The sequence below is a fragment of the Anabrus simplex genome, chromosome 7, assembly GCF_040414725.1.
Source record: "Anabrus simplex isolate iqAnaSimp1 chromosome 7, ASM4041472v1, whole genome shotgun sequence".
NCBI classification, from domain to species: Eukaryota; Metazoa; Arthropoda; class Insecta; order Orthoptera; family Tettigoniidae; genus Anabrus; species Anabrus simplex.
In genome coordinates, this window is record NC_090271.1 from 297,259,445 (window position 1) to 297,403,623 (window position 144,179).

Here is a 144,179-nt window from a genome sequence, read left to right on the forward strand (position 1 = left end):
TTATTATTATTATTATTATTCCATGAATATGGTGGAACGTGGAGGTGTAAGGTGTCGTGGTGAATAGGCGGACAAGGAAATGACCAGAGCTTAAGTTAAAGCACTACATTTTGAATTTTTTTTCCTTCCTTCTTTCTAATTTGATTTTAAGATTTAATAGACGGAAAATTTGGAACAAATAACAGTTAAATAGGAAAACAAGTGCTCGTTAGCTCTGATAACAACAGCGGACTTTATGTCTAAAAATCAGGTGCAAGAACGAGAGAGAATTAATTACACGATAATACACTGACTGACAGAGCAAATGCAACACCAAGAAGGAGTGGTTCGAAAGGAATGAAAGTTGGGGAAAAAACAGAGACGGCACGGACGAATAATTGATGATTATTTCAAACCGATATGCAGGTTACACAATGCGCACGGCATCGACTCAGTAGGATGTAGGACCACCGCGAGCGGCGATGTACGCAGAAACACGTCGAGGTACAGAGTCAATAAGAATGCGGATGGTGTCCTGAGGGATGGTTTTCCATTCTCTGTCAACCATTTGCCACAGTTGGTCGTCCGTACGAGGCTGGGGCAGAGTTTGCAAACGGCGTCCAATGAGATCCCACACGTGTTCGATTGGTGAGAGATCCGGAGAGTACGCTGGCCACGGAAGCATCTGTACACCTCGTAGAGCCTGTTGGGAGATGCGAGCAATGTGTGGGCGGGCATTATCCTGCTGAAACAGAGCATTGGGCAGCCCCTGAAGGTACGGGAGTGCCACTGCCGCAGCACATGCTGCACGTAGCAGTGGGCATTTAACGTGCCTTGAATACGCACTAGAGGTGACGTGGAATCATACGCAATAGCGCCCCAAACCATGATGCCGCGTTGTCTAGCGGTAGGGCGCTCCACAGTTACTGCCGGATTTGACCTTTCTCCACGCCGACGCCACACTCGTCTGCGGTGACTATCACTGACAGAACAGAAGCGTGACTCATCGGAGAACACGACGTTCCGCCATTCCATCATCCAAGTCGCTCTAGCCCGGCACCATGCCAGGCGTGCACGTCTATGCTGTGGAGTCAATGGTAGTCTTCTGAGCGGACGGCGGGAGTGCAGGCCTCCTTCAACCAATCGACGGGAAATTGTTCTGGTCGATATTGGAACAGCCAGGGTGTCTTGCACATGCTGAAGAATGGCGGTTGACGTGGCGTGCGGGGCTGCCACCGCTTGGCGGCGGATGCGCCGATCCTCGCGTGCTGACGTCACTCGGGCTGCGCCTGGACCCCTCGCACGTGCCACATGTCCCTGCGCCAACCATCTTCGCCACAGGCGCTGCACCGTGGACACATCCCTATGGGTATCGGCTGCGATTTGACGAAGCGACCAACCTGCCCTTCTCAGCCCGATCACCATACCCCTCGTAAAGTCGTCTGTCTGCTGGAAATGCCTCCGTTGACGGCGGCCTGGCATTCTTAGCTATACACGTGTCCTGTGGCACACGACAACACGTTCTACAATGACTGTCGGCTGAGAAATCACGGTACGAAGTGGGCCATTCGCCAACGCCGTGTCCCATTTATCGTTCGCTACGTGCGCAGCACAGCGGTGCATTTTACATCATGAGCATACCTCAGTGACGTCAGTCTACCCTGCAATTGGCATAAAGTTCTGACCACTCCTTCTTGGTGTTGCATTTGCTCTGTCGGTCAGTGTATACAGGAAGTGAGCTTTATAGCTCTGAACAGGTACACTATTTTATAAGAGCATTTTTGTTGCATTAATTGACATAGCCTAGGAGTCTGAGCTTCAAACGTTAACATAGTCCAGTCTCTCAGAAGCACAAGTTTCTTACGAGGTTATGTCCGACAAATCTCAAATAATGCTTTTACAGTCACATCTACTCAACAGTTCGCTACACACTGGTCTATCAACAATTACAAAATAAACAGGGGCAACGAGTGCCCATTCTAAGTGGCCTTAATGTAAAGAGAAATGGTTGAACATGATCGGCCATGAACAAAAGAAACACTTGCACTCCATTTAGAAATACTCTTAGAACCTTAAGTGGGCTTATGACTCGCAGTTACAGAGGGGTGACTAAACACGAAATATTAAATGCCAAAAACGCGTTAAGAGTTTAAACATTCAGAAGATTTTAGTCACCCCGTACAAAGTTGAATGGGAACCTACGGAGGGTGATCACACTTTGTTTCCTTAATTTACATATTTCCCAGCAGAAATTTGAACAGAGTTCTCAGACTTACCAAAAAACTGCATTTAAACCATTGAATAGAATTTTACATAGAACGAAAGACGTTTGAAATATTCCCCTCAAGTTATGTGCCGGAGCTATCACATGTTAAGGAAATTCTGCCATTACCTTCTTTTGCTGGGCCTTCCAACAGCCGATCTGCGGCCCCTGCCTCTGAATAACACGCCGCACTTAATAAACAGGAGCGATGAAGACCACAATACGGCCTGAAAGAGCCCAGCTTTCATAGCATTACGAGGGGAAGTTTCCAAAACTCTTTACAGATAGGCTGGATGCCTGTACACAGCCCCAATTTTAATTGGCTAAATAAAATGATCCAAAATATTCTGATTGGTTAATAATTAAGGAAGCAGTAGGAGTGTTAACAACTTTGATACCTGAACAAAACAATCTTCAAAAACTAAGAATAACCAACTTTGAAATTAGAAATTCCCTTAAGAATTAATTGTCCTTAATCCCGCCAGAAGGGGCACTTAAGCCGATGGTAAAGACATTTAACAGTTGCAACCCCAAGTATTTTGCATCAAATTAGTTCAAGTTGAGTTACATAGATGGCCTTATAGAAGGTGTCCAGTTTAACTCGACGGAGAAGATGTACCCCCGGTACAATTATTATTATTATTATTATTATTATTATTATTATTATTATTATATATTCTTGTTTTGGTCTTCTATGGACTAGGGTATTTCAACTGCTTTCTCCTACTATCTTTCACATATGCCCAGTGTTCCCCATTCTTCTTCGGTGAACATCCCTACGTTCTTCGGTCCACTTCTTGTCGGTTTTCATCTTGGGTTTTGGCTGAAAACTCTGTGTCTTCCCAAGTTTCTTCATCAAAGAGTCACTTTCCAAGATGTCCTCCTGTGAGATCTCCAGTTCTTGTAGGTCTTTTTTCACCTTTATAAACCAGATCCCTTTGCGTTTTTCCTCGAAAAGTAGGCATAGGTTCGATTTAACAATCCTCCGGAGCTCGTTCGTGTCACGTGGCCATAGGAAGAGATTCTCCTTTTGCGTGTGGTTTCTGTTATCTTCTCCACGTATAGATGCAGTTCATCCTTGTGTCGTCTTCTGTACTCTCCTTGTTGTTTTAACAGGCCCATTGACGATTAAAACATTCAAGCGTTGACCGCGTAGATCGCACTTCAAACCTACTTCTCCTAAAATTACATAGACCTGGATTACGAATTACGATGCGATTAGAAGTGTAAGAGATGTCACCTGTTGTATTAATAAACATTTGTGAATATTTCATAATTACATGGTATCAAGTTGCATTGCGCGGGTCAGACGGAGGAAACAGTTCGCCTCTTTGCATGACGTCTACGGAGCTACAGCACGGCCTGTACATCACAAAGGTAGTGACAATAATATCTCTCGAGTTACCCACGGATTCTTACTTGATCTTACCTTTCTTCCTTACATTTCTTCGTGAGCCCTACTGATTTAATTTTTGATGACTGCCCACTCTTAATGTATCGTGGTTCCTTCAACATTTTTATTTTGTTCTTGTTCAATATGTTCTTGAAGGTGTCCCTCAAACTATTTCCTTCCAACTTGTGAACATCATCGATGCTTGCATCCCTTCCTTTATTTAAATTCCTCAGTTTCAGATGGCATTTCATGACCAGAAAGTTGCGGTCGGAATCCACGTCTGCTCTTGAGAAAGTCTTGCAATCAAACACCCGGTTACTGAATCTTTTTCGTAACTATAATAAAGTCTAGTTGATACCTTGCAGTGACTCCAGTTCTCGTTCACGTATACAGCCGTCGTTTGTAGTGCTTCAACCAAGTATTGGCAAGGACTAAAGTATGGTCAGTGTAGGAATCTCCCAGCCATTTTTTTTAATTTATTTGGCTTTAGATCAGTTACAGACCAAACAGCCACCTGGATATTACAGTACGCTGGTTTGAACTTTACAATTCATTACAAGTAATTGTCACAGTGTGAAATGTATACATATACAAATAAAAAACATAGACGTTGCACATCATTACATTGAAATCACACAATTTCACAAAAAAAAATCAAATTTGTAGACAAGTTGTTGTTAAATAGTTCCCAATAATAGTATACACTTTTCTGTTTTTGGTCGCCAGTAGTGTATTTACACAGGTTGGTAACTGTTGCTTAGCGTGAAGCAGAGCTGTAAGAAACACATTTTGTTGTTGGTGGTAATGAGCACATGCAAGAAAGAGATGGTTTAGGTCCTGAATCGACTGACCATCACAGGAACAGTATGGTGTGTCCAGTTCGTTGATGCGATAAAGGTGACTTCTAAAACTTCCGTGGTTGAAGCGCATTCGGGTGATAGTCGAGATGAATCGTCGTTGAGTGTTCCATTGTGCAAACCAAGGACGTCGCGGGGGATTCTGTTCAATCGTTGAGTAAAATTTACCTTTGTGGCTCTTTGTTTCTTCCCACTTCTGTGACCACTGACTATAGGCTCGTTGGAACATAATCACTGTATAATCCATGAAGTTGCTGGGAGTATTCAGGACCTGTCCACTGACACATGCTTTCTTCGCTAAGTCATCTACATATTCATTATGTGGTATCCCGATGTGGGTTGGTACCCATACGAAGTTTACCCTTGAACCGCGTCTTTGGAGTTAATATGCTTTTTTAATAATACTGATATGGTAGATATTGGATTTCTGGGGGATAAGTGGTGTAGATAGTGTGGAAAGGACGCTCAATGAATCTGTAAGGATAGGGATACTCTTACGGTAGAATCGTCTGGCATATTTGAGCGCTTCTATAATGGCAATAGCTTCTGCTGTATAGATAGAAATATGTTCTGGCAAACGAAAACCTTGAGCTTCATGTTGATCAGGACAATAGAATGCATATCCTACGCCACTTATTGGTATTTTTGAGCCATCAGTATAAATTTTAACAGACGAAGGATACCGGAGAGTCAAATCCTCTTGACATAACTGCGCCAATCTGTGATCCTTTTGTAGATATGTTAGTGATCTGTCCACTTCCATAGGGCATATGCAGTGTTCAAATGGAATATCATATACGTCTGCCACACTCTTCTGACAGTTTTGGGTCAGTAGTGTATCTATATATGTGACACTTTGCAGCAGGAGATATCTTTGATTCAAAGAAAGCCGGTCTTAATCGTCTGCTAAATGTTGTAATCTGCGAAGAGGTATTAGAACTGTTGAATTTTTAGTGTGAGTTTCCTTTAGTATGAACTCATCTGAAAGAAACTGTGCACGGATAGTCAAGGGCATCTCTGCGGCTTCCAAGAGTAGAGCATTAGTTGGTGTGGTTTTCATAGCTCCAAGGCAAATGCGTATGCACTGAAATTGAATACTATCTAGTTTATTTAGTAGGCGTTTATTGCCACTGTAATAAAACATGCTTCCATATTCCATCTTCGATCGGATCAGCGTGCGATATAGCACTAAGAGTACAGATGGGTGTGCTCCCCGCCAAGTTCGAGTTAATGTGCGTAGGATATTGATCCCTTGTTCCAATTTTGGAATAATATGTTGCATATGAGCAGTCCACGTGAGACGGGAATCATACACAAGTCCGAGGAATTTGGTTTGTGGTTGAACTAAGATGCTATGTGATCCCAGGATGAAGTTTTAAATTGGTGGTTCAATTCTTCTTTTTGTGAATATTACTGCCGAGGATTTACTTGCAGAGAGGTCTAACCCATGTTGATGTAACCACTGATTTACATGCTGCATAGTATCTGCAAGACGACACTTGGCAGCAGGTACTGTCGTCGCTGAGGTAAACATACATACGTCATCAGCATACTGAAGAAGGCTAACTCTAGGAGGCAGAATATTTTCCAAATCTCGGGTATAAATGGTATACAGTAGGGGAATAAGTACAGCACCTTGAGGTAGTCCTTGGGTCGATCGTCGTAGCCCGAGAAGTCTATGGTTATAACGAAAATAAAGCCATCTAACATGTATAAATTGATATATACCAGACACAAAATTTGGAGGCAATCCAAGAGCAATCAGTTTGTCCATCAGTATTGGTATTCGTACATTACCATACGTAGCGGATATGTCCAAAAAGAGAGCACAAAGGTAGTGTTTATTTAGAAAAGCTGTATGAATCGCTGCGGTTAATATGGCGTGGTTATCATACGTGCCACGGCCCTTGCGGAATCCATTTTGTGTAGAAGGTAGCAGAGATTGTGATTCTAGCCACCAATCCAAGCGATTTTTAATCATTCTTTCCACCGTTTTACCAATGCAGGAAGAAAGAACAATAGCTCGATATCCTGCTGGATCTCCTGGCTCTTTTCCTGGCTTGAGGATGGGAACTACAATTTGTGTCTTCCATGACTCAGGTATGCATTTTTGAAACCAAAGTTCATTGACAATTCGGAGGAAAAGCTGCAATGTTTCGTCAGGAAGGTGTTGTAACATGGGGTATCGGATTTCATCGATGCCCGGTGCTGTATTGGCGGAGTTCTTAATGGCCACACGGAGCTCGTTGATTGTAAATGGCGAACAGAGAAAGTGTTCGGAGTGCTCTTCATTAAATGTACACGGTGGATAACTAGGTGATGGTGGCGTAATTCTATCAGCAAAAGCCTCTAACCAAGAGGTATCAGGTGACGAATCCTGAGTACTATAATTTCTGTTGCGCAAATGGCGTATGCGATGCCAGATATCTGCTATTGGGGTTTCCTTATTCAATATGGAGCAGTATTTTTTGCCAACTCTGTTTCTTGGTTTGCTTGAGAAATCGCTTGGTTCGAGCAGAAATCTTCTGATATTGTAGGTATGTTTCTTGAGTAGGGTGTGTTCGGAATTCCCGGAGAGCCGTCTGCCGGAGAGCAATGGCACGGGAACAATCAGCGTTCCACCATACTGTTGGAGTGTTTTTCTGACCAGGAGGTTTTCTCAGGGGGATAGATATATGAGCAACACGTTCCATCATCTCGACAAAGGTATTATAATTGTCCATGGCGGATGTTTGGGTCCGGAAACAGCGTGTTTCCTCAAGTATTTTAGCCGTAAAAAGCGTCCAGTCTGCACCATGCATATTCCACTTGCTTGATGGATATGGTGAGGGGTTACTTGTAGCAGAAATATCAATGTTTATAAGTATTGGATAGTGATTTGAACCAAGCGAGTCTTTAAGTGCATTCCAGTGGGTGATTGTGGCAATGGCGGGAGAGCACATTGTTATATCAACTGCCGATGGACGGTGACATAAGGACGGAACTAGTGTTGGTGAGCCGTCATTCAATATAGATAGATTGAAAGTGTCGACTGTCTCTAAAATATTGCAACCCTGTCGGTCGGTGAAGGCACACCCCCAGGTAGTACTGTGTGCGTTGAGGTCGGCGCATATAAGGTACGGTGGTGCCAAAGCAGATAAAATTTGATTCCAAACTGCCGGTGTTATAATTCTGCCTGGTTTACAATATATTGAAAAACATGTTGAACTCAAGCGCAGGTAAATGGATTCGTGCTGCAACGAGTTGTATACCAGGATCTACCCCCACTGTGACAGGCAGTACCTTAAAAGGAACTGCATTATGTATGAAAAGTGCTGTGCCTCCTTTGCCATCGAACCGATCGTCTCGTAGAATATTATAACTTCGAAATCTTATAAGTTTTGATGCGTTGAACCGCGTCTCGGAAATCGCTGCCACCTTGATATCTCTGCAACCAAGTTCGTGCTCTAAACTTTCCTTATTAGCAATGGCAGATCTAGCATTCCACTGCAGGACCTTAAAACACATTGAATTTATTTATTAAACTAGATATTAAATCCCGAATGACAAGGGGATTTTCTATGGGTGTTGTCTGAGACGAGGTGATTATATGCATGATAAGTTTGACTAATTCTTCTATAATGATGTTATTTCGATTGATGGAATGATCAGGAATGTTATGTAGACGAGGAGGATATGGGTTTTGTCTAATAGGTGTAATTGGTAATTGTTGAGGAGCAAACACTCGTTGGTGTGGGGGAGGGTAAGTTGGGGAGGGAGGGGGAGCTTCTTGGCGGCGAGTAGGACGTTGAGTGGAGAGGGAGGGAAGTTGTCGTTGCATAGGCGCGGCATGATGCGGTGAGAGTAGCCCTTGTTCCTGTTGTCCTTGATATTGTGGATGGGATAACTGTTGTGATGATTGCATTGATGGCAATGCTGTATGATACTGAGTGTTTATTATAGATGAATTTTGTAGTGGTTGTATTGGTCGAGGAGGAAATTCTTCGCGGCTACTGTATTGTGGTACAGTAGCCAGTAGCAACCACCTGAGCGTATCCCTGACTTTGCTGCTCTGTTGATGTATGCATAGGAGGTGTGTTATAAGCAGTTGCCCTTTTCATGTCCCGCTGTCTGACGTACACCGGACAGTTCTTATCTGAAGCAAAATGTTGACCTTGACAGAGTGCACACCGAACTTCCGTGGTCTTGTCACAGTTTTCTGTTAAGTGTGGACCCGCACATCTATTACAGCGCGCTACTCTTGACTTACATTGTACTTGCCTGTGGCCCAGGCGTAAACATATTTCACACTGCACTACCGGAGCAACATACGGTTCCACAGCACAGCGAGTTCCCAATATAGCTATATGAGTGGGGAGGGACTGCGATCGAAAAGTTACGAGACACACTGGGATTGCTATAACTTGATCTGGGTTCGTAGGTGATCTTTTGGTATATCTCTTAATACGCACAACTGGATATGGAGAGTCAATTTCTTCTAAAATTCCCTGCTCTCTTAATGTGGTGTCGACATTTCTGATTATACCCTGTTTATGGATAAGAAAGTTGGGAATGTAAGCTTCTAAATTCCGTTGTTTAAAAACATCACGTTGTACAATTAAATTAGCAGATCCTGCCGTGCGAGCTACAATTTTTAAACGATTTTTTCCAATAGGGCGTATGTCAACCAATTCCTTTTTAAAGGCATTGTTATGTTGAAAAAGCAGTTTACCTATCGACATAGGGTGTAGATGACCAACTTTACTGTCCAAACTTTCTACGAAAATACAGTACGGGCCTATGTCTGTGCGACTATATCTATTGTCTTTACTTTGATAGGTAGGCGCTGTCTTAGCAGAACTAAGCTTATTTGATCTTGAGTTAGTATTTACTGGCACGTCTTGAACGGAGGATTTACTAGATGCTGAAGTACTGGCGTCTGACATATCCAAGTTTATCAACTTTTCGACTTCGTTTATAGTTCCATTTGACTGTCCTACCATTTGTCCGCAAAACCGTTTAGCTGGTTGATTAGGTACATCTACACTATTATCTAGTAGGTCATTACCGTGATGAGGAGTACATAGATTATTACCTGCAGGTGTGATGGGGTATGAGGGCCCGTGTTCTGAGCGGCGTTATATTGCTGGTGCTGGTCCTGCTGCTGCTGTTGATGTTGGTGTGGCTGATGAGAATAACTTGCTAACTGTTGATGATCATAACTGGCAGGTGCTGGTTGAAATTGTGATGTTCCGTTCAATAGAGTAGGCCTGTGGTTCACTGAGTCTAATTGAGGTAGCGTGTCGTGCATATAACAAGTCACTAATGCCAACTTAATGGACTGCCCCGTATCTAGGGGGTCAGCCATTGTATAGTATTAACTAACTGATACTAAACTTGTCCACGATTCACTGTATTAAACGGTAAACTATGATGAGTTCACTAATGAAATGATTATGTCTGAAGATGGTTTCACTGCCGCACTGACAAGTCTCACTAGCTATAGCGGAGTCGAGCTATGTTACAACCTGCCTGTCCGGCTGCTCGCCACGAACTGCCCAGCCCAATTCTCCTACTGCAATAACTTCCCTTCGTACGCTTGCCGCTGCTTTTCAGTTCCCTATCACAATTAGATTGTCATATCAATTTACATGTTTACTCGTCTCTATATATTCCTTCGATTTCCTCATCATTCACTGAACTTGTAGGCTTATGGGCCTACAATGTTGTAATGGACACTGGTTTTGCATGTATCTTGACGATAATAAGTCATTTCCTATGCTACTCATAGTAGCTTGTCTGCTGCCCTACTTGCATTATGAAACAAATCCTGCATTCCCACTGTTTATTTTATATTGGTAATTCTGTTGTCGCCCTGACCTAAATCCCCGCTCATCTTGCTAATGTACTTCACTTATACCATCTCAATCTAATTTTATTCTTTCCACTTCCTTTTTCTGATTCTTGAACCTACCACAACGATTCAAACTTCCATCATCCGACTCTCCGACTAACAGAATACGAGTACCGTCTGCCTCATGATTATTATCTCTCGTGTAGTCCCATCCCGGATATCCGAATGGGGTATTAATTTATCTCCATGAATTTTTATCGGGAAAAAGGCATCTTCATACATCATTCGTTCACACTGAGAGATCTCCATATATGCAGTTTCCCGTTGCTTTCACTACTAACATAGCTAAGCTAAGTACAATTACAAGGCCATATCAATGCATCATCCAGACTGCGGCCCTTGCAAATTCTAAAATACTGCTACCCCTCATTTCGATGAACCATTCGTTATTCTGGCCTGTCAAAACATACACCTATCCGGAATGGTTGCATTTATGGCTCGGCTATCTGCTGTAAGGGACGCACAAGCCTCTCTACCGTGGCAGTTTGATAATATCACCATATTATGGTTCACAGTGGAAGGAATTAATCAAACAGAGTTAAAATCTCGGATCGGTCGGGAATCGAAGACCAGTACGCCGAACTACACGTTAAGCTCGAACGTTATTGTTTTATTAATATGGCGCAACCATTTACAGTATGTTTACAGTTATTGCTAATATAAGAATATCTGCTCTCAGAATGTTTAAAATGTCCAAAAAGGTAAACGAATCACATAATTAAGTAGGCATCTATTTTTATACAGTGAGGGTTTCTTAACAATAGTTAACTACAACAACGTTATGCTACACCGATGCGCTATACATCAGTCACTACTGATCTGCATTTAGGGCAGTCGCCCCAGGTGGCAGATTCCCTATCTGTTGCTTTCCTAGCCTTTTCCTAAATGATTTCGAATAAATTTATTGAACATCTCCATTGGTAAGTTATTCCAATCCATAACTCCCCTTCCTATAAACGGACATTTTCCCCAATTCGTCCTCTTGAATTTCAACTTTATCTACATATTGTGATCTTTCCTACTCTTAAAGACACCACGCAAAATTAATCGTATACTAATGTCATTCCACGCCACCTCTCCACTCACGGCTCAGACCATACCACTTAGTCAAGCAGCTCGCATCCCTTCTCCCAAGTCTTCCCAGCCCAAACTTTGCAACAATTGTGTAACGCTACTCCTTTGTTGAAAATCACCAAGAACAAATCGAGCTGCCTTTCTTTGAATTTTTTTCCAATTCTCGATTCAATTAATCCTGGTGAGGTTCGCATACACTGGAACCATACTCTAGTTGGGGTCTTACCAGAGACCGGTATGCCCTATTCATTACATCCTTACTACAACCCCCAAACACCCTCATAATCATGTGCAGAGATCTGTACCCTTTATTTACAATCCCATTTATGTGATTACCCCAATGAATATCATTCCTCATATTAACACCTAGGTACTTACAATGATCCCCATAAGGAACTTTCACCCCATAAACGCAGTAATTAAAAGTAAGGGAACTTCTCCTATTTGTGAAATTTACAACCTCACTTTTAACCCCGTTTATCACCATACCATTCCCCTTGTCCATCTCACAACATTATCGAGGTCATTTTACTGTTGCTAATAATCTTGTAACTTACTTATTACTCTATACAGAATAACATCATCCGCAAAATCCCTTATCTTTGATCCCTCTTCTTTACTCATATCATTTATATATATAAGGAAACGTAAAGGTCCAATAATACTGCCTTGAGGAATTCCCCTCTTAATTATTAAGGTGTGAGATAAGGCTAGGCCTACTCTAATTCTCTGAGTTCTATCATCTAGAAATATAGCCAACAATTCAGGCACCTTTTTGTCTTGTCCAATTGCACTCATTTTTGCCAGTAGTCTCCCATGATCCACTCTATCAAATGCCCTAGATAGGTCAATCACAATACAGTGCATTTGACCTCCTGAATCCATGTTATCTGTTATACCTTGCTGGAATCCTACAAGTTGAGCTTCAGTGGAATAAGCAATGGCAAACTACCTCACTCCTCGTCTTGCCTAGTACGCCTCATTTTGGTGCTGCCATTGGTTTTTGCGGTTTCCTTATAACCGCATAACCTTTGGTGGTGCTATTTTAGGATCCAACCAGCCTCTGGGCTGATGACCTAAACACAGTGGAATAACCTTTCTTAAACCCGAACTGCCATCTTTCGAACCAGTTATTAATTTAGCAAGCATGTCTGATGCAATCGGAAAGAATGCTTTCCCAAAGCTTACATGTAATGCAAGTCAAACGCTCTCCGTATGTTGCTTTTGACGAAAGAGGTCTCCAAAGAAAGATGTTCCATTTCAGAAGGAAACATATTCACGTAACTTTAGAATTACTGGTGGAATCATGGGTCGTTTCTTTAAGTGACGTCTTTGCTATGTAAATGAGGATTCCGGGGCTATTTCATTTAAAGTCCATCCCAAGAAGAACATTGAAGAGAGAAGAGATGTTTATTGGTTGTTTAGTTAAAGTATCCCAGAGGTCCCAAGCTAGGACACATGCGAGAGAAGAGGGAGTAAACCAGCCTTGTGCTGCTGTGTGAACACGTGCGTACAGTCTTCTTACATGAAATATTGACCTTGTGCCCGTGTTTGGATAAAGCCTACCCCTCATCCCATCGCAAAATAAACAAGGTGCTGAGCTACTTTAACATTTATTCTTCGGAGTTAGTTTGGACCATACCATGAGGCTGGGTACAGATAAAACGGGCAACCGATCCTCAGACGGCAGAAAAGAAAACGGCATACGTTTGATCTCCTGGCCCCTCGCTTCCCCTGCAGTGGTAATTTTTGACAATAGTAGAAGTTCTCAATCCCCGACAGAAATCCTCACAACTCTGTTGCTAATGCACCTCATAGATAGAATCGAAATACACAAAAGACGGAACGGTGAGTAACCAAGATAGATTTGTGAATCTCCTAGCAGTTAATGAGGAGGACGACGAATAGAGGTAAGGGAAATAATGTATTTTTAAACATAGCTAGATTTGTTGGTTATTTAATGTCCCAAATACACATTCCAACATGTAATTTTTTTACAAGTTGCTTTATATCGCACAGACAGAGTTAGGTCTTATGGCGACGATGGGAGAGGAAAGGGCTAGGAGTGGGAAGGAAGCGGCTGTGGGTTTAATTAAGGTACAGTCCCAGCACTTTTCGGGTGTGAAAACTCGAAAAAAAAATAAAACTATCTTCAGGGTTGCCGCCAGTGGGGCTCAAACCCACTATCTCCCTAATACTGGATTCTGGCCACACATAAACAAATACAGCTAAAGAGCTCGATATTTTTTATTATTGATATTATCACACCAGTTCCTAGTTCTTGATTTCATTTTTTTACTTAAAGCGAAACATTAATATTAGCAGTATAAAAATAATATTTTACCCAACGTCGCCATAAGACCTATCTGTGTCGGTGCGACGTAAAGCAAGGGGAAAAAAATAAAGTAATATTTTAACAGGCCTACTTTCATTTGAACTTGAAGTTTAGCTCATGGCGATCATTTACGGCTATTTGAATGTTCTTTGTCGAGTTTATTTACCAATTCCTTGTTTAATTTTTTTGGTTTCTTCCTTCCTTCCTTCCTTCCTTCCTTCCTTCCTTCCTTCCTTCCTTCCTTCCTTCCTTCCTTCCTTCTAACACCTTCGCCCACCGCACGGGTTATGCACGAAAAAAGAAACGAAATTCTGCGATATTGGCTTGGCTGTGGTTCATGGTCAGGTTTTCAAATTTATATTTTGTCTTAAGGATAAATTAAATGCTAACATGTTTAAATAATCGACATAAAATATGAGAACAATGCTCTTGACAGCACTCACTTGCCTTTTGAACAACACGCTCCCCTTGCGTCCAAAGGAAAGAAACCTACTGACAACCTCCATTATCACTGGGGCAGGTCACGTTTAGGGATCAGAAGTTGCCACCTGGGATACATTCACCTTCCCAACTTTAGGATGACCAATTAAGATATCAACACTTCGCTGTACCTCAGACGTCGTTCTAAGGCTGTGCACAGCATGATAAAATGAGTGATTCTGAACAGAAATCCGGCAATTTCATCGTTTGGGCTAAAATAAATATTGTAAAGTTTAGGCGGGTAGGTAAATTACTACACACAACTGGTAGGGTTTCATCTAATATTGATTAACTAACACTAATTTCTATACGCCAGCCCCGTGGTGTAGGGGTAGCGTGCCTGCCTCTTACCTGGAGGCTCGTGGTTCAATTCCCGACCAGGTCAGGGATTTTTACCGGGATCTGAGTGCTGGTTCGAGGTCCACTCAGCCTACGTGATTACAATTGAGGAGCTAGCTGACGGTGAGATGGTGGACTCAGTCTAGAGACCCAAGAATTCGTCGTGCTGACCACACGATATCTCGCAATCTGCATGCCTTCCGGTTGAGTAGCGGTCACTTGCTACGCCAAAGCCCTTCGGGGTTGTTGCGCCATGGGGATTGGTTTTAATTGCTATACAATTACACAGACACATAAACAGGATATTTCGCGGTCTCCATCTGTCCTCACTGTTAATTCACACAAGTCAAAACCATTACACTAGACAAAATTCAGCAACAATCACTATGACACTAGGGAGGGTTAGTCAATACGTGAGTTGGATGTTTTGCAGGTGGGCGAAAAAGAAATACCACGGTTTGTTATCAGGATCATTCCATTAGTTTTTGACGTAGTTACCATAGCAATGATAGTAAAAATGATCGATCGAGTTGGAAATGTGGTAAGGGTCACATAGCTGTGAGTTTGCATCCGGGAGATAGTGGATTCAAACACCACCGTCCGCCACCCTGAAGATGGCTATCCGTGGCTTCCCATTTTCACACCAGGCAAATGGTGGGCTTGTACCTTAATTAAGATCAAGCCGCTACCTTCCCTATCCTAGCCCTTTAACTTCACTGCGTCGCCAAAATCCATAGATTCGATAGAGCGACTTTGATCCACTAGCAAAATAAAAGCGCAAAACGGTCTTTTCTTTCCTTGCGTTCCGTTCGTTGAACAGCACTAACTGACTCAGGGTTTCACGTGTGTTCCCCAGTACCATTTCATCCTTGGCATTAACCAACACGCCTGATTTGATGGGTAGCAAGTCTGCTCCTCATCTTTGGCATTCGTTCGATTCATAGCACCACTTCCCTACTTGTTCGACAGACAAAATAATCTTTATGTATACAAGTACAATCCTCCTGTGGAACCTGACAGCTTTCATGTTTTTTGTGCCCAGAAAATGCACCACTATATGAACCTCTTCTCGCGACCCTACTTTAAGTAATTTCATTATTTCGCATCCGCCACTGTGTCGAGATTGGGATGTACAAACTGGAGGGTACATCAGCTGGAGTGAGTTCCTTTCCTTTGTTTCTAAACAACAAACGAGGCAGTTTTTCCTTAGGTTTATCATCAACACATGAGCAATAAAAATGTGATAAATATAGTATCAAGAAATAAAAGGAGAGAGGTTTCAGTTATTATTAGCGTTGAAACTATCGACTGCTGATTTGAAGGAACTGGTGCCATAAATATTAGTGCAATGTGAACTTATACCGATTAAAGGCATACTAAAATATTTTTTATTCACCAGGCCTTCTAATCATAGTGTTGATTGTAGAATATTCTACTCGTTATAACTAACCTTACTGAGTGACATAATGCTCAAGTAGTTTTATTACAGTGAATAGAGTAGGAAGTTGGGTGCTAGGAAATGCTTGTTTATTTTAAGAGTTACACCGACCATTAGAGCTGTTTCATGTTCTTTTTACAACTTAAGAACATGCGATTCGAACATTTGAAGTGAACTCACAGCGCTTCCTGCTGTAATGGTGACAGAAAATGATGAGGCCCATTCGTCGCACGTTTAGAAAGGTTAGGGGCAAATCAGATAATTGATTTCCATGTTTGGAGTTACTGTAATTCAAAACACTTCAGGATACTATTTTAAGGGAAGTGATACTCTTAATTGGAGAATCCTATGCTAGAGTTAACCAACTATATATCTAACATATTTCAGCATCATATTTTGAATTCATTTTGAAGAAAGAAGATATATCATTGGTACGTTTTCTTCAATTACAATAGGAAAAAATGAATGTCCACCTAATGGATACGCATACTTCAGTATACTCCAGCGAATACATGGATTCGTTATCATAAAGAACTGTCTAGCAATGAATGGCGTGAGGCAATAAAAATGAATGCCAATGTCTCTGCTGAGCGTAGTGTAGGCCCTACTTGGCAGATCCCAGGGCATCAGCCTCTGTCGGCGTTGCCACAGAGAGTTCGAAACTCTTTCGCATGTCCTGGGAGCCTGTCCATATGGTGATTTACGACGCAACGCACTCCATAATGTAGCCAGATCAATGAGAGCTAACGCTTTGAGAGCACAGGTTATAATTTCTATGAAGAAGTACATGGTCTCTCCAACAAAGGAAGCAACCGACGCATTGACATTATTGCTTTTAACCACTCTGTTCTGAAGGTTTTATCATTGATCCAACAATTCGACTTGAGACCAACGAAAACCAATCAGAAGTGGTCGATGCGGAAAAGAAGAAGAATTTATGAAGAAACGGTGAACTTCTATAAGCAAAAAGTACAAGCTGTCATCCATGTCTGTAATCGGCTTGTTGTTAGGTGCCTGAGGAACCATTCCTAAATTTTCTGTCAACTTTTGCAATACCTTTGTGCTGAATAGAGTTTGCATGTATAACATCGCCATTACTACTCTCAAGAAGTCCATCATGATCTTCAAGAAACATGTTTGCGGTTCCCAGATAAATGTTGACGTGCCTCACGCTTTGGCCTACACTTAATTTCGTAGTATCTCGTGGGTCTATCTGTATCTATTATTGTTCTTAAGGTACTCTTTGTCCTTGAGCAACTTGCAGCTGTTGCAGGAAGATTGAATAATTTAAAAAAATGTGATTATACGACTTCCCACCGTGGTACTAGTTTCGTAGTTTCGACAATAATCTAGGATATCTATTATATTTCTATTCTATACTATATTCCCCTTAGTATAATTGTAATATATATGTATATATATAAATGAATGTTTGTATGTTTGTATGTATGTACATGACACATCTCCTCCTAAACTACTGGAGAAAAATCAAAGAAATTTGGTACACTCATAACTTACCATCTGGAGACGAGCACTGTGGGGTAAGCCATCCCTAGCACAATTAGGTGTGGGGGTCAGGGTGGTTATATATAAAATTAATAGAAAGTAGTGTCGAATACATAGTTTTCGGGTTCGCTGACATGAATAGTGACACGCCGGATTTTTTAAAAGAACAAGTCAGCCCCCTTCGTGAAGGGGGGCGAGGGGGCAGTGATATATAAAAATAATAGGTAATGGCGTCGAATCCATTGCTTTCGGGGTCGCTGAGATGAATAGTAACACTCCGAAATTTTTTAAAGTCCAACTTCAGCCCCCTTTGAAATGGGGGGTCCGAGGGGGAGTGATACATAAAAATTATCCAAAATAGGGACGAATCTATACATTTCGTGGTCGCTGAGGTGAATAATGACATTCCGGAATTTTTTAAGTCCAACTTCAGCCCCCTTTCGTGTGGGGGTGGGGGCGATTTGTTAGTGATATATGAAAATAATCGAAAATAGTGTCGAATCCATACTTTTTGGGGTTGCTGAGATGAATAGTACAAGTTCGGTCCGCTTTGGGGTGGGAGGCGTACAAATATTACCTACTATCTAGAAAATATACTGTAGGGGCAGGACGTCCCTAGAACCCATAGGGAACGGGGTTAAATATAACCCATATTAAAAAATGAAAGTCGGTTTGGAACTATCTATATACGTAGTACAGGCTACTGTGCTGTATATATAAGTTAAGGTATAAAAATTAAAATAGACGTGAATTAATGAGGCACTTCCAGGCAACCTAGAAACCTAAAACTTGGTACCAGAGAAGCTGGTGACTTCATGAACCCAAGAAAAATAGAAAATTTTTAAAATACTCTGAGGGGCCACGCTCGTAGTCTCAAATTTGGGGCTCAGCATAAGAACGCATATACTTATCCTAAACGATAACCTATAGGTTTCATGGGCTTAAAAGTCTCCTGAAAGTCCTAATTTTTAATCCCCTCCCCCATATCAAGATGGCGGCAAAATCTGACAGACGAGCTAGAAAATTGAAATTGAGCAAAATTATAGCTGTTTAGCCTGTAATCGACGGAAAAATTACAAGATGTTAAAAATGTTTATTTTTTACCCCCCAAAAATATCGAAATATGGAGGCAATCTTAAAGACGGTGCAGACCTTCCTTTTGAGGTATTTGGTGGCTAAACGGTAAGTCGTATCACAAAACGGATGGCACCTTCTCGGTTCAATTTGGAGTGATCTACAACTTTGGTCCTATGACTTTTTTGTCGTACCTCTATCCCTTATAAGTTAAATTTGACTGTATTTCTGGATTATACGTATTTTTTGCACTTCTGACACGTATAATTGGTAGTTTGATTCACTTATCCGAAAGATAGGATCATCAACGTTTACGCGAACCTTGGCCCACTCAGTAGCTATATGTGTACCAAATTCTATGTTTGTAGTTGTCACATGTGTGTCCGAAGAGTAATTCAATGTGAGAAAACTCTACCAAAATTTCACCGTATTCAACATTCTAACTCAATCTTACCCATAAACAGATGATATACGAGAACATATCACATGACCTTCCATTTAGACCGTTATATATGGCGTCTTATCGTAGGCCTACAATCCTTTTGTCGATATGGTGTACCTTTTAGAGCAGTTAATCTTCAAATGAAGGTAAAAATGCACTTACCTTAATATGTCGATCTCTATTTATTCATTGAAATCGATTTGTAGCGATCCAGAAGGAGTTTGCGTGCCTTTGTAATAAATACTTTACAAATCGATAATGACTCTCAGCAGGAGGGCATTTGCTATTTTAATTAGTACTCCCCACATCGACTTAAACTGGCAGTATGAATGGAGTCTATCTCCAACTCCTGTGTACCATTTTATTAATATTTTCCTTGTTGACTTGACTGGCAGAAGGCTAGGGAACATACAATTTTTTAAAGCTCCCATAACCGATTGTGTGTGGTATTAGGCTGGGGTGCTCGCCAGTATAAACAAATTTGCCCATCTAAAATATGCTTGACGTTAGGCATAGCGGCCTGCTATCATAATGGAAACTCAACAACTCGGTGTGACTGGCAGTAAGCTGACTGGCATTAGGAAAAGGGGCCTGTCATTATATTGATAACAGCACTACTCACTTTTGACTGGCTGTAAGGAAGGTGCCTGCCATTATAATAAAAATTCCTCGATTGTTATCTGTCTGGAAGTAGGAAATGGGGCCTTTCATTGTAACGAAAACTCCCAAAATATATTGTGACCGAGGAGCGATTGCGACTGCGAATGGCAGTAGGTTAGTGGACCTGCCGTTATCGTCACAACTCCACAACTCGCTCTTTACGTTAGAAGCAACGTATGTGGACCTCCCTATGCTGTTTCTCGGATAACGTTGCGAGACATGGAATTAAAAAATATCTTATTCACTGCATGTACATTAATTTACTTAGATATCCGTATACAATATAGAATACCGTAGCGAAGTACGGGTACATTTGCTAGTGGTTTAATATAAATTTACCATCAGATTTTAAGAACAAATGTTATAATTGTTTCAAGGACGCAGTTTCTCAATTGTAATTATACGTGGCTAAAGGTGACCTAGATTATGGTCAAAACAAGTACCACAGTGTGATGTTTGTATAATCACAAGTAAAATGTGTATTGATTAGGTGGATATTCTTATTTTTATCCTATTGTAATTGTTCATCAATACAGACCAAACATTAAGATTATGTCATGTGATAAGTTTTCCTCATTAATATGAAAACCTGTACACTATTCCTGTTATCTTTAAGTTTAAAGAGATGTCTGGACACTATTTAATTTGCAATCGTATACTTCTAAAAGGAGCAGTTAAGGGGATACGGAGCTGCCTATCTTACCAATGTTAAATTTGTTCAATTCATGTTCCTTTTTCTCAGGATCTAATAAACTTATGAAAATGAAATTTATGTCACATTTTATTCAAACCTTACTTGGCATACCGACGGAGCGTTTTTGTAATTGGACTTAAGGGGACTCAGTTACATATTTTTTTACACAGTTAATAAATAAAATAATTTTTTTCCTAAAAACAGCCAAATCTCAAACAGTTTTATATAAATCAGGAAATCCCTCCGTTAAAATGGTAACCAATATGAAACAAATTAATTTTGAAAATTACACAGCTCTGTGATAAATAGTCACCTAGAAAAAGGAACATACATTTTAAAAAATCGGAAACTGAGAAAACTGCAGTTAAAACTTTAAACACATATGATTTTGTCATTGTTAGCGCAAGTTTAGATTAAAATTGTGGCAACTTTTAATTGTTAAGCTATGATGTATTATACATCATTTTAAAGAGCAGACTTAAGATTTTCATAAAATAAAAAAAAAATAGTTTTGACCATTTTAACCGTTCCGTATCCCCTTAAATTCCAATTTTTGTAGGTGGCTTATTTTAGCATAAGATCCTCCAATTTTATTAGATGATTCATTCTTAAATCTTGTAATATTATTTTTACAATTACCGTAAGTAACGTACATGTAAATGCATACATGATATCGAAGCTGAAACGTTGTACGATGACAGAAAAAGAGAAAAAACTTTAAACGTGGTAAGATATCCGAGGGTCATTTTACCTCTCATTGCAAACATAGTCCTGGTGAGTTATACAAATAACCACTACCTCTTACAGTTCATCCTATCAGTGATGGAATGTTAGCCTCTTAAGGTCATGCATTCAAAGTCCGCGGAAATAGTCAATTGTCTGCAGGGAGTAAAATACTTTATTTTTTACTCTCTATCACTGCGTATCGACATGTAAAAGATACTTGGTAACACACTCAGAGTTTATTCGCATAATTATTAATAAACTGGGTAATACGTCGCCCAATAGAGTTCCAGGATTTTGCCACCTGTAACAGTAAAACAAAAGGTCGGCACGGACGCGGATGGCATCAGTTCAAAATGTCAGCACACGGTAAGTAAGGACGGAAGATAGTTCTTATATTTATTTATTTATTTATTTATTTATTTATTTATTTATTTATTTATTTATTTTTATTTATTGAACGATTAACATAACAGGCTTTCTTCCAATTACAATGTTCATAATATATAATTAATAATTACACTACTAAACATTAACAATAAAAATTGAAAAATGCAAAAACTACCCAATTTAGATTTGAGGATCCCAAACATGAGAAAGTTGGTAATAAAATAAAAATATACAGATGCTACAATAAGTTATTTTTACAGTGGTGCATTTTACAAAGTGTCATATTCAGTTATGAAGTTAAATCATACGAACAGAATCGTATTGTTATTCTAAGTATGTCAATTTCACATAATGAGGAAGGAAATAGTCCTATTCGTAGCAAGTTTAGAAAGTTTAATGGGTAAACCGGGAGTATTAATTTACAATAATGATCCAGTAGTACTTAAAAGTTATTAACCTGCATTGGGTTTTGTACGTTCATTGTTCATGAAGAGAGAGATTTCAACTTGAAACTGATCTTGATCTTACTTTTACGTCCGTATCTGAACCTTAAAACGTATACGGTAGATAATTAAGGTGTAGAGAAGAGTGTGTCCTTTCTTTCATATATTCCAGGAATATGAAGAATACGACACGTGCAGCGATTGATTTATCGTTACTAACGAAAAAAAGTTGTAATACAGTAGATTCAAAGGACGTAATGACTTTGCCGTTAAATTCCTGTCTCTCCTGTTCTCTCGTACGGTGATAATAATTGTTTTTATTATAAGGAGAAAGAGTACTGTAAAAGCAATCATTCATTCATTACAGGAACTGGAGGAAAGGGGTGAGTGTATCAGATAATAGCTATCAAATAAGTAAAGAGAAAGTAGTTATTTTGCTCACTAATACCAATCGAGAAAGAGCACTAGAGGGGAGTAAGTTTAGGCGAGACTGGCAGGTGAATTACAGCAATTAAAAGTCGTACGTTCACACACCGGCGTTCAATGATTATTGCTAAATTAATAGAGAAAACAGCTTTGGAAATAGTTGTAATAACAAATGATCATTATACTTCAAGGTACGTTCCTGAAATAACAATTTGCTGTTACATAACAAATGACGGTAGACGTAAGTCCACTTTACTGACAAACTTATTGAGTTAAACACAAAGTATTCACCAAGACATCACAAGTTTCTATAACTCTTTGTATGCATACTGTAATAATAATCTAGGGCTTTGAAAAAAAGCAGAAATCCAGAAAAGACTGAGGCAATCCAGCAGTTTGTCCCCCCCTCTCTTTTTCAGTGTTCATATAGGACAGGCAATAAAGGAAATCAAAGAGGAATTTGGAAAGGTAATTACAATCCAAGGAGAGGAAATAAAAACCCTGAGGTTTACCGATGATATTATTTTTCTGAGACTGCAGAAGATGTACAGAAATTGCTGAGTGGTATGGACAGAGTCTTGGGAAATAAGTACAAGATGCAAATAAACAAATCCAAAACAAATGTAACGGAATGCAGTAGCCCAAAGTCAAGTGACGCAGGTAATATTAGATTAGCAAATTAAGTCTTAAGGGAAGTAGATGAATGCTGATACTTGGCGAGTAAAATAACTAACGAAGCAAGTAGGACATCAAATGCAGACTAGCACAAGCAAGGAAGGCCTTTCTTAATAAAATACATTTGCTCACTTCGAACTTTGATATAGGAATTAGAAATATATTTTTGAAGACTTTCGTCTGGAGCGTGGCATTGCATGGAAGTGAAACATAGACAATAACTCGCTCAGAAAGGAGGAGAACAGAAGCTTTTGAAATGTGCTATTACAAAATAATTCTGAAGGTGAGATGTATAGGTCGAATCACAAATGAAGAGATACTGAATCTAAATGGTGGGAGGAGATAAATTTGACGAGAAGAAGAGATAGAATGATAGGACACATCTTAAGACACCCAGGACTTGTTCAGTTAGTTCCTGAGGGAAGTGTAGAAATGGTAGGGGTAGACCACGGTATGAATATGAGCAGATGGAGGATGTGATAGTTACGTGGAAATGGAAAGGTTAGTACAGGATTGGGTAGCATGGACAGCTGCATCAAACCATTCATTGGACTGTTGATCAAACAAGAATATACATACCGTTTGCAGGAACAGCAGCTTGTTCACCGAGTTCCTTGACACTTCAGGAAATATTTTGTACCATTGTAGTGTAAGAACTTTCCCAAGGTCTGCCTTGCTTGATATGCGATGTCTCCGGAATTCTTTGCCAAATAAATTCCACAAATTTCATATTTCATTGCAATCAGGTCTTTTGAGATGTATTTGGAAGCCTGTTTTGGATGTCATGAAGCATCCACCGCCTTATTACCAGCACTGTGGGCTTTGGATCGTTGTCTTGTTTGACCCCAAGTAGAGTATGGTTCCAGTGTATGGGATTATCACCAGGATTATATAATTCAAGAACTGGAAAAAGTTCAAAGAAAAGCAGCTCAATTTATTCTCGGTGATTTACGGCAAAAGAGTAGCGTTACAAAAAGTTGCAAAATTGGGCTGGGAAGACTTGGGAGAAAGGAGACGACCTGCTCGACTAAGTGGTATGTTCTGAGCTGTCAGTGGAGAGATGGCGTGTAATGACATTAGTAGACGAATAAGTTTGAGTGGTGTCTTAGAAATAGGACAGATGACAAGATGAAAATAAATTTGGAATTAAAGGGTACAAATTGGGGCAAATATTCGTTTATTAAGAAGGTGAGTTAGGAATGGGAAAAATTTACCAAGGGAGATTTTCAAAAAGTATCCATTTTTTTGCAATCATTTAAGAAAAAGCTAGGAAAACAACAGATAGGGAATCTGCCACCTGGCAGACTATCCTAACTGCAGATCAGTAGTGACTGATTGATTGAAGCAGTAATAGTCACGAATACCTAATTTCTCAGCGCAGGATTGCGGATTCAAAAATCCTCGATTCGAAAATCGGGTATTCATAGTTCAGTCAATAAATACAAAGTTTTTCTTACCACATGAAGCCTTGCAGCCCCTGCCAATGAAGTCTTCTCCACCGTGCTTTACTGAGAAGTTGACATTTCAGTTTCTCAGTCCCTGTTTCGGTATCCGCTCCATGAACATTTCTCCGACACTGCCTAATAGATTGTACTTGCTGTCATCGGAAAACACAACTAGGTTCTATATTACATCGGCATGTCTTTGTAGGTTTTGGCAAACGCCAATTGTTTTTACCTATTAGTGCCACTTGTGTAGGACTTTTTCCTCCGAGTTCTGACGTGGAGTCTAACAATAGGCTGTTACGGTATATTTCGGATGGTTTGAAATTTAATGTGTTTGCCCGTTGTTGTAGCACTGTTTCGTAGCTAGGGATGTGATATTTGGAATGGTTCCTCGATCGTGGGGTGGATTATTTGACGCCTCTGTCCCTGTATTTGGTGAAAGGAGATATCCCTTCAGACTGGCAGACAATATCTGATAAACGGACCAAACAAGAAGGATACTAAAGATCTGTTGAAACTCAGCAGAGAAAATATAAGATGTGTAGTAGGACTGTTGACAGGACACTGCCATCTGAAAAGAAACACCTACATAGAACTGGAGTAATAAGAGACAACGTATGTAGGAAATGCAATGAAGTAGAGGAATTAGCTGAGCACATATTTTTCGAATGTGAGGCATTGGGTAGAATCAGACTCTCCACTCTATGACTACCAGGTGAAGAGTGAGAAAAAATCCAAGAAGACGCAATAAGAACAACCTGCAGATTTTTGAAGGGTGCAGGTATATCTAGGTGGGAATGAAGGAAAAACATGGAAGCTAAATACCTTAGAGTTCGAAGCTAATTAGGAACTAATATTTAGAGGCCCCATGAAGAGAAGAAGAAGAAGAAGATGAAGAAGAAGGAGAAGAAGAAGAAGAAGAAGGAGAAGAAGAAAAAGAAGAAGAAGAAGAAGGTGATGAAGAAGAAGAAGGCTGTCGCCCAGGTGGTAAACTCCCTACTAGTTCTTTACTTAGGCATTTCCTTAATGATTTCAAAGGATCTGGAACTGTATCGAACATTTCCGTTGACAAATAATTACATTTCTACTTCCTCTACCTGTAAACGAATATTTGCACCAGTTTTTTTGTCTTGAATTCTCAACGTTATTTTTAATTTTATAATGATCTGTACTACCTTTTAGAGTACCACTCAATCGTATTCGTCTACTAATATAATTCAACGTCACTTCTTCACTGCCCGGGACATCCCGCTATCCGCTATGTCATGCAGCTTGTTTCCTTGCTCCAAAGTCTTCCCAGCGCTAAGTTAGCAACATTTTCGTAACACTACTCCCCTGTCAGAAATCACCCACAATCTTTCCCAGTTCACATATCAAGCAATCCTGATGTGGACCCCTCACACTGAAACCATACTTCAATATTGGAGTCTTCCCAGTAACGTATACGCCGTCTCCATTACATCCTTACTAGAACCCCTAAATACCTTCATAATCAGCTGTAGAGTGTCGGCCTCCGGATCCCAAGATAGCGGGTTCAAACCCGGCAGAGGTGGTCGGATTTTTGAAGGGCGGAAAAAAGTCCATTCGACACTCCATGTCGTACGATGTCGGCATGTAAAAGATCTCTGGTGACACATTTGGTGTTTACCCGACAAAATTCATTAAATCTCAGCCATAGACACCCAAGAGAGTTTCAGTTTATTCGGTCTGCCACCTAGTGGGGGCCTAGAGTAAAACGGAAAGTCGAAATTGACGAGCAGACAGCCAGATGGCGTCAAATTGAAATGTCTGCACACGGTAACTGAGGTCATACGATTATTATTATTATTATTATTATTATTTGAATAGATTGGTAACATTTATTTACCACATCTTTGATGTGACTATTCCAATAAAGGTCTGAACTCATATTAACATTAGATACTTACAGTGATCCATACGACATATGGATTACATTTAAAAGTATGACATTGAAATGGGGCATTTGTGTTTGCTGAGAGAAAGTGAGTTTAGTAAACGTTTGTCACCATACCATTGTCTTCTGTCCTTTTCATAACATTGTCGAAGTATTTTTGTGGTCACTCACGTTCCTTTATGTGGTTTAATACTCCGTACAGCCTATCATCATCCGAAGAAAACCTAATCTATCTTGCCAAAAAATCACTCATATCGTTCATATACACAGAAAATATAAATTTCCATAAGTAGCTCCTTGGGGATCACCCACTTATTAAATAGAGAATCAGATAACTCTTCACCTGCTTTAGTTCTCTGAGTTCTATTTTCAACCCCTTCAATCACACTTTTGTCTAGTTCATTAGTAATGTAATTTTCCACGACTTACCCTATCAACAGCATTGGATAGGTCAATAGGGATACAGTCCATTTGACCTTCTGAATCTGAAATATCTGCTATATCTTGCTGAAAACCCACAAGTTGAGCCTCACTGTAATAGCCTTTCTAATCTCAAATTGCCTTCTACCACACAAGTTAGCAATTTTGGAGTCTTGTCCAATACAAACAGAAACAATGGTTTCCCAGTGTTTATAAGCAATAGTTGTCTGTCTGACTCATCTGTAATTATGCGCTTTATGTTTATCAGTCCTTATTTTTTACACAGCGGCTACTGTAGCAACTCTCTATTCACCTCCTTTAGCTCTTTCAAGCAAACAGTAATGTGAAAAATATTTCAGGTATGGCATTAAATTCCAAGCCATTGACCTTAATTTATCCCCGAAAACAATAGCAATCCCAGCTACTTTTCTAGCTTCCAACTTTTGTCACTATCTGCAAATGTCTCTAATGTAATAGATAATATTTTACTACTTCACATTTCTCATACGGTGAAAAACAAATCCAACAACGCACCGTCCTATTGAGTTTCCTTTAAAGAATAAAACCCATTTCTGAATTAAATTATGTTTTTTAAATGTGTAGGGCCTGCAACAAGTCGATGAAGCCTACTAAAGTTACGGAATTGCTTTGAATAAATCCTTTGTGATTGTGGTGGGCGAGGAAGGCCTTCATTGAGGAAAAACAGAGCACTGTACACTCATCATGCAAATTACATTTAAAAGTTTGACATTGAAATGGGGCATTCGTGTTTGCTGAAAGGAAGTGAGTTTAGTAAACGTCGAAGGACTAATCGATACAAATCTCTAAAGATGTTTGCTGACACGTTAAATTATGTAATTTCAAGTAGAGTAATGTGGAAAGGAAACGAAAATTATAAGATAAGTAAGTAGGAGTGTTCACCGAAAGTAGTTGGTAAAGAGATGCCATTGAAAATTTCTTCGTTCATCTATGCGCAGCGATTCCATAGTTTTGAAATATGTTCTAACATGAGCTTCATTTCGCAGATGGAAAGCATATAGTACGCAAGAGTTTTGTCTCCTTAAAGACGCTCAGCTTCTTCGGCATTTTAGATTATTTAGTACCGTGTTACAGTAGTCTAAAACTGGAAATAGAAGTGCTTGGGATAATTTTAATTTAAGGACGTGAGTAAAAGCATTCTTTTGACGATGTTGAGGGTATAGAGTTGCATGAAACTTTCTAAAGGCATTATTTATGTGTTCATTGTAGGTCAGATTCTCATTGATGGGGTTTCCAAGATTAGTTATCCGGCGCGGTGCAGCAATAGCATTGATGATAATTGGAGGAGGATTGATAATGCTTATTACGAGTAATAATTTAGAGTTGCCTATGATAATATTCTGCATTTGCGAGGATTTAGAATTATGTGTTTGTTTATAGAGCATTGTTTGTAGTGATGTTATTATATATCTGCAGATCATCAACACGTAAGTGGTAGTTACAATACTGAAGTGTGGATGATATATCGTTAATATGAAAGAGGAACAATAGGTGACCTAGCACACACCCCTGATGGAAACCAAATTATTCCACACTCCCTTGGGATATTTGATTTTTACACGTACTCACTGACGACGATTTGTAAGGTACGACCTAAAAATTACGGCTATCAGATCGGCATGCAAAGATACCAGTATGTCTGTAACTCTCGTGTCAAAATCTCTACTAAAGTCAAGGAATGTCAGTATCGTTACCTGCCCGTTGTCAACTTTTAGTTTTATGGCATCAGTGTCCTGACGAAGGGCAGTCGCAGTACTGTGTCCCTTTATAGAGCCAGACTGCAATGTGTCCAAAAGTGAATGACTGGTTATGAATTCTACTAGCTGATCGTGTACATGTCGTCAATCAATCAATCAATCAATCAATCAATCAATCAATCAATCAATCAACCAATCAATCAATCAATCAATCAATCAATCAATCAATCAATCAATCAATCAATCAATCAATCAATCAATCAATCAATCAATCAATCAATCAATCAATCAATCAATCAATCATCGGCATTTATATCTGTTACCCAGGGGGCAGATTCCCTATCAATAGTTTTCCAAGACTTTTCTCAAACGTTTTCAAATAATTTGGAAATTTATGGTACGTTTTCCCTTGATAAATTAAGCCAATCCTTATTCTTCATTTTAAACCTCTATTTCAAGTCCAACCACCTTTCCGATCATAGACCAGGCACTTTTTGATCAGATATCGTTTAAAAGGTCATTTCCAGGGCAACACGCATAGATCTAAAACTATATATTATTATCGATATTACATTAAGTATTAATGACTGTGTAGATTTCACATTATATTATATATACACATTGTGCTCAATAAGTAAAAAAATTAAGTATGTCTAAAATTAAAGTGACGTCTGTCTACCTCTATTTCTCTTTTTACATACGATGATCTCACTAATTATCAAAACATATCTTCTGGTGATCTTCCTGTTGGTGGTGGTGATGATAATGAGGAGGATGTAAACGATGTTTTGGCAGAGGGGTGAAATCCAATTCATCGAAGGTTTCTCATGATACCGCCAAAGGCGACCAAAATGTATTGAAGTTATTTCCAGTTTATTGTAAGATATAGTTAAAATTCATCGGCAGCTGCAGTATGGCGTGTATGACTAAGTGTACGAACATGATTAGCTGCATCTAATGGTAAGATCTTCATGTCGACGAAGGTAAATAGTTTAGGCCGCAATTACGGAATAGCCCCAGGATTTTCCTGGTGTGAAATGGGAAACAACGGAAAACCTTCTTCAGGACAGCTAACAGTGGTTCGAACCCACTACCTCACAAATGTAAGTTGATATCTACGTGACTCAAAACATTCAGTCACTTGTGCGGTGATATCTTAGTCGGGGGTAAGATAGTTGTGTTATGTCTAAGAGTACAGAGTATGATGTTAGTACCTCCAAAATACACAAAAGTCGGTTTCTCTGCATGACTGTGTAATTGCTGAACATATATAAACGTATTTTTCACTTCACTTAGACAGAGGCTGTAGAATCGTTAAAAAGTATTTCGAAAATAAGGAGAGCTCAATTTATTACTTTTTTTAATTGAGTGATAAGTGAAGAGTAGAATCGTGAACGAAAATTGTAAACTACAAGATGTGAAGCAATGTAAATAAATTATAGTTAAATACTGTATGAGTTTAAATCATTTATATATTACAGTATTAACATTACTATTTCAAAACTCTTTTAAATGCCAATCCCTGTCAACAGACCATCCAGACATTTTTTTCATGGAACCGTCGCTGGTAGCTTAATAAAGGTTTCACTGCATAGTTTCGCTCGTTCAACTCTTTCAATACACGAAGCCATCAACGAACAATGAGCTTCATTCTCTTTTTTAAAGTATATATCTGCGCTTCTCAATCCATTCCTCTTCAGCTGCTGTTCATATAGAACAGGGACAGCAAACCTATGACACGCGTGCCACTAGGTGACACGCGAACACGACTTCTATGACACTGCACAAAACATGCTAACATATTTTAATGTTTTAACACGTAATAAATAGGTCGAAATTCTACCAACAATTTCATATTAACAATAATAATTATAAAAGGAAGTGTTTGTCTGTGTGTGCGCGATGCCCAGCAAAATCTACAGCACGCAAAGATCTGAAATTTTGAACATAGGTAGATGAAAGGGGTCCGAATGCACTTCGAAGCCGGAATTTTTATTTTCGCTTTCGTTGGTGAGTTATGAACGAAAAACCATCGGAAAACGTGCATTGGGATATGACAATCCAACGTGCCGTCACCAAGATTAAATGCATAGAGTCGCTGTCGCTAGGCAACGTACATAAGATAGGTAGAGAACACAATATTCAAGGAGCCATTTTACGTCCAGGACGTAGGAAGCTGTGTTTGGTCTTATGGTGTGAGGGCATATGACGGTGTTGATGATGATTCGTCCGTCGGATCGGGACGTTAAGTCTTGAGCTATTCGAGAGGAGTGGCATAAGTGCCAGCGCCCTGTTTCATCCTCTTCATTCTTGCTATCATATATCATGTCATTCATTTCTTTCAACAAGCAACTTTTACAAGAATTACCCGATGTTCTACACAGTTACAAGTCTATCCACTACACGGCAGAGCTTCGAAAGACTTGGAGTCACCTGGAGTACCCTCGAACATCTTAGAGCGGACGATTGTGGCACCAATTATCCTTCTTAAGAATAAGAATCCTGCCCTCTGCAATGAACACGACTCTGAAACTGATGACTAATATTATTGAAGCCATTCTCATGATTCGGCATGCCGCGAGCGAAGTAATATTCATTCCTCGGATTCGAATAATTTCTTCGGATATACAGATTAAGTTTAGATTTCTGCAGTGTTCAAAATAAAATTTCCCTATGTAATAATAAAGCAAGCCTTATCTTCTTTTTCTATATATATAAAGATGGATGTATGCATGCATGTGTAAATGACACATCTCATCCTAAAATCACTGGAGCAATTTCATCCAAACTTGGTACACTTATGACTTACTATCTGGAAACGAGCACTGTGGGGGTAAGCCATCCGTAGCTCCCTTACGGGTGGGGGGTCAGGGGGGCAAGGTATAAAAATAATCGAAAAAAGTGCCGAATCCACAGTTTTCGGTGTCGATGAGATGAACAGTGGCACTCCCCATATTTCAAATGTCAAAGTTCAGCTCCCTTTCGCATTGGGGGCGAGGGGGGAGTGATATATAACATTAAACGGATATAATGTCGAATACATAGTTTTCGGGGGTCGCCGAACTGAATTGTATACTCTGGATTTTTAGTATCAGGAGCAAACAACGTGGGGGTAAGAAAGCCCAGGAACCCTTAGGGGCGGAGGGGGCGAGGGGGTCAGATAAACAAATTAACGAACATACTGTCGAATCCATACTTTATTGGGTCGCTGAGATGAATAGTGGCACTCCGGATTGTTTTTTTTTTAAAGTTCAAGTTCAACCCCCTTCCGGGTGGGGGCGAGGGGGAACGATATATATAAAATTAAACGAAAATAGTGTCGAATACATAGTTTTCGGGGTCGCCGAGGTGAATTGTACACTCCGGATTTTTAGTATCAGGAGACAAACCACGTGGGGGTAAGACAGCCCAGAAGCCCTTAGGGGCAGGCGGGGGGCGAGGGGGATGAGATATAAAAATCATCGAAAATAGTGTCGAATCCATACTTCTCGGGGTCACTGAGATGAACAGTGACAGTCCGAAATGTTTTAAAGTCCAAATTCAGCCCCCTTCGTGGTGGGGGGCGATGGGAGTGTGATATATAGAAATAATAATGATATATAGAAATAATAGTGTCGAATACATAGTCTCTGAGGTGAATAGTGACACTCCAAATTTTTAGTATCAGGAGACAAACCACATGGGGGTAAAACACCCCAGGAACCCTTAGGGGTGGGTGGTGGTGGTTTTTGTTTTAAGGGGGCAAGGGGACTGAGATATACAAATCATCGAAAGTAGTGTCGAATCCATACTTTTCGGGGTCGCTGAGATGAAACCAAAGACTTTTTAATTTAAAAAATAGGTTTTTTAAATTTGTATAAGGTTTTAATATTTAACTAACAATTGTCCGCCCCGCCCTTCACGTATTCTCCCCTCCCCCACCACCTAATTGTTCCTTACTAACAAAATTTTAAATCTTAATTATGGAATTGTTTTATGCTATTTTCACCTAAGCATTATGTAAAACAGCTGATGATGATTGCTAAGCAATCGAAACATGTACTGTAAGTTTTAATGACAAAAATTTAGCCGAAGGCTAAATAATAAAAAAGGAAAGTATCGATCAGGTGGAACCTTTTTCATTAGTTAACTTGATTCTCGGTGATGTATGAAATATAATACCTTGACACATTAAGTCGAATGGATTTATATGTAATGTAACCTGATACCAAAATGAAGTCAAATGAAGGGGTTTCATGATGATTTTGAAGGAAAATAAACGGTGGCACACTGGAAAGCAAAAAGTAACAAACGAGAATTTAATTGAAATGCTAGTCAGAAAATGCTTGCCATCCCTGATATGGACTAAGCATTTATTCTGGTACATTAGGTTTGATAACCGTTAACGTTGAAGAAAAGGATCATTTCTGTGGATATGTTGTAACATGAATATTTGAAAATGAGAAAATATGGCTGTTAGAAATACTGCGAAATATACAAGTAGACCTACAGTAGATAAATTTTGGCAAATGCTTCTTAGGTGACCTTCTGTTGGAAAAAATTATCGTTTGAGAAAGTAAATTTTACGAAAGAGAATTTAGGAAAATTAATCGCAAACGCTAAGTTCATCACCACGTTCACCACTAACGCTGATAAGTAAAGTACTCTTGCAAGGGTTTAGATCACGTTTTCCTTTCTTTTTAAGCATTCAGGCAATATTTACAGAGCGCTTCAAAACACATCTATCAATACCACCCAAGAATGTCTGTAAAACACAGAACAATGAAATATATTTTGACATCAGTGCCATCGTAACTTAGTTGTGATATTCCCGGAACACTACAATATTAATAGAGTTGTTTGAATGCACTGCGCACACATATGACTGTGAGATATTTGGATTTGCATGTTCATATTCCGAATATAGCTATCACGTCCCAGGCAATGTGTTGCAGCAGCGCATATGCCCTTGGGTATATGTGCGATAATACAATACTACCTTTTTGTGTCTGTCATTATATTTCATTTCATATTTTTAAATTCCTCTTTTCATGTAATGCATTGCTCGTTCTGGATGCGATGTGAGAAATGAAGTGCATTTTCATGACAGAGATTTTGAAGCAGTGAGGTGGGGAACAGTGACATATGAAGAAGATAACTTTACTAAAACATCTCTAACTTTGGAACTTTGAGAAACGGTAATCATGTAATCAGATGACAACAGTTATTATCACTGAAAATGGAGCTTAATGCATGGTTTAGAAGAAAATTGGTATTTTGATTTTTTTGTAGAAAAAATCCTGGAATACGTTGAGTGTGAACTTCGTTCTCATAAATTCGCAATGATACAATATTCTTTTGACGTCAATGTTCACTGTAATCAGGTAAGTCTAACTCAACAAACATTGCCATTGAAACGCAAATACTGTTCATTCATTCCAAAATTTGGGAGGTAGTGGTCGTCATCACATGCACTGCGAAGTGGTGGCAGTGGTGGTGGTGATTATTGTTTTAATAGGAAGTACAACTAGGCAGATTAGCGACAATCTGAGATAATACGCGATATTTGGGAAACAGAGGTACTCCCAAACTGTCAGATTCAACTCTCATACAACATATTCATAAAAAAGGGTGATAGAATGGACTTTTGTGAATACTGGAGCTTCTCATTACTCTGAATTACTTAGAAGATCCCCCCAATAGCCCTCCAAATCAAGGCAAATGAATCACTGTATCTGCGATTGTATTAGTATCAAGGAAAATTTAGGAAAGGACGCTGAATAGATTATAAACACCAAGTCCACTCTTTCATATCTTCAACTTAGGAACAAGAATGTCTTGGGGAAATCCGTTGATTTTAGAAGGCCTACGACGCTGGGACAAAGCCTTTTCAAGAGGACGAAACACTCAGTTGATCTAACCACTTTAATACAAATGCTGAATAAATTGGTCTTGGGTAATAAATCAAGAGTAATCATTCAATGGACCCTAATGAAAATCACATACGAAATGAAGTTTAGAGAAGAAATTCGTAAAAACTTTAAAACAGGGCTGTGTTTAGGCAGGGAGAAGGGGCTCCCTCCTGTTCTCTCAACTGTACGATGGAGAAGGTTATCCGCGAGTTGTGCTAAGAACAGTTCGTTTGGACCGGTCTGGAGGAGCAACAAAGTGGCGTCCGATTGCGGAGCATTTGCGAGTGACCCTGCAGCATTTCATTGCTACAGCCACCAAAGAAATCAGCCAGCTCAAAACATAGGCGTAAATGGGTGGTTTCCAAACGTTCTTAATGAAACGGAATTCATAAGGACCATCAAGCCGATGCCCAGAGCTATTGGTTCAGCACAGGAAAGTAAAACAGTCAATAACATAGAGCTAAGCATAACTGAGAAAGGAGCATTTGCACCCAGGATCAACAAGTGGAAATAGCATACTCACTAACCAAATGCATCTACAGTAAAAAAAGTGATCAGTATTCTTCACCAACAAGCTCTGACCCTACCGTACAGTCGATCGGCTGGAGTAGAGAGGGCTGAAAAATAACGTAGCAGTTACTTTGTCACTGTTACATTTCTGTCACTGTTACAAATGTAACTAGGACAAAAATAACAGATTAACTAGTAACGACAGCAGAATGGCGTACTAGTGAAAACAGTAACTGGGAAGTGGTAACTGTCACTAGTAGCACTTTGCATACACAGATATTACGCACGTCTTCCAAGTGAGAGCGCTTTCGTAGGAGATCGCTTTAAGTCATATACACTATAGTGTATAATATACTCGATAGTGTATTTGTCTAAGTTGCTGCTGTCATCTGGTAACTAAAGTGTAAACTATGATGACATATTCAACTGCTCAGAGGTAATCGCTGATTCAGACATCGCGCAGGGCTTCCTACATTATAATATTTTCATAAATTTCACCCGTATAATTTTTCTTGTGCCATAAATAAATTAGTCTGCTAACTTTCCATATTGATATGATATATAACATAGCAATACTTCATTTTACTTAATCGATCCTCTTGTACCAGTTTGTGCCGAGGTTCGGCAGACAGATCATCATGTTTTCTTGTCTTCTGTCCTTGGTCGGGGCATTGTCAAACTCACTCCTCTAGATTTCAGAAAATACGCTGTGTTGTCTTCTCATTTCATCCGTTGTCTGCCTCTCGTTAACTTTGTAGCAAATAGGAATGCGTGTTTTTCTGCTCAGACTTTCAACAGTGTAGTGATGCGTGTGCGCATGTGCGAGTGAATGAATGGGATTCCGAACACAGCTGTAAGGAGACAAGCTTGAAGCCGTGACCAGGCTGTGGCCAAATAAAAGGTGAGTAATGTTGGACGTTATTTTTAACTGTTACTTTTCACACCTACTTCATTGTAGCTGTGACACATATAGCAGTTACACAAAAATAACCGTTTGTTATACCTTTAGGCCGGGGGTCCTGCACTCAGCAAAATGCCTCGCGATGCATAAGAAGGGTCTGGTGAAGACTGGAAACCAAGGAAACGAATATCCTCTGGAAATTCTTGGCTCTATTCATTGAAAACATCAAGTAAAAGAACACATAACCATGAGCTGTATTCTTACGTGGAAACGATAACAGACACCATTCGTAAACTGAGGATTTCTTTCTATGGCTGTATAAATCACGGTGATGTATATTTTAGCCTTCTTGTGTACACCTCTGGATTACAAACACTTGGCCGAGACACGAGGTTTAATGAAGATTGCGCCATTCGTTCCTGCCAGCAGCTAAGGTATGTATTAATACGAGTTATTTATTTTTCCTTTCTTTTACATGATGAAACTCAGGCTCTTAAAGCTTACTCTCCTGGAACACTACAAAATCGTTTCATAATTAAAATTTAAAATCGTGAACTTTTAATTTACTGTGAAGTCTTAATTAATAGATGTAATATTTTTGCAACTCTTAAATAGGTACCGGTAATAATGTTATTCTTTTCTTTCCTTCTTATTCCGCTTAACCTCCGGGGTTGGATTTTCTCTCGAACTCAGCAGGGGTCCTCCTCCACCGCCTCAAGGGCAGTGTCATGGAGCATGAGACTTTGGGTTGTAGGGATACAGCTGCGGATGAGGACCAGCACCTCGCCCAGGCAGCCTCACCTGCTATGCTGAACAGAGACCTTGTGGGGGGACGGAAAGATCGGAAGGGATAGACGAGGAATAGGGAGGGAAGTGGCCGTTGCCATAAGTTAGGTACTATCCCAGAATTTGCCTGGAGAATAAGTGAGAAATCATGGAATACCACTTCGAGGATGTCTGAGGTAAGAATAGAACCATCTCTCTACTCAGCTGACCTCCCGAGGCTGCGTGGACCCCGTTAGCACACGTACCACTTTTCTAATTTCGTAGCAGAGCCGGAAATGGAAGCCAGGTCTCCGGTAGGTGACAGGTAATCAAATTAACCACTACACCACAGAGGAGGAAACTAATGTTAAAGCACTTCTTAATAATTAGTACAAAATGTGTTCAACTTCAATTTCCCCCACTACTGAGGCTTGAAATGTAATATGTCTGCCATAGCAATATTTTAAGATTTGGGTATTCCAAGTGCGACATTTGGAGACAACTAGTAAGTTACTGTAGCCACTCATGGATGGATGGGTACGAGTACAGATCTACTTAATATAAAACTAGGTGAGGACGCCTCCGCGTAGGCTAGTGGAAGATGACAGGTATGAAACTGGAAGGTCAGGTATCCCTGTATATTTCATTTCTCTGTGAGATGCAACATGGAAAAGGAGTTAAGATTCCGCTGCCTTTTTAAACTTAGCCACGTGAGTTCTGAGAATACTAGTGAAATATGGGGCAAGGGTAGATCAAGAATGAACCGTACACGTTCACTGTGGGCTCGTCGGAAACATATCATTATAAATATACATTGTACCAGGAAATGCCCTCATCTATGGCTAGCTTGAAAAGCGTGAGAATATCGTTAATCGGATCGTGTGTAATACACTAATTGCAGTCAGGGAGCGATAGAGAGGTTTCTCATAAAGAGGAGAAGAGCGACGCAGATAAATAGATATTTGTTTTCAAGAGAAATGTCATGAAAAAGTTCATATCGCCTAATACAGTAGATCTTGGTGTAGCTATTCTCTATTCAGCTTGGGAACCAGAAAGCTCCGTTTACCATTTTCCAGTCATCATAGGCACCTATACGTTCCAGATGATCCGATACAAATATCCTAGGAGAAGTCGTAAGCTCGTTGCATGGTCAGATATTGAATATCCACTTGTCGAACTGTATTTCAACTAAGCACCAAGCTACTATGCGCAGACTAATTATACATGGACAAATAATTACTCCTCTCACTTGTATGTGTCTACCCGTAAATTATTATATTCCCTGTAGTTGTCACACGCTATGTAGAGGAGAATCGGGTAATATGGAATACCATTTACTTTTGGCAGTATAACTTCGTACCGAAATCAGTTATGAAATATAAATAAATATGGTTTGAAAATTCAAATAATTAGCCAAGATTCTCTATATTTTTAACTTGTAAATTGTTAATGTCTTCACGTCAAAATTATTTCTTTCAAAAAGTTGCACTTGGTGGGTAATACGGAATAGTCGGCTAATATGGAATAGTAGGGTAAATAATATGTAAATTAAAATACAGCTTCAATAAATTCTTTCAGTTATATTTAAGGAATGTTCTTACAGGTGGACGTACAGAAATTTTAAAAAATCGAAACAATAAAATTGGTAATTAACTTAAATGATAATCTGTATACACTAATTATTCTGAGTTTTCTTTTTACAGTCACTTGTTCATTCAGTGACAAACGTCACAGATGCAGAAACTGAGATCTATAGGTAGTTAAATGTTATAATACAGCAGGATTAATGCAATTAATTTTAATTAATTTTAAACCTCATTTTACTTTGAAACTAAAACAGTATTCCATATATCCCGACACACCATGTTTGAATTAAAGGATTCGTCATGCCATTAACTTTGCACAACAAGGAAGTTACACTGGTGTAGCATTATAAGCAACTCTTGTACAATATGTAACATTGAATTTCCCAGGACTAAACTCAGTGTTGGTAATTAATACAAGCTTTAAGAGAATTACCTGAAAAAACTTTTCAAGTATGAAAAACAAATATTCTTGCTCCACGCACTAACCTCACCCACGAGCATGTCGAAACTGAATACAAAGCATCATGAGATCATTTACCGTAATTCGACGAGTTTCCACCTGAGAGTAGTACCTTACAGGCAAGATATTGTGGTATTCCATATTGCCCGATTCTCCTCTATACTTTTATTTCACTCGTCTCACCTGGAAGAGGCCACAAGTGAAACAGTGTAAATGTTCCACAAAATATTTATACGTTTATGTGGATCACGCCGATCTCTAACACTTGATGGAAGTGTTTTAATGTTTTTAAATTTAGCAGTTCAAGTTACGAGTACGTAGACGTTTTAACACTATCTACAGAATTCCTTAAGCAGTCGACACAGTTCTACAAAACACAAGTCTTTCAGTGTTAAGGCCGAAATTATTCTATCACTTGGCACTGAAGAAATGCACAAGTCTTTAAATGCAAATGCCGGAAAATTTTTCTATTTCTTGGTGCATAAGGAAAACACAAGTCTCTAAATGTTAAAGCCGAAATTATTTTCTCTTTTGGTCCAAGAAAATAACACAGGACTTTGCAGTTGATCGCAGGTAAAGTTACATCACTTAGCTCAGAAGAAACAAAACATAAGCTTTTAAATATTGCCTTATAAACGACACTCCACCCGTAATTAACGTAAAACAAACTTTTTACGAGTCTCAGTTTGGTATTTTTCCTGGTAAATTCACCATTTTTGGTAATAAGTTATAGTAGAAAATTTTTAAATGGTTGTTTCTATTATTTCAAATGGTATTATGTTAGATGTCCGTAAAATATTTAACGTATTGTTAAACGTGTTGGCAATTTTCTTCCGACCTATCCCGGTAACCTTTTTCTCCTTTCCATCTCATGCACGGAAAGAACCTCTCGGTAGGCCTGGCGTTCTGGGATAGCAATCTACACTTTATTTTAATATTCCCCGCCGTTGTCTTTCGCTGGAATTAAGATTACTTGTTCATACTTATTGTCTACGGGGTTGGGGGGTATGTACTGTCATCCTTCGTTATCGTCATATGGTAGCGCTACTGCCTCAGTAGGCAGGTGGAGTAAACAAGTAAATGCAAACTTTAAGCCCATCACACTGTTAAAATTCGTTTTTTCTTTTCTTTTTGCTAGTTGTTTAACGTCACACCAACTTATAGAAGGTTTTCGGTGGCGGAAGAATAGGAAAGGGGAAGGCAGTGGCCATGGCATTAATTGCGGTACAACCCCAGGTTCTCCTTGGTGTAAAAATGGGAAATCACGGAATGCCAGCTTCAGAATTGCCAACAGTTCTATTTGAACCCACGATCTCCCGAATTCAAGCTCGCAGCTGCGCGCCCCTAACTGCAAGGCCAAGTCCGTCAGTGTTTTTATAGTCATTGTTATTATTATTATCTAATTCCTGCTAGTGTTATCATTATATTGTAGGCAAATTTTGTAATTATTTCTAAGTAACTATAGGCCTACATAGAATTAGTTTCATGCATTTGTTAAGCTTAGTTTAGTTTAACAGAAGGCCCCATTGCTTTAACTACGCCAAGTAAAACAAGGTTTCACCTTCTCCATCCTCCTCTTTCACAGAATGGGCTCCATGGAGTACGTCTCCATCGGAAGTATTCTGAATTTCAATATCCCTTGATTTTAGCGGTAAGAGCTTTTTAGTTAGAAAGCCTCATGATACAAAAGGGGATTCTTGACCAAAGAAGGTTCACATTCGTTTATATATTTTTTTGTTTTGTGACGTGTCATTATAATCTGCCACTAACAAATCCAGGCACTAAAATTGTTATACACTTTCACATTCCATGTACTCATTGTTACTTATAGTGGCTTATTATCCCTAAGTTCTTTACCACGTGTACCACCGAGCTCGATAGCTGCAGTCGTTTAAGTGCGGCCAGTATCCAGTATTCGGGAGATAGTAGGTTCGAACCCCACTGTCGGCAGCCCTGAAGATGGTTTTCCGTGGTTTCCCATTTTCACACCAGGCAAATGCTGGGGCTGTACCTTAATTAAGGCCACGGCCACTTCCTTCCCACTCCTAGCCCTTCCCTGTCCCATCGTCGCCATAAGACCAATCTGTGTCGGTGCAACGTAAAGCAACTAGAAAAAAAAAACACGTGTACCGCTACCATTTTAGTCTGACGTGTTAATCAACAGTCCCATGACAGGCAAGATTAGATATACTTAAAACAAATCCATCATACAAACTACCGAACAGCTTTCTCGCTATTCAAGTATACTCAGCATACTTTTACCCGGAGAAAATGATTCTATATATACAACAAAGTTGTTGAATTAATGCCAGCCAATTTCTAGCACAATGGATTTTCAGTGTTCACTTGCTGGTAATATCCGAGCAGTATAATAGGCTTTGTGGAGCTCCGAACTTCTGCCAGTGTACTGGCTAGCTTTGGAGCGATTCTGCATTGTGTTCTCCCTGGTGCTTACAGATATTTCAGTTAGGGGGACTTAACGACCAATGGCGATAGGAACACCGATTAACTGAAGTGTTCCACATGGCTGGAATAATTGTAACAAGCAGAACTTCACTGCACTATGGACACTGCTTTGCTGGAAATATAAATCCAGTAAGAGTCCAAGCCTGAGACACTTTCTGTTCAACTAAGATCGAGCAATTAATTGGTTTCATTTGAACTTACAGTACATTTGATATTATTTTGATAAACAACGTACCGAGCGGCTTTTCCATGCGGTTAAGGGCGCGCAGCTATGTGCTTGCATTCGCGTGATAGTGGGTTCGAATCCCACTGTCGACAGCCCTAACGATGGTTTTCCGTGGTTTCCCATTTTCACAACAGGCAAATGCTGGGGCTGTACCTTAATTAAGGCCACGGTCGCTTCCTCCCCATTCCTAGGACTTTACTGTCTCATCGTCGCCATAAGAACTATCTGTGTCGGTGCATCTTCCTCATATGATTATGTGTAATGTTCCTTTGATGTTAACCTGTTCGTTTTTAGTTTCGACTTAGATTGCACAAAAGGGGAGGTAATGTGACGTTACTAGCTCGGTTTTAATTTTAAACTATAACATTGCATGTATTTCTTACTCTTGGTTGTACGGTCAGCATTGAGGCCTTCGATTCAGAGGGTCCAGGGTTCAATTCCCGGTCGGATCTGATTACTTTTCCTATTTCGCAGACAGGGTGTTTGTATTGGTCCCAATAGCCTCCTCTTGGTATTACACCCCTCCCCTGTCCATGTCGAGTACCGTATTCAAACAACATACCAAGCTACCAACTACTATAGGAACAGGCAATAGTGATTATCTTGTATCCCTCCATATAGAACTGGCACCGCGCAGTTGTAGGAAAAGCGGTGGAAGAAGCGGATTGCTTGTATTTCATATTTTGGGTACTTTATGTTACAATGGAATCAGTCGCCTAACAGCACTCTTGCTTTATTGAAAAATTTGGATGAGAAATATGTGCTTCAGTGCTATGCACACTTTTTTCTAGTACTTTCACACTATCGTTGCATATTACTAAATAATACAATAAAACTAGCAGATGTACCCGTGCTTCGCTACGGGATTCTCAGAAAGACTGACTTTGTGGTTTTCTTAACTGAAATCAACATAGATCATTACAAAAAGGGTCAGTAGGAATGTAGCGAATAAAAGCAATGTTATCATATAAAATACTTGATCAATTGAAAAACCTCACATTTTCTCACTTTTAACAAACAGTACCACGGTGCCGATGTAACGGTCCAGAGTTTCAGAGCTGACATGACCAGGATGAACCATTATGTTACGTATATTGTAGGCCTTCACATTTAGTTTTCTTTCGACTCTGTGATATTAGGTCGTCTTATAAAATTATTTATGGTGTAGACTATAGTTCCGTATTCTTCGACTTTACATACCTAATTTCATTAAATTCTGTTTACCCATTCTCTCGTGACTCGGCGGTGATGCGGACTTAGTAACAAAAGTCCAAATTCATGAATATCTCTGTGATCTTAGTTGGGACGGTAACAATGTATAAGACATAAATGATCGGAAATTTAATGCTGTATAACTTTAGCTTGTAGTATTTATCGATACCACCACTAATAACAAATATTTGAGAATTAAATTTTAGGCGTTCCCCTAAACTACAATTTCACTCAGCGTGAATAATATTATTTATGGCCTAGATTATTGAGACTAATTTTATGGCGTTGCACACCGATTTTCATTAATATAGGAACACTAATAACATAAATATTTGAGAAGTAAATTTTAGTCCTTCCCCTAAACTACCCTTTGTCTCAGCGTGAATACAATTATTTATAGTCTAGATTGTAGCGACTTATTTTCCGACTTTGCCTACCGATTTTGATTAAGATAAGACCAGTAATAAAATAAATATTTGAGAGGAAAATTTTAGGCACTCCCCTAAACTACCATTTTACTCAGCGTAAATACAATTATTTATGGCCTAGGTTATATCGACTTATTACCCCGAATTTGCAAACCGATTTTCATTAATATACGACCAATAATAAGATAAATATTTGAGAAATAAATTTTAGGCCTTCCCCTAAACTACCATTTCACTTAGCATGAATAAAATAATTTATGGCTTAGATTGTAGCTACTTATTCCCCGACTTTGCATTCCGATTTTCATTATATTCTCTTCAGCCATTTTCTCGTGATGCGTGTACAGACAGACAGACAGACAGACAGACAGACAGACAGACAGACAGACAGACAGACAGACAGACAGACAGAAATTACGGAAAATAAAAAAGTGCATTTCCTTGTTACTGTGGACACGACTGATACAGAAATATCATCCTTTTTAAATCATGAGCAATGTACAGACAAAACTCTTATTTTATATATATAGAAAATTAACAATAGATAAGCTGAAGCTAGCTAGGTGACGTCACTCGCAACTGGAACTCGGATATATCGCACCTCCTAAAGGCCTAGTCATACAAAATGGTCACCCGTCACCATAGTAAAGAAACCAAGGGGTACGTTCAAAATGCGTTTGTAGTTATACGTGTTCGCAGCTCCTAGAGGTTTAAAAGCGTGTAACGTTTCATTTTAAATACTCAAAATGTATTGATTGATATTTGGACCTCGGCCACCCTGGAAGGAAACCAGTGATGCCGTCACTAAGCTATCATGCCTTTAGTCACATCTCCTAACTTCAGAATGCAAAACGTACAAGCAAGAAATATCGCCTTTTTCTCTAATTAATACCCTTTATTTAAAATGTACAGGTAAAATATTGTTTTTATAATTATATCCCTCTGTTTCGGATTATTGAACGCATAAAATATTTGTTAAGAACAGAACATATTGTTAAGAGGGAAATCATTACGGTATTGTTCGAATCACTGGTCATTACGTACCTGATAATAACAGATAAATCACTTTATCCTCTGCAGTGGACATCATAGTCATTGCACAGCGCAGTTCAATATCTACCAAATTATATCTTCGTAATTGGCACTTAGTACTTCTTTTTGGATTTCAGCGTCGTGTTCACGCTCCGGCGAAGGACGCCCAGACGCCAGCGTGAGTAACATTAAGGCCGACATCAATATGTGAGATCACGTCTCCTTCTTTATAGTGTAAATCCACTTGGCAAGTTTGTTGGGTAGTCTGAAAGTGGCTGGGAAAGCAAATTCGGGTACAATGTTTTATCACTCATTGCTATTTGTGATACGGATCAAATCTCGAGGAACGCTCTTGTAGAGGGTAATCCCACACGAAATTCTAGGGAACTTCTCTAGAAGTAGGTCGAGAAACAATAGCAGCCTAATTGGTTTCGTAAATGGTTTTCTGTTTAAAAATTGCATCATTATCCAGTCTGCTGTTACAAGCCATATTAAAATATGAGATTAATTATTTAATAATACATTCATACATACTTAGCCATACATTCATAGAGTATATATAAATCCATCTAGGTTATAAACTGTTATGCCCTTGAACTTCTGGTCTGCAAGCTTCTGTAAATGAACGAACCACCTCCAAGCTCCTCCACTTCAATTAACACCGTAGTTCCTTCCAGTTTTACACCTGCTAACTTTAAATATATCAAATTGTTTGTTAACATCGTCCCGTTCATCTCCTCTGCTCCTCTCTTGCTCTTTGACCCAGTCTAATTCTGCCCTAGGTAAACTAACCTCCACCATTAACTTCATACGGCCCATCACTGATGCTAGTTAATGTCCGACTAAGTGGTATGTTCCGAGCTATCAGTAGACATGTGGCGTGGAATGACTTTAGGAGATGAATTAGCACGAGCGGGGCATTTAATATGAAAATAAATTTGAAATACCATCGGCGAATCTCAGAGTTTAGTTTTCTTCTCGTTGGATAGTGATTCATTTTCCAAATTCCTCCACGATTTCCTTTATCGCCTGTTCAATGTAAACAATGAGAAGGAGAATGCATAAACTGCAGCCTTCCTTCACTCCTTTTTTGATTGCTACTGCTCTTTCATACCTTTCAATTCTTACCCCTGTATACTGATTTGTCTACAGATTGTAGATGATCCTTCATTCGCAGATTGTTAAAAAAGGATGTGTACGTTTGTGGCTTTAATTTTTAAATAATAATGTATTGCAGCCAATGGCCATACACACACTAATACACAATGGTTAGGTTAAATAGGTATTAAATTCCATAGGTAACAATGTACACAGTCAGATAGTCATTGTCAGGTACTCACTAGCAGTCATATTGGGGATCGACTTCCGTTCCGTTTGTGGGACCTCTTATAAAACTCCTTTGGAGCTCCTTTAGGTTAAATCCTCTCTTGGGTCACGTACAGTTACACATAGTGGGGGTAGGACCATTGGTTGTTCTAATTGTGGGAATGCATTTAAGCGGTCGTTTTTCTTAGGGACACGTTGATAGTCATGATAGAAGGCTGTTCCAATGCCTCACGTGTGGGGTGGCTTTTAAGGGACGAGAGAGATAGATGGCCTAAGTGCGTTTGCTGATGTGGCTTTAATTTTTGACATCATTTAATTATTTCCTCTAATACTCCTAAAATAAGTGAAATTATTTTATTTTCAACTCAGTGAAACTTTAGATTTTTCATATTGTTACGTCATTACAAATAGTGCTGGAATGCACATAACTTAATATACATTAATTTATGTCATGCATATTGGTATACATCAAAGAGTACACTGACTGGCCAAACGTTGCGAGGTGGGGTGTCCCATTAGAAAACGTGTCGTGTAAGACCTCTGAGCGTTGCGGCTAGCTGCGGCTCTGCTGAGCAGACTCTCACAGACATCAGTGTCATGAAGATAGCAACACGTCGCGAGTTAACCAACTTTGAATGTGGGATGATCATCGGCGCACAGCGCATGGGTCGTAGCATTGTGGAGATTACACACGAGTTCGCGTTTTGGAGGTCAATAGTGTAGAGGGTGGATCGTCAATATTAGAGGGAGAATGCTACCACCCGCGTAAACCTCCACACGGGAAAACCACAGGTGTTTAACGAACGGACATCACGTTGTCTCTGCAGAACCATACTGGGCGCTCGACGGGCTACTGTGAGTCAGAACACCGCCCAGTTGAATGTAGGGAGTAAGGAACCCAATTCTTCCAGGACTGTAAGGAAGCAACTGCACCGCACAGTCTTACCAGCCGACGATCAAATCGTGTCACTTTGCTGACACCTTGACACATGCTCAATGACGTGCACGGACCCGTGAACAACGGCAATGGACCATGGAAGAGTGACGGTGAGTGGTATGGTCCGATAAATCCCACTATTGCATTAAAATCGCCCATTATTGCGACATTATCTTTTTCTTTACTTAGTTTTAATAGTTCTTCAATATCTTCATACATAGTCTCCACTTCTTCCAAGTCATGAACCGATGTTCGGAAATATGTCTGAATTATTACTAAGTCCACAGGTGCACTATTAATTTTCACCATCATCAACCGGTCGCTGACATGGTAGATACTGCAAACATTCTTTGACCAGTTTCCTCTTATTATAACTGCCACACCATGCTTCCTCTTTTCTTTCCACCACTATAAATTATTCTAAACTCATCACTGTAGAAGTCTCCATTTCCTTCCCAACTTGTCTCACATATACCTAATATATCTATCTCATTCTTCCTCATCTGGTCTTTCGCTTCATCCAGTTTTCCCGCTTTCAATAGCGTTTGTACATTCCATGTTCCTATCTTCATGGCGGTTTTAGAGGCATTTCGCTTGCTAATGACCTGAGAAGCCCTCTTACCTCTCCTGCCAGATCTTGGGTTCCGAAATCCATGATCAGTAATTAACGTTTCCTTATTAATGTCAGCTTCCATGGTTGCATTCTACTTGGGATATCCTTAGGATCCTTAATGGAGTGGTTTCCCGTTGCCTTCTCCATTCTAAACCCTTGACCCATATGTATAGTTTCATCCGCCTTTAGGGGCAATTTCTCACCCGAAGGACACGAGAGTGCCCTGACCTCAATTCGTTCATCCACCCTCGGAGGAGGCTGTTGACGACATTGAGGAGGGCCAGATCATCAAAAAATGTATTATTCTAAATAATTATACCCCATACATTCACACCCTAACTAGTTTTCTTCATGAAATTAATCAGGATCAACTCGACAAAAGCATTAGACAGTCATGGAGTGTGTAAGCAGCCTCGTCTCACTCTTTTACAAATCTTTGCAAATTCTGTTCCTTCATTTCTCACCCCGACAACAGCATTTGATGTTTGTATGGCTCAAACATTAATCAGATTCTTTCATGTGGGCACCCGATTAGCTACCTGCCAAATCATGTGTGGTGAAATGTAGTAAGCTGTCATGCTCGGAATGGAGAGACATGCTGAAAATGACGGCAATGGTCACCCCAGTGTGCACTCTACCTGGACGTTTTACGAGCACAGGCCACTGCAAGCACTGCAGTGAGTATGAAACCCTACCCCATGTGCCTGGAGCGGCCCTCAGGGAGACTTACTTCGCATTAAGCGCCGTAACACCGAGCAGTCTCAAAGAAAAATTGGCTTGAAATTCATGAAGAAGTCTGCTGTCTAGCAGAAGGTGGAAGTAACTGTGATATAATTGCAATCAATCGGAGGCAAAACAAAGCAGAAATGATTGACCGAATGATAAGGTTTGAAGACTCTCTTTTCCAGCCATATGACATAGATGAAGAAAACCAGTATATATGCGGCAACAATACTCAATTTCCAGAGAGTCTACAGCGTCAGGAACATACAAGTAAGAGAACATCTGCTTCTGGATTCCTGAGGGACCATCCACAGAAATTTTGTCCATTGGCGGCAATACTGTAGCACAGACTGGACAGAAATATTCCAGACGAAATTGTTACCACGATTATAAAATTCTTAGTGGAAATAATGTGAAACCATTTGTATGATAAACATGGTGTTTAATTTCCTTCCGGCGTCAGTAAAAATGTTCATATTCTTGAATACATCGATATTTCTTTTACGAAACCAACAATACAATTATTTTTAAAAGAACTTGTGAACTATTCTTTGTCCTTTGGAAAACACGTGTTGGTGCCAGAATGAATAAATAAAAAAAACTACGCCAGTTTATTTTGTCGAATGTTTTAGCATAGACGACTAAACACAAATACAGGTTTCTCCCTAGGCCATGTTCTCATACCCCACGGCAGCACGGGTTGATATAGATTTAATGAAGTCGAAGAAACATTGACACGTACACCGAGCATAAGTGGTGCCAACCAATAAACAGGATTAATTTAAAATGTAAGGAATTTACTGGTATTTCGCAGGACAAGGTCTTTGTAACCACAGAAAATCGGGTTGACGAAGTGAAGTTATGAATGGCCTAGTTCAGTTTTGATCGTACTTTAATTTACCTCCAGTTGTTCGGACAAGACAATTACGAAATTTCAGTATATAACATTTATTTCATAACTGCATCTCAAATTATTTGAGAAATTTAGAGACACATCATAATAATATGTCCCTTAGCGGTATTAAAATCATTTAAAATAAATTTTACACTTTACCTTAATCAAGGCTATGGCCGCTTCCTTGCAACTCCTAGCCCTTGCCTATCCCATCTCCGCTTGAGAGTTATTTGTGTTTATGCGATATAAAGCAAGTTGTAAAAAAAAGAAATATTTCCGACACCTGCACCTAATTAATAGTATTTTAAATTAAAACACTTCGGTTCCCTTTTGATGCTGGTAAAGATTCATTATTGTTAGCTAAGTAAATTACGTTGTATGAGACCAAAGTGCGGGATTAAAAGAACGTTCCCTGTTCATCCTGCCATTAAAGGCAACATTTCCTTGAATGTCTAGTATTCCTGAACGGGGTCGCTTCACTTGACATCCACATTGTAAAATCACTCAGCTCCATTCGGCCTCTGTGTCATTCTGGCGATGCTAGAGATGCAGATTAGAACGAGGGCTCCAAGAGACTGCTTTGAATAATTCCGTCATAAGGGCTGTGCTCCGAATCTCTTCGCTCCATCTCCCTGGCCTTACTCTTCTTGTACTGCTTCCTTCCAAGCTCCCTCTAGCCTTAAAGGCGCCTATGCCATATTCATGTGTCCTGAAAAATATTCCGAAAGTAGCTTAGAGAAGCACGTCATCTTGAAAACACTTTTCCAGAGAGTTGTTAGCATTTTCTAAATGCATAATTCTTTCCAACAGTCATGTTTACCAAAGATCTCTTCCGAACGGAAGTTTTGGTGTCTGGCTATTGGTGCAGGATGTGTGAATCAAACGCTGAATCTGACACGGAATCTATTTTATCTGTTATATATTGCTGGAATCCTGTATTTTTCCGTCACTGGAATAAGCTTCCTTAACCCTAGAACACTAACCCTTCGTACATTTTACGACGGTAGGTAGCAGAACGGTACAGTTTATTGCCTTCCGCGCATGCGTGCCTGCCGTCATTTTGAGTAGCTGATTTTTTCAAACAGTTATTGACTGTGGCATGTGCGATTGTTGATATCTTTGCTCATTCTTGTAATAATTGGGTGGGTGTCGTCATATTGACGAACGGTTAGTGATAGTGTAAACTTAAAAGTATAATGTGTCTTCATGCCTTTTTTTTACATTTATACTTATTTTATTTAGTTTCTTGGTATTTTTGGTTTCTTTGGGATGTAAAATAACCCACATTCATAATTTTACGGATTTATTTGAATATGTTGTATTATAAAATTCATTTCTTTTAAAACGTGTTCATTTGATATTTTTTGTCTGTCAAGTTTTCTATATTTAATAAACAATCACATAAAATTATGTAATATCTGCGTATTTTGATTCATGTTAAGTTTACGACACTATAGGAACTCTAAATAACCAAAATATTGCCAAATATAAGCTGTTACGTAGAATATATAACGATTATATATTGGAGTAGTCAAATTTACGAAGGGTTAGTAATAATGTGTGCTGAAATAGGGTTAGTGTTGTAGGGTTAAACCCCAACGACCTACTATCTAACCACTTAGTAGTTCCGCAAACATGTCTAATATAATCAGAAATAATTCTGTCTCATATCGTGCATGCAATACATGTCTAGCTGACTAGCCTTTTAGTTATCTGCATTATGTTTATCATCCCTTCCTTCGTACACTGAGGCTACAATAGCAACTCTCCATTAATTTGGTAGAGTTCCTTCATACAAAGAGTAATCAGATAATTACTTGAGGTATGGTTCTATATCCCAACCCATCTCCTTTAATTTCAGGTGAAACTATCACATGTTCTGAATACGGTGAGTTCTAAGTGTCCGTATATGAATGTTTCCCTTCTTAACAAAAAAATGTAAGTGTCTAGTCACTAAATATTGAAAGTGATGTTATGCATCTCGTGTGTGAAATTGGAATAGTACTGATACATGATTAACACCAATAATGGGTTACTGTTGAAAATTTTATGTTGGAGGATATATCTTCGTTACGGCAGCAGATTTTCATTTTGAAGTACGAAGAAATGGCCTTCTTAGAGACAAAACCAGTGGCGGTGTTTCAGTTTCAGTATCAGCATGAAAGCAGCAAGCGTAATGCCGTCTAACGTGAATGGCAAGGTCAAATGAGAAGAATCTGCAACTTGAGGCGGAAAAATAGTATGCGATGGAAACAGAGACAAATTTTTATTGAGATATCCAACCCAACGTACTAGAGGATTTAGAAGCACCAATTGGGGAGACAAGGAACGAGGATAATGAAAATATCAGCTGAAGAACGTGAGAGAAGGAGAGAAAGGATGAAGTGTTTCTGGTGTGGAGAATAAGAGAACCCAAACCATGATAAAGCTAGTCGTGGCTCTACAGAGCCCATAACGAGGGCGTAACGAACGAAGGTGATGAAAAAGAATAATGCCCTTCGGGGTTCTTTTCTTCATTTTGCAGACATTCTCATTCTTCAATTGTTGAACCTCTCCCATTGCTCCTCTGATCCGTGTTAAAGGAGGATGGGTGCCCAGTTGTACTTTCTCTTAAAACAGTTATCACCACTAGGAATGTATTCCTTATTCCTGGAAATGCTTGCTGTTGATACACGTACTTGAAATAAGACCAATCATTGAAAGTACTCTGGGACAGAGTTTCATATCAGTTTCCATATATATCTTATTTTTCGCAAAAGCTCCAGGTATTTAGCTATCTTATTTCTTAACTTTGTGATTGAGGAGGATGGAATTTTCGCACGATAGTTGCTGGCTTAACCTTTTCACATTAGGGAACAATGCATCTTGTCAGTTTGCCTTAATATTGTTATACAATTTATTTAAACTCCACAGCACAAGTTGCGTGTTGTTTACATGAAGATTCGGAAGTGCAGGAAAAGCCTTGGTCTGACTGGATCTGAAAAGATTAGGTAGTGGAATTAAAAGGCCAGAAAGCTGCCCTTGCCAATGAAATCTCATTTCCTACAATAAATAAAATATTGCCGTTGCAAAATCTGGTCCCTTTTATAGATAAAGGCATGGCTCTGGACAGATGAGGTGCAACAGAAGTTGCAGGGGAAGAAACAGGCGGAGAGAAGTGTGGAGAGCAGAGAGAAGCATGTCCATGCGTGATGAGAAAAGGAAAGATATAGCCACAACATGAGTTGCTTACTTTTAGTGTTTATCTGAGCCATTGTGATCCAAGATGATTTACCAACTTGCTAATATTATGCAAAATAACATCGCAAGATTAAGACCATTACATATGTGTGAAGGACAAGGAAGGATTGCGACTATTGGAGACACATAAGATATTGGAACGCTGGCGTGAATTCACACATCCACCAGTTCTCGAAGGTCGCTCAACTGATGGAACACTCCAGCTATCGTTACATCGGAGACAGCAGAAACAGTTAATAAAATGAAGACAGTGGAAGCTCGTGGACCTGATGAACTTGCAGCAGAACTTCAGAAGATCGTAGAATTAAATAATTCAGCAATGCAGTGGCTAACAACCATATTTAAAGCCGCTGTACATGCTGTTCATATACCCACAGACAGGACAAGTCTCACAATCCCAATTTTGAAGAACAGGTGTGATCCATCAGTGTGCTCTCATTATCGAGGAATTCACATCCTGTCACACACAATGAACATTTTCGAAAGAATTCCTGATAAACTACTGCATGACATCTCAGGGAAAATCAGTGTGGCTTCGTTAAAGGATTTCGAACCACTGATTTTTTGTTTGGAAGCTTGACAGCTCAATGATTGAGAAGCATTGTGAAAAAAGGGAAGCACATTCATTTGGTATTTCTTGATCTTGATAAGAATTTTGACCGCATACCACACCGTTTTGGTATGCATTGCTAGATTATGGAGTTCCAGAACAACTCATGAATTGGGTTAAAATGCTGGTATATCTGACAGCTTTCCAATCTGACAGTTTTCCAAACTAACTTGGTGTTCATCAAGGTTCAGCCTTGCCGCCTCTACTCTTTATGGATACGACCACTTGAAACCTACAACGCGAAATTCCATTGAATTTCCTCTCCGCGAATGATGTCATGCTTGTCAGTAGTACCAAGCATGATCAACAACGCCAGATCCAAGCATGGCATGACGGGCTCATCAGACTTTTGTCTTCAACTTAACATCAAGAAGACAGAATATTTTAAAGGCCAGAATGGCGGTAATATTGAAGTCAATGGTGAAAGCCTACCGAAGACCGATACTTTTTGTTAATAAGGCTCTCATTTACGCAGTAATATAAAAATTAACGCTGATATGCCAGCAAGCATAAATGCTGGATGGATGCGATGGTGGGAGGTAACGGGAATGCTCTGTGACAAGAGATACTGATAGACCTTAAATCGAAACTATACTTTACAGGTTGTTCGTCCAGTCACTATCTATGGGGCTAAGTGCTGGCCTGTTATGAGACGAGTAGAGCACCAACTTTACGTTATGGAGACGCGTATGTTGCGTTGGTCGATGGAAATCTCTCGCCTCAACCATTTTACAAACGACTATTCGAAGGAAGATTGTGACCGCCCCAGTAAATGAGAACATACGTCAAAGACGTCTCCAATGCTATGACTTCATCATGCGCGCAGCAGCTCACACCGTCGCCAATACTACCTACCGCCTTAATGTCGGCGGAACTCGACTAATTGGAAGGCCTAAACAACGATGGCAGGATGCCATTAACACCGACATGAGAGTACTCCACCTATAGCGTAATTAAGTTTTCGATCGCGGGAAATGGCGTTCCTTGAACCATCAAGCGGACTCCAAGTTGTTGTTGTTTGAGTCATCAGTACATACACTGGTTTGATGCAGCTCTCCATGCTGCCCTATCCTGTGCTAAACTTTTCGTTTCTACATAACTGCTGCATCCTACATCTGCTCTAATCTGCTTGTCTACCCTTACCATTCTTACCACCTGCGTTTCCCTCAAAGATCAACTGAACAAGTCCCGGGTGTCTTAAGGTGTGACCTATCATTCTATCTTATTCTAATCAAATTTAGCCACAACTATCTCCTCAAACCAATTCGATTCAGTAACTCTTCATTCGAAAATCGATCTATCCATATCACCTTAAGCATTCTTCTATAACACCACATTTGAGTAGCTTCCATTCTGTTTCTTTTTGAGCTAGTTATCGTTCATGTTTCACTTCAATACAATAACACGCTCCAAAAGAAAGTCTTCGAAAACATCTTTCTAATTCCTATATCAATATTTGAAGTGACTAAATGTCTTTTATTAACAGTGGCCTTCCTTGTTTGTGCTAGCCAGCTTCGTATGTCCACCTCACTTCTACCATTCTTAGTTATTTTACTACACAAGTAACAATATTCATCTGCTTCCTTTAAGACTTCATTCCCTAATCTAATATTACCTGTATCATCTGAATTCGTACGACTTCACTCCATTACTTTTGTTTTAACTTATATTTATTTATTTATTTATTTTCATCTTCTACTCCTTACCCAAGACTCCATCCATACCATTCAGCAATTTCTCCAGATCTTCTGCAATCTCAGATAAAATAATAACATCGGCAAATCTCAGGGTTTTGATTTCCTCTCCCTGGAATTTGGTTCCCTTTCCATATTCCTCTACAACAGTGCGATTGATGCTTAGAAGAAGAAAAGAAGAAGATTCACCATTGGTTGACGGGTACCTGGTGGATTGAAGTTACTACCAGTGTGACCTGCTTTAGAGAGTGTGCTGAATAATAATAATAATAATAATAATAATAATAATAAAAATAAAAATAATAATAATAATAATAATAATAATAATAATAATATTTATTCGTCCTAAAATGACTGAGGTTGCCAAACCGACAATTAATATCATACAATATAAATTATGTACAGAGTACGGAGTAAAAAAACCATCATTCTATTGATAATGTATTGAAAACGAAGAAGCAGCAGATAAATTTCTTTAACTGATGTAAGTAAGTGGATGGAGCGTAGAGGTGAGGCCTGAAGATTGCTATCAAGGCTATCAAAGTGTGTCATGAAAATGTAATATGTCAGTCTGTTGAGACTCATGAATTTGAAACCTCTTTCTTTGCGTGATTTATGGTCAGATAAAAAATATACTTTACATATACCGGTACTGTAATTATGTGTTGAATGGTTCCTACCTTAAACCAACAATTTCTACACTTACCAATCAATTAATAGTTTTTAGTGTATTCTGGTTTGTTGTGAAGACCTCTGTCGTGGATGAGCAGAAACAAATCATAGTTTGTCATAACAGTTCACCAATATAAAAAGCTATTTAGTGGAAGCAACTAGGCTTTGAATGATTTCTGTGGACTTAAGAATATTTTTGTTTCTTGTTCCTTAGTAGGAATTCAGAATTATTTTCAGTACGTTATAACTGTCTTGACTCAAGCATAATGCAAAGTCCTCGTAAGCCATAGGCCAACAAGTAGCTGCAAATAATTTGCGTACGTTAAACTTAAGGTGAATGGAAGTAGTTCCGTACTGTTCAGAGTAGGGTTATACGGAAAATGCTCAGTATGCCGTCATCTGGAGGAAATGTCACATCTGAAATTATGAATTTGTAGGTCAAACCAAACAAATAATAATAGTAATAATCATAATTTTATTGTTTTTACGTCCTGATAACTACATTTTGACGGTTTTCGGAGACGCCTAGGTGCCGCAATTTTGAAACGCAGGAGTTATTTGAAGTGCCAGTATATCTACCGTCACGTGGCTGAAGTATTTGAGCACCTTCAAATACCACTGGACTGATCCAGAATCGAACCTTCCAAGCTGGGATCAGAAGGCTAGCACCTGAACCGTCTGAGTCACTCAGTCCGGCTATTTGAGGGTCAAATTTCATCAGTGCTATTATTCATTATAATTATTATCGACATGAAAAATCACAATATGTTTTATAGACTGAATTTAACTTAGGATAGCCCAATTAATACACACACGTACACACACAACACACACAAACATCTGAGAATGGATAACAGCCATTCCCTAATTAGTATCTATGAATAATGTCTCTGTCCTCCCCGGAACATGAAGCCCAGTTCGCTGGTTTTACCTGGATGGCGATAATCTTGATTGACATGCCTCATTTTAACTTCGCCTCGCACAACCACTACACGCAGATAGCGGGATTATGATATGGCATGCTAATCACCCTGACATTCTGGTTGCAAGAAAATCTTGCCATCTATAATTTCAATTTTGGAGAATTTGTTAAGACACAGATAAGTGCAGTGATCAAAGGAATTTAACACGAGATTCATTACGTTAAAGTCAATTCCTAAACATTTTCAGTCACTAGACAAGTACATTTACAGCAACTATAGACTATTTTAATGCATGGGTCAGTTTGTTTTGAGTCTTTTCTGACAATTTGCCGTGTTTGTCATCACGTCCTTCATATAAAAGATCCGTTCACGTTCGTACTTTATGACATTGCAACAAAGTACTGTATGAAACCAGTAAAATGTGTGTCATAAAAGAGTAATATGTCAATCTGTAGAGACTCGTAAAACTGAGACCTCTTTATTTGCGTGATTTATGATCAAATAAAAAATGTACATTTTAAAATTAGGTGACTACCCGTCTACAAAAGCCATTATGTCCCTTTACTTCTTGGGCGCATGGCAGATCACTAAATAGTCTGTATAATGGGACGTGCAACGTCCGAGGCAATTAAACCTTGGTGCAGAACGTTGTTCTCACAATAATGAAACTCATATTACCTTACGTTAACGTTGAGATGCATTTATTATAATATTATGAAACTTCAAATTTTTTACCTTATAATGTCCACCTAGTGCCATTTCTTGGTGGATGCAGTACTTTTTCATTCTTATCATGGCACAGACCAGAGGAAAGTGTAGCTTCCACCGAAGTCCCAGTCAACATCCATGGTTGTGACAATATGGAAGCTGCTGGGGAATGGGTGGTTCTGAGTAAATGACATTCGGAGCACAACCAGTGCTTCTGAGTGTTATGAAAGGTGTTGGTCATAGGATCAGTCGTGCTGTAATAGCAGCTACTGGTCCAGTGAGGAAGACAATGACAAACTACATTGTCACTCCTCATCTTACCTCGTAAGTCTCATCTTGGAGCCACCATTGTTCTTTTCCGGTTTCTTTATAACACGTTGAATTGAATGTTAGAAGGAGGTAAAACAGTAACAACGCCTTTGAATTTCGTCCCATATCCTGGGCACAGATTTTGTCCAAACTTTGATGCTTTAACACTCCTTGGACAGATTATAAGCTCTAAATTATATTGATCGCAATGGTTTGGTCTGCTTTATACATAAATTAAAAGTATTTAGTGAAATAAAATTATAGTAAATATTAAGACATGCTTGACCTAATAACTTGTACAGGTGCCATAAGCTACTTTATTCTGTCATGTTTCGAAAGTACGTTGTTGGGGATGAATTCTATTAACACCGGTTGAATTAATCTAGAATAATACGTGGTGCCTTTGTTTACAAAGTGAGGGAATTATTGTGAATGGCAGCAATTCACAGAGACTATCTCGAGTGAGAAAGTAATGGTAAAAATTCTTATGTTTATAGACTTGTATTGCTAGAGTAGTAGGGCCTACGTCATGTGCAGTCTGATAAATAAATGGCGTATGGCATTTGGTGCCGGGAGATCCCAGAACGGATTCGGCTCGCCAGGTGCAGGTCTTTTGATTTGACACCCGTAGGCGACCTGCGCGTCGTGATGAGGATGAAAGGCTGATGAAGAAAACACATACACTCAGCCCCCGTGCCAGGAAAATTAACCAATGATCGTTAAAATTCCCGACCCTGCCGGGAATTGAATCCGAGTCCCCTGTGACCAAAGGCCAGCACGCTAGCAATGGAGCCGGACTGCAGTCTGATGAAGGAGCCGTTTACTAGCAAGCAAAGGCGCGGTGTACTATAATAGGAAAGACATATGAGGAGTCGTTTCTTGAACACATGTTGAGTTTTAATTCAGAGTGCGTAGTTAACACGTAACCTATACAAATACATCTCGTGTATGAAAATGTTGTAACGCGACATGCCGACAATGTGATAAATGGAAACACAACTGGCAGTGTTTTATTTATTTATTTATTTATTTATTTATTTATTTATTTATTTATTTATTTATTTATTTATTTATTTATTTATTTATTTATTTATTTATTTATTTATTTATTTATTTATTTATTTATTTATTTATTGACTTTAGCAGTGGCGAAGTTAGGGCTCGTGGCTCTCTCTTACACTTAACCACATAATTAATTTACAGATAATACATATATAAAAGAAATATACTATCCTATCATAAAATCAAGGATAAGCAAAAAATTACAGATTTGGACAACATATAATGAAGAAAGAAAGCAGAGTTCAACAAATAAAATAGAATAAAATTCGGAGCGTAAAGATAATGAGAAAGAGACAAAGTCATAATGAAAAAGTAAGATACAAACTGGAAAAAATAAGCAATGCATAAAGAGAACACAATAAGTAATAAAGTAAATGGAAATATCTAAGGGTGCGAGTTATTCTACTACTATTACTTACACGCACACACAGCTTACACAGTTTTTCAATTATTATGCACGTCGTGCACTGTCTGTCAGAACGAGTCACAGGTACTCGTTCGTTGGCCGTACACTCAAACAGTCGTCATTCAATGCCACTTGCTGGTCTCCGTTAGATTCTCGCGCTGCACATCAAACACACATTACACTCGAGGCATTTACAGACTGACTCGACTTTATCCAGACAGATTCGAGAGACTAACTCCACAACAAAGAACTCGCTGAACACCTGCCCGGCTTATACAAGGTTGACAATAATACAAAAAAATGTTCATTCTTATTCATTAATTTGATACTGAGGGTAAAATCTATTTTGTAAAGCTTTCATACAAGCAGAGTACCTGTGTTACTTTATTATGATCGTACTATACTTGATACAGACACAAAACTCTTAAATTTCTTGCGATGTGTTATAAAAATATATTTAATTTCACAATACCTGGATAATTGCGTATGGTTTCGCAGCCTTCCACAATACGGGAACGTTGACTATCTAAATGGTTATCGTGCTGGCCTTTGGTCATAGGGGTCCCGGGTTCGATTCCCGGCAGGGTCGGGAATTTTAACCATAATTGGTTAATTTCACTGGCACGGGGGCTGGGTGTATGTGTTGTCTTCATCATCATTTCATCATAATCACGACGCGCAGGTCGCCTACGGGTGTCAAACCAAAACACCTGCATATGGCGAGCCGAACTTGTCCTCGGACACTCCCGGCACTAAAAGCCATACGCCATTTCATTTCATTTCCTTTTACATACACGGAGTAGAAGAACATGTGTTATATGGGAAAGTCCAGGAAAACGCTTTATTCATACTAGAACTCATATTATGCAACTCTATATAATACACTCATAAACAGAACGCACCAGCGTACCACTTGAACGTCTTGCATCAACCCGCCTTCACATTGAATCACGCACGCACTGATGAATCCCTGGATTATTGCGTATGGTTTCGCAGCCTTCCACAATACGAGAAAGTTGACTATCTACATCTTGTATCAGTGTTGAGGCACAAGAGCTTTTGAAAGCCAAATTCTAATGCAGAAGGTCTCAAACTATCATGAGACTGTACCCCTCACTCATGGCTGAACGTTCAACGTACCTGTACATAAACAAATCCTTAAATGGTAGATTTAACAAAATATGAGTACCTGACTAATTATTAAGGCGTTGCTGATTGATTATAAACATTATTTAAGTACAAATCGTAAAAAAACGAGATTGCGAAATTAAATATATTTTTATAACACATCGCAAGAAATTTAAGAGTTTGTGTCTGTATCAAGTATAGCACAATCATTATAAAGTAACAAAGGATACTCTGCTTGTATGAAAGCTTTATAAAATAGAGTTTATCCTCAGTATCAAATTAATGAATAAAAATGAACAATTTTTTGTCTTAATTCTGGAATCCAGACATTACGAACCATCAAAATATCAATGGAATGGGCATGTCTGCATGGCGTGACACATTTTCCTAGTGTGTTGTAATCCAGGTGAAACTTTTAAGCTGCTTGCGTATCCCAATAAAAGTCTCAGGCGTACCCCTAGGCGTACGCTTATCACAGTTTCAGAACCACTGGTCCAGTGGGTTTACTCCCCGAAATCAATGAGGGCAGTGAATTTGTACATCTTTATCTATGTATTGAACCATTCTGTTCATTGGGACAATTGTATTAATTTGAGTATTGGATATTGGAAGCACACTAGGCCACCCACGAAGCCAATGTCTTACAGTATATGTCATAAAGGGGTCCAGAAGAAGCGTTCTTATGTGAAGTGAGCGCGAGTGTTATTATGAGAAATCTCCAGAACTCATTAAAAGGAGTTATGTCCCAAGCCAAGCCTCTTGATGAAGATTGGGGACGCTTCCCAGATCCCGGCTAAACTTATTATTGGAGGGAAGAAAGAAATAAATTAATATCTTTGGTTACGGAAGAGTTGCATTGGATTTGAGACAAGAATTGCAACCTGTATTATTTCTGCTTTATTTTGATACGCATTAGGGCTGCATTCATTAATGCATTCGCTAATTAGAGCTCATGATATAATTAATGCGGGAAAATTTCCCGGGCGCGCTAAGATTGCACGCAGCTAAGCGGCTTGATGACGCTATCCGGAATTGTAAATTAAGGCCGCCGGGCAGATCAGAGTCATTCTTGGACCAGATGGCTGCCTGAACGAGTCGTCATACTGCGTGTTGGTACTGAGAACAACGCTTTGTCTTCGAGCTACACCTACTACCCGTACTGCTATTTCTGCAAGGAAGTAAGTAATCAACTTGAATATTCAGCTGAATTTAAGATTTTACCTGTGAGAATATGCTATGGGGAGATGAGATACTGCTTATAAGAGACTAATGAACTAGTAGCTTCATATTTTTATGAGGTCAAGGTATTACGGACGAAAGGCTAGAATTAATATTGGCTCAGGTTAGGAATTATGAAACTATATGTTGTCCATGTGATAGGGTGAAAGAACAGTGACTGAGAGGAGTGAAGAAACTATTGTGTACCAGGTTAAAACTCTGAACGAGTCTTGGTCAATGTGACGTGTGAGACACGATTGTAATGGAGACAGGCATCGAGTTTGGACAGTCTGTAATATATGAATTTATTTTCAGTTACCCCAGCATCAAGTCAGTACGAGTGTTTGACATCGTCATTGCAAGGAAGTCACAACCAGGAGCTGAAGCCAACACGACAACGGGCATCGATCCAGGAACGTTGGGAGCACCTGATCAGCACAACATCGAAGGGGACACCTTCCAACTACAGAGGGAGCTGTACGAAGACGCAACACAAGAAAGAATGTCTCCAAGTGGTCAACCGTATCTGATGCCAGCCCCGCAGTCTATCATGAGGTGGTAGATCCAGTGGTCCACAGGGATGGCCGCTCCGCTATGTCCCCGATAAATAAGGTCAGAGCTTTCCAATTCTGTTTCAAGCAGGTCATTTAAATTTAGATAGGAACATGGGGGCCGTCAGTCAGATTAGTTATGGTAGGACAATTTTCCTTGTAATTTAGAGCTAGGCCTCAGACTCGAACCCCGTACTTTAAAGTAGATGTTATTTGTAGAGTCCTTGTTAGCGTGTTCATATTTCACTTTGATTGTGTTATTTTAAAGAACGTGTGATTTTATGGGTCTGATCGAACTCATTTGGTCATAGGAGGTTAGTCTAACAGATAGGTACTTTTATTAGATCGCATTTAGGCATTTATTTCTGCAGACGTAGATGTGTATAGTTTTGACCAAGACGTGACCAGTAATTCACCCAGATTCACTGAAAGAGCGAGCGAGTCCGAATATTTAAGAGATTTGAGCCCATGAGAGGCAGAAGTAAAATTTGCAGTTGACATGAGAGAGCCCAACCATTGAGAGTTGATTGAATGTAATTTGGAAATGCTGAGTATGGCCATGTGACAATCGCGTAATGATTAGTGTTTTGTAGCCCCAGGATTTAGCCCATGAGAGGCATAAGTAAGATTAGCGAGATTGCTGGAGATATTGAGACTAGGGCAGATAGCCCAGGTATATTTAAATAAGGGCTTTAGCAGCTGACTACGTGAGGTGTTCTTTTGAAAGGCAAGAATTTAGCCTGTCGCCCATTTGAGCTCATAAATTAGGGGGCTGCCGCAAGTGAAGTGGTGAGGGTAGAGGTCGTTGAGCTTGACGTCACAGGCTTGTGAGTTGGTTATTGCCGTCTGCAGTTTGTCAAGGGTGCCAGGGGGGAAGAAACGACCTTCATGTTTTGAAAGCAGAGAGAGAGAATCTTTTTATGTCCTATTTGTTTTACGTAAGATTTTAACATTGGCCCGTTTGATACTTACACACAGGTATGTGTTGATTGTGTCCTTTTTATTTTGTTTGCATAGGTATCTTTGACGCCTTACTCGTCATGGGACTAGGGTTCGTGACCGAGTCAGGTCATTGTACATTTTGTGGTGATTTTTGTTTGCACCGGGGTTCGACGGCGCGAGGCATTGTAAATTTCATGGGAATAACTGTTTATGAGTATAAGCAGATATCCATCTTTCGAAACTTCGTTACTTACACTATTGTAACATGCTTGTTGCAGCACAACAGTGTTCGTGAGGGCAGTGAACTGGTTATCCTCGACTCAGCGTTATCTTACCCTGTCATTATGAAAAGCTCTATCCTTTGTAAATAATTCAATTTTTGTGTAATAAATCCCTATTTGTTAAACTTTGAATGCAGCGAGTTTTCTGTTAGATATTTTCATTTTATTTTAATTTAGCCGAATCTTACCTGATTTGTCACATATCCTCTTGTTTATCTTTTGTTGCCCCGTTATACCCATGTTATCCCTGAGAAGAGCGCTTTCCCGGCTGAATGAAGAGGACTGTGTTCAGGTAAGACTATATGCACCAGCTCACGTCTGTGAGAGTTCGTTCACTACTGTACTCTGGGTTCGAGACCGGCCTTCGCCTGGACGGAACTTTAAAGTGCAGTAGGGCACATAGTATTAATGGCGCCAAGCAACGATGGGGCTCGATAACTTTGTAAAAAGGGGCTCATTAGGCCATAGCGCCATAGTATTAATGGCGCTAGCCATCGTGGGGCCCGAATTTTCGTAAAGGGCTAACCATAGCGACAGGGTATTTTGTCGCCAAGCAACGGTGTGGCTCGATATTTCTGTAAATGAGGGCTAACCATAGCGTCATTGTCTACATTGTGAACTTGGTGTGGCTAACTGAGGACCCGATATTGCAGAACTGAGGGTCATACAGCTTATTTTATTATGCCGTCAGGTGATGCTTGATATGTGTGTAAACGAGCTCACACAACCAAGTGGTATTTTACTGATTTTCCCCGTAAAATTGGGCTATAGGTCATAATGTGTGTCTATAAAAGCAGGACCTGATATTTCGGTAAAGAAAGGTCGTGCAAGGCTTGATTTCAGGCATATGTTATGACAGCTGCATTCAATTATGTGTTGTGCAGGTATACCAAGTTTGATCTCTGATCTGTACTGTTAGCTTCGTGATATATCAGGAGTATGTTGTTAAAAACTTGTGAGGTTGAATGACTGCCAGTTCAGAGAGGTATTTTGTTATGTTATGTCTTTGGTCTTACCATTCGTATATGGATATTGCTGTTGATAGTGTTTAGCGAGGATGTGCTGATTTTGTGGTTTCAATTGAGGGATGGATGATATTCGTGCGGGGATTTGACCTGCAGGGTGTTGTGTTTTACAGGTGGATAATCGTATAGCTTTGATTTTTGCATGTTGTAGTTTTTGCTGTTTTTATGACATTTTGTTGGAGAATTTGGTGTTTGTTGTATATATTTTGTATCATAGTGCTGTACTGACGGTTACCCTATGTGTGAATGACATGATATTAGATTGAGGTAGCCAATTTAGGCTTTGAAAGCTCGAGAGTTTAGCAGTAGGAACATTTTGATAAATTAGAAAGTATAGGAAATTTATCGTATTTGAAATTTAATCGAGGACATACGGAGCGGTTGTTCCGCCGGACTTTATGACAAGTGAGTTGAATGTCGGTAGACATGGGAGAGGTGCTGAAGCACCTGAGCGAACAGCTTGTGGCGCTTAGAGAGGATGTAGGAGCTATTAAAGGACAACAGACTAGGGATAGCGAGCAGATGAATGAACAGTTTGTGGCGCTTAAAGAGGAGGTAGGAATTATTAAAGGACAAACGGATAGGAATAGTGAACTATTAAATGAACAGGGTGCCAAAAGCGAGGTACAGTTTGTGGCACTTGGTGAACGTTTGAACGAACAAGTGACTAGGAATCGTGAGTTATTGGTTCAGAACGGTGAGCGTTTGAACGACCAAGTCAGTGCTCAATTTAAAGAACGGGAAATTAGGAACTCGGAACAAGTAAAAGAACTGAAGGAACACTTGACCGAACAATTAGTACTAACAGAAACCCGGGTAGCGACCCAAATCACTGAGCTAAAGGAACACACTAGCATTCGTTTGGAGCAATTGGCCTCTGAAAATGAAGCGACTAGGGAAACCATAGCAGAATTAGATACCAAAATAGAAAATGTACGGCTGTGTTGTGTTACCACGACCGAGAATTTGAGTCAACAGATGGAAGAATCGCACAGAACGGTAGAGAAGCAAATTCGGGAAGTAAAGAATAGTATCGAGGGAATAGAACAGCGCATGGAAGAAAAAGATAAGGAGACTCAGTCCGAACTAGGAACATTTAGAGAAAACCTGGTGGCCGTAGTAGTTCGCATGGATCATACTCAAGAAGAACTAGTCAGAATAGAAGAAAAACTAGAGGCTAGGACTCAAGAAGTGGTAGACAAATATGAAAGGACGACCGAGAAAAATAAGGCTAAAATTGCTGGACTAGAATTGGATTTACAACAAACTAGGAAGGAAATCAGCGCGGAGGTCCAGGGTTTGAAGAAGTGCCGTGAGCAGGAACAACGGACAACTGAGAAACGTATACTAGGGTTAGAACATGAAATGGAGAATATACGTGATACGTTGGACCAATTAAAAATTGAGGAAGACAACGGAGTAAAGAAGCGGAAGCTGAGTAGGACTCATAGCCCGATGGAACGCCAGTATGGAGATGACAGCCTGAATGAAAGTCAGGAAGAGGGACATGAGATACTAGGAGAATCATTTAGGGCGAAGCCAAGGATAGGAAATTCAACCCTATTCAGTCAGGACAGTGTTTTCCCGGGTTACCATTGGATTAGGGCACCCGAGGAGAAACCGAAGAAATTTGAGGGGAATGGAGAGGTCACACCCCGTTCATTCCTTAAAGAGTTAGAGACCTACATGGACGAAGGCCAGATACCACCTGAGCGCAGACTACGCACGGCAGAAAAGTATCTTGGAGGGATTGCTGGAGCATGGTTTAAGGCGTTTGGGCAATCATTTAAGAATTATGATGAGTTTAAACGGGCATTCCTAAATAAATTCTGGAATCAGGGGCATCAATTGGCGCTGAGAATGGAGCTCTACGCACGGAGATATGCGAATAGTACTCCCACTAGACTAAGCGAGTTCTTCATTTCCCAATATTTACGTTTGCAAGAGCTAGATCATCAGCCAGAAGAGATGGAAATCGTCACAACCATTATCAGACAGCTGCCTGTAGAGGTGCAGAGGGCTCTTATCGCGGCTAATGTTACGACGGCGGTGGCCGCGGAAGAAATGCTTAGGCTCTGGGATCAGACGTCTGCACTGCATCAGCCACGTGTACGGGCCATAGAGACTGTCCATAATGTGAATGTACAGGCGGAAGAGCAGATAGGAGAAAGAAGCCACAAGGAGTGTCAAAATTCCGGCACTCAAACGCCTACCCGGAGGGAACGAGATGAAGAAAATCCTAAACCCAGAGGAGATGCGAACTGGCGACCTCGAAGATGGAGCACATGGCAGGAGGAACCGGACCGATGGAGAGGGCAAGAACGCCGAAGGAATTCATTCGAACAGCGGAGGAATGACCGGCCGTACTGGAGACGAGACGGTGAACGTTACAACCCCAGAAGTAATAGCCAGCGGTGGAATGGGAACCGAGCGAGATATGACAGGCCTAGGGAGAGTTCACTGCGCCCGAGAAATGGTGAGAGACAAGAAGGCGCCTACCACTCAAGAGTAAGAGAATCGGGGGATATGTCAACACACGACACATGGCAGGAAGCAATACGAAATCACAGTGCTGCCAACTCTCCTGGAGCTACGAGCTTGGCTTACCAAGAGTTTCACAATGGAGCCAGGCAGAAGGGTCTCAACCCAAATGCACCCAGCTTTGCCGAGATCGAGAGGGAAGATAAAAAAAACCAGAAATTTAGTGCCAGGAGATAGAATATTTCGCGAGGATGCCGGATGGATGACTATAGCTATTCATAATTGGGTTATCACTCCTGATGATCTACTAGAGGATCCTAATAAAAGTAACTTGCCCCGACCTAAAGAATTACCTGTAATTTATACGAGAATTCATGGTTTAAACGTACGCTGTCTGGCTGACACTGGAGCCACAGTCAGTGTCGTATCACAGGCCTTAGTTTCGGAAATTCAAAGCAGAGTTCGTATCCCGTCTATACCCATTTCAAAGGTCAAAATTAAAGGGATTATACCTGACAAAGTAACGTCCTGTAAGGAGCAGGTATTACTTGACATCCAGATTGGAGATTTACTGGTGTCCCATCCATGTATTGTGCTTCCTAAAATGGAATACAATCTTATATTAGGAGCCGATTTCTTAAGAGAATACGAAGCTGTGATTGACATGGGTACAAACTCTATCCAGTTGAAATTAAATGGTAACCAGGAACGAATAGAGTTAAACAAGAACCAGGATTACCAACCTGGGGAACGTATTTGGACAATGGACATGCAGACGGAAGAACTTGATTCAGAAAGGTGGCTACAGGATCACGAAGAAATTATTCCGGAGTTCGAAATTATGGTATCCGAATTGGAAGAACAGCGAGAGAAAGAAAAATTTTTGGAACTGTTGCCGAGTAAAATCGAAGAAGCAAAGATTAGTCCGGAAGACAAGGGGCGGCTGCAGGAGTTATTGATGAGGCATGAGACGGTCTTTGGTTCGAGGCCTGGAAAGATCCCGAATTACCAATATAAATTATGTGTAAATAACTGGGAGCCTTTCAAACAGAGACCATATCCAATTCCAGAGAAGATGCTACCCCAGGTCCGGGAGGTAATCGAAGACATGGAGAGGAACGGGATAATCGCCAAGTCCCCGAGTCCGTTTTTAAATCCGTTATGTGCAGTGCCCAAGGCAAATGGAACTGTGCGCGTGTGCCTAGACGCACGATCTTTGAACCAACGCCTAGTCCCCGAGTATGAGAGACCTCCAAACCTTAAGGATATTCTCAAGAAGTTCGGAGATATGGAATTTTTCAGTACGGTAGACATGACCTCAAGCTTTCACCATATCGTTTTGGATCCAAGCACAAATATGCTAACTGGATTTTTATTTGATAACCAGACGTATATTTTCCTACGTCTACCCTTTGGCCTGGTCTCAAGTTGCGCCGCTTTGATAAGGGCACTGGAATCGAACCTCAGTCCCGAGGTAAAAGAGTTTACGATTCGGTATATCGACGATATTTTAATCTGCACTAAAACCCTAGAAGAACACATGGAAAAATTGAATTTACTCTTTCAGGACCTCGAGAGATGCAATTTCAAGGTTAATTTTGAAAAATCACACTTCTGTCAGCGCAGGGTATTGTTCCTGGGACATGTTGTCGACGGTCAAGGCATTCGGCCCAACCCAGCTAAAATTGCGGCGATACAAAATTTTCCTAGGCCGATCAAGGTTAAACACGTCAGGCAGTTCTTGGGCCTAACGAACTTTTTCTCCAATCATTGTCCCGGTTACACGGATACAGTGGCGCCTCTTCAAGATCTGTTGAAGACCAATAATAGATGGAAATGGGGAGAAGAGCAAGAAAAAGCTTTTGTAAACACTAAGGTACTTTTAGAAAATTCTGTAAAATTGGGGTACCCTAGCTTCGATAGGAAGTTCATCATACAGACGGACGCTTCTGCAGTTGGAGTCGGAGCAGTGCTTTACCAGGAAACACCCGAGAGGGAGCATAAAATATCATATTTGGCGTTCATGAGTAGAAAATTACGAGGACACGAATTGAAATACACGACCACCGAGTTGGAGATGTTAGCCATAGTTACTGCCTTAGCTCACTGGAGAAAGTCTGTGTACGGATTCCCAGTAGTGATCAGAACAGATCACAAAGCACTTACCTTCATTCTTAAGACGGACATGGCTAATGCACGGGTCAGTAGATGGGCACTGTACGTCCAGCAGTTCGACCTCACGGTAGAACATTGCCCAGGGAAATTGAACATACTAGCTGACGCGTTGAGCAGAAATCCTAATCCGGAGGAACTTACCATACACTTAACGATGTTAGACCAAGAGGATCAGAATATACTGGCGAGACTTCGGAATATTCATGAGGAACAGGAAAATTACCCAGAGACCGGACGGCTAATCCAGTACTTTCGGAAAGAACTCCAACCCGGGACTCCACAGTATGCTGAAGTGGAGCGCAAAGCGGCAAATTGTCACTATTTTAACAACATTTTGCATAAATTTGTGGATGAGAATCATACGAAATTTAGAATTGTGGTACCTCCTCGATTACAGATTGACTTGGTGTGGATAGCTCATCACTCGACAGGACATTCAGGAATTGATAAAGTGGTAGCAATACTGCAGGAAACGTTCGTGTGGCCTAAAATGAGGTCGATGCTACAGAAAATCCTGCGTACCTGTGACATCTGTCAGAGGGTGAAACCAAATCCGTACCTTCTGAAGCAACCGCCAGGACCACTGATACCTACGGGACCACGTAAATTATATGCAATAGACTTCTTCGGTCCCTTACCCTCTGCTACTAGGGGCTTAAAGTACATCCTTGTCTGTATGGACGTATTCAGTAAATTTGTTACATTATGCCCTATTCAAAAGGCGAATAATCGTTCGACGCTATCGCAGATCAAACGGAAGATAATACCCATTATGGGTAAGCCTGAGAGCATCTTAAGTGATCATGGGAGCCAATTCACTGCTGCAGGGTTTAAGCGTGAACTAGAAAGACTAGGGATCAAGCATGTCTTATCCAGCATCAGACATCCGCAAGCTAACCCGAGTGAACGTATCATGAGGGAGATATCCAAGTATTGTACGATATACTGCCCTAGAGAACATTATAAGTGGAACACTGTAGTGCCTATTATTACTGAGTGTATTAACACAACTAGACACGAATCGACCGGTATGATTCCAGCATGGATTCACAATAATGAGCTGCCTAAACGTCCTTGGGAAAATGTAATTCCGTGCCCTAGGGATCCTCAACTAGCTCGAGAGATATGTGTTAAGAACGTTGCGGAACACTTAAAAGCACAGGCTGAGAAGCGGTTGCGAAGATCTAGGAACAAACGATTTCATAGACCCCTACAAATGGGCGAGTTGGTGTTAGTTGAGACACCCACTGTCTCTAACCCTACGGAGAGATACTACCATAAGTTCGCTGAGCTATACACTGGACCGTATAGAATAATTCATAGTTATGAAAATAACTCATACAAGGTACAAAGCTTGGACGCTACCGTGACTAAGGTCTTTAACTCATCAAATCTTAATCCCTTTTTCCAACCAGGCCAATATCAATTAGACAATCAGGAAGAAGTAGAAGAAGGAGGCGAAGAAGAGGAAGAAGAACTTGAGGACGAAGACACCGAAAATATGGCCAGAGAGGAGGTTGTCATTCCGGAAGAAGATGAACATGACAGCGAAGTAGAACAACCAGAGGTACCCAATGGCGAAGACGAAGAAGAAGTAAATATGATTTCTCCAGGGAACCAGAAACAGCTATCTGAGCAGCGCGAAGAAACGGAGTGTCAAGACTGCGAGAGTAACCACCGGAGATTTCTAGCTCTGCTGGATGCCTATTACCAAGTTAGGAAGGATAGGGAGGCTACCATGTCGGTAACTGAAGATAGTCCCGTGCCATGAAGTTTTGAATATTGACAGCATATATGATTGCAATGAGAAGATGATCTCGGCGTGTCGGAAAATAAAATTCTTGACAAAATTTTATTTTGTCGTTCACGGGGGGCTATGAACCATTCTGTTCATTGGGACAATTGTATTAATTTGAGTATTGGATATTGGAAGCACACTAGGCCACCCACGAAGCCAATGTCTTACAGTATATGTCATAAAGGGGTCCAGAAGAAGCGTTCTTATGTGAAGTGAGCGCGAGTGTTATTATGAGAAATCTCCAGAACTCATTAAAAGGAGTTATGTCCCAAGCCAAGCCTCTTGATGAAGATTGGGGACGCTTCCCAGATCCCGGCTAAACTTATTATTGGAGGGAAGAAAGAAATAAATTAATATCTTTGGTTACGGAAGAGTTGCATTGGATTTGAGACAAGAATTGCAACCTGTATTATTTCTGCTTTATTTTGATACGCATTAGGGCTGCATTCATTAATGCATTCGCTAATTAGAGCTCATGATATAATTAATGCGGGAAAATTTCCCGGGCGCGCTAAGATTGCACGCAGCTAAGCGGCTTGATGACGCTATCCGGAATTATAAATTAAGGCCGCCGGGCAGATCAGAGTCATTCTTGGACCAGATGGCTGCCTGAACGAGTCGTCATACTGCGTGTTGGTACTGAGAACAACGCTTTGTCTTCGAGCTACACCTACTACCCGTACTGCTATTTCTGCAAGGAAGTAAGTAATCAACTTGAATATTCAGCTGAATTTAAGATTTTACCTGTGAGAATATGCTATGGGGAGATGAGATACTGCTTATAAGAGACTAATGAACTAGTAGCTTCATATTTTTATGAGGTCAAGGTATTACGGACGAAAGGCTAGAATTAATATTGGCTCAGGTTAGGAATTATGAAACTATATGTTGTCCATGTGATAGGGTGAAAGAACAGTGACTGAGAGGAGTGAAGAAACTATTGTGTACCAGGTTAAAACTCTGAACGAGTCTTGGTCAATGTGACGTGTGAGACACGATTGTAATGGAGACAGGCATCGAGTTTGGACAGTCTGTAATATATGAATTTATTTTCAGTTACCCCAGCATCAAGTCAGTACGAGTGTTTGACATCGTCATTGCAAGGAAGTCACAACCAGGAGCTGAAGCCAACACGACAACGGGCATCGATCCAGGAATGTTGGGAGCACCTGATCAGCACAACATCGAAGGGGACACCTTCCAACTACAGAGGGAGCTGTACGAAGACGCAACACAAGAAAGAATGTCTCCAAGTGGTCAACCGTATCTGATGCCAGCCCCGCAGTCTATCATGAGGTGGTAGATCCAGTGGTCCACAGGGATGGCCGCTCCGCTATGTCCCCGATAAATAAGGTCAGAGCTTTCCAATTCTGTTTCAAGCAGGTCATTTAAATTTAGATAGGAACATGGGGGCCGTCAGTCAGATTAGTTATGGTAGGACAATTTTCCTTGTAATTTAGAGCTAGGCCTCAGACTCGAACCCCGTACTTTAAAGTAGATGTTATTTGTAGAGTCCTTGTTAGCGTGTTCATATTTCACTTTGATTGTGTTATTTTAAAGAACGTGTGATTTTATGGGTCTGATCGAACTCATTTGGTCATAGGAGGTTAGTCTAACAGATAGGTACTTTTATTAGATCGCATTTAGGCATTTATTTCTGCAGACGTAGATGTGTATAGTTGGGACCAAGACGTGACCAGTAATTCACCCAGATTCACTGAAAGAGCGAGCGAGTCCGAATATTTAAGAGATTTGAGCCCATGAGAGGCAGAAGTAAAATTTGTAGTTGACATGAGAGAGCCCAACCATTGAGAGTTGATTGAATGTAATTTGGAAATGCCGAGTATGGCCATGTGACAATCGCGTAATGATTAGTGTTTTGTAGCCCCAGGATTTAGCCCATGAGAGGCATAAGTAAGATTAGCGAGATTGCTGGAGATATTGAGACTAGGGCAGATAGCCCAGGTATATTTAAATAAGGGCTTTAGCAGCTGACTACGTGAGGTGTTCTTTTGAAAGGCAAGAATTTAGCCTGTCGCCCATTTGAGCTCATAAATTAGGGGGCTGCCGCAAGTGAAGTGGTGAGGGTAGAGGTCGTTGAGCTTGACGTCACAGGCTTGTGAGTTGGTTATTGCCGTCTGCAGTTTGTCAAGGGTGCCAGGAGGGAAGAAACGACCTTCATGTTTTGAAAGCAGAGAGATAATCTTTTTATGTCCTATTTGTTTTACGTAAGATTTTAACATTGGCCCGTTTGATACTTACACACAGGTATGTGTTGATTGTGTCCTTTTTATTTTGTTTGCATAGGTATCTTTGACGCCTTACTCGTCATGGGACTAGGGTTCGTGACCGAGTCAGGTCATTGTACATTTTGTGGTGATTTTTGTTTGCACCGGGGTTCGACGGCGCGAGGCATTGTAAATTTCATGGGAATAACTGTTTATGAGTGTAAGCAGATATCCATCTTTCGAAACTTCGTTACTTACACTATTGTAACATGCTTGTTGCAGCACAACAGTGTTCGTGAGGGCAGTGAACTGGTTATCCTCGACTCAGCGTTATCTTACCCTGTCATTATGAAAAGCTCTATCCTTTGTAAATAATTCAATTTTTGTGTAATAAATCCCTATTTGTTAAACTTTGAATGCAGCGAGTTTTCTGTTAGATATTTTCATTTTATTTTAATTTAGCCGAATCTTACCTGATTTGTCACATATCCTCTTGTTTATCTTTTGTTGCCCCGTTATACCCATGTTATCCCTGAGAAGAGCGCTTTCCCGGCTGAATGAAGAGGACTGTGTTCAGGTAAGACTATGTGCACCAGCTCACGTCTGTGAGAGTTCGTTCACTACTGTACTCTGGGTTCGAGCCCGGCCTTTGCCTGGACGGAACTTTAAAGTGCAGTAGGCCACAGTATGTGTCAAGGAATGTGTTATTTATAAAAACAGAACATACGCATTATTTCGATTTCATCATCATCTGCTGAACTGCTAGGCACGTAGACCTGCACTATTCTGGTGAGCATTGGTTTGATGTCTATCTTGACAACAATAATCCTTTCACTATGCTCGTCGTAGTAGCTTACCCGCTGCCCTATTTTCTTATTCATTCAAACCAACTCCTGCATTTCCCCTGTACATCTAACTTTAGTCTATCCATCTCCCTTTTCAGATTCTCTAACCTACAACAACGATTCAAACTTCTAACTTCCCACGCTCCGACTCACAGAATGCCAGTATACATCTTTCTGATGATCGCCCGCTCTCGTGGCGCATCCGGGAATCAACGTGACGCTGGGTTCATACATGTATCGTTGCAAATATTTCATATAAGAAAGAGATTCGTTCTGTTCTTGTGTGTTTCTCATTATTAATGTGCCGTGTAGAGTTGTTGAAAATTATTTGTAAAATGGAAATAAATCATTTCAGGACCTCTGTAAATATAACATATTTCCTTCTTCCACATGTGAGGAAGGTGTCCTAAAAATTAGTCCTGCCTTATCGTTATAGGCGAGCTCAGCTGCTCGAGATTAATCCAGAAGTTGGATTCATCTGGAACATTCTCGGTTCAGCTCTCTAGGGACTTCTAGGTTGAGAAAGCCAGAGGGCCGGAAGTTTCATTACTGGCTCGTCCTTCCTGAGCGATGGGTGGTGAGAGCAGGTTGGGTCAAACTAATTCACCCTTTCGGCTCAGAAACAAAGTGGTGGGCATCCCGCGACAGTGTAAGTACAGTACTAATGTGCATTTCCGACGAAAGGAAATACGTAACAAGAAAATTTACTTGGGAGGTGTAGCAATGCATTGATACCTTATCATCATCAGTGTCTAAAGGCAACGCCTTGTCTATGCAACCATTCTTTCCTGTCCTCACTTCCTCGTTCCATTTCATAATAAGAACCATAATAGAGACTCTGTGCTAAGGCTTAAAGGAATTGTTTCCTCGATTGACCTCGGCCATTCCTCCCCATGATTTTTTTTCCAGCAGATTGGTAATAAATATGTTGTGTCGCAAGATGTGGCCAGTGAATTTACAGTAGCCATTCTTCTTTTGATCGTTAAAATCAGTCTCTCTCCCCATGGATGTCTTCCAGAACACTTTTGTTTGTTCTCTTTTCAATCCATTTAATCCTTAGCACTCGTCTCCAGACCCACATCTCAAACGCTTCAAGTCATTTCCAATCCTGAACTCTGAAAGCCCAAGATTCACAGCCGTACAATAGCACACTCCGTACAAAAGAAATCACACATCCCTTCCCAATTCCAAAATCTAACTATGCGCTGATTAAAAGATTTATCTTATTACTAAACGCCATTTTGGCAGGTGCTATTCACCTTATGATGTCTTTGCTGCACCTGTTGTCATTGGTTATGAGGTTTCCTAGATAAGGGAAACTGTTAACTTGTTATCTTGTTATTAAGCTTAATGTTGGTGTGAATTATTTCAGGATGTTTACCCACAACTGATATCTTGGTCTTCTTGCCATTTATGTTTTTTTTTTTTTTGCTATGGGCTTTACGTCGCACCGACACAGATAGGTCTTATGGCGACGATAGGATAGGAAAGGCCTAGGAGTTGGAAGGAAGCGGCCGTGGCCTTCATTAAGGTACAGCCCCAGCATTTGCCTGGTGTGAAAATGGGAAACCACGGAAAACCAGTTTCAGGGCTGCCGATAGTGGGATTCGAACCTACTATCTCCCGGATGCAAGCTCACAGCCGCGCGCCTCTACGCGCACGGCCAACTCGCCCGCTCATTTATGTTTTAAGCGTGAATCTGACAATACTGATGACAATACATTCAGCATATTAGACAACACTTTCTCGGAGTCTGCTATAATTGCTATGTCATCTGCAAATCGAATACGTTGCATATGGTGCCCATTTACGTTTACTCCTTTGGTATTTGCCTTAAACTTATGGCTTCTTCAATGAATACATTAGAAACGTATGGTGAGAGAGCAGCCCTGCCTTACACTTTAACTGGTTCTATTTTTTTATTTTTTATTTTTTTTATTCTTTTTTTTCTGTCTGTATACTTCCTCCGATATCGTCGTCTGTCTTTCATAGAGTCGCAATGTCAGCCTCCTGTCTTTCCAGTCCAAACATGTAGCTTTAAGAATTTTGAACAGTTTGCCGCAACTCACATTATCAAAAGCCTTTTCAATACCTATAAACGCTAGAAATGTGTTCCTATTCATCTCCAACCGCCTTTCTAATATTGTTGGGTGAGCTAAGATGGCTCCTCTTGTTCCCATCCCTGCCCTAAAGCCAAACTGGTCCTGAGAGGTTTGTAAATTTAAATTATTATTTATCCTATTTTTTATTATTTGATAGTAGTATTTTGTATGTATGAGAGAGCAGAGTTACGGTTCTGTAATCGGAACATTCTACACTACTTCCCTTCTTTGGTATCATAACCGTTTTGATTTATATGAAGTCTTCTGGAATTTCACCTTCATCATAGCAACTGCATATCATGGCAAATAGACGTTCGTTCAGTTTCTCTCCCATATCCTTAAGCAGTTCTCCAGGTATGTTATCAGGACCGGTAGCTTTATTTTCATGTAATCGCTGAAGTGGGGATTCAAATTCCCTCCTTGTTATTGTAAGCCCTTCATTATGTTCCTCTACTTCATATTCTTGTTCAATACACCTTAGATCATTTAGCACATTTCCTCTTTCATACAGTTGTTCAAGGTATTCCTTCCACCATGTTCTGATGTCATCATGTAATCATTATCAATTAATATTTTCACATTTTTTTCTCTCACTACGGTACTCTTCACTTTAGGTTTTCGGTTTAATATTTAATGCTCATGTACGCTCTATTTGTCCTTCCTTCAACTATATCATTTATGATATTCTCAGTTACCTCGACCATACACGCTTCTTCGCTCTTCAACACAGAGTTGTAATTTCATCATCAGTGCTGAACTACAAGGAACTCTAGTTTAATCTTAGGTCATTTCCTCATATTAAATATTGGTAAAATATTTACTAAAAGTTCAACAGATTATTTAATATTTGGAAAATCTACATACAATTATGGATTTTACCGATATTTCTTCAAAATATTCATATATATATATAAAGTGGTTGTATCATATTATATTACAATTCAACGAATGGAATTAAATATACAGCAATTATTAGTAATATTTGACTGACGTCTGTACGTTGATTTAGATCACATCATGCATAAGCAGTGGAAAGTAAAACAATAAAATTTGATTGAATTACATTTCTATAAATGGGATATATTTTGGAAGGACTTTGTTTCAAATCATTAAAATAACTCTTACCTTCAAAACTGCATGCATTATGGTATTCACTGGAAGACCAAGATGTTATCCCTTGACGTCACATAACAGAAGAGCAGAAGGAACAAAGCACCACTAAAACAGTCTGATTGAAGAAACATTTCTTCAACTTTCATGTTTTTGAATAAAACATCGTGGCCATGAATGATGAACAGTTTCTTTGTGGAATTTCCAGCTGACGATGATACCCTATGCCAATACAGCAAGTACTGCATATTTTATGTATGTATCATGGGCGTGCATGTAATTAATTTAGGATGTACGGAAAATATCGGCCAGTAATCATGGATCAAGTTTTGTCCTCTCAGTTTTAATTACTGTGTTGGTGGGGTGATAGCATTCATGGGGAACAATGTAAGTACATAGCTAGGTGCTAATATAAGGAGTGAAGTTCATTGGGGTAATCACATTAACCAAATCGTAAATAAAATGTACATATAATGTACATTGTAATGAGTGTAATTAGGGGCTTTATTAAGGATGTCTTTGCTGGCGGGACCTAGTGTTTACAGTGCACTATGTCTTCTGGTATGGGCTATTATTTTTATTATACAATCTTCCTGCAACAGCTGCAGGTTGCCCAAAGACAAAGAGTACCTTCACAACAATAATGGATGTGGATAAAATAGATAATGTGATCGGATGATGTTAAGTGTAGGCAGTCGAGTGAGGCATGTCAAACATTTATTTGAGGTCCGCAAGCATGGTTCTTGAAGATCATGATGGACTTCTTGAGTGTGGTAATGGCGATGTTATAGATAAAATCTCTATTTAGCCCAAAGGTATTGCAGAAGTTGACAAAAAATGTAGGTATTGTTCCTCGAGCACCTAACATCAAGCCGATTACAGAAATGGATGAGAGCTTATATTTTCGCTTGTAGAAGTCCGCCGTTTCTTCATAAATTCCTCTTCCGGCTGGTTTTCGTTGGTCTCAAATCTAATTGTTGGATTAATGATGAAACCTTCAGAACAGGATAGCTTAAAAGCAATAATGTCAATGCGTCGGTTGCTTCCTCTGTTGGAGAGACCGTGTACTTCTTCATACACATTATAACCTTGTCCTCTAAGAGCGTTAGCTATCATTGATCTGACTACATTATGGCGTGAGGTGCGCAGTAATTCACCATGTGGACAGGCTCCCAGGACGTGTGAAAGAGTTTCGAACTCTCTGTGGCAACGCCGACAGAGTCTGTTACCCTGCCAGGTACAGTACGCACAGCAGTTACTTTCATTGATCTGTCTCAGCTTTATCCTTGGCTTTCACAAAATGAAAGTGACTGAGGTATGAGTGATGCTAGTAATGCCATTCCTTCTGCAGCCAGTCCCTGCTATGAATGGTGTGAAAATATTGCTCATAGGGTAGGTTGTTGCATGCATTTCAGTGGGCTTGGCAGACTGATATGTAATAGCAACTTCTGGCTCGGTGAGGAAAGCAACGGGAAACTACCTCACTCCTCATTTCCCCAGTACGCCTCTTCAGTAATGCCTAGGCCATCTATGACAGCTGATGGCGGAGCTGTTGAGGATCCAACCAGCCTTCGGGCTGAGGACTAAACATACATACAGTAAGGATGTAAAAGATAGGGCGTATAAGTATATGGCAAGACCACGTTTAGAGCATGATTCCAGTGTATATGACCAACACTGAAAATACTAGATACGAGAAGTGAGAATGATCCAAAGGGAAGCAGCGCGATTTATTCAGAGCGATTTCGGACAAAGGAGTACTGTTACCAAAATAGTGTAAACTTTGGGTTGGAAAGACTTGGCAGTAATGAGACGAGATGCTCGTCTAAGTGCTACGTTCCGAACTGTCAGACGAGAGATTGCGTGTAATGACTTTAGTTGACGAATAAGCTTCAACGGAATTTTTAAAATTAGGAAACATCATACTACGAAGGTAAAGGTGGAATACATGTGCACAAATTGAGACAAGTAATTTGTAGGACGAGGAGTAACAGATTGGAATAAATGATGAAGGGAAAATTTCTAAAACTGTCCAAGTTATTTGAAAACGTACAAGACAAAACTTGGTAAACATTTTTTTTTTTTGCTAGGGGCTTTACGTCGCACCGACACAGATAGGTCTTACGGCGACGATGGGATAGGAAAGGCCTAGGAGTTGGAAGGAAGCGGCCGTGGCCTTAATTAAGGTACAGCCCCAGCATTTCCCTGATGTGAAAATGGGAAACCACGGAAAACCATCTTCAGGGCTGCCGATAGTGGGATTCGAACCTACTATCTCCCGGATGTAAGCTCACAGCTGCGCGCCTCTACGCGCACGGCCAACTCGCCCGGTTGGTAACCAATTAATAGGGAATCTGCCACCTGGGTGACAGCTTTAAATGCAGACGATTGATTGATTGATTGATTGATTGATTGATTGATTGATTGATTGATTGATTGATTGATTGATTGATTGATTGATTGATTGATTGATTGATTGATTGATTGATTGATTGATTGATTGATTGATTGATTGATTGATTGATTGATTGATTGATGAGGACGCCCGCAACTAAGTCCGCATGGAGTTACGCCAGAGTGAACTGGACGCAATCTGCCCAGGAAAGAACGATATGGAACAGACTGGAGGAGGCCTGAGTCTAGGAATGGAAGTTCCCAAGCTGAAGAGGGGAAAAAGAAGAAAATAAATGAGATCAGAAAGCTTGAAACGGGAATGGGACCAACCATCTAATTCGCGATTTTCTTTCAGAGTCAACTCAGGGAAAGCGAGATGAGGTATTTTTACAAACATAACTTATTAGGTGAGACCCCCTACTGCAAGCTTACCATCGTTCCTGAAAGCTGTGCGACGGTTAACGAGAGTGCGTTCGCCCTCTCACCGTTCCCGTTCACCCGTAGGAAACTCATCAGATTTCACGAATTGATAATCAGATAGAAAATAAGAAAAGCAATACAATTTCCACGTTACAATTAGTATTGAAAACGCTTTCCCGCAGACTGTACCCAAGCGTTGTAGCGTATAACGATATTCCAGTTCAGTCTCTCCAATTCAGCCTCATGAATGATCTAACTTTCTGCACGAATTGAATTTCATAGCTACAGCACAAGAAAGCACGCTGTTCGACACTTAATTCAGAAACCAAGAAACACAATAAACTGATCACTTGCTGCTGTGTAAGAAGTAATCATTTTGTACGCTGTACGGAAGCTTATCGCAGATTGGTTGAGATCATGACATCACTGCGTGAGCTGCAGCGTTATTCAAAATTATTGTCGCGGTTTCAAATTGTAATTGACGTAGGAATTCCAATGTTATTTTATTGCGTACTGTTCCTCGTGCAGTTGTTTTACATGTATTACAAATACTCAATAAATGTGCTCTTTGTCAATTGACACACATCCACTCAATAGTACGTATCTTCCTACACACGCCACAAAATATCAATTGTGGTGTTTAGCAAGGTGTATCGGATGCACTGCTTCAGTTCCACAATATACATCGATAGAGGAGGGGCAAGGACTTGACCTTTGACGTATTCCGACATCAAGAAATCACATAGGGTCAAGTCTGGCGAACGTGGTGGCCAGGGTAAGAGCATCTGATCACCTGAAAATGTTGGGCATACTCTATTGTTACACCCTTCATATGGTGTAAGAAAAATTGTGGTCCAGTGATCACAGTCATGATAAAGTGACCGTGGACTATTTCTTGAGCATAAGATCCAAACCTGTAACTGGCAGTTTTCATCCACACACATTCCTCACACGTAAAAGAAAAGATATCCATCCGTTCCCCATCCAATCCATTACTGTGGTAGTTGGTTGAAAAATTCTCCAACCTCCCTGAACAAACGTGGGGTTGCAACATCATGTCGCTGTATGAAATTATCCCTGTCGTCATACAACTGGGGTAACAGCCATTCTGTGAGCATGTCCTAGTATGTCAGCCTTGATACTGTCTGTTCAGTGAAGAAGGATGGTGTGCAGATTTTCGTATTTTTAACAGCACAAAACGCATTTTCTTTGGGGGAGTCTTGCACATGTTCCACCTAACAATGGAGTTTTTCTGCTTCCCAAATATAAACATTTGGTTTATTCAACTTTCCACTCAAATAAAAGGTTGCTTCGTCACTGAAAACTAGTCTGTTACGAAAACCATCCTTTTCCACACGTTCTTGCAGTGCGCTACAAAAATTTGAACGTAGAACTTTGTCATTACCTGTTAAAGCTTAACACAACTGTAAGCGATAGGCCTAAATGCTGCACCTTCAAGCGCCTTCGTAACACACACTGTAATGCGGTTTGAAGTACATTCATTTCCCTGCTGCCTCTTGTAGTCTATTTCTTAGGGCTACGGAGGTAAGATTCCCTGACCCATTTCACTTCCGCTTCTGACACAGCGAGAAGCCATCTGTTTCTCCCTATATAAATTGAGCGTACCAACTGCGAACAGAGTTGCCGGAGAGAAGGTACTTCGCTTATTTCGTTCGAAAATGGTGCTGGACTATGGTAACGGACTGATTTTGACAATATTCAGGAGTACAATGCGTTTTCTCCTTACCGCTGAGCACCATTTTGAAAACACTGCTATAACTGCCATCTGTCTGTATTACTGGACATCTCTACAGGTTAACAACTGGTACCTCAGAGGTCAATGGGATAGGAAGAGGAGAAAGCGGTGTTGTCAGTTTTCTTTCTTCAGTGCAGTGTTTACTTGTTTCAAGTTTGCTGCTGAAGCGAAATAGCACAGTATGAAAGAATAAGACAAGATATCGCAATACCGTGCATCACTCCACGCGGACTTGACAGGAAAATGTCATCCAGTGTGCTAAGGTTTCCATGGGGTACCGTACGGCTGTCACTGGTGCGACCTGCGTCAAAGAATATTTCTCCTTGTCTACTGAAGCTGTCATTGACGCGGTAGAAGGCAAGGAACCTAGAAACCACTTTGCATGGTAACGTTTGAAGAAGTACAACAATAGCTGAAGTAACTGCAGTTGATGCAGAGCAAAACTTCGAGAGTTTGTCTATCCATCGCTGCAACGTTTATAATGGTGTGTTTTACATTGCCACGAAGCGAAATCACGAAACCACTGCAATCACCTTGAATCAAGCGGCTATTGCATCATTCAGTCGCACAGACATGGCACTGGGAATAATTGTCAACTCGACTCAGGCTCACACTGTATCTGCTGTCAATTCACTTTAGTACATTCGAACGACGGACTAAATAAAAGAAGTGCGGTATCTTAAATTCGACCTCCGATATTTTGGTGGACCTTGAAGTCTAATGTTTATTTTACACCATAACTGTCATTTAAGAAGCTACGGGGGCTTCTAATTTAATATTTCGTGGCATATTCGGGTAACAGACCTCCTCTTAAAGGATATTACGTACCTTGCTTCATTTCATTCTGGATGAAAACTGCCAGTTACAGGGTTGTATCTTATGCTCATGTAATAGTCCACGGTTATTAAATTCCATCAAGGGATACATCAGCGCATGCGGAATTCAATGACACGGAGGGTTGGTACATATATCAATACCAGATCATCTTTCCAAAAGATGAGAACATTTTGTGATGATAACTTAAACTCAGGCAAAAGTTGGTGAGGTGTTACCTCTTGTTAACACTGTTTTATGGAGTAGAGACCTGGACTGTCAAACTTTTCTCCAGGAACAGATTAGAGGCCTTTGAAATGTGGTTACACAGGACAATGTTCAGAAAAGCCTGGACAGATTTTGTAACCAATAATGAAGCGTTAAGGAGATCTAGAGCTGATCGTGAGCTGGCAAACATCATCAAAGGCACGAAAACAGCTTGTTTAAACCATGTTCTACGAGGTAGAAAGTACGGGATTCTACACCTCATATTACAAGGAAGGATACTAGGCAAGTGAGGAGCTGGTAGACCACCGATGGAATGGCTCCAAAACATCAAAGTTGGACTTGCATCAACAACACCGAACAACTCTTCAAGCTGGCTAAAGGAAGGGGTGCTTTCTACAGAGTGCTCGCCAACATCTGGAGGACCGGGTCCTGAAGAAGAAGGAGGAGTTGTAGGAAAGAGTTTCATGCGGTATGTTCTGTTACTGTGTGTTTCTATGATTAATGTGCAATGCAGAGTTGTAGAAAATGAGTTCAAACATGGAAATGATACGTTTACGAAAAATGTCATGTAATATATTTTCTTCTTCTACGTGTGTTCTCAAAGTTGGACATACCTACTATATTTTTCACCTTGTGTATTAATCACTGGTCACAATGTTTGAAGGAACATCATAGTACTATATAACGTATTATTATTATTATTATTATTATTATTATTATTATTATTATTATTATTATTATTATTATTATTATTATGAAACTAATGTATACATTTACATTTACACTTTACAGAAAACAAAACAAAAACCAAGTTGACCACAATCTAAAATCTAAGTTCAAAGTATAGTCTACTGATGCAGAAGTTACAGAGGCAAAATCGTTGATATTATACAACGAAAATCAAACACGACATACCCGTACGCTGCAATTAGTGCGATAGTGAACATTCTGTCCTTAATTATTGAACACATTGGTAATGACGTCGCTATCTATAATGCCATTCCACTGTAGTTAGGTTAGAGGACAATTTACCCCAATGCATCATTGACGCCTATAAGGACACCAGTAATTGTAGTATCGAGGCTCCCCGCTAGACTGGCGTCTCACTAACGGTACTTCGATGTTCATTTCACACACCTACATGAAGGTTATTAGTTAATAAATGAACTATCAATAATATAACAAGTATCTGGAGCTCGAGTTGACTATTTGGCGAATAACTACTACCGATGCAAACATGTCAAGGTCAGAATTTGATTGACAGTTTTGCGTGTATGAGAAGTAGCTTTTACAAGGATGTTTTGAGTTAGTACACTGCTGAAGGCGTGTAAGATTACACGTTTATAACTACAGTACTCCGTAAAATACATGCATATATTATATTCGTTCATATAAGGAAAAAAACTAAAGGTGATCAACACGGCGTCTCCATAAAATTCGTTAAAAGCATGTTTTGTAATCACGGTGTATCAGGAAAATAAATAATTACTTTAAGGATTGCCATAAGGAAAGGAGCGTAAAATAAATGGCATTTATTGTCTAGGAGCTTTACATGCTCAATTTTCGTTTGAACAATAATTATGAAGCAGAATGATGTAGAATACAATGCCGCTAATATAATTAACGGTTCTGTAGCAAAACGTAATAGCTTAATACACTCTTCTACTAATATACCGGGCCGTTAGGAGCGCGCAGCTGCGAGCTTGCATCCGGGAGATAGTGGGTTCGAACCCCGCTATCGGCAGCCCTGAAGATGGTTTTCCGTGGTTTCCTATTTTCACACCAGACAAATGCTGGGGCTGTTCCTTAATGAAGGTCATGGCTTTTCCTTCCCACTCCTAGCCCTTTCCTATGCCATCGTCGCCATAAGACCTGTCTGTGTCGGTGCGACGTAAAGCAAATAGCAAACTACTAATATATTCACAAATTGAACAGCATTAGATAATAATTCGGCTATTGAGGCTCTCCTGTTTTCTTCTCTGATGCCTTCGTAGTCATGAAAATGGAACGTTTCACAGTGCTTCTACATATGATATGATATGATGGCTTTGTTCAAGTGGCAAAGTTACGGCGCCTGGCCCGCTCTTACACTTAACCAGACTTACAACACTTATCTGTAGGTACATTAGCCCACAATCTATCAGACTTGCATTAAACTAGCACTCACTCTCTCATATATATATAATGTATTGTACCTTAAACAATATGATATACGAGGGCAGATCAGAAAATAAGTTGAACTTCCCAGTTATGGCCATTTATTACACCACCTATACAACAGCAATACGACTATAACGACATACACTGTAACGTCACTTTTCCACATAGTTTCCAAGAGACTCCAAACATTTCTGCGAACGCACAACCAACTTGCCGATGCCGGATGCATAGAAATTTCCTCCAGCGTTCTGCAACCACTCGGAGACAACGGCCTTCACCTCCTCATCGGTCTGGAAACATCGACCACCGAGCTCCGTTTTGAGCTTACCGAACAGATGAAAGTCACATGGTGCCAGGTCGGGACTGTAGGGTGGATGTTGCCAGACCTCCCACTTGAAACGCTGCAGCAGTTCTCTCGTTTGGCCGGCCTTGTGAGGTGTTGCGTTATAGTGCAACAAAATCACACCGGCGCTCAATTTCCCCCGGCGCTTCTCTTTAATCGCTTTACGCAACCGATGCAACGTTTGACAATACGACGTCGCGTTCATCGTCGTTCTTTTCGGCATGAATTCCACGTGCAGCAAACCCTCCATGTCAGAAAAACACTGTCGCCATAACCTTACCGGCTGAAGGTTGAACTTTGGCCTTCTTTCGTTGTTGTGATGAGGGGTGCACCCATTCCACTGGTGTTCGCTTCGTTTCGGGGGTGAAGTGGTGGACCCACGTTTCGTCGCCTGTGACGATTCGCCGCAGAAACCCCTTGCCGTCTGTGGCATAGCGTTGCAAAAATGCCAGTGAGGAGTGGAAACGTTGTCCCTTGTGCTCATCGGTGAGAAGACGTGGGACCCATCTTTGTCACAGCTTACGATATCCAAGGTCTTCGTGAACAATGGCGAACACACTGCCATACGACATGTTCAGCTGCATCGCGATTTCTCTCAGTTTAATGATCGCATTCACACTGTTGACCTTTGCACGGGTCCTGGACGTTGCGGGCCTGCCATCGAGATGGTTGTCCGTGATATCCGTGCGTCCGGCTTCGAATTGCTGACACCACTTTACGATACCTTGCCGGGAAATGGCCCGCTTCCCATACACAGCACTAATTTCACGGTGAATGTCCGTGCAGTTCTTTCTTTTGGCCCATAGGAATCGGATTGTCGCACGCACCTTATATTTGGAGTGAACGTCCAGTTGACGCGCCATTGCATTCGGCCGCTACTCACACAATACTAGACGGGACACCACAGTGACCTGCCTAGCAGACGTATGGGCAGTGTCTGACCCTCTCTCCGCTGTGCCCACGTTTGCGACACACAGCGCACTGCTGCGGCGCGTTAGTGCAACTAACCTTTTGATCCACCTACATAATATTGCTCTTGCTCTCTCTCTCCTTCTCTCTCTCTCCTTCTCTCTCTCACACACATACACACAAACACAAACTACAGTAAGTACACATGATGAAGCAGAAAACAGCACCTTTCGTAGTGGATGGCATCCCATGAACCTCCACCTCCTGGACATCAGCTCAGCTGGGCTACTTGGAGGTCAACTAATCGTTTGAGGTGTGATACTAGATCTCCACTTCTCTATTGCCTATCCCGGTCTGTAAAGAGATGGCTTCATTTTGGAAAATTTAGATTACGAGTAATTTCTGTTTCATAAACATCAAGCTTGTAGCTTTACGTAAACATTAACAACGAGGTTATAGCTTAGTGGCCCTCCAGTTCTACTAGCAATCCAAACCACAGGAAGATGATTTTAACTTGATTTGAAAATATGCACTGGGGTGTACAGAAAAAACGGCTGTAGATCTTTCGGACGTAGAATACGTCGTACCGATGTGGGTGTTAGGAAGAGTGAGTGGGCAGTGTAAATGTTTAGACTGGGCTTTACATTTTCTGACTGGGTTCTACGCTTTCGAGTGTGTATTATCTCTAATATTCATCTTTTCAGTTACCTCCATAGCCTAGACTGCCGCCTCCACTTTCATATGACGTACACTCAATCTCGCAAAATTTGTCTGTCACAAAAGACGACTTCCTTTCAAAGTAATTTTGTTTGGAGTGGGACGAACATATTGTGCAGGTTGGTGTAAGATTCCAAGTATCACTACTTGACCCACCGGCTATCCACAGTTTACGAATATCCTCGCGTTTCGAGAATGTACAGAATTATCTATTTTCTTATTCTTATCCTTCTTGTTCTTAATCCGTTTACACTCCACGCTTGGTGTTTCCCTCGGACTCAGCGAGGGATCCCACCTCTACCATCTCAAGGGCTGTTGTTTGGAGCGTGAGACATTGAGTCAAGAATATAACTTGTGAGGATCGGTACCTCGGCCAGGAGGCCTCACCTGCTATGCTGAACATAAGTCTTGTGAGGGGAATGGGAAGATTGGAAGGGTAAGACGAAGAAGAGTGTAGGAAGCGGCCGTGGCCTTAAGTTAGGTACCATCCTGGCACTTGCCTGGAGTAGAAGTGGGAAACCACGGAAAACCACTTCGAGGATGGCAGAGGTGGAAATGGAAACCCCTCTACTCACTTGACCTCCGGAGGCTGAGTTGACCCCATTCCAGTTCTCGTACCACTTTTCAAATTTCGTGACAGAGCCGAGAATCAAACCCGGCCCTCCTGGGATAGCAGGTAATAACACCAACCACTACACCACAGAGGTGGACTAAATATTTATTTGCCGGCAAATTTTTGTTGGGCAGAGTGTACACAGGCTGTCTTAAGCCCACCCAATGCTGGACATTTTGTGTTTGTTCGATACTTTTCGACTCATTATTTCTACTTGTTTTCATTTGTAGCAGACTTGGGCCTTTTTTAAGATATTGAAACGTTTCGCCCTACTCATTGGCTGAATGGTCAGCTTTGAGGCCTTCGGTTCAGAGCGTCCCGGGTTCGATTCGCGGCCAGGTCAGAGATTTTAATCGCGTGTGATTAATTCGTCTGGCTCGGGGACTGGGTGTTTGTGTTTGTCCCAACACTCTCATCTTCATATTCAGATAGCGCACTACACTACCAACCACGACAGAAACACTCATTAGTGATTACATCCCTCCATAGAGGGTTGCGTTAGGAAGGGCATCCAGCCTTAAAACAGGGCCAAATTCACATGTGTTTCAAAGTTCGCACCCGCGACCCCACAGATGTAAGATAAGACGTATTAGAAGAAGAAGAATAAGACATTGAAACCTTTCAGAAATTTCCACGAAGCTTTCAAATACTTCGCATTTTTTCACGCTTCTCGAATATTTTATTACAGAAGTAGATATAACTTGCGTAGACAAAACAGTGCCTTTGCTGGCAAGACCTAGTATTTGCAGTGCTCTGTATCATCTGTTGAGCCTCCTGGCCCAGGTGGTAGAGCGCCGGCCTCTCACTGCTGTACTCCATTGTTGAACCCCGGTCACTCCATGTGAGATTTGTGCTGACAAAGCGAAGACGGGACAGGATTTTCTTCGGATACTCCGGTTTTTCCTGTCAACTTTCATTCCAACAACACCCTTCAATATCATTTCATGGTCGATACTGCTGTCATCAGGTTCTCGCTTTGACTTCCTTCCTTGAAGCAGGATTAGAGAGGAAAATGAATAATCTATCTGTGTTCTTTGATCTCACAGCAGTTTATTATACCGTTTGGAAATAAGGGCTTCTCCTGAAACTCACCAGGACTATAACATGTCTTAAAATTTTCACCACCGAGCTCGATAGCTGCAGTCGCTTAAGTGCGGCCAATATCCAGTATTCGGGAGATAGTAGGTTCGAACCCCACTATCGGCAGCCCTGAAAATGGTTTTCCGTGGTTTCCCATTTTCACACCAGGCAAATGCTGGGGCTGTACCTTAATTCAGGCCACGGCCGCTTCCTTCCCACTCCTAGCCCTTCCCTGTCCCATCGTCGCCATAAGACCTATCTGTGTCGGTGCGACGTAAAGCAACTAGCAAAAAAATTTCACCCTGATAAAAATTTGCTCGGTAACAGATTTTTTCAAATTCATCCAGACCATGTCCATAGCAGATTCCATAAACTTAATAATGGCTTGCCACAGGTATCAGTCTTGTCTCCCATTCTCTTCAACTTATACATCCATCATCTCCCAGAAACCATATCTCGCAAGTTCATCTATGCAGATGATATCAACCTCACCATACAAACAACAGACTTCAATGGGGCAGAAGACATTTTATCCCGAGACCTTGACAAGATGGGTGATTATTTCAAAAAATGACGCCTGAAACCTAGTCTACTAAAGACAGAGCTAGCTGCGTTCCACCTAAATAACACGCTGGCAAACTATCAACCTACGATCAGGTTCGGAAACCACACTGCAGTGTAATACTAACCCAAAATATCTGGGTGTAACTTTAGACAGGCCCTTAAACTATTGAAGTCATCTTGAGAAACTGGCTGCTGAGCTTAAAAGCCGTAACAACTTGCTCGGTAGACTAGCTGGTACGTCATGGAGCGCAGATGAGTGTATACTACGAACAAATCCTCTAGCAATAGTATATTCACCAGCTGAATATTGCTCCTCTGTATGGCTCAATAGCTCCCACACTAGTCTGGTTGATGTCCAACTGCACCAAACAATGAGAATTATATCTGGTACGTTGCGCTCCAATCCTATTCAATGGTTACCATTACTGGGCAACATTCAGCCTCCTCACACCAGACGGCAAAGCGCCCTTGTTAGACTGTGGGGCAGGATAGCGAAGAATAGTTACCTCCCAATACATCAGGATACGGATGAAAATGCCGTAATGAGACTCAAGTTACCGGAAACCTGCCTGAAAGACGGCAAAGGAATTAGTTAATTCATATTTCAAGCCTGATGAAATATGGAAACGTGAATGGTCTCAATCACACCCTCATGGCATTGTCAACATCGGGGATCCAACTACAAAGTTGTCTGGGTTCAACCTTCCTCGCTCCACCTGGACCACACTCAACAGGATACGCTACGGAGTAGGAAGAAGTGCTTCTGCCCTGCATCGTTGGGACTGGAAAGACTTTGCAGCTTGTGACTGTGGTGCTGAAGTGCAAACCTTCCTGCACGATCTGAAGAACTGCCCTCTGAGAGCTTTCGCTGGTTCCATCGAGGACATTCACCGAGTGACCCCTGAGGTACTCTCTTGGCTGGAAGAGCTGGACATTCCTCTCTAAGAGACTGAAAGTCCCCCACATTAACCTTTTATGATGTGGAGTTTGTACATATACAGTATATATATATATATATATATTGTATGTATATAAATTTTCCTGTATGTATCTTCAATGACCCCTAGGTGATCTATGGTGGCTGATGTTGGAGTTGGTGAGGATTAGACTAGCCTTCGGGATGAATACTCAGCAGACAAAACAATGGCACCGTTCTGTACGTGATATCATTTCACAGTCCCGAGTTATACTAATTTCAAAGCACGTTTACCGAGCGAGTTGGCCGTGCGGTTAGGGTTGCGCAGTTGTGAGCTTACATTCGGGGGATAGTGGGTTCGAATCTCACCTTAGGCAGCCCTGACGATGGTTTTCCGTATTTTTCCATTTTTACACCAGGCAAATGCTGGGGCTGTATCTTAATTAAATCCACGGCCATATTCTTCCCAATCCTAGACTTTTCCCATCCTCACGTCGCCAAAAACTTCCATCTGTTAATGCGAAACTATTACAAAAAGAAAAGGAACTTCGTCTCCCCACAAACTGGCATAATTGTTATTGCCGTTCACTACTGCAAGATCTGACCTGAAGCTATATGGTTTGACTCCTCGGATCTTCCTGTATTCAGTTTAATTAAAACAATTTTGTTAGTTTTATTAGCTTTAAAAATGTTGTATACATTGTTTTTGAACACAAATGTTTCTACCAAAATGCCCATAATCGGATATATTCTGCATTAAACCCCCACATATATTGACAAAGATTCAAACCACACCCAGAGAAGCTAATTGACGATTATCACCTAGTTATTAGACGTAAATCTCCCGTAGGTTTTCGCTGGATATGGTGGTGGTGGTGTTTATTATTGATATAATGAAAGAAGAGAGATATTTCAGTGGAATCAAGATAAAGAAATAATATGTCCATAAAAGATTTTCAGGGTTTCGTAAACCTGTAACCTCAGACGTTAAAGGCGGCCAGGAATCGACTCTGGCAGATGTGACAGCAAAACCGAAAGATCTGAGTGTTACAAATGTATACCCCTTTATTTAGGCCACATTCTACGAGGAAGAAACTCCGAGCTTCTACATTGAATATTAAAAGGAAAGATAGAAGGCAAGAGAGGAGCTGGTAGACCACGTATGTTATGGTTCCCAAACATGAAAGACTGTACTTGCATAAAAAAGTACCGATCAATTCTTCAAGTAAATAAAAAAAATTAAGTGCTCGATCTCCAGGGTGATCAGCAACGTTTGGGGCACCGGATATGGTACTTGAAGAAGAAGATGAAGAAGGAGAAGAAAGAAGAAGACGAAGGGGTTTATGACGATCGATTCATCATTACTCTAGTAAATTATTAATGGAATTAGTCGAGAGCGGAGTCTTCCTCCCAGCCAGGAAGTAATGATCATATTGACAGGAAGGCGAGGTCATTAGCTGGCACAGGCATTAACCTAATTTTAATGTCCCTCTTCCTTTCCTACTTAACTCTACTTCTCCCTGGGCGTTGATTTTCCCCTCCTTCTATTTACGAGCTAGAACTGGAATTGATTTCACGCATTCTGCTGAAAGATGTGCGATATTACAGGAACGTACAGCACAGTTTGCAATGTTTGGTTCATTTACAGGGATATTGATAAGAACCTCAAGTCAAGCTCAAATGTTAGACTAAATCATTTGATGACTCCGAAAGGTTCAAAGACAGGTCAGTTTGCTGTCCAGCCAGATGTCTTCTGGTGCGTGTTCTCCAGACACGATCATTTTTTTACTCTGCTATGGATACACACATATGAGTGAGACACTAGGGAACAAAGTAAAATATTCAACTTATTCTTGATGGCAATTAAAAATATTCTGCTTTGGAATATGAAGAAAATATCGGACTTCTGTGATTCAATTACGGATGCGTTTACAAGAAGTAATCGCCGAACTGAACTAATGTACACTTGCTTATACAGAGAGTGAGGGCGCTGAGAATTCCTAACCCCAAATGTACAGTAACATGGAATATTATCACTCATATAGAAGGTGTCATCTACGAGTGTGGAAAGCAATAAGTTAGCAACTTTCTCTGTAAACGGCCTTAAATAAGTGTGAGGTGGAAGGTAGCAGGCAGACTACAGTCCTGTTAAAACAAGTTGCGTGGTCTGGCAGTTTGCAGCGTGGTAGTTCCAGTTGGCAGTTACTATGGCAATCAGTACACGCCTCCCGCTTAAGCCAATCCCAGGTAGTCGCACTCCTTTTCCCTAACCTCCCTGCCTTTAAGCTCCTTGAGGCGACCGGTCCAAGTTCCACGTTGCCAATTCATGGGCCTAGGCTAACGAACACCAGCTGCTGTAAAGGTAGTTAAGGACCATCGTATGATGAGTTACAACACCAGGGAATAATCGGCACTATGTTTCGAGTTTCAGTGAAAAGAGGCCCCATGACACGATCGCGATATCAAAACGACAAGTAGAATAACGGACTTTTACCGATCACAACACTGACCTTAAATTGTGCCGATACGTATGGCAGGGTCGACTGATGTCACTTTCTTTTTAATCCAAAGATATGGATGTTCTTAGATACTTCTCCCATCCTAACCCAAATTTGAACCCGGAATATTGAACAGGCCAGTCTAATTATCATTATTGGCGATTATGTCAACAGAAATTTCCGCAATAATGTAAATATAACATAAATATAGAGACAGTTCATATTTTTAATGTGGTTTTCTGCTGCTGAAATGTACCATTCGTCCGCAGATCGCCTGAAAATCCTGAGAGGAAGGGGGATAAGGAGTATGTCTTGCAATATTTGAGCCGAATAAATAAATGCAGAGCCACCTTGGAATAATATGAACAATAATTAATACTATGCAAACGCGCCTAGCGCAGAGTGAGAGGGTTTGACTGTGATGGTGGTAACATCAGCGAGATCATGCGGCAACACGGAGACCTCTGCGCGGTGTCACGTGCTGCAAGCTTTCAGAACACGCACGCTATTTTAATAGGTGTGTTGTACCTGAAGCGTCGAAGCCCAGTGGGTACGTACTCAGGTTCACAGCGGAAAGTTGGATGTTTGAATTCATCTGGAGGTGTTTGTTTCTCACCCCGCTGGCAACAACTGCTCTCAAATCGATTAGATTTCAGGAAGCTCCCACCTTGTTTATTACACACAGCTACGTCAATCTTCTGTACCAGCAACTACGGCACACCAAGGATCTCATATTCCCACATCCGTGGGCGGGTTGTTGCTCTCGTAGAACAAAGAAACCTAACCGCAACAGAGGCTGGACGACGCTACGGCCTCCCAAACAGTATGGCGATGAGTTGGATAAGACGGTTTTGAGAATCGAGGTTCGTAACCCGACTTAGTGGCTTCTATTCTCGATGTGTCTCAAACATGGAACAGGAAGATCGCTTGATCACGACCTCATTCATAAGCGCCGTGCAGCTACACCAGGCCACGCATTTTCCTGGCAGCTCGAGCACGGCTTTGCGACACCTGAATAAATTAGGGTTACAATCCAGGTGAGCGGCTCAGAATCAATCAATCAATCAATCAATCAATCAATCAATCAATCAATCAATCAATCAATCAATCAATCAATCAATCAATCAATCAATCAATCAATCAATCAATCAATCAATCAATCAATAAATTAATCAATGAATGACTCAATCAATCAATCAATCAATCAATCAATCAATCAATCAATCAATACTGATCTGAATGCAGGCTGGTCGCCCAGCTGGCAGATTCCCTATCTATTGTTTTCCTAGCCTTTTCTTAAATGATTGCAAAGAAATTCCACGTATGAATATTTGCCACAATTTGTTGTCTTGAACTCCAGCTTTATCTTCATATCGTGATAATTCCTACTTTTGAATACACCATTCAAACTTATTCGTCTACTTATGTCATTCCACGCCATCTCTCCACTGACAGCTCTGAATATACCACTTAGTCGAGCAGCTCGTCTCCTTTTCCCCAAGTCTTCTCAGCTCAAACTTTGCAACATATTTTATAACGCTACTCTTTTGTCGGAAATCACCTAAAACAAATAGAGCCGCTTTTCTTTGGATTTTTTCCAGTTCTTGAATCAAGTAATCCTGGTGAGGATCCCATACACTTGAACCATACTTGAACCATAGTTGGGGTCTTACCAGAGGCTTATAAAACCTCACTGATGAGCAATGTATCGCCTTGCGTTTGCAGAAGACAATGTGGTACGTGTCTGATTGAACGTCACATACTCATTCAAGAACACGTTTTCCTCAACGAACCATGGGTCGGTACGTGTATTTTGCCTATTTGGCACACGAAACAATCTAGCACACGCAGCCGAGCATCTAAGCTCTGGCCGTGTATCTGTTGTGTGTCGGGATTGAAAAAGTTCTCACTGAGCAGCAATGTTGCACAGAATCGAGCAACGTCTCACCACCGGGCAATAGATTCACATTTTAGAGAATGTTATGGTTCATGCAGTGCCAATGCTTCATTTCAGCAAGACCTGTGTCCGATCAACACGTTCCGATTAGTTCAGGAATGGTTTGCAAGGCAAAGTCAGTTCGAGCTGATCCACCAGCCCATTTGCGTGGGAGACTTGAATCGTACCGAGAACGTGTGGGCCGAGACGAGGAGATAAAAGTAGATACCTGACCCGACACGGTGTCAAATACGAACCAGGTGACGACAATAGGTATACCCTGCGTTAATCGATTCCATGGCCACATGCGTCGATGTGGTTGTGCACAACGGTGGTGTTGTCCCCTTTTCTGCACGTTTTACGAGCAACAAGGCCTTCCAGGAGATGCACACTTGTACAAGTAGGCATACATTTTGTGAAGTATGACATTTTTAGCATAACAACACAAAACGTCAACACTGATTTAGACAGGGCATGAGTTACTGAACCAGTTCCATTTTAGCATCAAAAGATGCGAAATAATATAAAGATAAGAACCTTAGTAATAAATCATATACCATCAAATAAATGACTAGTCCCATTTTCAATCTTGGCGCCTCATTCTAGATTGAAGTGAAAGGTGAGGAAATAGGTTTTATGGGAATCTACAGCTCTCAATCTAATGAATGGTATCGGCTAACCCAACTGAAAATGTAAACTAGAACCTAGATGTCACTACGACAGTCAATGTTGGTACAAAAGGAGACTGAGGGCTTGATCCTGCTCAGTGCTATTGGATACTTGCTGAATGGGTCGAAAGAGGGAGCTAGTGACTTCAACCGTGGATAATTTATTGGTTGCCTCCTCAGTAATCAGTCAGTCAGCACCTTTTCTGGTCTTCTGTAAACACCCAAGTTGGCTGGTGGGGACGTTATTTTGAGATGAATCGTCGCCATAAGACCTATCTGTGTCGGTGCGACGTAAAGCCCCTACCAAAAAAAAATTGAGATGAAAAGAGGAAGACACAACCACAACAAAACCATGCCAGTGACTGTCAGTCACTGAAGAACGTTCAACGGGATATTCGTATGACCATCGTATGAATTCTACTTCAACAAAATTTTCTGTGTACTGGGGGCAGTGAGGACTTGGGCTCAAGGTTCATGCACATGCCAATAAATCGCGCATTTCGTCGGGAAACGTTAAGCGCCCAGCTCGCTGATGTAAGGAAATTTCAAGTGATGCATCGCACTGTACTATTTTGACAATCTGTGTGTAGTCGACCGTAGAAGATCAATTCGAGAATGATCACCGGATGTTTCAGCATGGCAATTCTCACTCAATCTCCTGGTGCTACAGTCCATGTAGAACATCGGATCCTCTCCAAACTCCGGATACTCAGTGCTTGCACATCCTCTCTGACAGCATTAAGCCACTTCTGCCTGGGATGGCCTGTCCTCTCCTGTCTTCTGAGTATTGATCAAGGCTCGGTTAGTCTCTCCTCCTCCTCCGCTATCATGACGTGCCCGATAGTAACCATCTCTTATTCACCTCAGTAACAGGTCATTTCAATTATAGATCTGATATACTTTCTGATTATTTCGGATGCACTATTCTCCACCTTTACTCATTACCCCGATTATCTTTCGCAGTACCTTCTCTCCCATATCCGAAGTCTGTTCTTGTCATATTCAGTGAGCGCCCAAGTTTCACAACCTTAAATTATTATCGGACGAACGGTAAAAGGAGAGACTCGGTCTTTTCGAAAATTGGAAGGTTTTAGATACCTGTGAAAAGCTCTGAAGTGTTCGTTAACTGCTGCTATGAGTGCTTGAATCTCAGCACTAACCTTGTTACTCTCAGTCACTAGCACACCTATGCGCTTACATTCTCCAATTTTCTTATAATATCCTTATTTCACTTTGAGATTTCTCACCCCTTTGAACCTACCTTTATCCCTCATGCTGACCATGTACACCTTTTTCCCTGTGTTAATTCGTAGACCAAGTCCGTGGAGCCTTCCATTGTGGACATGCCTCACTCAACAATAATACTCTCTACTATAAAGCGAAGTTTATTCAGTAGAAGGTTATGAACGATAAGGTTCTACAAACGGACTGGCCAGATCAGAGTTCCGACCTCATTCCTTTTGATTACCACAGAGACGAGCGAGATTAGCGACTGACATTCAGACCTCGACGACCAACATCCCTAACTTGTCTTAAAGAGCTTCTAGTTAATTGCAGTTACTGTTCTCTTCTGAGTTCTAACTCTTATACAAGACAAGGCTGGCCTCAGCCGTCCACTACTGCTCAGTATATCAGAGCACTTTAGAATACTGCCTTGAGAATTGTTTTAATAGTTAGATCGGGTAATTTGTTTTCTGCGGCTCGAAATGTTGAGAGATCTCGTTGAAAACAAGGCGTTATATATCAAGGAAGAGGACATATGACAGAGTACCGAGGGAACAGATGTTAGCAATTCTGAACGGTAATGGATTGGTGGTAGATCATTACATGCAATAAAAGTTACTTATGTTGACAAATGGGCGCAAAAGGGTATTGATAGCGGAATGACTTATATAGTTTTTACAAGGCCTTCATCATCGTTATGCATAGTTTTCACGGTTCATCCACTGAAACGTATAAAGTGCAGCAAGGGATTCACATAGATGGAAATAGAGTATGTAGTTTGACCTATGTTCATAATTCTGTTTTGATGGTGAACTGTGTTTAAAAGTTGCAATATAATATCTTGTGACTTGGATTGTCTGTGGAGTGACCATGATATGAAAATTAATATTTCCAAGACTAAACTGATGTCGGTAGGGAAGAAACCTAACAGAATTGAGAGTCTGGTGGAGAACAGAACAGTGGAACAGTTTCAAGTATTTAGGATGCGTATTCTCCTAGGAGGGTGGTGTAGAAAGTGAGATTAAATGAAGGTGCAGGAAAGCTAATGCAGTGAGATTGCTGTTGCAATAAATATTTTGTAAGAAAGAAATCGTCTCCAGAGCTGCTTTCAGACCGATCTCACTTTAGGGGAGTTAGAGCTGTGTGGACTCAGGCTCATGATATCTTATTCTTAAGTTAGAAGTAATAGACCTGAAGGTATCGGGGATGATCGCTAGTTTAGCAGGTACAGAGAATGGTAGAAAGGTATTCAGAACGAGGAGCTAAAGGTTAAAGTAGTGTCACCTGTTTATTGGCCCATCAAATATGCAGATTACTTTTAATCCCTATTAGGTCTGAATTTGAGATTACACACATTGCAAACGTATCTTCAAATCAATAGGACGATTATGTAACCACAGCGGCCTTGGTCTTCCTCTACTTATTTTATCCTCTATGGTCGAGTTCATTATTCTGATATTTAACCTATCCTCCGTCGTTCGCCTCACATGACTCCACCACGGAAGCCTTTATTGCCGCATTCCGAATACACTCTGACCATTGCTCCCACCTTTTTTCACCAACGAGCATCCTCGCAACTTTCATGTCTGATACTTCAAACTTATGAATATTATATCCTAAGTACACCTATCTTTCAACTGAAAAATGTCATTTGCTTTACGTCCCACATTTTCACCATTTTCGGAGAAGCCGATGTGCTGGAATTTAGACCCGAAGGAGTTCTTTTTACTTGCCAGTAAATCTAAAGACATGAGGCTGACGTGTTTGAGCACCTTAAAATACCACCGGACCGAACCAACATCGAACCTGCCAAGTTGGGGTCTGAAAGCTAGCTCCTCAACCGTCTGAACCACTCAGCCCGACTGTTTCGATTGAAATGAGGAACCTGAGTGAATTAATATTTTCTGTTAGACTGTTCAATCTTAATACCACTCGGGACATTTTATTGTTTGTTGTTGTAAACCTGATAGATAATTCCACATAATTGGAATAATTAGAGTAAATATCTTGAAATTGTAGGACTGATGTTTAACTAATTTAAACTGCTTGACAATAGAAACGTAGAGAGAGATAACGTCCGTTTTAGAGATGTCCTGAAACACAACATGAGTCAGTGCTTGATGATGTGTGTTAAGCTTGAGCCCTACCAAGCAGGCGCTTTGAGTGTCTTCGCAATGTTCCTGTTCAAGCTGAAGCCCTTGAAAACGAATGGCTACATAAGTCGGATGAAACGTGAGATGCAGTCTAAACTAATCCAAGGCAAGAGTTTCATACACCTGCAATGCAGAGAACATCCTTCAAGGTGTGGTTTGTTTGGGCCTGTTTATGACAAATGCTGGGTGCATCAATAACGTCTAAGCTCATCAAAGAAACAGAGACAATAATACAGAGTAGTCACTGTAGCCGGATACGATCAGGAATTTGTAACGTAATTTGTAATTGGAAACTCCCCAGAATAAGGATCTAACCAACATTTTTTTCAAAAATGAGATTTCAGGGGAAATAATGCGTATCATCGCGCCTCTGTCCGACTCGTTGGCTGAAGGGTCAGCGTCCTGGCCTTCGGTTCAGACGGTCCTGGGTTCGATTCCCGGCCGGGTCGGGGATTTTAACCTTAAGTGGTTAATTCCAATGGCACGGGGGCTGGGTGTATGTGTTGTCTTCATCATCATTTTATCCTCATCATGATGCGCAGGTCGCCTACGGGAGTCAAAGAGAAAGACCTGCACCTGGTGAGCCGAACCCGTTCTGGGATATCCCAGCACTAAAATCCATACGACATTTCATTACGCCTCAGTGCAGGGGTGTTATCTTGTGTCTTACATTCGAACTTCAAGTTAGTTTACAGCCGTGGTGTAAGGATGGAACATCAGTGAAGACGATGGACAGAGCTTGTGTTGATTCTTCATCAGGTGTAATTGATCATTTAAATGAGGCCATAGACGAAATCACATCTATAATTTGAAATATTTTCATGACTTCTTTGTTATTGTTATTTTTATTATTACACTAATACCAAGCGCGTGTACAGCCTTTCTCTTATGTTATATACAAATGTAAGACATCCTCCGCATGGCGCAACAGCTCCGAGGCCTATCAAGCATCCGCTGCTCATCCCCAAGGCCTGCTGATTACGAGGTGTCGTGTGGTCAGAACGGCGGATCCTTTCGATCGTTATTCTTAGCTTTCAAGACCCGGGCCGCCATCCCACCGTCAGATAGCTCAATTTTAATCGCATACCCTGAGTTGACCTCGAACCGGCCCTCAGATGCAGGTAAATATCCCTGACGTGGCCGGAAGTCGAGCCCGGGGCCTCCGGGTAAGAGGCAGGCACTCTGCCCCTATACCGCGGGGCCAGCTAACGTAAGACATACTTTCCGATCATTTTCCATTGCATCACTTCCAAGTCATACATTGCGTTTAAAACCTCAAGTTATAATATAAACATATACTGTAGTTTTCAAAAGATGAACTAATTTCTACACTTTCATTAGCAATTTTTTCAGGTAAATCCCCAAAATAATTTTCCTCTCTCCTGAAAAATGACTGTTTTATTGGTAACTTCTTTATTCCTGGGAGGTCTTCAATTGTTATTTGAATTTCTGGTATGTTTTAAATCAAACTTCGAAGATTACATTGTCTATGTTTGTGTTCGTCTGTTACCTAATTCAATTTTATATGGCATACATTGAGAGCAAGGTGTTCAAAGTTCCAGTATAATTTCCGTATGATATCCATTTGGTAAGGGATGGAGTTGCTAAATATGAGACGCACACATGCCTAAATCCTGCGTCTTGTAGCTCTACCGCAAGCATGGGGCGTATAAAGGAGGTGACAGGAAGCCGCCAGACAATTCAATACATCTATCTAATGCAAACTCTGCATCACAATGGCAGGAGATTGCGGGGCGCAATATATATTCAACAGTGACTCTGACTTCTTTTCGGAGAAGTCCCTAGCGAATATTGCCTCCGCCAGCACAACTCAATTGAACCAAACTTTATTCCAGTACACACAACGTTCTCGAGTTGTGAGATGAACCAGAATGGAGCAATTACATTATTTTAGTTTAACCTTTAATATTTATCTCATATATGCAGTATATAGTCCATTAAGTACATTACATGAATCGCTTGATGTTGAAAGGGGACTTCTGACGATTTCTAAATTGTACAGGAGAAGGAAAGAACTTTTTAGGTGATGGAAAATGTCGATGTATACTTTATACTTCTTCTGCCATTGCATAATACCTGTACTAATGTACCCTTCAGTGCACGCAAATACGAAATTAAATTCATAGATTTTGTAAAAACAAAATTATGTTTGCCTAAATCCCATTGATACATCAAATGAAGTGAATTTTTGTACTTTGAATGCCAACTTCCCCATAAATTCCAAAAAGAATTACAAAATTGCTTTTTGGAAGGTGTAAACCAAATTCTCAGTATGAACATTGAAGCATTAATGTCAAACTTAATAGTACTATGAAAATGAAATACAATTATTTGCAAGAATCATTGAAACACAGAAAGAAATTCAAATGACAGCAGTTCATTTTAATGGAATAATGCCAAAACAATACTGGTGTGATGCACATCTACAGCAAATGTCTCCATTTAACATCACACGGAGATTTCACAAGCACGGGACAGCCTTGGTATGGACTGCAGATATCTCCGTTCAGCACCAAACGGTGGCTCTACTTATCATCTGTAGTTTAGCATCAAAACCCTTCGAACATCAAGTGGTTCACATATGGAAGCAATCCGAAGTATTGACATTAAACTGTATTGTGTGGACAATGTAATAATTCTTAGCTGCAACAGAAACCAATCAGAGGAACTAAAAATATTCAGAGGATATAAGATAGTTTTAGAGAACATTATGTAATAATTGATATTTTGCAGCTTACTGCAGATTGATTCAAACGTTACTCAGAATCTAAAATGGCCCGTAGAGGGATGAAAACATAACAAATTTTGAAGAGGAATGTATAGTTTATTAGGACAGAATCCTCCGACAGGAATACCTTAGTAACAGCAGGAATTACAATTTGCTTTCTTTTATTTTATTTTTCTTACTTATTTTATTATAAATTATTACATAATGTCCGATTTAGCACACTGAGAAATACAGCAATAACGTGGATTTTCCGTACCTTGATATTTACAAGTAACTTTTTTTCGTCAAGCTCACTTTTTTTAGGTGTTTAAATGTGATATTTCCTGTATTCACACTGTAATATATAATTTTCATAATTCTCTAACTAGTTTGAAAGAGCACTTTATTTGTTGAGGGCACATTGTGTTCAGTCACGATAAACATAGGAAAACTCGTCGTCTTCTCCTTCTTAGCGTGCCTGTCTGCCTCGGACGTTGGCGATCAGCATGGCTATTCTGGCTTTATCCTTTGCAATTCGGAACAGTTCTGCAGATGTTTTGCTGAACCAGGTTTTAAGGTTGTCGAGCCAGGAAATTCTTCTTCGCCCAGGAGATCTTTTTCCTTCTACTTTTCCTTGCAGGGTAAGTTAAAGCAGCTCATATCTTTTCTGATTCCTTACGATGTGTCCAAAATATTGTAATTTACGACACTTGATGGTGTTAATCAGCTCTGGTCTCTTCTTAGAACCTCAACGTTGGTAACTTTCTGAGTCAATCATATTATCAAAATTCTTCTGTATGGCCAGAGTTCAAATGCTTCCGGTCTAGCAGTGGTGGCTTTTGTAAGGGCCCATGTTTCCATACCGTAAAAGAGAACTGAAAACACATAGCACCTAAGGAGCCGCATTTTGGTATCCATGGTAAAGTCATGATTCTTGAAGGTTGAGCTCATTGAGTTGAAAACACTTCTCGCTTTTCCAATGCGACACTTTATCTCTTGCGAATTGTTCCATGCTTCGTTAATGATGGTACCCAGGTACGGTTATTATGAAACTCTCTCTATACATGCTCCATTGAGGAACAGATTCACGCCTTGGATGTTCTTCTTACTGATGATCATCAATTTTGTTTTATTAGTGTTGATGTCCAGAATAAAATAGTTGATGGAATAAATTTTCCTTCGGGATCCTACGTCACCTCTTCTTCTTCCTCTGGTTCCTATCCGTTCCGGATGTTGGCAACAATCTTGGCTGTGCTCGTCCTGTCACTTGCGGCTCGAAAAAGCCCTGTCGATGTTTTAGAGGTCCACGTTCTGATGTTCTTAAGCCAGGGTATTCTTCTTCGGGCAGCGTTTCTTTTTCCTGGAACTTTTCCTTGCAGGATGGTCTGAAGGAGATTTTATCTGCTGTTGTTCCGCATGATATGTCCCAGGTACTGGATCTCTCTTGCTTTCCTGGTGGTCAATACTTCTTTCTCTTTCTTCATTCTTCGTAGAATCTCGATATTTGTGACATGCAATTTCCACGGTATTCTTAACATTCTTCTATATAGCCGCATCTCAAAAGCCTCCAAGCGTTTACACAATGATTCTGTCTGAGTCCATGTTACAACATCATAGAAGAGAGTGGAGAACACATAGCAGCGTAGAAGTCTGATATTCGTCTACATTTCTAACCCGTGATTCTTAAACAGATTGCTCATCTTATGGTAAACAGGCCTGTCATTTTCAATTCAGGTCTTCATCTCATCAGAAAGATCCCATTGGTCGTTTATGGTGGTACCAAGATACGTGTACATATGAACTTGTTCAATGTTGTTCTGGCCTATCTTAAGATGACATGCATGACTGACAAGATGACTGCAAGATGACATGACTGATTATCATTGTTTTTGTTTTTTGAGTGTTGACATCTAGACCATATTCAGAGCTCTTTTGAAAGATGCGTTCTGAATAGATGTTGAAAATCAGTGGGGATAATACACAACCCTGCCTTACACCTCGTAGAATGTATATGTCCTCCGTATTTTCTCTGTTCAAACTCACAGAAAGCCGACTGGTTCCAATATAAGTCTACACGCAGGTCCTTGTCATCCAAACCAATGCTTTTTAAGATTTCAACGATCTTCTGGTGTTTTACACTGTCGAAAGCCTTCTGGTAATAAAGTAAATAGGCATAAATATCGCAATTCACTTCTCTGCGCCTTAGAAAAACAGCATCTGGATACAAAACAAATGCATTTATGAAACCAAATTGTTTGGGATAATTTTTTTCTTCACAGGTCTTGATATTCTTCGGTGAACGGTCTTCAGAAATATCTTTAGTAAGTGACTCATGAGGCTGATGGTCCTGTTCTCACCTCTAGACATCAACAAACAAAAAACTGTTTCCTGCTACGGCATCGAGACTAAATGACATCGCACAAAAGGGAACATTTTCTCCGCCAATCTGAGTTCGCCATCGTTCTTTACATAACACGAAGATCATTCCTGTTTACTTGGCGGTATAATTAAGATACACCGTGTATACAAGGAAGTAAAATACAGACTCGTAAACGCGAACAGTTCGTAGTTAGAATGCTATGAAGTTAAAAATTAATATCCTGAAACAAAAAAATCAGGACCTTTAATATAATTAAATCTATCAGTTCTACTCTATGGTGCTGAAAATAAGGCTATAAGAAAATTAGCCAGTCAGTAATTCTTCTTCTTCTTCTTCTTCTTCTTCTTCTCCTTCGTGTTTTCCCGCTCATGCGGGTTCGACGTTTATGAGAAGTCTTTTCCATTTCCCTCGGTCCCAAATGGTGTTTTCAGTTAACTGCTTTTCTGCGAAGTCCTCTCGCACACAGTCCATCCATCTTCTTCTAGGTCTGCCTCTCTCCCTCCTGCCCTTCACCTACAAGTCAAGCAATCTTCTTGCTACACAGTTCTCATCCCTGCGCTTAATGTGACCATACCAAAGCAACCGCCTTTCTTGAACTTTCTGTGATGCTTGAGTTACCTTAACACTGCTTCGTATGAAACTGTTCTTGATGTGGTCTTTCCTAGCAACACCACACATCCATCGCAGCATTTTCATTTCCGCTACATCCAGCCGTTTATTTTGTGATTGTACTATTGGCCAAGTTTCTGCTCCGTATATCATGGCAGGTCTCATCACACTTTTGTAGGCTCTCCCCTTCACTTGGACATTTAGTCTCCTGTCACAGAGGACACCAGACAGCCTTTTCCAATTTAACCTGGCAGCCTGAATTCGGTGTGCAATTTGCAGACCTAGATTGCCATCATCAGATACAGTTGATCCAAGATACTTGAAACTATTGCTTGCGTGGAGTTGGTTTCCATCCATTTTAACACTACAATTTTCCTTTCCACGGAGGCACAAGTATTGTGTCTTATTTCGACTGATTTTAAGACCACTATCCTCCAGTGCTTTTCTCCAGTGTTCTACTTTAAGTTCAATTTGTTCTCTATTAGTGCTGCATAGTACGATGTCATCTGTAAAATGCATGCACCAAGGAGCTGGTTCTCTAAGGCTTTCAGAGAGAACATCCATTATCAGATCAAAGATATAAGGACTCAGTGCAGATCCTTGATGGAGACCAACTGGTATGGTTTCCATTAGCTCTACACTACTTCTAACTTGCGTCTTTGCTCCATGGTACATATCCTGAATTATGCGCATATACTTCTCTGTTACTCCCTTGGATCTCATGCATCTCCATACATCTTGGCGGGGCACACAATCATAAGCCTCCTCTAGATCAATGAACACCACATGTAATTCTTTCTTCTATTCTATGTGTCTTTCCATAAGCTGTCTTAGTGAAAAAATGGCATCTATGGCTCCTTTCTTTGGCATACATCCAAAATGTTCTTTTCCTATTATTGTCTCCTGCCTAAGCTTACTTTCAATGACTTTTTCCCAGATCTTCATAGTGTGCGACATGGGTTTTATTCCTCTATAATTTGCACAATCCTGAACGTCCCCCTTTTCTTCAAAAATGTGAATTATGGTACTCATCCGCCATTCATTGGGCATTATTTCCTCTTGGAATATTTGTTGGAATAGGTTTAGCAACATATCTATTCCCTCTTCTCCCAGGCATTTCCAGGCCTCTACTGGAATTTCACTTTCCTTATTGCTCTTTTCTTTATCTCTGTGCATTCATAGTCAAGCACTAGCACTCTGTATTGTGGAGCCACGTCTTTTCCACTTTTAATTTCCTTCATAGCAGTTACAACCTCAATTCTTTTCCACTTTTAATTTCCTTCATAGCAGTTACAACCTCAAACCTTTTCCACTTTTAATTTTCTCCACAGCAGTTATAACCTCAATCCTGCATATGTCAGTTGTTACATTATAATTTGGAATACCATATTCAAACACAAGCCGTTCATTCACCTCATTTCGCAGCTTTTTAAAATACTCCTCTCATCTCTTCTTAATTAGGTTCTCATCTTGAATTACCATTTCTTGTTCATTCTTCATTTTCTTGATGTGTGTAAGATCTTTTGATGCTCTGTCCCGTGCCTTAGAAATTCTGAAGATTTTTGCCTCGCCCTCTTTGGTCTCTAAATTTTCGTAGACTTCATTCGATGCCATTGCCTTTGCTCTTCCAACAGCTCTTTTCGTAGTCTTATTTGCTTGTCTGTAGTGTTCTCTATCTTCGGCCATTCCAGATCCTTACGAGGCTTGCTTGGCTTGTTTTCCACCACCATGTTTCTTTATCAAGTGGAGCGCCTTTCCCAGATGTCATACCCAGAACTTCCATACCCACTTTCCTGATAGCTTCAGCGTTTACTGTCCACCATTTCTGAACACCTTTCACTAACTGTGTTTCTTGTATCACCTTTTCCTTGAATTCACTTCCCAAAATTGGATCATTTATCCTCTACCACTTGATTCTTGGAGTCATTTTCCTTACTGCTCTTTTCTTCATCCCTGTGCATTCATAGTCAAGCACTAGCACTCTGTAGTGTGGAGCCACGTCTTCCCCTAGTATGACTTTGCAGTTATTAACCTCCTTCAGACTCATTCTTCTACACAAGAGGAAATCTATTCGGCTCTCCCGTCCTCCACTTTTCTATGTCCATAGATGTCTCTCGCTTTTCTGTAAGAAGGTGTTACAAATCGCCAGTCACTAATCACATCAAAAAATATATTCTTAACCTTTTCATTCCCAAGTTTTTTAAACTTATGCATGCTCCATACCACATTTTTCTTGATGTTTCGACAATGGTTGAAATAGGCTAACAATTATCTTACTTGTATTAGCTACTGGACAGTCATGGTACGACAACGTTACCTATAGGTTTCTCTTGGCACTTTTACCAGAACTTGACAAATGTTTACAGCTTGTTCTATTACAACTTGTCTTCATTATACTCATAAAAGTCAGGCTCATCATTATTCTCTAACATTTCTAAAATATAATATACCTTCATGCTTTCTTTACACTTCTGCGCACACATCTCAGAAGACAGCTGTGAAAGAAAAGCACAAGGCACATAATTCTTGTCAAAATACGGTAAGGCAATTTAGAAATTGTCCGTCGTCTGAACAAAGCATGTGATGAACTACAAAATTACAGCGTCAGACTGGACTCGGAAGTGGAGAAGAGTGCAGTGCTTGAAATCCGAGTTAAATCGTGTTCGCGACACCGAGAGAGATGCTGACATCCGAGTTAACTCGGGCATGGGATGGAAAAGGTTAAGTTCTGTAAATGAAAACTCTAGACTCTTCAGTAACCAGTCTGAGACTACATAATAACATGGTGTGAGAGCTAAATCCGTAGCAGACCTTCCAGTTGACTTGGGAATTTCCTAGGTAACGATGGTCAATTCTATTATGTGAGAGCTGGTAGGATAAATGCTTCCAATAATAATAATAATAATAATAAAGTCTGGGGGCCGATGACCTTCCATGTTAGGCCCCTTTAAACAACAAGCATCATCATCATCAATGGTAAAGTCTGGTACGAAGAAGAATTGATAGAAATTTACTGCTTAGCTTTTGCGGATGATATAATATTAAAGACATAACATTTTGAAACTGTAACAGAAGATCCTTGAAGAGATAGAAGGACAAACAGGCTACTTTTTTTTTTTTTTTTTTTTTGCTAGTTGCTTTACGTCGCACCGACACAGATAGGTCTTATGGCGACGATGGGACAGGGAAGGGCTGGGAGTGGGAAGGAAGCGGCCGTGGCCTTAATTAAGGTACAGCCCTAGCATTCGCCTGGTGTGAAAATGGGAAACCACGGAAAACCATCTTCAGGGCTGCCGACAGTGGAGTTCGAACCTACAATCTACCGAATACTGGATACTGGCCGCATTTAAGCGACTGCAGCTATCGAGCTCGGTGCAGATATCCTTTGAAAAGACGGAAGTAATGTCAAACATCAAAACAACACGAACCAACTGAACACCAAACATGGAACAACAAACCGTGTGCATAAGTTTAAATACCTTGGTGAGTGGATGCCATCAAACGAACTAGATACAGAGGCCTTAGCGGCCAGAGCCAAGAAAATGGAGGTAGCTTTCAATCCACCCGGAACATAATAACAAAATGTGTTTTTCCATAAATACCGAAATTCACCATTATAATATTGTCGTTCAGCCGGTATCTCTATATGCGTCAGAATGCCTTATCCTCTCTGAAATGTGCACTCGCTAAGTTGGAACAAAGAGAGAGAGAAAGATTCTTCAGATCATTCTTGGCCCAAACTACAAAAAACGGTATGCACACAAGGAAGTCCAGACAGAAAATCTACACAGAGATAGAGAAGATCATGGAGACAATGCGCAAACGCAGGGATTGCTTCTACGGTCACCTACGACTGATGGACGACTCGCGATGGACAAAACGTATTTTTAATCATTTTGACTCAAAACAAAAACCAACAGTTCCCTGGTACGTTAACGTCAAGAATGGGCCTACGACCACATGATGCGCACAAAAGAGACCTTTCCAGAATAAGCATCGTGATTTTGGAACTTCTCGGATGCGAAGTGGACAGTTGGTGCAAAGTGGTCGGATGAACGCCATGCTCGTCACATCACCTACTGGATCAGTCGGAAACTGAGTAAACGCCAGAATGTACAATGGATCTGATTGTGGTCCCTAGTTCGCCGATTCGCGAATAATAAATAAATAAATAAATAAATAAATAAATAAATAAATAAATAAATAAATAAATAAATAAATAAATAAGTAAATAAATAATAGTAATAATAATAATAATAATAAGACAGAGAAGAAGGAGAAGAAGAAGAATGTTCTTGTGTTCTTCTTCAGAAGAATAGTATTTCTTCAGGCCTTTGTTTGAAGCAGAATGGAATTCCAAAATACATGGTGTGGTAGCATTGGAATTTATCACTGCTATGGACCACACTCAGATTCTCAATCGCATTCTGATGTGCTACTTCCAGTTTTTAACGACTTGTTCCACCCTATTAGTTCTCAGCGAAATCCTTAAATCTCTGACAGTGGCACGACGAGTGAAGTACGAGCTCATCTATTGCATGTAATGAGTTTCATTACACTCAGAACAATAATACAGTCTGGACTATGAACTGTAAACTGTGGATAAAGACCTCGTAGATCGCACTCGCAGGGACAAAACATTTTCTTTAGAGACGAATATCTCTGAATGTTAGTGTGTTTGTTTTTCTGTCTTTACAAGACGTAACAGGCAAAAGGGTGAGCTTAGTTGGAGACACAGTCGCAAGGTGTATGACACGTAATATGTCTGTCTGATAGGAATGAAGTAGATCGAAGAAATTTTACCGAAAATATTTATTGAACATTATTTTACAATTACGTACATTTTTTAAACTCGATGATCCCGAAATATAAATATTATATGCCAGAAAACTGAATCTTAACGAGGATCATAATAGTTCAAGTTTCATTATGGTACAGGTTCTCCACCAATCAGAGTTCAGATTTTCATTATGATACCAACTGTTTAACCAATTAGGTAAGGATAGTACCGCACCTGCGCTCAACGCACTAGCTTCGCACTTGTTTCCAAAATCAAACATCTCGGACACACACATTAACATCAATGCACCTTCTACTTCCAATATTCCACAAGCACACGGCACATTCCGGCAAATTCCCTTCACCAACTGTACAATAAACAATTTGTATTTGAAATAAAGCTAGGTTATGATAACCTTCTATCAAAGCTTTGAAAACATATGACATTGTCAAGGTCCCTGATCTACTCACGGAAAATCAACTACCCGGCGCATGCACTCTGCGCTCTGTTCGGTAAACTAAACTGTCAAGCGACTTCTCGAAATAAACTTATGAATATTTATAACATAGAGTTATAATTATCGTCGAGCATAAACAATCGTATGCAACTCGCATATAACGTAGGCTTGTTGCATAATGTACTATTATATAATATTGAGTAGATGGTAATGGGCCAAACAATGAAAAGGAATGTTGGAAAGCGGTTTTCAAGATGACACGTTATTGATAAGTTCGATCAATACGCTGCGAGCGAAGATGAGGTTCATAAACGTCCTGCCCAGCGTAGTTGGTGTCTGTTGGGAGACAAAATCTAAACTGAAATGATTCTTCATAAGATCTATGCTTGTGCCAAGGCTCAATATTGAAATCATGTTGGCGATAAATATCCTTGTGTCGAATTCTATGTAATTGGTGATATTTTCGATCGTAGCAGAGTAGATGATCACCTTTGAGTACAGAAACATCCTGAACTTGGATTAGGAAAAATATAAGCGCAACCGAGCAGGGAACGAAGCGCACCTTCGAATAGCATCTCGGCTGGACACGTGTTACCAAACCCTCCTCTGTGATGACTCACTTGCGCATGGTGGGACTGTCTGTGTTATTGTATGTGGTTACGCCTCCGGCTGTCCTGACAGAACAGAGTGTTTGGGAGCCTGCATATCACAGCAAACTGATCGTTCGTGTGGTCCAACCAGTAAGTGTCCGGGTTGGGCAGCGAGTTAAGGAAGGCCACGTTCTTGTCAACGGAGGCATCTACGAAGTTTTGTTACCTATTTCATAGAGCGTTATGTTAAGCATTTCAATTTGCTGTTCATGCCTTCAAAGATGAGCAACGCAGTATCTCTATGGTTATATGTACCAGATGCTCTGGTGTGATTCTGCATCCGACGCGACATCTGATTTAACTTGAGGAAAAAATGTTCATAGATACTTGGATGGTGAGATGAAATGTTCGCAGTGCATCGTAGTACATTACTTTAAACGTTATATCTTCTGCGCATGTACCGTATACGTTCAAAGTAGTGAAAATTTGTCCGGGAGCTGTGCCCAAACAATGTATGACAACCACGCCATGGTATACTGTCTGGCGGCCAACCTTTCTGATTCGGGCAACTCGTTCGCTAACGGTGCCTCAATCACAGAATTGACTTTGCTATCAACTTGCGTAACTTCCTCCTCATCACAGCTCAGATTACTCATTGATGCCTCCCCACTTGAAGCTGCATATCTTCGCTCAAACGGTTCCAACGCACCATTGCACTCTACATATTGTAGAGCAGCTTGCTGTCCAAGTAACTCAGCTAAGTCTTCATTACACTCTTCTCTAGACCGCACAAATGATTAGACCTGTGTATCAGCCAGTTCTTGGCGTTCACATTAAACGCGTAATCGTGATCCAGCTGCCAGGGCGAACTCATATCCATAGCGTTTATATCTACTGGCACGATTATCATTTGACCCATTATGGTATCTCCTCCTCTCTTCGTAAGTGGTATTCGAGGAGGCACCATTCCTCTGTTATTGCTCAGTCAGTGGAACGTGGTCAGGCTTAGGAGGATAGGAAAAGCATTAGGTCTAAAAGAGGAGACAATTTCCCTTTCGCGTGGTGAGTGTCTTAACAGCTACATACAACGAAACTACTTACATCTTCGAACAAAGAACCCGCCGCGCAGCATTTCTGTCGAATTGGCAGTTGAAGGTCTCAAGTCCTTCCTGTACCAAACCGAGTTGAACACATCAATAAACGTAACCAAACCCATTGTCCATAAATAGAACACCGAGGGGCTCAGTAACATCTTGCCAAATCCTGCCAAAATTGACTGCAGGACGCGCCTCCACCACTCGGGAATGATTATTGTACACGAGCTGTTGGTAGTCAGAAATTGTCTGCTAAACTTACCTCGTGACTTCTTTGCCATCTACAGCCAATTATTAGTCCACACGCTCCACAGGGTATGTGCTGAACTGTACGTCCCGAAAAGCTATCACATCCATTTCGCTGTGCTTCCAGCTATATGGTTCGTTCTTTTGCAGAATTATTGACCAAAATCAATACCTCAGATCTCTCTCTCTCTATCCTTCCAAATTAATTTTCGGTGGTTTATTATCCATGTAGACAGAGTAAATTTAGTTGATTTAAAAATTTAGCACCATTTTCAACATTTCAACTCAACTGGTCACGAGGATATGGAAGTTATGATGCCCAGAGGTATTTATTGTAACAGAGTTTAACTTGAAAAATGTAACAGTACCACTTGAAACTCTATATCACCACCGAATCGTGTTCAATACTAATTTTTCTGCGTCACTGCAATCTGGATTTCGACACAAAATGGCGGACGCCCCCAGCACTTGTCATGACGACTCCGATTATCAAAAATAATTTCAAAGTATATTTCTAAATATTCCCCTTTCAGCCACATACCAACCATTTAAACATTTTTTATAGTTGAAAAGTTATGAAGGTAACATACTGCAGTACGCGAAAGAAAGGTTAGACGTAGCTTGTACGTCATAACTACCCGACCGATCAAGCTAAAGTGTCACAGTCTTACAAATAGTACCTTCGCTTAACACATAAACTAATTAATAATCATAACGTTATTTTCTTTACGTCCCACTAACTACTCTTTTACGGTTTTCGGAGACGCCGAGGTGCCGGAATTTTGTCACGCATGAGTTCTTTTACGTGCCAGTAAATCTACCGACACGAGGTTGACGTATTTGAACACCTTCAAATACCACCGGACTAAGCCAGGATCGAACCTGCCAAGTTAGGGTCAGAAGACCAGCGTCTCAACCGTCTGAGCCACTCAGCCCGGCCATAAACTAATTACAATCACACTGCTCCTTAAGGATGCGATGCCTTAGAAAAATACCCTGTAAGGCAAGGGAAAATTTACGCCTGGGACTCTCTAAAATTAGAAGCTACCTAAAAGATCAGTCTTGTTAAGATAGAGCTTGCCAATTGTACATATAACTCAAATTTTCAGAACAAAGTTTTAAATACTTTTTTCTAACTCGTAACAGTTTTGTAAGAAATAAAGTGGCTTTCTGTGGTTTTGAGTTAGCTTTTATTCGACGAGTACTTGCACACAAATGGAACATGAATGCAGGATGTAGACTTGAATTGCTTATATAAATGCTCATGTGTTTTTCTATTACTCCAACAATTTGACAGAAATTAAATCTTTTTACGTTCTGAAGGAGCATTTCAAGTACATAGCTCAGGTTTTCCACACGTTCAGTGCAGAGTCGGAAAAAATCCATGCCCAGTGTTGTAAAACCTCCAATACATCCTTAAACTTCACAGTAACAAACATGTTATAATATGGATCACTAAATACATCCTACAATACACCAGCATATCGCTTTAATATTCGTTAAGTAAATCACAGGCTCTCCTTCTACAGTACAGTAGATTGAGCTCGTTTGCATGCTGATCACGAAATGAGACATGCGAGATGGAAAGATCAATCCTCTTGCTTGTGCTTTGATTAAGGAGAAGTGTGACGGAAGGTAAACCACTGCCACAAGGTCCGGACCACACCCAAAGTTACCTGTAATCTGAACATGGGTACTCAATTATCAGAAACTACGTACTTGGGTTCATTTATACAATAATTACTGAGCATACACTGTATTTCTTTATGTTGCAACAACCAATCTTTCCAAGGACCGGTGGTGGGGCATAAAGTTTCGAGAGCTGTTGCCGGTCAAACCATTTAAAAAATTAAGCGTTATGTTAAAAAAAAGCATTCTTAACAAAATTTATGCCTACTTGTATAAGTGTGCGTCTCCTTGTCAGAAACAAGTCCCAGTATTGCACGAAATACTGCGACAAGGCCGTGATGGCAGCACTGTAGAGCCATGCTCTGAACAGTTGTGAGAGTTTAAAATGGCTTCGGTGATGGATTCCTGAGACAAATCAGATGATTGAAATGAATTTACAGGGAAGAAATGTTGCTCTGAATTTTATAAGAGAAATGTGATTAAGAAAGAGAAGGTTATGGGCCAGGATCATGCCAAATGGAAAGGAAATACATCTCTTAAACGGCAAAACGGTGCAGTCATACAGTGTTCAATATTTGTTTTCTCTGTGCACAGTTTAATATTAAAAAACACTATTCTATAACATAGATGTCTGAATAAATAACTAGGCTTGTTTAGTAAGAAAATCCTTTTATATTATCCCTTCCAAGTTAAAAGCCAAGATGCTTATTGGTTAATGACTTGTCTTTCAATAAGAGCGTCGACTTTGATATGTTTTGTTATACGTAAGTTTCTGTTGTACGATTTAGGTTAATACACTTACTTGGAATGTGCATTAATATGTTTAAAGGGTTATTTATACATTTCTCTATAAAACTTCACATATAGATAAGTTACGCTTTATTTTTGGAAAAATCATTGTTGTTTAAAGTCATTCCGAGATACTTTAATGTATTGACAATCCTTAAAGGTGAACCTTCGTAGCGTATTATGTCTGATGCTGCTCTTCTTCCTCCCCTTCTAAAAACCATGACTACTGTCTTCTGATCATTAATTTCTAAGTTGTTTTGTTTTGACCAATTTGTCAGATTGGTGACTGCTTTTTGAAGTTCATCTCGATATGGCGATACAATTACCATGTCATCAGCGTATAGATACATTTTTGCACGAATCGTAACAATTGCTTCTGTAACATCACCAGGACCTTCCTGAAAAAGAAATATCTAAAAGATATAGAAAGGGTGGAACCAATTTTCCTTAAAAGAGCCCTATGTGTATCTAAATACACACCCTCTAGACTTGTGTATGAACTGACCCGAGAACCTTTCTTCATTTAGAACATGCGACGTACAATGACTCTACAATCAACAAAGGCATATCAAGAGCTATTACATGAATTAAAATTAAAGAAGACAAAAATTTGGAGTGATTTCTATATAACGGATGCAATGACAACAGTCAATTGGTGTCAGAGTTGCTTTGACCTCAGACATACAGTGACCCGTGCAGCTGTCCATGGCTTCCATCACAAGGCATGTGTTGTACCTAGATTCCACGATCCGAACCATGACTGTGTATGTCGATGGTGTGAGAAGTTCTGTGGTCGTTACCACGCACTGGAGTGCCCGAAGAGACCGTGTTCTCTGACAAAACTTTGTAGTGACTATGTTTATACCCCTGCACATTGTGCGCTTTTCTATGTAAATAATTGTTCTTTAAATCAAAAGCGTGACATGTCAGTAACTGTCTATATACATTTCTCAATATGTGTCTTTATTAAGGAAGGGGGCCAAATTCCGTCCCCGCACCTAATTTCGTCCGCCTAGGTATTTCCAGTTTGCACAGTGATAGCTAACGTTCAGTAGCCTCCGTGGCTCAGTCGGTACCACGTCGGCCTCTCACCGCTGGGTTCCGTGGTCACTCCATGTGAGATTTGTGCTGGACAAAGTGGAGTTGGGCAGGTTTTTCTCCGGGTACTCCGGATTTTCCGGTAACTTTTCTTTCCTGCAACACTGTCCACTATCATTTCATTTCATCTGTCAGTCATTAATCATTGTCCCAGAGGAGTGCAAAAGGATTCGGCAGCCGGCAAAATTCCTATCTCCGCCGCAAGATGGGGTTTCATTCATTCCATCCCTGACCCGGTCATTGACTGGAAAACAGGTTGTAGGTTTTTATTTTCACCTGATATTTAGCCGCGCGCTCACGCGTAACCTCATTCCGTTGTCTTGTGAGAGCTGGTTGTGTCCATCAGGTTTAGTTTCCGTGTACAAGGAGGATTCACGTTTTCATGCTGAGCTGAGTTAGTGCGGCATTCAAATTAAAAGTCTGTTATTCCTAGAACAAGCACCGATATGTGTACGAAATACTGGACTGCATTTCACTCATGTGGTGTAGTTTGCCACATTGAGGTAGTTGGCTTGAATTACTGTAGCGGCTATTATAACATATAAGGCCATTTTCGTAATTTCTTACCCCTTAATTTTATTTGTTATTTATGAAGTTTATTATTATTTTCAGAAGGGTAAACGCAAGCAGTGGGATAAGGAGGCTGTGAAAAGCGCTATTAAGGCAGTGAACGACAGGCCAATGGGTTACGAACGGGCAGCTAAAGCATTTGACATTCACGAGCAACGCTGAAAGACTATGTTAAAAAAATACCAAGAAAATTTTTCATTAATAGCCTTCAAGTAATTCATTATAGGGAAAGTGTTTACTAAAGTTGGAAAGGAAAAATATATTCAAATTAATTGTACTTTTCAAAAATTTGACAGGAGACGAAATTACGAACACATTTCTGTTAGTTTAGATTTTGTAGTTTATGATTATGTCAAATATTGACTACCTTACGTTATAACAATTTCGTTGTAACTTACTCGTAAATGGAGAATATATCCAGGAATATATATAGCAGTTTCTATCCTTGTTCACAATATTCCTGGATTTCTACAAGTCCAAATCGGCTAAGGGGACGAAATATTGGCCCCCTACCTTATATAATCACTAGCTGATGTACCCGTGCTTCGCTACGGGATTCTCAGAAAGACTGATTTTGTGGTTTTCCTAACCTGAAATCAACACAGGTCATTACAAAAACGTAAGTATGAATGTAGCGATTAAAGGCAATGCTATAATATAAAATACTCGATCAAATGGAAAGCCACACATTTTATCACTTTTAACGAACAATGCTGCGGTTAGATTGCGGTGGCAAAGTTCCAGAGCTGGGATGACCAGGCCGCAGTAGCCCAAATGCTATGATGATCCAGTGTGTTACGTACCAGTAGTATCAGAAAATTTATAAACCAGGGGAATGGCATGCTAAAGAAGAAAGTTATCTAACTCCCCAGCTACTTCCCATCAATATTCAGGCAGGCTGTTACACTCTGTACGAATGGGCGAGTTGACCGTGTGGTTAGCAGTGCACAGCTGTGAGCTTGCATCCGAGAGATAGTGGATTCGAACCCCATTGTCGGCAGCGCTGAAGATGGTATTCCGTGGTTTCCCACTTTCACACCAGTCAAATGCTGGGCCTATACCTTAATTAAGGCCTAAGGCACTCCTAGCCCTTTCCTATCCCATCGTCGCCATAAAACCTATCTATGTCGGTGCGATGTAAATCAAATAAAAATACTCTGTACGCAGCAGTAATTCTATCTACCGGAGATGAGGGGAAACAGAAGACACAAAGCACATTACAAACAATGGTCAATGTAATGTTATTGTTGATCAATGTTATGAGCTTTCTATATTGTAGGCCTTCACATTTAGTTTTCTTTCGACACTGTGATTTGTAAAATATTTTTTACCATAAAAAGTAGTTTCTTATTCTCCGACTTTACACACCGATTTTCATTAAATACTGTTTACCCATTTTCTCGTTACTCTGCGCTGATATGGACTTCATGAATATCTTTGTGGTCATAGCCAGTACGGTAACAATGTATAAGACATGAATAATAGGAAATTTAATACTGCATAACCCTTGTTATGTAGAATTCGTCGATTACACCTCTAATAAGAAATATTTGAGAATTGCATTTTAGGCCTTCCCCTAAACCACCATTTCACTCAGAGTGAATAAAATAATTTACAGCCTAGACTATAGCGACTTATTTCGTGACTTTGCATACCGATTTTCATCAAGATAGGACTACTAATAACAACAATATTTGAGAATTATATTTTAGGCCTTCCCCTATACTACCATTTTTTCTCAGCGTGAATACAATTATTGATACCCTAGATTGTAGCAACTTATTCCCCAACTTTGCATACCCATTTTCTTTAAAATACGACCACTCATAACATAAATAGTTGAGAAATCAATTTTAGGCCTTCCCCTAAACTACCATTTCACTCAGCGTGAGTAAAATGATTTATAGCCTAGATTGTAGAGGCTCATCCCCCGACTTCATATACCGATTTTCATTAGAGCACTAATAACATAAATAGTTGAGAATTAAATTTTATGCCTTCCCCTAAACTACCATTTCACTCAGCGTGAGTAAAATGATTTATAGCCTAGATTGTAGAGGCTCATCCGCCGACTTCACATACCGATTTTCATTAAATTCTCTTCAACCGTTTTCTCGTGATGGGTGTACAGACAGACAGACAGACAGACAGACAGACAGACAGACAGACAGACAGACAGACAGACAGACAGACAGACAGACAGACAGACAGACAGACAGACATTATGGAAAAGTAAAAAGTGCATTTTCTTGTTACTATGGACATGACCGATACAGAAATACCATTATTTTCAAATTCTGAGCAATGTACAGACAAAACTCTTATTTTATATATATAGATGTATTCTGGTATATGGCTTTACTCTTCCCAATGAGCATATAGGGTAAACAATATGGTGTAGGAATTATTCATATTGATATAAAAATTTGGTATATATCAAGCTACTATTCAGTGACATATCACTTTTTTTATCTCATCACATCTATTGAACCTCTTGCACTAAACAGCAAAATTTGTCTTTCGTTTCACGTGATTATCAGTCTGGTTTTAAATATTGATTACTATATGCTACTGAAGTTCAAGTTCATAAAATGGCATTATATAGATGGCAAAATATTTACATAATATACGTTCTACTGTGAACACTCAATTCATCTCCTGTTAGAATACCATGGAGTCCTATGAATTTACTTTTAAATTCAACTTAATATCAATGCTGATAAAATAGTGCGGATTCCACCACCATTGCAATTAATATTTACTTTGGAAATCAGGACAATTAACCTTTGTTAATTTTTGCTTGATAAAAGAAACATGATCTAACCTTGTTAAACTCCGTGTACATATCCTATCTTGGTTTAGGTTACGGTGCATTTTATTTTATAGCATCACGGAATATTGTGATTATCCTTATTTATAGGTCACTGTGTAGTATAGGTTGATTGACATGTGTTGAAAATCTCCTTGTGTGATTAGTAAACGATTGTTGAAACAAAATAACTTACCATACTAGATAAATGCAGATTAGCACAAGCAAGGAAAGCCTTTATTAACATTATGAACATTGGTGTAGGAATTAGAAGGATGTTTTAGAAGACTTTCGTCCCGAGCGTGGCAATGCGTGGAAGTGAAGTATGGACGATAAATACCTCAGAAAGAAAAAAAAAAAACAGAAGCTTTTGAAATGTGCTGTTACAGAAGGACGCTGAAGGTGAGATAGGTAGATCGAATCACAAATGAAGAGATACTAAATCAAATTGGTGAAAGGAAATCGATTTGGCGAAATTTGACGCGAAGAAAAGATATAATGATATGAAACATCTTAAGATACACAGGACTTGTTCAGTTAGTTTTTGAGGGAAGTGTAGGCTGTAAAAACGGTAGCGGTGGACCAAGGTATGAATATGACAAGCAGATTAGAGGAGTTGTAAGATGTGGTAGTTAGCACAGGATAGGGTGCATCAAACCAGTGTATGGACTGAAGACTCAATCACACTTACTATGATGCAAGCAGAGATCATACGGTTGCTAATGTTTTCAATTATACATAGATCTTCATTATTGACTGTTATACCTTCCGGCGTTCAGTCTGCAAGCCTCTGTGAATTTACTAAACACCGCCGCAATCCTCCATTTGTAACTAGCTCTGTAGTCTCATTATGTTCCCCTATAAATTATCTTGAAACTGAGTCTCCCTTGGTCTCCCTCTACTTCCCTTACCCTCCTAGACCGTGTCCATTATTCTCCTAGGTAACCTGTCTTCTCCGTTCGTGTGACATGACCCCATCACCGAAGCAGGTTTATGAGTACAACTTCATCAACCTAGTTCATTCCTAGCATGGCCTTTATCTCATCATTTCGAGTACCCAGCTGCCGTTGTTCCCACCTGCTTGTACCAGCAATCATTTTCGCTACCTTCATGTCTGTTACTTCTAACTTATACTAAGTTCACCCAGCTTTCACTCCCGTAAAGCTATTTTAATTTTGGTTTGTACGTATTTATATATATATATTCAGTTCACTTTTAGTCTGCTATTTTATAGCTCTTGTTCTGTTCGGTTGATTGGATTATTCGATCACATACAAGTTATTCTGAGTTTGTTTATACCTTTTGCATCCGTATCTTCCAGTTTTCGAGTGTATGTTATTTATATTTAATTCGTAATCGATTTTGGCCAACTAAGGACCATGTAAATAACTCGTAATGATTTCAGTTTTGTTTGGCGCCGGTATTCCTTCATTCTCTAAATTATAACGCCTTTCTTTTGAGCCGTCCAAAGTTGTTTCTTCTTGGTCGCTCTTTCTGGCTCTAGAAACCCTTCAAATGTGTGTATGTTGTTTCTGAAAGTGGTTCTGTTGTCTTGATCCATGATGTTAATTTCTTGCAGATCTTCCTTAGTGTCAACAAACCATTTATCATAAGAATTTCCTTTTCTATTGGGCCTGTTGAAATGGTTAAAAAAAATTAGTAAGTCTGTCGTCGGGCATTTTTGAAATACGTCCAATTAATTATTTAATTACTTAATTTACGTACTGTCATGCTTTTACTTGACTATTTGTTTCTTTTCATCATCATCATCATCATCATCATTATCTAAAGGCTTTGCCTTGTCGCTGCAACTATTGATCTCTTCTGTCTGCGATCCTTTTCATCTCTCCATAACCTTGGCATCCCATCATCTCAACTACCTCTTCAATGATCTTCTTCCGTGGTTTCCCTCTGCCTTTCTTTCCCATCACCTTGCCTTCGAACAAGTTCTTTATGAAGTTATTATGCCGGAGAATGTGACCGAAAACTGACGCTTTTCTCCTTTTTTATCGTTGTTATTAAATGTCTCTGGGTGTTTATTTCTCTAAGCACTGCTTCGTTAGTTTTCTTCTCAATCCAGCTAGTTCTTGTCATCTTCCTCCATAGCCACATCTCCACTTCCTCTAGTCGTTTAACGTCCTCCTTCAATAGAGTCAATCCTTCACAGCCGTATAGCAGCACACTCCAAACGAACGTTTGATAAATAATTTCTTTTGTTCAGTATTTAATGATTTATTAGTTAAGAGCTGCTTCTTCTCCTCAATGGCTTTCTTACACAGGGAAATCGTTCTTTTTATTTCCACAGTGCATCTGTTGTCATCGGCAATAACTGATCCTAAGTAGTGATTGTTATTTTGTGCATGTTTTCTCGTCCATATTTCTTGGCTCAATTGCTTTGATTTGTCCATGTTTCTTTGGAAATTAGCATTTAAAATGAATCTCTGTTTTTCACTTGTAATCTCTTAAAAGCAACAAAACTAATTTGGAGCGCTTCCGCGCCTGGCAACCTGTTTGAATCATTCTGCTGTCTCTCTCAGCGCCCTGGAGTGGTGAACGTGCCGGCGAGTGTTGAGTACCTGCTTGGCTGAGCTATCAGCAGCAAGTAGGGGGTGTTTTACACTGCCGTAAAAGTGCAAGGGAAGTATTTGTCATGGTAATCGTACTCTTGAGGCTTGCGAGTTCATAAGCTAAGTGCGACGGAACATAAGCCTCAGGAATATCACACAAAAAGCTTTCATTCCCCAAGTGAACTTGATAAATATTAGATGAGCTGGTACACAGGTGTTGAGTTTCAGCAGCAGCAGTAAAGATGTCACCAGGAGTCCACTGTATTGTTTAATACAGTTAAAGTCTCGTTTACCGCCCTATACAAGACGGTTCCTCAAACGTAACAGATAACTTTGACACAATTGTTGCACACGCCGAAGAGCAAATGATGCCTAGTCATTAAAGTCATGTATGAGTTCGGTTAAGTTCTCTCAATAAGATGCGTAAATGTGAAGAGGGGTGCTTAGAAATCACATTTACTAAACGTTTGATGAAAGAGCTTTCTTATTTGTCAGGTCATTTCTGTTGCGGCTTTTGTGTTGGCAATTCGCCTACAACATTTCATTTTGTTATTTTCACAGTTGGCAACGCGCTGCCGCGTCTTTTATTATCTTCGTCTGACAGAACAAGGCAACCGGCAGCAGTAGACGCATCTTGGTGTATCTCTACATTTTTATTTGTACATATGTTTAAATATGTGGTATATATTGATAGGGAATAAATATTTTAAATCACCTACTCAGTGATGTGTTGTGTCTGCTTTTTTAGGGCAGTCTGGTCCTAAATGGTACACAATTCAATCTGCATCAACTTGTATTTCTGCACCTATGGAAATGAACTTTGTTTTGTGCTTGTGATATGTTGATTCGTCGGTCACAACTACTTCACACTCTTAAAAATCTCAACAGTGGCTCTGTAGAAAGACGACGAGCCCCAGGCTAGTACTGGTTTAGCTTATATAGTCCTCTACTATTTTATTATAATATACTGTCTGTTAGCAACTACAAGAACTTCTTCGAACATAAGCCACGATTTCCTTCCATTTTAATTCCTCTTATGTTTTACCAACGCATTTCTAATATCTCAGTTTTTGAAACTTCAGAACTAAACTTTATTGATTTGTCTCTCAACTAGTGGAGGATGACATACCTCCACTGCATTCCACACAACTTAGAAGAATGTACCAACGGGGCCGGATACAGTGTCGTACACACTTTTCGTGTCACCTAGACAAGGCCGTACCCAGGGGGGAGGTTAGGGGCTTCAAACATATTCCTTAATCCAACATCAAGGTCGCAATCTTTCCTGTCGATAAGAACTCCCAAAAAATGTACCCTTCCGAAATAGAAGTGAACTTGACATATTTAAACAGCGTATAAGTATTTTGAAATAGCCAACAATGAATTAAAAATTATATAAAACTAACCTAATCTAACCTAACCCTATGTCACTACAGGTGTGAAGGGCCTTGGCCTACCAAGCAACCGCTGCTCATCTGAAAGGCCTGCAGATTACGAGATGTTATGTGGTGAGCACAACGAGTCCTCTCGGCCGTTATTCTTGGCTTTCTAGACCGGAGCCGTTATCTCACTGTCAGACAGCTCCTCAATCGTAATCACATGGACTGAGTGAACCTCGAACCAGCACTCAGATTAAGTTAAAATCCCTAACCTGGCCTGGAATCGAACCCGGGGCCTCCGGGTAAGAGGCAGGCACGCTACCCTTACACCGGGGGGCCGGCACATTATAAAACAAAACATTTGCAAATTAAACAAGTGAATTTAACCTATAAAATCAGTGCCATCTTTGAATGTTCCTCTATGAATACAGTTAACAAATTTACTGAAATCATAAATGGAAATTTTAATTTTTGGTGATATATTATTGATTTTTATGTGTTTAATGACTTTGCACCATAAACATCGATTTCATTAAATATATAGAATTATTTTCATATTTTCGAACCACTAGAAGATTTTTAAAAAAATAATCAAACCTCTAAATATTCTTTATACTTACTGTGAACCGTATGGTTACCTCCATCTTAAAACAAATCTTTGTGTCGCACTGCCCGCACGTGTTAAAGCGGGTTATGACCTACTGACTGCTATAAATTTACCTTTCTTCTTCATCCATAGATTAATTTTAAAAGGTACTGCTCTAAAACTGAAACTTTTCTTCCTGTAAAATCTATTTGAAAGTAAAAACAATGTTATTATAGCTAACCACTCCGAAAAAATCCCTACGTGCGGCCTTAATCATAGATAATGTATGTAGTAAAAATAAGACACCATGAGGCACGGAGGGGTGTACACAGCTGTCTAATCTGCAAATCTAATTTTCTGATCATTGCTAAGGAAATCGTGTTACAACTCAATAGTCTCGACACTCACTCTTGCTCTGATATTCAGGTTTTGTGCATCGTCTTGGTAACGGTGATTTCAGTGCTTACGGAGAGCATTTTGAACACTTCATGCCGGGAAAAGTGCTGGTCCGTTCTTCTTACTGTGTACATATGTATAAATGTGTTCTAATATGTAAATAGAGCGTTTCCAGCCCATATGTTTTCTTTCTCTACGTGTAAGGAATGTGTTCTGAAAGTTTCGCCTACCTTATTGTTCCACACTGTACACATGTCTCTATTTCGGTTAACAACTATTATATCTTTAGCTATCAGGCTGCAAAATATGTGGATGAACTACACGCCTCCTTTCTCATCTACTTACAAGCAACCACTTAAACATCTCTGCTTGTTCGTCTCTCCCTTAATATCAATATGTAGGTACTTATCCGAAACTTCGTCACATAGGTCTTGCTGATGAAAGACTTCCTCCGTGTGCGGAAATAGTGCGTAGATCTTACTGCGAATTATTATTTCATCTTAGCAGACTGTGAGCCAAGGCCAAATCACCCTCATACTCACTCCAATACCCAGATGGCGTACATGTTCCACCAAATAAAAAGGATCGCTCATAAACTAAGTTGGACGTATTTATCAAAGCACTGTATAGTTTGTGGTGTGAGTTTCCATAGTCACGCCTTAGTTCGTGAACCCTAGGCAACGGCTAAGTGGTTCCGAGGGTCGGGATACCTGTTGCTATGGAACAGGATTGGAAATATCGGACATGTTCTGAGTTAATGGCTCTCCTTAAGAACAAGCGGAGAGGCCTATACAATCCACCGATGGTCCCTAACCTGTTAGAGGATAGATTCTCACTGGGACTATGCGTAAGATATCTAGCATCCTCCTTCACAGATTTTTACCTAGATCAGAATATTTTAAGCGCGAACAAATAGTGCAATGCACAGGCGTTTAATAAAATCACAAAGGTTTGCAGACTGAATGCCGAAAGGCATAATAGTTTATAATAAAGATGTATGCATATACTACTGTAATACAGACATAGAAGTTAACATTTGCTAAACGTAAGATCCTTATCAACCTGTACGGAGCTCCAACGAGGCAGTTCCTTTCACCAGATTAATGACGAGATTTTGTACAATATTGAATACTTTCCCTGCTTTAATAGCCACATCTCGACAAAATTTAACATACACGATGGAATATTACATCACCTTTTGGTCATGAATTTCATTAACTACTACCTCGGTATACTACCGAGCGAGTTGGCCGTGCGGTTAAGGGCGCGCGCTGTGAGCTTGCATTTGAGAAATAGAGAATTCAAACGCCACTATCGGTGGCCCTGAAGGTGGCTTTCCGTTGTTTCCTGTTTATACATCAGTCAAATGCTGGGGCTGTAACTTGATTAAGGCACGCCCCCTTCTTTCTCACTTCTAGCCCTTTTCTTCCCCGTCGTTGCCATAGGACCTGTCTATGTCGGTGTAACGCAAAGCAAATAGTAAATAAAAAACGATAACGCGTCTATACCTCGGTAACATCATGCGAAACAGAAGTAGATACTATCTACTGCAAACAATCGGCAAGGAATAAATACCCGGAAAGAGAGGTGCTGGCAGGTGACGAAAATCCTGGCTAAATAGCCCCGGACACATATTTCTAAAATGCTATTTATTCGGGGCGTCGACCTAAGAAGATCTTTTGTCCCTACTTTGCACCATATGTTGTGCACCTGCGTGTGTTTGGAAATGGTGGGAGTGTAAAGTGTTGAATGTGAGGAAACGAACATTAAGGACGACACAAACACCCAGTCCCCAGGCCAGGGATATTAATCATTTACCATTAAAAACTCTGACACAGCCGAGAATCGAACGCGGGGCCGTCGGGTGACAGGCGGATGCGTTGCCCCCTACATCGCGGGGCCGAACAAAAGCTCCGGACACTCATATTTGAAGACATCGGTGGAGTTATTTCAAGGAACTCACAGAAGAGAGAACACAGCAAGATGGTTGCCGATATCCAGAACGGATAGTGACTAGAAGAAAGAGAAGAAGAATTCAGCATGGGTTTGACATATTATTCTTAACATATTATTTCATTAATACTGGATAGGCCCGCCTCCGTAGTGTACTGGTTAGTGTGATTAGCTGCCACCCGCGGAGGCCCGGGTTCGATTCCCGGATCTGCCACAAAATTTGAAAAAAAGGTACGAGGACTGGTACGGGGTCCACTCAGCCTCGGGAGGTCAACTGAGTAGAGGTGGGTTCGATTCCCACCTCAGCCATCCTGGAAGTGTTTTTCCGTGGTTTCCCACTTCTCCTCCAGGCAAATGCCGGAATGGTACCTAGCTTAAGGCCACGGCCGTTTCCTTCCTTGTCTATCCCTTCCAATCTTCCCATCCCCCCCGCAAGACCCCTGTTCAGCATAGCAGGTGAGGCCACCTGGGCGAGGTACCGGTCATACTCCCCAGTTGTATCCCCGACACAATGTCTCACGCTCCAGGACACTGCCCTTGAGGCAGTAGAGGTGGGAACCCTCACTGAGTCCGAGGGAAAAACCAACCCTGGAGGGTAAGCAGATTAAGAAAGAAAGAAAGAAAGAAAGAAAGAAAGAAAGAAAGAAGAATTCTGGACAGATTTACATATCTTCAAGACATGGTTGATGCACGGTGGGCGTGTGATAAGTAAGGATAATGCGGAGAGGGATTGTTGTTAACAATACGGGGCGAAAGTTTAACCTATAATTTTGTACTACGTAGAGTCATGGGGGCTCGGAGTCTCTTCATCATCACTAGAGTGATCAGTATACACATAGATGAATTCCAAACAGTAGACGTGCTTGGCTGAGGCCCTAGTAAAGGGGGAACTCGCCCCATAACATTCGCCCGTCTCAATTTCGGGATGCTCTAGGTAAGCCTTTTAACGATTTCCATTCGTATATTTGGACTTTTTGTAATTCTAACCAACCATTCTCTTCTCTGAAATGTGTTTTTGAAAATTATGAAGACCATTAGTCTTGCATTCAATTCTTAATGTTGGAATGTGTCACGTGTGATGTACTTAAATAGGCATTTCACCTTCCGACTTGTGTGGTATTCAATAATATCTCGAATTTATCCAGAATAGTATTTTATATTAAACTCAATAAGGTTCTCTGTTAAATTAATGTTTCTGTTGATTTTTCATTCAATACAACTATAACAATGAATAGGTAGGAAACGACAGTCATAAACTGACCACTGATTAATCAGTGACACAATTCCTTTTTTCTTTCTCTCTTAATCAGCTTACCCTCCAGGGTCGGTTTTTCCCTCGAACTCAGTGAGGGATCCCACCTCCACCGCCTCAAGGGCAGTGTTCTGGAGCTTCAGACTCTGGGTCGGGGGATACAACTGGGAGGATGACCAGTACCTCGCCCAGGCGGCCTCACCTGCTATGCTGAACAGGGGCCTTGCGGGGGGATGGGAAGACTGGAAGGGATAGACAAGGAAGAGGGAAGGAAGCGGCCGTGGCCTAAAGTTAGGTACCATCCCGGCATTTGCCTGAAGGAGAAGTGGGAAACCATGGAAAACCACTTTCAGGATGGCTGATGTGGGAATTGAACCCACGTCTACTCAGCTGACCTCCTGAGGCAAAGTGGATCCCGTTCCAGCCCTCGCACCACTTTTCAAATATTTGTGGCAGAGCCGGGAATCGAACCAGGGCCTCCGGTAGTGGCAGCCAATCACACTAACCACTACACCACAGAGGCGGAGGACACAATTTCTACTAGCTGAAATATAAGTATATCATTCAGCCATTCCCCATTCACCTCCAATTTTCAGCTCCAACTTTCAGCCGTTCCCCTTTCAGCTCCATGTCTGCAATGACTTTTTTCTCAGCAGCTTAACTCAAGAGTTGGCAGAACAAAAGTTCGGTTGACATAGATGTTAGTGTTACGTGGTATGATGCTCCTTGTAACAAACAGGAAGGGAAGTGAAGCTATAGGCGTGGATTACTACGTGCACTCGTTTTTCTGAACTCTCCAAGCTGTGGTGAGCTGTGAATTGTATATCTTCTTTCAGTAGAGCAGCACTGGCAGCAGAGCAGTCAGTAACGTTAGAAAAAATTAAGAAATCTAGAGGCGTACGGTTCCAAAATCCTCCCTATCAATTATTATGAAAAATGATTCCTTTAGCTTATCCCTATAACTCATAAGATTGAGCATCCTTTTCGACAAGAAAACTGTTCCTAAACCCGCTTTGTCCCCATAAAAATGTAACAGAAATTCAGGTGGTATTTCCAAAATCCACCTTTTCCTGAGATGTTTCCTAAAAGCGTTTTATCCAAACATGGGACACCGTAACTGGAACGTAATAATACTCTATGAAGTAAACATTAGTACGATGTTTATGAAGTTCCAGGTTCATGGTGTGTTCTTGGAAACTGTTGGCAATACTATTCCCGATAGCTTCGCGCCAGTTTATGACACTATGATTGATATTCAGTTTAATCCACTGACATTCATCATCATCATCATCATCTGTTTACCCTCCAGGTTCGGCTTTTCCTTCGGACTCAGCGAGGGATCCCACCTCTACCGCCTCAAGGGCAGTGTCCTGGAGCTTCAGACTCTTGGTCGGGGGATACAACTGGGGAGAATGACCAGTACCTCGCCCAGGCGGCCTCACCTGCTATGCTGAACAGGGGCCTTGTGGACGGATGGGAAGATTGGAAGGGATAGACAAGGAAGAGGGAAGGAAGCGGCCGTGGCCTTAAGTTAGGTACCATCCCGGCATTTGCCTGGAGGAGAAGTGGGAAACCACGGAAAACCACTTCGAGGATGGCTGAGGTGGGAATCGAACCCACCTCTACTCAGTTGACCTCCCGGGAATCGAACCCGGACCTCCGGGGGTGGCAGCTAATCACGCTAACCACTACACCACAGAGGCGGACCACTGACACTCATATCCTTCTATATTTTTATATAATACGTTAAAATAATTTTATTATTTCAAAGAGCATAAATAATAAAATGATGTCGATTATGATATCAATTAATGACGACAATTATCATTATAAAGTTGTAGTTCGGTTCGCAAACTCAGCCCTTAGCACGATGACCGTTCCAAAACCCTCCTTGCCGGGCTGAGTGGCTCAGACGGTTAAGGCGCTGGCCTTCTAACCCCAACTTGACAGGTTCGATCCTGGCTCAGTCCGGTGGTATTTGAATATGCTCAAATACGACAGCCTCGTGTCGGTAGATTTACTGGCACGTAAAAGAACTCCTGCGGGACTAAATTCCGCCACCTCGGCGTCTCCGTAGACCGTAGAAGTAGTTAGTGGAACGTAAAGCAAATAACATTATTATTATTATTATAAAACCCTCCTTATGCAATGTTGAGTTCGAAAACACGCCTTATCCAATCTTAGTTTGTAAATATCTCCCTTATATATCACGAATGTATGTAGCTTCTCAATTATATCAATACATGTAAGTACATTGATATAATAAACCTGAATAAATACACAGTTCCGAAAAATTATTGGAACATGTTTTTGAACGTATGCCAAGCTTCTCAAAACAAGACCTCACACCCAGGTATATTACAAACTAAACCTTTATTCATTACCATTGAAATAGACAAAGAACATCGATGGATTCGAGTTCATTTTCAGAACAAAAAAAAACGGAAGTGTCCAAATAGGGGCGAAAAAAAATTGATAAGAGTCCTCCAGGGTGTATTTTATCACAGTTGGATAGCTTCAGTACGGTGTATGTCCTCCACGAGCATTTATCACAGCTTGGTACTTACGCGGCATGCCCTGTATAAGGTGACGGAGGTTCACGTTGCGGTATCAGGTCCCATTCTTCAATGAGAGCCTGTTCGAGATCTTGGGGAGTCTATGGTGGAACAGGACGCCCACGAACAATTCTGTCAAGTCTATCCCACACATGCTCGATCGGATTAAGGTCGGGACTCATTGCTGGCCATTCCATCTCTTGAATGTCGAGTTCTCTCAAGACAGCTCTGGTGATGAGCGCTACATGAGCCCTGGCCATGTCGTGCATGAGTACGAATTCAGGGCCAACATCGTATGCAGCAACCAACGCATGCTGTATCAGTATCTGCTCGATGTACCCCGCAGCGGTAAGATTACTGCGGACGACGACAAGATCCGTACGGCCATCAATACTGATGCCTCCCCACATCATCACAGAACCTTGTCCGAATCGGTCGCCTTCCTGGACAAGGTTTGGTATGTACTGCTCACCACGGCGTCTCCATACACGTTGACACCCATCACTCTGTGTCAGGGGAAATCTGGACTCGTCTGTGAACAACACAGGTCTCCATTGGCGAAGTTGCCAGTTGACGTGGGTACGGGCAAACAGAAGGCGAGCTGCGCGATGTTGCTGCGTGAAACGGGGAACTCGAACAGGACGTCTGGGTCGTAAGGACACTTCTCTAACCTGTTCCTTACTGTCTGGTCAGACACCGTGACTCCAGTGACCCTCCTGATGTCTTGTTGCAGTTCTCTGGCAGTTGCTGAACTACGCCGCAAAGGACAGATGGTCAGATATCGGTCATCCTGTGGGGTTGTCATGCGTCTACGACCTTGCCCAACCCTCCTTGTGAACTGGCCTGTCTCATTGTAGCGATTCCACAAGCGTTGAATAATTCACGGAGAGACAATGAGATCCACAGCAACACGACGAAAAGTCCATCCTTCGGAGATCAAAGTGACGGCCCTTGCGACTTGAACCTCGTTAAGATGTCACATGGGATGAGCTGGTTGACGTACAACGTGCTCAGATAACCGCAGCAGTCTGTGTACCTCACAACAACACACGGACCTACCGCTATTTACTTTGTTTTGAGGGGTCACTTGAAAGTTTAATGCATGGCTACGCCTAAAGGTGGAGTATAACTTCGATTTGCCATACCCTGGGTAGCAAAGGTCTCAAGGTATGCTGTACGACCATTGGAACCCCATCTACCAAATTAACGTTAATGTACCGGACGTTACAAAACATATTCCCCTATAATTTTTGAACGATGTACTTTCATTCTACTGAAGATGTGCAAGAATCCTTTTCTTCGTCTCATGAAAAATTTGCTAAAATGAATAAGGCGGATTTTGGAACTGTGCGCCTCGCTCTTATATGATTACATAAGTTTGCGATATAATATAAACTTCATGTTATCTCCGTGTTGTCACTTAATAGGCTTGTAAGAGAGTCACAAAGTTCCCACCTATACAATGCTAGTAAAAGTTAAGGTGTAGAAAGGAATGTATATCCTCGCCGGCCTTAAGGGGAGTCATGGCTGACATTTTACGATCTTAGACCAAAAAAAGTCGAATTTTCAATTTCAAACTTGAAAATCCTCCAGATCTTCCTCTTTCAATTCCCGTTATCACCTAACGCCATTTTAAAGTCTAAATGCCGGATTTAAAAGGTAGCAGCACGGCGTATATACACCAGGCATACGGCCCTTTCTCTCACGTTGTTGTACATCATTCACTTCAAAGTTCTTTCGGACTACCATTTCAATAATCCGGCTGCAATATATTTACCTTGTAGTAGGCCTAGGCTATGCATAATAGGAGAAAGACGTCTGAGGTAGTAACTTACAGTCCAGGACAATTTATTTGCAAATAAAATATGTTCTTTAAAATTTTCGATTACATTTTTCTAGCTGAAAGTATTGTCTGCCATATATAAAATGCTCCTCGCGATAGAGTTCTTATCAGATTCATCTGAACATTTTCGATAATGTTTCAATATGTACAGGAATTAAAAGTATCCCTGCCTGTTATGATCAGTTGAATATTACCTTTATATTTTTCTTCATAAAATAGCAACATACTGTATTAGAGTTTAGACTATTGTATGAATAAGGAAAAATTTAAAAAGTTATACCTCCAATAATTTATACCTGAATGCAAAATCCAGAATTATTATCAAATATATGAGTATTGTATACGCGTATATTAAATTATAACCAAACTTAAAATCCCTCATAGTTCATTATGCAACAAGTCTATATGACTCGTATGGATGTTATAAAACTCGCTTCGCTCTTTTTATGAACATACTCGCGTCTTAATTACCATTATAGGCGAGTTGCATACGAATGTTTATGTTCGACGATAATCATAACTTTTTTAAATATTCATAAATTTCTGTCGATTTATTTATTTCTCGTATGGTTTAAAAAAACGTCACAATAAAAGTATTTTAAAATTATTTTCACGTCTGAACACATTAAATCACAATGTCAGATTGGTATTTCTAATATAATTTAAACCGTTTTGAGTAGCCATCAGGAACTCGGCTGGATCTCCTGAGAAGGCTGATAGAGGGCATTCTTGGATAATATGCTGAACAGTTTGTCTTTCAGCACCGCAACTACACTCGGGAGATGGAATTTTCTTCCATTTATAAAGGGAGTCTGCATATCTACCACAATTAGTTCTGATTCGGTTTAGAGTACACCAAAGTTTTCTGGCGAGCTCAAAACCTGGTGGCTTAGATGTGATGCATGGCATAGCTTGCTGTTCTGGTGTTGCAGAGATCTTCCATAATTGCTTCCAGCTGTCAATCATGTTGAAATTACTTTCAGCAAGCTTCCTTGCAGTATTCAATGGAGGGTGGCGAGAGCGAAGTATCTTCCTGTTAATAACAGGGAGGTCAGGATGTACAGGAAGAGAAGAATTGTTGCACATATTATTGTACACCTTGATAAGTGCTTGTTCTCTTCTCACGGATGGAGGTGGTATGTGACTTAATGATGGCAGCCAGTATGTTGGAGTACATCTGATTGTCCCTGATATTAAACGCATGGTTTGGTTGAGCTGAGTATCAACAAGCTTAACATGAGCGCTGTTTATCCGGATTGGAGCACAATATTCAGCCACGGGATAAACTAGTCCAAGGGCAGAAGTCCGAAGTGTAGAAGCTGTTGACCCCCACGTAGTGCCGCACAGTTTCTGCAGGATATTATTTCTGGTTCTGAGTTTGGCGGCAGTTCTGCTAAGATGTTCTTTGAAACTTAGAGTCCTATCTAGAATGACTCCTAGAAATTTTGGATATCTGGTATGTGAGAGTAATCTGCCATCAAAGTGAACTTTCAGTTCTATATTCGCTTGCTTATTGTTGAGATGGAACGAAGCTACTACTGTCTTTGCTGCGCTTGGCTGTAACCTCCAGTCACGAAAGTATCGTCCCATAGTAGATAGGTCTCTGGTTAGAATATCCTCGGTAACTTCGAAGTCTATATGGCTATCAGCAAGGGCCCAGTCATCTGCGTACCCAGACTTCCTAGACGTAGTCTCTGGCATATCTGCTATATATAAACAGAACAAAAGGGGAGCTAGCACAGAACCTGTCGAGATGTCACCTGATAGTTGAGTTTACTGAACAGAGCGCAGAGCGCATGCTCTGGGTTATTGATTTTCCGTGAGTGAATCAGAGACCTTGACAATGTCATATGTTTTCAAAGCTTTGATAGAAGGTTATCATAACCTAGCTTTATTTGAAATACAAATTGTTTATAGTACAGTTGGTGAAGTGAATTTGTGGGAATGTGCCGTGTGGTTGTGGAATATTGGAAGTAGGAGGTGCATTGATGTTAATATGTGTGTGCGGTATGTTTGATTTTGGAAACAAGTGCAAAGCTAGTGCGTTGAGCACAGGTGCGATGTTATCCTTATCCAATTGGTCAAACAGTTGTATCATAATGGAAATCTGAACTCTAATTGGTGAAGAACCTGTATCATAATGAAACTTGAACTATAATGAGCCTCATTAAGATTCAGTTTTCTGGCATATAACATTTATATAATATTAATATTTAGGCATTGTGGAGCATAAAAATAATTAAAACTGTGCCACAAGGAGCATTCTCCATGCAACATATAGCAAATAAACATTATTCGTTAATAAATTTGTAACAAATTAACTAATGTTCTTCATATTGTGTGTGGTGCTCTATCATATATATTTATGTTTAAAATTTGGTTGTGATAAGTGTTAAATTGTGGAAGTTCCAAATTTCAGTCATCACACCCCTTAAGTCGAATCGTCCACGTCCTACTGTTAAGAGCCTGTTGTACCTTTTACAAGTCCGGCTTTATTATGAGATCACAAGAACCTCCCACTTAACACATGCCAAGTCTTAATATTTACAACTTCAAATACCAAAGGCTGCATTTTATATCAACGAAAAATCGGGCTCACTTCAAGAAGAACTTCTGTCAACGCCTCATCTTATGGCCTTCAGAAGACATTTTCAACTGACATCAACTTGTCGTTTTAGACTCAACGTAGTTTTAGCTTAACGTTTTGCTCTATGATAACTTTCTTTAAGTTTTAAATCTTATTCAAGTTTTAACTGATGATGTCCAATATTCCAGGACGGAACATATATTAATCAATCTAAATGGATTGAAGAAACTTGTATTGTGTATGTGGGAACTTAGCGATTCTCTTACAAGTCTAAATCTGCGACTGTGTGATAAATAATGATACTGACTGACAAAGTTTTACAGTCACAATTTAGTAGTTAACTGACGTTGAGGTAAGCCGCGGTGCAGAAAACCAAGAATAATGGCCAAGAGGTTTCGTGACTCTGACGACACCTCACCTCCTAATCTGTAGGTATCCCGGATAAGCAGCAGTCGATTGGTAGGCCAATGGTCTAGAGGGCTGTTTTACCATGGGAATGTTTTACGTTTTACGGAGCATTTTTGGAAACATCCCTTCATTGTTCACCAACTGTGAGTCCATGGAACAACTATCCTTGACATTCACACTGGGGGAAATGGGAATTAAAACGCCATGAGGAGATGTGCTGCCAAACCTCAAGTGTTCATAGTGGACGGGTGTGTGCAAGTAATGCGACGAGACATTTGACATGTTCAGGTGCCTTAGTGTTCATGCGAACGCAGGTCATTACCGTATCCGGCGCTTTAAAAGCCCTGGATCACGTCATGAGAAATTCCACCCCATGCCTTTTGCACCTCGAGGATCAGTTCGTCTAGAGTTCCAGCATGCTAATGATAATTTAGCAGGCGTCTACCAAACATGTCCACTCCTGTTCCGTAGGGCTTAGCTGCAGAAACTTGGAGGGATACTGCAAGTGCGTAATGTCTTAGCGAGCTTCCCTGGAGACGCCTGCGGTACGAGAGTGGATATTCTCCTGATGACAGCGGTCACCATACAAGGGGCAACTTCCTGAGTGACATATGTTCGAACTGTCGACCAGCCATTGTGTCCTCAATGATAAGTAACGGCGATTTCACATGAAGTCCGAACTCACTTCCGAAACTAATATCCGGGTTTAACCCCATGTGGCTGCCAAATATAAGACAGGCGTGGCCCCTTTTCCCAGTACGTCATCCAATACTATTACTACGATCATTACGGCCAATAAAAAAGAACGTGATTCATCACTGAAGACCACACTATACAATTTTTCAGCCCTGCGTGACTGTTTCGGACACCGGGACAACCTCACACGCGTATATTGTACGGTCAATGAACACTTGCAGGAGGAACACAGAATCTTCAAGCTGTTTTACACAAATGATTCCTGTTTTCCACGCAACGTATGGTAGTACAGTTGCACGTAATTCCATTGCTCTTGCTGGGATACGCGTCCGGGGCATCCAAATATTGCAGAGATACCCCTCGCTCGCTTTGTTTTCAGTGCGGCTCGTCTTGTCCTATGTTTCCGAGCTTGTATACTTTCAGTAGATGCATTTAGGCCAACACCTTCACCTATAGCCCGTACAGTAAACCTACTCTCACGCTAACTAATTATCTAGGTCCACTCAACCCCTTAAAATATTTGGCATTCAGCTCATACCAGTCAGTGAAGGGAATTTTCTTAACAAACACTTCACAGATTATATATCAAGTAGCTCTACCGGGCTTCACATATAACAGGTTGTTTGTTCGTGATCAGCCAGATGGGGGAAGGTCTCATGAACAATTCGATAGATCTGAAACCAGTACCGTTTATAAATCTACCTGGCACCATTTCATATCCCCAATAACTACATGGATGCACTTTCTATCATCGTGCGCAATTTAAATTGATTTCCAGCTTAATATACCCATGGAAATTTCCAGTACACTATCCGAACCAATAGTCTTTGAAACTGCATTGAATCAGTGTGAGTGATGTCAAAGATATGTGTCCACATGATCTTCGTTTGATGGACACTAACTCTGGGACGTGGACTTGACTTCTTGCTTGTTTAAGGCTCTCTATTCTTCTATCGTATTTGATGTTTATATAAAGGCATACTTTCTTTCTCATCACCTGAAACAATCTTGAAAACGTGCAGCTGGAATTTCGCCTGCAAGATGTATCTTTTAAGAATATTATTCAATTTCTTGTTAAAGTAAGTCCTGTTGTATTATTATTTTGAATATGAATGTGTATAAAACCATTCACAGCCATTTCCATACCTACAGTAGCATCTTTTGGTGAAGTTGTAGTCCCTATTATCTACTAATACACGACTGATGCGAATTCGACAAAATAAATATAGAGGCAGTGTAATTACCTGCCACGATATTCAGCACTGATTTTACTGACATACTTGTTTAAATCATATCTGCCGGTACTTCCATTTGTGCCACAATTTTTGGGTTGATGCCTAGCGTTTTAGTTGTGACAAGAGGTGCTAATATTAGTACACTTTTAATCGTTGCACATTTGAGATAACGGGATACAATAGAGATATAAAATTCACACCAGTGGCACTGATAATCATCAACATTAGTAACATAATGTCCTGCATTATCAATGACTTCCTGTCAAAGTTGAGGCAATTTTACAATCATACGCTTCAATGTATCTAGTGATGGCTGCTAAGGAAGTCAATAACCCAAGTTCAAAGACCACATTCATGACAAAAGGTGTGTCCCTGCATATATCTTGATGAATAAAGGATGAGGAGAGAATAAAGGGGGGCAAGATCGGGAGAATACGACTGGTATTAAAGAATTTCCCAACCAAGCTCCTGGTAATCCTTGGGCCTCAAATACGGTCTGCAAGTATTTTAACTTCACGCCATCTGGCTGCTTACAAGTAAACAGCTTCATATGATAATAATTGAAACTCTCCTCACTTACCACGCAGAGTAGCGGTGACCAAATACAGTTGCGGTGACCGCGCGTAGTGCTGCCATCCAGCGGCTGGAGGAGAACACGAACACAAAGAATGTTACCACCAGCCTAAACCGCCGCACGGCAAGACCACAGGTGTTTAACGAACGGACATCACGGCACTTCCGTAGAACCATACTGGGTGCTCGAGGGTCTACTGTGAGTCGGATCACCACCCAGTTGAAACTTGGGAGCCAGGAACTCATTTCTACCAGGACTGTAAGGAGGTAACTCACCGCATAGGCTTCATCAGCCAACGACCAACTCGTGTCCCTTTGCTGACACCTCGCCACAGAGCACAATTACGTACATGGGCCCGCGAACACCGGCAATGGACCATGGACAGTGGCCGCGTGTGGTATGGTCCGATGAATCCCGGCTCCAGTTGTACCGAGCTGACGAGCGCGTGAGTGTGTGGCGTATTCCCCATGAAGATATGGATCCTGCGTGTCAACAATATTGTGTCCAGGCGGGAGGTGGCTCAGTTCTTGTCTGGGCGGAATTCTCATTGTCGCAATTAGGCCCCAATTTTTTGGCTGCAGGGAGCGCTGAGAAGTGCAGGTTTTGTGGACATTCATTCAGACCATTTGCAACCCTTTCTGGCCCTGTAGTACCTAGATGGAGATACTTTTTTTCAAGAGTACAATGCGCCATGCCACCGCTCTGTGGTTGGAGGAGCACTCCTGTGAAGTTACGACCATAGCCTTCCAGATCCACCGATCTTAACAACAATTGAGGATTTATGGGATGCTGTCGATGTTGGCATACTCTCCATGAACCCCCTACCAACTACACAAGACAAATTTTGGGTAGCAGTGCAAGATGTGTGGGTCCAGATCCCACCAGAATGATTCCAACACCTTGTAGAGTCGATGCCTCGCCGTATTGCTGTCCTATTGAGGGCTCGCGGAGGAGCAAATAGTTATTAACATCACACTCTGTGTGTTTCCATAACTTTTGGACACTCAGTGTATTTTTTCCGTGTCAGTTATGGTTTATTGAGCGTTTCTCTCTTTTTTTAAGAATATATCCCACTTCTAGCCCAAGAATCACAACTGCTGTTTGCCTTTCCTCCATGCTAAAACAAAGTGTTTTCAAACCTTGCCAAATCTTGTCAAACCTTCAGCAATGTAGAAAAATCATTGCCAAGATCAGACAAGTTTTCCTGTGAAGTATTGAATTGAGAAAAACATTTTTATGGTGTACAAGCTACGTTACACATTTCGCTCTCCTGCATTACAATATGCAGGACAGTAATCGAGTGCGGGAGCAATTTGATATTATTGTAGGTGGAGGCTGCTAGCTATATGGGCTGGATCCATGGAACGTACTTCCCAATACGGGTGCACACCTAGGCCTCTGTGTCACGGTCGTGAGCAACTGTACTTACAAAATAGGCGAAGCGATCAACTTCTTTCTTATAGATAGCTGCAATTACTGTTATCTTCCAATCATAAGGTACCTTAGTAATGTTCCATACTAACTTTAATACTCTATGAAGCCATATCTTCCCCTCCTTCCTACTATATTTTCCATTTCAGGTCTAATTTATCAGTCCTTGTTTCTTTATGACAATGGAGTTTATTTACCATCCTTTCTAATTTCCCAAGCATAATTTCACAAACAGCATCGTCCTCCTCCTCATGAGGTTGCGACATCAAGAGAAATATTTTCACATTAAGAAAACCTTCAAAATATTCCTTCCACCCGTCCAATTTATTTGTTCGTATCAGAAGCATTAAAACTATAAATAAATATACATATGTACTCTTACTGAATTATATATATTATATACAAAGTCACACTTATCAAAAAAGAAAGGTCTATACTACTTTTGCCCAGAAATTGGCGACAACCAGTGCATTTTCTGTTGCCTGAAGTAGATCTTGTACTGTGCATGCTTTAGGGCACCTACTACACTGCAACAAATGTACCACACTCACACAATGAGGACTCGATGTTAAAACCCCACTTCTACAGATAGCTTTTACATCTTGTCACGCCTGCCCGTAATCTGTTCTGTGATCTCCAAGTACTCCATTTCTTCATGTGACCAGGTGGTAATTCTTCACTTGGTGTCAACCATTCTTCGGAGCGAGTGCAGCTTGCGCGCCACATATCGATTCGGGTTTGCTGAGGTGTCCCGTTAAGAGCCTCTGTTGTTCTGAGGAAACTTTTCCTTGATTTGAGTGTTGAAGTAACTGGCCTGTTCCCATACAGAGGGTGAGCTTCAGATGTTTCCGCCTTCTTTCTTTCGATTTTTGCTGCAACCTCTCGACGGACATCAAGAGGGGCAATACCAGCAAGACTATACAATTTGTTCAACGGAGTAGGTTTTAGACAGTTGGTAATGATGCGACAGGTATCGTTTAGAGCAACATCTACCTTTCTGGCGTGACTTGACTTGTACCATACTGGGGATGCATATTCCGCTGCAGAGTAACATAGAGCAATGGAAGAGGTTCTCACAGTATTGGGATGTGCCCCCCAGGTAGTACCCGTTATCTTCCTTATAATATTGTTTCTGGCTGCCACTTTTTGCTTGGTGTTCGAGCAATGTTTCTGGTAAGTGAGAGCACGATCAAGAGTAACTCCAAGATATTTTGGTGTGCTGCAATGTTCTAATGTGGTTCCTTCCCAAGTAATTTTGAGAGTTCTGTTTGCCATTTTATTTTTGAGGTGGAAGGCACAAGTCTGGGTTTTACTGGGGTTCGGTCTCAGCTGATTCTCCTTGTAGTAAGCAGACAGCACTGAAAGTGCATTAGATAATTTCCGCTCAATAGCGTCAAAGCAGGTGTCTTCAGTGGTAATGGCACAGTCATCTGCATAGATAAAGCTCTGCGTTCCTTCAGGTAGCGGCTGGTCATTTGTGTAGATGTTGAACAATGACGGAGAGAGCACACTTCCCTGAGGTAATCCATTCCTCTGTGATCTCCACCTGCTTCTTTTCCCCTGAAATTCAACAAAAAAATCTTCTATTTTCAAGGGGGTTCCTAATGAAGCAGGTAAGCTGGTAGTCATTAGTTGCATTATATAGTTTCATAAGGAGTCGTCTATGGTTGACGGTATCATATGCAGCTGTAAGGTTGACAAATACAGCTCCAGTGATCTGTTTCCTTTCTAAGCCATCTTCGATATGCTGCGTTAGCTTCAACACTTGAGATGTACAGCTCTTCCCAGTTCTGAATCCAGCTTGCTGTGGTATGATTGCCTCTAACTTCTCCGTTAGCCTATGGAGTATGAGTCTTATGTCCCACTAACTACTTTTGATGGTTGTCAGAGACTCCAAGGTGCCGGAAGTTTGTCCCGCAGGAGTTATTTTACGTACCAGTACGAGGGTGACGTATTTTAACTCCTTCGAAAACTATCGTGCTGAGCCGGGATCGAACCTGCCAAGACGGGGTCAGAACGCCAGCGCCTCAAACATCTGAGCCACTTAGCCCGACTTTTCCTTTATTTAAACCAAGCACTATTCATTTACTTCTCTCTCCTTACAAGATTATTTATTACTGTCCAAAATAGTCTTCCTTCCGCATGACCAAGTCTTTCTAGATTTTCCCATGACTTCTTTGATTCAAGAAATATTTGTTTCGCTCTTCTTCGTTTATCTATGTATAATTCCCTGTCTTCGTCGCTGTATGTTTGGGGCCATTTTTGATATGCCTTCGTTTTTACGTTTATAAGCTGCCCGCCCTTATCATTCCACCAAAATGTTCGATTTTCTCAACTTTACACACAGTTGTTCCTAAGCATTCATTTGCTATATCTTTCATAGCATCCCTGTATGCCATACATTTCTCTTTCTATATCCTGAACCTGCTTTAGCCCATTCTTTGAAACTTTTCTCTAATCATATCATAATCATTCTTCTGTCTAATTTCGTTGTCCTTGAGATTCTCTACCCCTATTCGTCGGCATATATTTTCACTTTCACTGTCCTATTATTATTATTATTATTATTATTATTATTATTATTATTATTATTATTATTATTATTATTATTATTATTATTATTATTATTATTATTATTTTGCTATGGGCTTTACGTCGCACCGACACAGATAGGTCTTACGGCGACGATGGGATAGGAAAGGCCTAGAAGTTGGAAGGAAGCGGCCGTGGCCTTAATTAAGGTACAGCCCCAGCATTTGCCTGGTGTGAAAATGGGAAACCACGGAAAACCATCTTCAGGGCTGCCGATAGTGGGATTCGAACCTACTATCTCCCGGATGCAAGCTCACAGCCGCGCGCCTCTACGCGCACAGCCAACTCGCCCGGTATTATTATTATTATTATTATTATTATTATTATTATTATTATTATTATTATTATTATTATTATTATCTCAATTTATCCTGAATTAAAATAGTTTTTCGGTAAGTACATAGCTGTTGCGTCCAACACATTGATCTGGTGTAAATATCGAACTAATTAAGTAGACCTGTTTACAAAATGACGTAGATGTTTCACTCAGTTTATCGAGGACCTCATGGCAGAGTGCTTGAGTTACGCAATCCATTTACCAGGTGCCGAAAGACTGGAATGATTTAATTTCTGTTCCTGTAATGGGTTTCTCAGACCGTGGTTGAGGCTGATTTGATCTCCTTTGTACAAGTCCTTGTAATCAGTGTGAGGCTTGTACAAAGGACGAGGGGAAGAGGTCTAATTCCCTTTAGTTCTATCCGATATATCTGAACTAAGCTCGGTGTCTTAGATAGTGTGAAGTAATGTGGTCTATTGACTTTTTGATGATTACCCTCTCTCGTACATCATGGTAGTTCCCCTTCTGCTGTCCTGATGGTCTACTGCGACGAGCCCCATGGGATTGTTTAGCGAAGTCTGGAAGGTCCCTGATTCCATTCACGGCCAAATATGAGATTTCCTTCTGGATATAAGGAATGGTTTGAGGTACACTCAGCCTTCGTTAGAACTGATGAGGAGCTACCTGATGGTGAGGTAGACACTTCGGCATTGAAAGTTAAAAATAGTTACCAGTGGGATTTGTCAAGCCGACAACGAGTCACTTCGTATCGTAATCTGTAGGCCTTCGAGCTGAGTAGCAGTCATTCGGTAGGTGAAAGCTTATTAGGATTTTAATAACATGTTGCTTTTTTTCTTGTGTGTGTGTATGCGTTCCAACAATTTGTGAATACCTTTCCAGGTCTTAACTTTCACTTATCAGATCATACACTTATCGTTCTTTCTTAGATGTAAGTGTCTGTCTGTTAGGTCATCAGCCCAGAGATTGGTTGGATCCTCAAATAGCACCACCAAAGGTTATGCAGTTATTAGGAAACAGCAAAAACCAGTGGTAGCACCAAAATGAGGCGTACTAGGCAAGATGAGGAGTGAGGTAGTTTTCCATTGCTTTCCCCACTGGGCGAGAAAGTACTATTGCAGCAAGAGTGACCCTATGAGCAACACCTTTCATAACACTCCGACACACTAGTCGTGCTCTGAATGTCCTTGCCCATCACTACCCATACCCCAGCAGCTTCCATATTGTCACAGCCATGGATGTTGACTGGGACTTCGGTGGAAGCTACACTTTACTCTGGCCTGTGCCATGAGATGGATGCAAAAGTACTGTATGCATCAAGATGTGAGAGCAGGGAGCTTTCTTAGATATTAAATTAAATTATATATTCCTACCCATATTATTTCAGAAGTAAATTCCTGCCCTCTTCTCGAGGTGGTCAGTTACTTTTAGGTACACCCCCATTGAAGGTGAGCTTTGTGTACATTCTCAATAATTCACCAGCCCTCCTGCCAATATAAAACTCCGGGCAGTATTTGAACCAGGGCCCCTGAAGGTATCAGGTAATGACGCTAACATTTTTACACTGTGGATATGAGCCCATGTACACATTGGAGAATGTGGAAGTTCATTGCTGATAGACATGTGGTCTATAGATATGGTGACATTACGGTATTTCTTCCCCTGCTGTCCGTAAAGCTAGCAATATCTGTCTTATACTTAACAAGTTGCTTTCAGATATTTCAAGTGAATTGGGAACCTTATTTTCAAAAGCTACAAATAGAAAAAATCTAAATTGAGATAACAGGTAGCAGCACTTCCTTAAACATTGTTCTTCATGTGGCATGACAAATGCTGTGCCAAAAGATATCACCTCTCATGTTAAACAGTGAGCAGATGTTCCGTTTTACGCCAAAACATACGGAATCCCCCACTCCTTTAATGCCAAGACATACAGAATCCAGTTATCCAATCACAGCTGCTGTTTTGTGTCACATACAGCATAAACAACATGGTGAATTTTACATCGTTCGTCGCATCGTTTTGATTGTTTTTTGCTGTTTTTGAGGAGTGAGTTTGTAAACAATTTGCATTATTAAGTGTAAAAATAAAATCAGATATATCTGGTGAGTGTCTTGATGAGCCACATGAGACGGAAAGGATTAGAAAGCGGAATGTTCGTAAGCAGGCTTGGAAGAAATCTATCAGCAAGTAGAAAAAATATGGGGCGAAATCTAAGTTAAATTGTCACCAAACAAATAACGTCTGTGGTGCTGATAATTTGACTGAAGCTGAAATTCACACTTTCTATGCTTATGAACCCTTGCGTTAGCATAGGTTAATAGAGAAAGGGGTGAAATATGAGCCAGTTTTGAACAGAATATCACAGATTCGTTGCCGGTGTCATATATAGGATGCTAAAAAACACGATGTTATCCAACTACCTACAGCTATGGGACACAAACTGGATGAACTGCCATTCTACATATTTATACTGAATGTACTTAGTGCAGTTGTAAGAGAAGGTGACATAAGTGATACCGATGTACTTCATGGTGATGTATCTTATTAAATTGACATTTTTCTACCACACAATATATTATTATAATTAGACGAAAATCAGTACCAGTACCTCTGCTTTATCAATGGAGATCTTATTTTACTTTAATGTAAACCTAATTATTGTTTTCAGGCATTTTCTTAGATATGTTAATATAACCATTTTTGTTTAATTTGGTTTTTACTAAGTATCTTCAATAAAATACTATATTTCTGAGACGTTCATGAGATGGACCTCTTTGTAAAAGATTCCGGAGGTAAAGATTCCCCTAATTCGGATCTCAGGGAGGGGTGTACAACGAGGTTTTTAAAATATGGAAGGAAGGAGAAGAAGAAACAAGAATTATTGCGGATAGGGACGTGGAATGTTCTAACCCTTTTACAGGAAGGAAAATTAGAAAACGCTAAATGTGAGATGAAGAGAAATAATTTGGATGCACTTGGAATGTGTGAAGTGAGATGGGGTGGATGTGGAGAACTAGAAAGCGGTGACTTCCGAATGTACTATTCGGGTGAAGATAAAAATGGATTGCATCGAGTTGGAATACTGATTGGAAAACGACCGAAGAACAAAGTTATGAAGGTTGAATACCTATATAAATGGATGGATTATGATGATAAGACTGAAAGGGAAAAGAAAAGACTTAGTGATCATTCAAGTTTATATGCCGACCTGTAATCATTCTGATGAAGAGGTAGAAGAGTATTCTGAGAAGATAGATCAACTCATTGAGAAAGAGGAAAAAATTGCATGTATTGTTGTAATGGGTGATTGGAATGCGGTTGTTGGTGAAGGATCAGATGGTAAGACCATTGGTAAATTTGGATTGGGAGACAGAAATGAGAGGGGAGAAAGGTTGATTGAATTCTGTAATGAAAATTGCATGGTGGTTGGAAACACTTTGTTTGACAACCACAAAAGGGGAAGGATTACTTGGATATCTCGATTAGATGACAAGAAATATCAAATTGATTATATAATGATACAACAACGGTACAGAAACTGCCTAAAGAATACTAAATGTTACCCAGGAGCAGACATTTATTCTGACCATATATTAGTTGTAGCAGAGGTACTGATTAAATTGAAAATAATATGGAAAGGAAAGAAGAGAGAAGAAATTAATATTGAGAAACTGAAGATAAAGACAAGTGTAGAGAACTGGAGGATGAGTATTGTAACAATAATACATTAGGAAATGAAACAGAAAATGTAGAAAGGAGATGGGAAACTTTAAAAAATTGGATAAAAGAAGCAGCTAAGAAAACGCTTGGAGTCAAGGAGAGGAAAAGGGCAAGGAAGGAATGGATAAAATCAGAAATGAAAAGTAAAATGGAGGAACCCAGGAAATGGAAAACAGTAAATACAGAAGAAGGAAAGCGTAACTATAGGAAGTTAAATAATGAATTAAGAAGAGAAACAGAAAAAGCAAAGAAGAAATGGTTGACAGAAAAGTGTGATGAGATAGATCAACTGGAGAAAGAAGGGAAATATGACTTGATGTACAAAGAAGCAACAAATATAGTATTCAGAGAAAAGAGAAGGAACAACGGCAATAAGGAAATAGAGGCTACAGATGGCACAATGATAAAATGAACCCCAAGAAATAATGAAAAGATGGGAAGAATACATAGAATGGCTATATGATCGGGACAATCGACCAAATGAAGAAGAACTTGAATTAGAGGAGGAAGATATGGTTAAAGGGAATGATAAAGGGGAAACTGTACTGAGAAGAGAGATTGAAGCATCACTGAACGAGATGAAAAATAGAAAAGCAATGGGAATAGATGAGATGCCTATTGAACTGTTAAAAGCGTTAAACAACGAAGGAAGAAAGGAGTGGATTGGATTATGTAATCAAATGTACCGGTACATGACAGGAACATGGACAAAGCACTTTAGTGAAATCATTTTAATCCCTATGGAAAAGAAAATAAACAGCAAAATATGTGAAGAACACAGGACATTGAGTCTAATTTCACACGCAGCCAAAGTCTTACTGCGGACGCTCAACAGAATGATATATGGAAAGCTGAAT